This window comes from Acinonyx jubatus, chromosome B1 (assembly GCF_027475565.1).
Source record: "Acinonyx jubatus isolate Ajub_Pintada_27869175 chromosome B1, VMU_Ajub_asm_v1.0, whole genome shotgun sequence".
Taxonomy (NCBI): Eukaryota; Metazoa; Chordata; class Mammalia; order Carnivora; family Felidae; genus Acinonyx; species Acinonyx jubatus.
In genome coordinates, this window is record NC_069382.1 from 141,718,238 (window position 1) to 141,844,071 (window position 125,834).

General features: G+C 44.5%; 1 protein-coding gene across 3 annotated transcripts; it reads right to left on the reverse strand.

Moving 5' to 3' along the window:
• Positions 1–6,486: 6,486 nt before the first annotated feature.
• PARM1 (prostate androgen-regulated mucin-like protein 1) lies at positions 6,487–117,160 on the reverse strand. 3 transcript variants are annotated; one of them, XM_027058355.2, is made up of 4 exons: positions 117,027–117,160; positions 46,097–46,822; positions 24,041–24,119; positions 6,487–10,655 (listed from the first exon to the last, which is right to left on the reverse strand). In XM_027058355.2, the coding sequence occupies exons 1-4, from the start codon at positions 117,067–117,069 to the stop codon at positions 10,571–10,573; spliced, it is 933 nt and encodes a 310-aa protein (XP_026914156.2). In that variant the 5' UTR covers positions 117,070–117,160; the 3' UTR covers positions 6,487–10,570. The 3 variants fall into 3 exon arrangements, with proteins under 3 accessions (XP_026914156.2, XP_053073226.1, XP_053073225.1); XM_053217250.1 differs by lacking the exons at positions 6,487–10,655; positions 24,041–24,119 and adding exons at positions 42,546–42,660; positions 44,634–44,685; XM_053217251.1 differs by lacking the exon at positions 24,041–24,119.
• Positions 117,161–125,834: the final 8,674 nt, after the last annotated feature.

The window sequence follows — 125,834 nt, forward strand, 5'->3', positions numbered from 1 at the left end:
TGATTTCATCCACTGAAGGATTTCTAGCATCCTTTACTCCCAGATACGAAATGCTGGTAACTGCACCAGTCATGGCAACAAGCAGAAAACAAAACCCAAATATGCTGCCACACATTGCTACCCGTGGGTAAGGGGCAGTGGTATTGGCCCTATTGAGAATGGCTCCCTGTCGGGCCCTTGGGGTCTACCTGGGATTATGAGTAGAAAGCTGCTTCTTCCACTGCCTTACTGCTCAACATCAGGAGGCAGCGGGGAACCCCTAGCATCAGCACCACCTGGAGCTTATTACAAATGCAGATTCTCACCCCTTCTCCCCGACCTGTGAATCAGAAGCTGCATTTTTTAATAGACTTTACTTATTTATTTTTGAGAGAGAGAACGCAAGCAGGGGAGGGGCAGAAAGAGAGAAAGAGAGTCATAGAATCCAAAGCAGGCTCCAGGCTCTGAGCTGTCAGCACAGAGCCTGAAGCAGGGCCCGAACCCACAAACCAACCGTGAGATCATGACCTGAGCTGAAGTTGGAAGCTTAACCGACTGAGCCACCCAGGCACCCCCGCAGCTTCATTTTAATGAACACCACCCCCCCAAGTGATTTGTGTACACATTAAAGTTTGAGAAGCACCATCATCTAGATAGAACATGGACTTGGGAATAAGAAGGTCCAGAGCTGAAATCAAGATTCTGCCTCTTATTAGCTCTGTCACCATGGGAAGTTCACTTAACCTTTCTGAGCCTCAATTTTCTGGTCTCTAAAAAACCCTTCCTCACCATGTAGGCACTTAACAGGCATTCAACACAGGCCATTTCCCTTCCTGTCCTCCTCTCTTCCATCAGATGACACAGGAAGGCCAGTTAAACTCCTTGGTGAACCTTAGCGAATTTTTACTGTAGGAAATTGTGGCAAGATGAGGATAGGATGACATTCTCTCTCCCTGCCCCCTCCTCACTCTCCGGCTTGCTTTCTGCAGTGAGAGATACAATACTTACCGAATTCCAGCCCGAGGCATCACTGGGCCATGACAAACACTGGAAGCACGGGCTGATCTGGGTGTGTCCAGGTTGGGGAGAAGCCAGTACCCTTGGCTCAAACGGGTCAGTTAGAAAGAGCAAGTAAGATTTCTAAGATAAAATCTTGGACTAATGGTAAAGGATGGATCTTCAAAGGAACAGCCCAGAGGGCAAGTTCAGGTCCAGGAAATTCATTAGGCAGATAGTAGGGGACTGAGGATCAGAGAGATCTCTGGGAATGAGGAAGATGAAACCAAACTTGTCAGGACACTTTCAGATCTTTCTACTACATCCTGTTCTGCGCTCCCAGAGTACCCTGTACATTACCAAGGTACCCATCACTCTGCGTGGAGTCACTTTTTATTATTAGATTGAAAGCATTTTGAGGATGAGTATTATTTAGGGATCATGTCTTGTTTCATTTGTTTATACATCTAGAATGTATACACGAATACTGTTTGTTGAGTGGTGAATGAATGAAATTTTTGCTTCCAATGCTACAGTTCCACCACAGGCTATTCCTTAGTGGAATCCACGGGAACTTTAATGGAGCAAACAGTGAGGCTCTCAATGAACAAGTGCTTCTCTGTTGATCTCTAGTCCCATATGCCTCTACCAGGTAGCAGCCTGGGTTTCCCACGGCCCCCTCTCCTCTTACAGCTAGTGTCCTAAGCACAGAGAAGGAACCGAGGGGACAGGATACAAAGTGGGGCAGAATTTCTAGCCTACCCGTTCTCCTGTGTCGATGGTTTTGACTCTGGTTGGACTGAGAGCCTGTTATTCCACAGGGAACCAGCTGCCTCATTTCCAGGAGATTATAGAGGCTAGGAAAGAGTGATTTTACTTTTTTTTTTTTTTTTTTGAAGAGCCACCTGTCAGCTCCCTGGATAGCTCAGGATGTCCAGCCCCAAAGGAGCTAGTTCAGGAATTTACCTGAACTCATGGGGGCATTGAAACTGGCCTAGGGGAGACAGACATAAAATCCAGCCTCTCCATTATAGAGGAGAAGAGGCCAACAGCCAGGTATTGCTGGGAACCCTTGGAGGGTGGAGGCAAAGGCAAAGGTTCCCAGGCTGTGCCCCATGATTAGGGCTGCTTAGTGAACTTGGCTGCTTTCCAGAAATGAATGTTCTGAAGGAGAGAGCACAGCCCCTCATGCAGCCCCCGGGCCTCAGGACTGGAGATTAATTGCCATCGGGGATTATTCATCCTGTAAGTTAAATGTATTTCATTTCATCGTGTATTGGCTCCAGAGCTTGTTATCATGGTTCAGCAAGACCATCTGCAGCCAGGTGTTTCCTCACAAGGGGAGATGAAGGAGGGGGCTTGTTGGTGGGATGTGGAGGGAGGAATGGCCGGTGGAACTTTGAAAGGAAATCTCGCTCTTACTTTCCCCCTCTCTTCCTAGCAGATGTTTTTATCAAGTTCTGGCTTTCTGAAGAATGCATTATTCTCCTCAGAAGACCCCAAGCAGAGATGAAGGGCAGGGAGGAGTTGGTGGGTGGATGGGGGGTGTGGAATGACCCAGGGCTCTTGCATGCAGCAACCTAAGTGTTGACAATGGTTTTGAACCCCTTCTCTACCCTATTTTTTGTTTGTTTGTTTGGTGTGTGTGTGGGTGAGGTGGGGGTGGAGAGAGAAAAGAGCAAGGAAAGTAGGGAAGGGAGAGTATTTGCCATATATGGACCACATAGGCATCTCACTCTCTCATGTTCATTTGTTTGTAGGGTCCAGTTCAGTCGCACCCTTTCTTTTCCAGTCCCCAAGCTTTACTCACATTTTGGCAGAAAGTTTGAGTCACCCTGCCATGTAAAGACCCATGACCAGTCGAGACGTTGGCTAAAACATGAGATGGTAGGGTAAAAGAACATGCAAAGGCTAGTGGAAGAAGAAAGTTCTCAGTGCCAACAAGGTCTAGTGATCAGTTGCAGAAAGGAAGTCTTTTGTAACTATGTGTTATTCTCTTCCTCAATTTGATATATCTCTGTATCTGCCTATCTCTCTATTTGTCTAATCTACCTACAACCTATTTGTTATTTGTATTCATCAGTTCCTCCTCTCTCCTTCATCCCTGCCATGTCTCCCCGCCCCTTATCCAATATCAAGTGCTTAATCATATAAGTTGGCATATAAGTCATTGGCTATCAAAGGAAGATTGCATCTGGACTAGGAGTAAATCTTCCCAGAGCTCAAGTCACACATGGAATACTGTGTCTTTCTTTTTAGGGGGCAGGTGAGTGTGTAAGAGACAGTTGCATCACCTTAGGGATAAAATGATGTTGTTACTCTCCTCTTGAGGGAAGTTGTAATCTGAAGTAAGAAGGGTGGACTGTGCTCACTTATTTGCAGCTCAGTATCCTCACCACCTCGTCTAAGGTGTCCTTTGCAGGACAGAGGGGAAGCTGGGAACCGCATTTCTTTCAATTCCCTTTCCTACAGGGTTCTGGCTAGAGCTTGTCCATAAGACGTTCTCACATGAGATAGGAAAGATGGAAAAAAGGGAAAGTCATTCTCCAGACCATTGCTGGCAGGGGTGGGGGTAGCTGGGGCTCCCCAGTGAGCTCTTAAGAACCCCCTGCCTCACTGCTGGAGCCTGAGACAGTGGCAGCCCTCAGAGACCCAAGAATTTCAGCAGTTACCTGCAATGGCTCCCCTACCGGTTTCTCTTCCTGCTCTTAAAAAGTTTGTGCGAGACTGATTTCTATATGAAATCCTTAGCTTTGTGTTCAGATGTTCTTATATATTCCAGGAATGCACGGGGAAGTGTTTGTTGTTTTCCCCGATGAACGCCTGTGGCAGGTCTCAGTGTCCTGGCATGGGGGCCAGGGGTGAGCATTTGTCTCTCACACCACCCGACGGCCCCTGGCTTCCGTCGGGCTTGAGCTTTTCAGCACTTTGCCCAGTAGTGTTTGCTGTGGTGAGTTCTGTCCAAGTGCCGAGGCAGACACGGCTAGTGGGAGAACAAGAGTGCTCTGCACTGTCTCACCACAGCTACTGTGTGGGCCTCGTGACAAGAGAAGGGTCAGCCCGGAGTCCCCTGCTGTTGAGCTGGAGGTTGTCAGGTGGGTGACCTTGTCTGGAAGGACCAGAATCTTGACAGAGGGAGCCCAGAGTCTGCCAGGCCAGGTGCCCTACGAGGGGGCCCCTGTGGTGACTCTAGAAGCCTCCCTTCAGGTAGGGGCCTTGCTTCTGCAGCGGGTGCCCGGCCTTGGCCACACTGGATTCAAACACGGATGTCTGGCTGAGTGTATGTGCAGGGAACTCGGGCACTGAGTGAGGGCTCTGTGGAAGCGGTCAAGAGCATGGACTCTGGAGTCTGACGGTTGGCACCAGAATTCTGCTCCACAACTTACCAGCTGTGTGACCTTGGGGAAGTTTCGACACCTTTGGCCCTTAGTTTTCTCATCAGTACCATGGGAATACTGTATTAATAAGATCTATCCCCTTGGGATGTTAATCCATGTAAAGTACTTGGAACAGTATCTGGCTCATCGTAAGTGTTAGGTGAGAATAAGCCATTATGATGATGATACCAAGGAAAGACAAGTTAGTGACATAATGGAACAAGAGGCAAAAGGGGAAGACATTCTGAGGGTAGAATTTCTAGTCCACGCTGCTGTGGATTCACGCTTGTCTCCTACGGAGAGCGGGTGGCTTCAAGTGGAAGCTAAGAGGGGGGTTCTTCACTAAACTCTGGGAGACAGTCGGGTCAGTGTTTGTGCTCTGACAGAAGGGGGGTAAGTAGAGGCAGTCTCTTCCTTGGCAGAGAACACAGCCCAGCAGGGCAGCATGAATTGGCAGAAAGGTGACAGTGCCTGGCAGGGGACATGTGCTTGGGACCTGACTGGGCTTTCTCTGGGCTGCATGCCAGACCCCCTCCAGATCACCTAAAATAGCTGAGGGGGGTACCTCACAAGACGGGGAAGGGCCCATTTTAGTAGAAGGTGTGAGAGTCTTAAGAGCTGGGTTATATTTAGATCGGAAACCAGCCCCTTGAGTGGAAAATAACCAACGGCTCTGGCAACAGACCGACCTGGTTTGAATTCCACTTCTGCCACTTACTAAACTGTAAATATTTGGCAAGCAGGGGCCATCTTATTCATTGCGGAGTACATGGAAGGAGTCCGTACATGCGTGAGTGAATGGAGTATCCTGGCACCTCAGTTTCCACATCTGTAAGATGGAGAGAGTGTAGTGATCACTGAGTTGATCCAAGGATTACATTAGACAATGCCCACAGGTACCCAAAGTTCCTAATGGATACTATGTTCCTTCTGTTTTATAGTAAATATTCAGTATCTTGCTTAAAATAGGAACACAATACACTTCTTGCCTCCAACGGATTAATGCTGCTTTAGTGCTGTAAATGGAGTCCATTCTGTACTTGTCATAGATTAGGTCCTTTAAAAGAAGAGACCGTACTGCTTACAGGCATTTTCCCAATTTGATCATTGCTTTTCGATGGTCATTTATGACTCAATGCTTTCTGACAAACTTCAAAATATAGCCAGCTATTGGTGAGCTGGGTGAGTACTACTGAATTTTAGGAGAGTAAAACATCACAGATAGCTTACTAAAGACTTGAAACATGTTATGATCTGACTTGGAAAAGCTATCATATAGGAAAATATATTGATGGGGACCCAATAACTCATAATATGTAAACACCTCCCGTTAGGCCGTTTCTTTCCATGCACGTTCAACGTGCTTTCTGACTGGTTCTGTTCAGACAAGCTTGGTTGGAATCATGGACTGGTTACTTGCTTTTGTGCCCATGGAGGGCCTCAAAAAAATGGCCGAATCATCAACAGGAAAGGGTCTGTTTGATGTCTGGTCCTGTTTTTTCATCTAGACTCTTCCCAGTCAACCCTCCACGTCGTGCCACTGGAAACCAGGCACCTAACCTTATGAAATCTGACCTTAAGTTTCACATCATCGAATCAACTTGCTCTAGCTTACAGGTGGCTCCGTTCCTCTCCTGTGTTGCAAAGTGCATGCATCTTGTTGCCATTCTTCTCCTCAGAATCAGAATAATCTTTGGTTAGCTTCTGAGGGTTGATGGTCTATTCTGAATGATTGAAATTGCTTGCTATTTAACTGTCAGGATGGGTATGATGGACTTAATTTTTTTGAAGGAGAGCCAGCAAGCATCAAATGTACTTGCTGATGTCAAATATGCCTTAATAAGACTTGAGTTTGTCTCACTGCCTACTTACTGAACCAAAGTGTTTATTCTTACATCTACTTTCTAAGACGTGGTGTATTGTTAAGAGCAAAATCACTCCTTAGAAAGTTTCGTTTCTGACACTCTTCAATTCTGTTTCAAGATCAGAGAAGCCTTCCTGCCGTGCAGAAAATGCTATTTATTGATGTGGGGTAGATTTTCTTTAAGAACAAGTCAAGGCTACTTAACATGAGCAGAGCGACTCAATGGCTTGAATAACAAAACATATCAAAATGTGAATCACTACTGTCAGATGCAGGCTTTTAACAACTTTAATTGATATAATTAGTATGCAATATGTCTTACAACAAATGTAGGTACAATGACATCAAATATCAAAGAAGTTGCACATCTTTCCATCTTTTAAGTGATGTTGGCTAACTCACCCCAAGAAAGCAAGCTGGCATGGGTCTTCTGGTTAGCACTATTACCAGTATCAACTAATGCTTTAAAATCAAAGTTGAAATGGTACATTCATTTGCCAACAGGAGGTTAAAGGCAAAGAAGGTGAATCAGTGAATCAACGTGCAAATCAACACGGCCCAGTTGCAAAATTCATTTCCCACCCGTGAGGGTTTGAACCATGCACCCTTGCAAGCAAGACGAAGGGCAAACAGATGACTTCAAACCAGAATCAACTCCGTAAAGAACCCAGAACAACTTCGGGGTGGTGAAGGCCAGAGGTCTACCGCTGTTAGTGCTCAGGTATCTGTACTGTGTTACCCTAACCTCCTGGATCCTAACTCAGTAGTCCGGGAGACCTATGTCCTGGGACATCTTTTCATTTGGAGACAGAAACCATTCTGGTCCTGGGCACAGCTAACCCTGCAGTCAGTCAGCAGCACGGGGGGTAGCTCATAGCTGTGACAGCTGCCTGATGTGGCTACGATAACAGCTGTCGCTTGATAGATGTAAGTGAAAATAACACACCAGTATCACAACAAACAAGAAACTGAAACTGAGATCCCTTATATATATCTGCATAATACTTTAAATGTCCATAAATATCTTTTCTCCAGAAACTGAAAACACTAGACATCGTTTCATTAATCCTCACAACACGTTTGTGAGGTAGTGTGGGGTGAGGTCAATGTAAAAGCAACACCCTCATTTAAGAAATGAAGACAGACATCCAGGGAGGGCAAGAGACTTCACTGGGGCCAGGAGAAAAGAAGACAAAGTTGGATCCCACTGTTCATCATTTGCAATCTGTGGTTTCGAAGAGGCTGCTTGCCTCCCTCCTGCTCTGACATTCTATCGCTTTATTGACCTAGTCCTATTCCTGGAAGGAATGTGGTTGCTTTAGATCCGCTGAAGCTATTTGCCTTGGGTAGACCTGAACAGACTCTCTGATGTCTAGGCATCAATTATCAGCATGTATTTCAGGGGTGTGTGTGTGTGTGTGTGTATGTTAAGCAACCTATGTTGAATACAGTTGTTCAAATTCTTTGGCCAACTCAGAAAAAAAATGCACTTGGCAAAATAAGGTTCAACCTATGGTAGTTTATACTGACATAACACGGAGTGTTCGAGTTTTTATGGGAAGCTGTCACCTTGCTGAACAGATCTTCCTGAGGTCCAGATCTCTCCCTTTGCCATAAGGATTTGGAAAGTAACAGGAGCAACAAACCCACCAATCGCTCTTGAACAACAGAAGACTTTGGTTAGGACAGATGTTACTGAGTCTGTGGTTCATAACTGGTCAGCTTTTCCTGGGAAGAGGTTGGTCCCTCTGACCCAGCATAATGACTGACCCAGTATTTATCCAGAAGAGCACCGCTTTGAAGGTGTTTCATGGACAGTTTGTCAAAATGTTTGTGGAGGGAGAAAATAAAAGGGATATCCTGTTTTTACTGAATTGTCCTTTGCTAAACTGAGAGCCTCTAGGCTTTATAAAGGGCATAAGAGTAGGGAAGAGAGACAACTATTCAGGCCCATCACGGCCAGAGGGGGCACCACTGGTCATCCCTGGCCATTTTTCTGAGAATGTCCACTTTTTTTTTTTTTTAAATCAGAGATACCAGAATTCTTGGCACTCTACTTCTCATTACCTAGTCCTATTGTAAAATACCTCTGGGGGTTGCTCATTCTCCTTTGATATGGAAGGAATTTAAGAATAATTTCTTCGCAGGGGCGTCTGTGTGGCTCAGTTGGTTGAGCATCCAACTTCGGCTCAGGTCATGATCTCACGGTTCGTGAGTTCGAGCCCCGCATCGGGCTCTGTGCTGACAGCTCAGAGCCTGGATCCTGCTTCGAGTTCTGTGTCTCTGCCCTTCACATGCTCACGCTCTGTCTCTCTCTCTCTCTCTCTCAAAAATGAAATAAACATTAAATTGTTAATAAGAAGAATAATTTCTTTGCAGAGTGTGGGATGGCAAGCTGTGGAAAGTGGAACCCTCCTGGCAACTGTGAATAGCGTGGCAACAATGGTTTTCATGTCAGTACTTGCTGGACCACAGCGAGTGACAGGTTGACCTGAGGGTCAAGTTTCTGGAAACCAAACAGAGCCATGGCAGCAGGTCCGAGTTTAGAAAGAAAAACTGCTCCCATTTCAAGTTCTTTAAAACACTGTGGGACAACAGAACACATTCTGAAACAGGGCCCAATTTATGTTTCCCAAACCATGGAAGTTTCCCACTCCAATCAGGACATGAGATGCCATTTGCTAACATCAGGTGTTACGGGAGGATAGAGTTTGAGCCATGAAATAAAGCTATCTAGGGAACACACAGAAATACACAGCCAGCCACGCATGCCAAAACAATCCATAAGCCAACAAACTACTTTTTAGATAACAATTTAACAAATTGTTTCATTTAATTAAAAAGAAAAAATACTACTACTCTGGCAGTGTCCTGTTTTGTTAATGATGGGCATTTCAGTAACTCATGGTTTCTCCATAATATTGACATTTGGGGCCAGATGATTCTTTGTTGCAGTGGGCTAGCCCGTGCCCTGTAGGTTGTTTAGTGGATCTGTGGCCCCTACCTACTAGGAACACCAAGTTGTGACACTCAAAAAAATGTCACAAGACATTTTTAAATGTTTCCTGGGGGACGCAAAATTGTCTGCCGGTTGAGAACCCCTGCAATAAATGGGTATATGCAAACATGATCGGTTCCTTCTCAAAATTCAAGTTGTAGGGTCTTAAGACTGTATACCTAAGAGTGCTCATTAATTAAAGGGCAGAATTAGTGAGGTAAGTGTATGGGAAGAATGCACGGATTACTCATGGTGTCTGTTTCCTATGGAATTGCCTCCCTGAACAACTGCATATAGACTAATGCCTTTACCCTTAAAAAAAAAAAAAAAGTTTACAGCCATTAACCAACAGACCGGAAGGCAGTGGACCAGCTGTTTCATGGGTATAAAGCAAGGATTCCAGACGCCCCTCCAAGCAGTGGATGACTCAGTTATTGAGGGCCGATTCCTAGTTTCCTTAACGCGGCACTCAGTGCTTGTCTGCTCCCAGCCTGCCCTCCCAGCCTCCCCCACTGCCCCACCGCACGCTCACTCGCACACACGCTCCCCCTTTCTCTCCGATAACTAAACTCATGTCACAGCCCTCTCCCACGGAGAGCCTGGGGGCCGCGATCCCAGCCGCAGCCGACTAGAATGAGCATCCTTAGCAGAGATGGGTGGCCTGGAGGGGAGAACAGATAAGAGGGCACGCTGAGCTCTGACAGCAACATGCTACTGTCCTTCGGCTTGCTGGCCTCCTCCAGGTCACCTTCTAGTTTCCTCTTCCATTAATGAGGCAGTGAAGAAGCCGGGATCCAGCTTGTAGAGCCAAGCAGGCATCCTGTCAGATACAACTAGGTAAAAACAGATTAAAAAGGAATCCGAGCAGCCCCTGCTTCCTCACTTGCAGGGCGAAATCCTCCCAGTACTCATTTCCTTGCCCCTCACTGAGATTTAATAGAATTTCCTAAATAAAAGTATAAGAAATGCCACAAACAAGAAGTCCCTCCCAAAGTAACCCCCCCCCCCCACCCCCGACACAAAACAACTCAATCCCTGGCCCTCAGTCCCTCTTCCAGTGGATCCTGTGGTGGGTCCAGAAGCCTCCACCACGGTGGTCTGGCCTGTGGCTCCGGCTCCAGGCTGGCCCATTTTGGCTGCAGATAAGCCTCCACTCACCTTAAAACAAAGATTCTTTTTGTACCAGAAAGGGGAAGTTACAGCAGCCAGAGGAGAGGGAGGAAAACAAAACAACCAAACCAACAAAACAGGGCTTAAGATTGTCGCGCGATGCGCATCAGGTACTTGTATTAATTCTACTGGGAAAGCACTTATAAATAAAGAACAGTTATTTCTCATCCCAGCCATGTTCCTTCGTTAGGAGTCGTCGTACAGAGGGTTGTTGTAGTTTCCCCAGGATCCGTAGTCGTGATCATCCAGAAGCCTTCCGTAGGAGGAATGCCTGGTGGGAGGAGGAGAAGGCTGTGGTTATTTGGAGAAGTTGGCCGTCTGGGGCTAGCCGACAGCGGCCCGACAGCCTGAGCAGGGGAGGCCTCCAGGGCCCTCACGAGGGGAGACAGGATGCTTGCACCCACCAGCCGTGGAAGCCTCAGTCCACAAACCCCTGGAAGTTACCACCTGGGAACTGCTCACCTGCTCACCTGGGAACCCAGCTGGCACCTTCCACTGAGACCAGCTGGGTCCTTGTCCCTCTCCTTGACCTCCAGTGCTAGAGAAGGAGGGGGACCCATTCCTATGGTTACTTAATAAGAAGTAATGGCAAAGGGAATGTTGCATTCGGGCATTTCACTTAAGTCCTGGACTCAGTTTCCCCGGAAATAATAATGACACCACTGTTCCTCTCTCCACCCCTCCTGACCAGCATATAGTGTTTTACAATCTACAAAATGCTTCTGTGTTCCATTCGTACTTGAGGGTCCTCAAAATAAGGCCAGGGACCAGGTATTGCTTATTTTTCTGCTGGGGAAAATTTCTCCCTCAGAGCTGTTGACTGACGTGTACAAAGTCACCCAACTGAGCTATGAATCAGATTCCTACTTCCTGGATCCCGAGCTCTGACCTCAGCTTCCCAGAGTCTGATTAGCACCCCTCATTCTGGGAACCTGTCTCACAATCAATATTATTTCTACAAGAAACTGAAATCAGATAGTGATCACTCCTCTGTTTAAAACCTCAGAGTGGCGGGGCGCCTGCATGGCTAAGTTGGTTAAGCATCTGACTTTGGCTCAGGTCATGATCTTGAGGTTCATGAGTTCGAGCCCCACATCAGGCTGTCTGTCGTCTGTTGTTGGCACAGAGCCTGCTTTGGATCCTCTGTCTCCCTCTCTCTCTGCCTCACTCTGTCCCTCCCCAGCTTGTGCTCTCAAACAAAAATAAACATTTAAAAAACAAAAAACCAACAACCTTGGAGTGGGTCCTCATCTCATAGAGTAAAAGCCAAAGTTATTACAACAGTGTTCAAAGCCCTTCGGGATCTGTCCCCTGTTACTTTTCTGAGCACATCAGCTACTACTCCAGTCCTTCTCGCTCTTTCTGCTCCAACCATGCCTCCCTGCTCCTTCCCATCATGTCTGGCACCCTCCTGCCTCAGGGCCTTTGCATGTACCATTCCCTCAGCTTGGAACAGCTGTCCTCCAGGTGTCCACACAGTTCATTCCTTCATCTCTATCAAATCTTTGCACAAATGTCACCTTTCCAGTGAAGCCTTCCTTAAGAGTTCTATTTAACTTGCAATTCCCACCCCCCCAGAACCCCTGGCTTGATTTTCTCATAGGACTCATCACCTTCTCACACACTATATAATTTACTTGTTTATTTTGTTATTGCCGCCTCCCTTGATGAAACTGTAAATAGGGATGAGCCTACTGTGTTTGTTCTTAGCACCGTCTCCAAAACCTCGAAGAATATCCAGCACATAATAAGTCCTTAATAACTGTTTGTGGAAGAAACAGTGATTGGAAATAAACTACATCCCAAAAAGCCAATCTGTTCCCAAGACAGAAGCTTCCCAGGGAGGATTATCATCATTTTATGGCTAAAACTAATGTCAGGACTGGGAGAACACCACAAAATGAAACATAAGAGTGGTTCTGAGGTTCGTGCTAGTGTGTGAATTATCACACCTGGCCACTGGAAATCATGTCTGCTATATATAGGACACACAAATGTGGCCCCCCCACTTCCCTCCCCCCAATTTTTTTCTCGGCTCAACGTGAAAAGTGAACAAAATGAAAATACAATCTGAAAGGCACAGAAAGCGTGCGTTACACTTACATCTCTGGCTACCATAATTGCTGTCGCTCTTCTATATGGTGTTTACATATACCAGGGATTTGAAAAGAGAAGATCTGTTGCAAAGAGCCAGGCCCTTGCTGAATTCGTTTTGAGATTCTTAGACCTCAAAATTCTGAGAGCTGGCTCAGCTCACCCAGCTGATGCACATGGAAATTTGAGAATGTTCCACCTGGAAATTTGAGAATGTTCCACCATGTGCTTTGTTTCCCCTAACGGCCCACACTCATTTCTGTAGGTGTGAGAAGGAAAGAGACCAGAAATAACACCACGTTGGATCTGATGGACAGGGATTAAGGGAGGCCAGTTTTGGTAAACAAGGTCACAGGCCATGCGTCGCCAACACCTCCCCCACACTTAACACCTCCAGCCTCAAATCCTTCAATGGGACGGTTGAGAAATGGAAGCTATAGAATGAACTAGTAAAAACCTCAGGATTATAGGACTGGAGCTCAGCCTAGATTTCAGCATGACTTACTGTTACACGCCTGGCCAACATCTACCTAATAAACTTGCTCCGATATTGATAGGGTACTCCTGCCTCGCCTTTGTATGGTAATATAACATCTCGCAGCATTTTACATCTACCATATAATTTTATTCCCATAAAGTATCAGTTGGGTCAATAGATGCATGTCCTTGAATATGTTTTTAAACCCCTGTTTATTCATCTATAAAATGGAGAAACTTAAAATGTGTTCGAGCTGGTGGGAGGACTAAATGAGGTAATGCATATAAAAGGCCTGGCACATAGTAAATGCACAGTAAATGTTGGCCAGTATCGCTGTTTAATTTTTATTATAATGAAACTTACACAAGCACACAGCAAATAGTGGAAAAGGGCACTGAGTGAAAAGCAAGCCTCCTTCCCACCAAGAACTCCTGAAACTACACTCCAGGCATAGTTAAAAAACCCGTTTCTGATATTATTGTTATTTGAATTAAAAAAAAAAAATTGTGCTGGAGTGGGGCCAGAGGATTAAAACTCTCTCGGTCATCAGGTTTTACTGCTTATCGTTATTTTCAGGCAAGACTATTTGATCAGAGCCTCCCTGAACCTGCTGTTTTATAAGAGACATTCACGACATCAATACTAGGAAAATAAAAGCAAAAGATAGATCTTTACTTTCATTTTTCTTTGCTTTCTCATTGGAATGAACAGGGAGTTGAATAAATTACCAATAAATAAGGAAAGTGAAGCAAGAGATAGAGATAAGCCATAAGTGGGAATGTACTGAACTTGTAGCTTGTTTCAATATATTAACAAGGCTAAACAAGAAGAATTGGGTGTGCTGGGATCCCAGCCAGGTTTGGATAAACCGTATAATACTGTAGAGAGAGAAAGACAAACACATTTGTGTGTGTGTGTGTGTGTGTGTGTGTGTGAGAGAGAGAGAGAGAGACAGAGAGAAGAAAAGAGAGAGAGGGGTAAGAGGAGAACAATGACCCTTTTAAACTATCTCTCTAGGTCAGAACTTCTTAGATCATGCACGTTTTAGATGGAAATCGGGAGGCTTCAGATCGGTACTCGTGGCGTCCAAGAGGTGAAAACAATCTCACTTTCAAGATTAGGAAGGTGAGGCTTAAGAAACCTATGCGACTCTGTCCACGTGATTTAATTGTAGAGCTGGTACTGAAACTTGGTCTCCTGGCCCTGTTCTGCAACACCACTTCACCTAATTTCACTCCGAATAGCAGTCTGTACGAATGTCACCGCTGTCAGGTCGAGGCGGTTTTCTTTACTCAACTTCCTGAAGACTGGTACCATTCAACATAGCTGCATTTTCTAACTGCTGTGCTTTGGCTCCCTTAGATGGTAAACCTCTTGGGGGCAGCCTACATCTTACCTTCCTTTGAATTTTCTGGACATCTAGTATGTTGCTCTTACTGCGGTGGCTCTTTCATAAATATTTGATGACGAGTGCTTACATCAGGTACAGATAAATAGTGTATATGGAGTTTGCTTGGTCAATACGAGCAGGGATTAGTCTGGCCCGCGGCAATTCATCGTACAGTGTAACCGCGGCAAAGTGAAAATATTATTAAAGAATACAAAGGGTCAAAGCCATCACTTTGACCTTAATTGTAGGGAGAGGAAAGAGAAGTATAGCTAAATTTCTCTCATGCAGTGATGTGGCTTCAAAGCACCCAGCACCGTGCTCACAAGCCCTGTGAATCAACGGCACTCTGCTGTCAGTGCCCTTTTGCGGTACTGTGTGGTTTAGGGAGCTAACAGCAGAACTCGGGGAGGACAAAACAGGGAGTGATTTATGTTAAGCCCTGGCTTTGCGGCTTCCTTCTCAAATGACTTGGCTCTAACAGGAAGCAGCCCTTCCTACTCCCCTCCTCCCTAACTGCTGATGCCTTGTGACAACTGGTACCTGTGGTGGTGACGTTGGTGGTTTGAGGCCTTTTCCACAACTGCAAAATGGTACCTATTTTAAGACAACTGTAGCATCAGTACTTAATGGAACTCCATTGTCTTTGGAAATGAATGAGGTGTTTTACTTGTGCTGAAACAAACTTATTTTAGATCTACCCTATGACCCAGCAATAGCACTGCTAGGAATTTGCCCAAGGGATACAGGAGTGCTGATGCATAGGGGCACTTGTACCCCAATGTTTATAGCAGCATTTTCAACAATAGCCAAATTATGGAAAGAGCCTAAATGTCCATCAACTGATGAACGGATAAAGAAATTGTGGTTTATATACACAATGGAGTACTACAGGGCAATGAGAAAGAACGAAATATGGCCTTTTGTAGCAACGTGGATGGAACTGGAGAGTGTGATGCTAAGTGAAAGAAGTCATACAGAGAAAGACAGATACTATATGTTTTCACTCTTATGTGGATCCTGAGAAACTGAACAGAAGACTGTGGAGGAGGGGAAGGAAAAAAAAAGTTAAGAGAGGGGGGAGGCAAACCATAACAGACACTTAAAAACTGAGAACAAACTGAGGGTCGATGGGGGGTGGGAGGGAAGGGAGGGTGGGTGATGGGTACTGAGGAGGGCACCTGTTGGGATGAGCACTGGGTGCCGTATGGAAACCAATTTGACAATAAATTTCATATTAAAAAAAAAGGGAAGAAAACACATTCCCCTTTGTAAGAATCAACCCCAGTTCTCAATGAAGGGTCCAGCTTTGTTTATTGTGATACCTCCCAAAGTTCTCACCTCTTTAGTCGAGGAGTAAGTCTTGCCATTCAATTGTTAGCTCTTATTATGTGCTAAGAAGAAGAGATGTAAAGATGAAAAAGATATGGCTTAGTGCTGGGAAAACACAGCCTAACCTGCCGCTCATTAGTCATTGGTAATTAAGCCTTCAGACTCTTATCATCCATTTGCAAAGCCAGTTCGGTGCAGCTGCCACTGTCTCCTTTGTTTCTGTTGGTGGCTTTCTCTGATTGTCATTTCCCTGACTGGCTCCTTTCATTTCAGTAGTCACTGAAACCTTACGATCTATTAGGCCCGATTCTGGAGCTGGGAGAACGGCCACGATCCCTGTCCTAAGGGACTTTACAATCTCCTGGGGGCCGACACAATAAATAAGACATGAAAAATAATAGGACGAATGGTAATATGTGCAACAGAAGACAACAAAGCAATGAAGGGGAATGAGGAGTTCCAAACGTGAGGTGGGGACTGTAACCACGAATATGGTTGGTGATCAGAAAAGGTCTCACTAAAATGACATTTGAACGGACAGGTAAACCAGGTGTGGGATGGGCCATGTGAAGGCCCACCAGGAACTGCACAGGCAGAGAGAACAGGAGTGCAGAGGCTCTGAGGAAGGAGCAAACAACACATCTGTGTGGTAGCTACTGAACTACGATTGTTTCAAAATAGATTATTTATTGGAATGATTTTGGATTTATAGAAAAAATGCAAGGATGGTACAAAGAATTCACATATGGCCCCCACCCAGCTTCCCTTGATATTGACCTCTTATTTAGCCAAGGTGCATTTGTCGAAACCAGGGAATTAGCATTGTCAGCTATAGTTTTGGAGCCGAGAAAAACTGTGACTCTTAGGGGTAGATTTATTTGCCCACAGTTCCTGAAGCAAGTTAGTGGCAGAATGAGTATTCTAATTTAGGAATCAGTTTCTGCCTTTGTACTAAAATCCCAATAATGGAAACATTCCAAACATTGATTTTCAAGGTGTTCTTCCCATGGTCTGGGTTTCTTTTAAAGGGCAGCTGTTTTAAATTTATCTTTAAGTAATGACCTCTACTGGGGCGCATGGGTGGCTCAGTCAATTGAGTGTTCAACTCTGGTCATGATCTCAGAGTAGTGGGATCCAGCCCCACATCGGGCTCCACACTGAGCGTGGAACCCACTTGGGATTCTCTCTCTCTCTCTCTCTCTCTCTCTCTCTGCCCCCACCACTTGTACGTGCTCTCTCTAAGATAAATTTTTTTTTAAAAAATAACCTTTACTTTGAAGGAGTAGATGAAATTTATTTTTTATTTTAAAATTATCTGCCAGTATCATACTGGCAGGCTCTCATCACTTGTTTATTTGTAAACAAGTTCAGAATCAGGAGGTCACTAACGAAGTGTATGGTTTCAGAGATTCCCAGAGCTTCCCCTCCTCTAAATCTAGTTTCCCTTTATTTGGAATAAATGAACACTGCCCATTGCACCCTAACTTTCCTATCCAGAATTATTCACTCAGCAGGAACTGTTTATAAAACAATTATTACATGTCAAGTACTGCCAGGGGCTTTCTATCCTTCTAGTGGAGGAGACCGACCAAGAATACAACGATTCCAGGACAGGGAACGGAGTGGTACAAAGGAGAGGTGTGCAGCTAGGAACTCACCCTGGAGAGGGTGGGAGGGAGGCTTCCCAGAGAGGGTCTCTTTTGAGATAGACAACCTGGAATTAGGCAGATAAAAGAGAGGTGAGCCAAACACCTGTGCCCGAGGGATCAACCTGTCCAAAGTAGCCAAGACATGAACCAGCGGGGGCATTGTATCTAGAATGTGTGTGTGTCTGGTGTGTTGGAGATGGGGGTAGATCAGGGTCACTCAAAGTATGGTTCTCACACCCAGCGGCACTGGCCTCACCTGTGAGCTGCCACACGGAATCAGAACCTATGGGGACCAGCCCCAGGAAACCACGGTGGTGCTTTTTTTGTTTTTGTTTTGCGGGGGGAATGTCTTGAAATTTATTTATTCTAAAGACCCATGAATAACAGATATAGGAACGGGGACAATGGTCACAAGGAAGACACTTGAAGAAGAAAAAGCGATGAAATGATTATATAAATGAGTTCAGACAGAAATACAAATTTTTCCAATCATAAACATTTTTATAGATTGGTAATTTCTTTTCTTTCTTTTTTAAGTTTATTTATTTGAGAGAAAGAGAGATAAAGAGAGACAGCAAGCATGAGTGGGGGAGGGACAGAGAGAGGAGAGACAGAATCCTAAGCAGGCTCCACACAGTCAGCGTGGAGCCTGACACGGGGCTCGATCCCATGAACCATGAGCTCATGACCTGAGCTGAAATCAAGAGTCAGACGCTTAACTGAGCCACACAGGCACCCCTAGGTTGCTATTTTCTAATCTTACATGTTTTCTCAGATTGGTATTAGCCTAGAGGTGGATTAAATTGGTTGCTAAGCTTAAATATGCTGATTTAGAACATGACAATGAGCTGCCTAATGTCCATCAAAGGCTTTTTTCCTGTTTAGCAGACAGACAAGGAGCGCCTAACTTTGCTTAGATAAGCCATGGACACATCCTGGGGATAAAATACAGGGTACTAAATTAATTTTCATTTTCATTTAAGACCGACTTCCTTCATGAAGACTCTGTCTAGTATCACCTCTGAACATCTTCCCCTTTTTTTGAACTTCCGTCAAATAAGGTTGAACATTACTAAACTGGGTTTAGGGGAACATTTAGGAGGCATTGCTAACATTGCTGGGCGATCACATGAAAAGGAACCGTGTTTTTAATTACCCCCCCCCCCATTGATTCTTATGCACATTAAAATCTCAGAACCACCGAGGTACAGAATCAAGTCAGTCAGACTTACAGAATGCCAAAAGCTGATCCAAAAAAAGTCAACCCGCAAGTAACAGATTCTAGGAGACCTTAGACTTTATGGCTGGGCCCTACTCTTCAAACCTACCAACATCCAAAAGGAATCCCGTTGTATAAAATGTGGCCACTGAAAGACTTCCAGCAAGACAGGTGACTTCTAAGAGAATGCCCTGTCGTGTCTCTAAATCAAGATCACATTTATTTTTGTGACGGGAACAGCCCCTGTTGTCCATGTGGGTTACCCACACCTAATTATAGCAGCATCCACATTGCTGGCGATAGCAGATACGGTCTCCTGCACAGGGGATTATCTCGTGGCAGAACAGCTTTGAGCCAATTTAAACACAGCAAACCCGACTTACCTCGTTCTTCAATCATCACTAATTAAAGCCACCCTTCTGCAAGAGGCAGGCAGGGCTCTTGCTTCCTTTTAAAGTTGCAAACAGGCCCTGAGATCAAGAGTGCTCAGAGATGGTTTCTGATTATGAACATGTAACGTGGATGCAACCGCACGGGCGTTTAGAAGAAGCACAACTGAAACCGCCAAGTGGAACACGGAAGTCTGTACATCGGCGTGTAATTGGAAAACGGAGCTGCTGTGTCATCTTCCCCCCTTCTCCTCTCCCCTCTCCTTTGATCCCTGCCTACCCAATGGGACTGTTGGCCGCTACCGTTCTACCGAGCACCTAAGTAGTAAACGCTGCATTAACAACCATTACAGTGACAGGACGTCGTCCTTCCATCGTGCTCACTTGAACCCGGTGCTGAAGGTTTCTCTCTGGTACAATTTAATCCTCATACCAATTCCGAGCTATGTACTAGGTATTAGTAGTAGTTAGGTAGTTGTATTACCTAACCTGAGTTAGGTATTAGTACTATACTACTGATATAACTATATACGGTTATAGAATACAAAACTGATCACAAAGTGCGTAATACATTTGCGCTAGAGCACATGTTCTTAACCACCCTGCTGCACGGTCTTTGCAGGTGCCGTACGTTCATCACTCCATTTCATCTTCAAAAGAACCTTGAAAGAAGGGTGTTATCCACTCGATGTTTGCACATGAAGAAATTCAGGATCAGGGAGGTTATCATTTGTCCAAGGCCACTTAAATAGTAAGTAAAAGGGTCAGTGCTGAACTTGACTGCAAAGCCCACGTTCCTCCCTCCACACGATGCCACTGCAAGCTAAAATGCGGGGTCGGTAATAGAGAAGAGCCCTGCAAGGTTCAGGGCAGCTCATTTTTACGTCGCTTCCAAAAGTGGCTTAGATTACAGAAAGAGATGGTTCCCTAGGCGGGGGGTATTGTGACAAAACTAGAGGTCATGGGTCCCTGAAGGACAGGAGTGTGGAAAGAGATGGCTGAATTTACCAACGCCTTCAGAGAGAATTAAGATTTAGGAAAAGGGGCAACTACTGAGCCACCGCTGGCAGAGCTGACAGGACGTGCCCCTCGTCTGGTTGTGAGGCTGCCCTTTGAGGCAGACACTTCTTTTGCATTTGCAGGGACACTGGCTGGGCCAGGGTGATAGCCCGTGGTCACACGCCAGCAACTAATGGTTCCCTCACGGGCTGTGATTTCAGTCACTTTCCGCCCAAGCCAAGTGAGCTGAAAGACCACAGAAAACAGACCGCTTGTCATGTTCTATTTCTCAGAAATCGGGGATGATAGAAATGGAATAAACTTCCAACCAAGGAAAAACCCGCCCTTAGGTATACACACACACATGCATGCACACAGGCAGGCCCCCATGCACACACGCACACACACGTACACACACACATTTGTCGATTTAGCCAAATGTATTTTTGATGAATGATCAGTGGGGCTTTCCAAGAATCTGGCACAACAACACTTGAAGCGCTTTTAGCCCAGCCTTAAGATGCACGAGGGCTCTTAACCTCCTTATGTTATCATTTTGCCAAAATAATTAACAGAGCAGCAGAAAGGGGTTTTCCTTAGGGGGTTTCTAAAGAGGGGTCTGATCACTTTACCCATCCTTAAATGTGTAGTCCCAAAGATAAATAACAACCTCAAACCTATACCACTGGGACTTTTCTACATTTAAGACGGAGGGCCTACACGGGGAGGGAAGCCATGACGAATTCAGTGTAATCATTCATTGAGTTCACCTCGTGTTGAGAATGCCCGGAGAAGATACACTTTAAATTTTTAAAATAAAACGTGACGCAATTTTAATCAGCACTCATTAGAACCAATTTTTATGACCTGCTAGCAAAATATTCCAAACACAGTACATTCTGCGATGGGAGCACTGTGTCTCATCACTGATGGGACCCCAGTGCTAGAAGGGTAACTGGCACACCGCTAATGCTCACAAACTAGAATGCACCTGTTCCGCTGAGAGCCCTTCCCGCTGACAACTTTGATGATGATGGTGATGATGATGGCAGTGCTAGGTACCTGGGAAGCCAGGTCCATTAATTTTCCCAACAACGCTACCAAGTAGTTAATACCGTGGCCCTTATTTTTACGGGGGAGGGAGAAGTGAGGGCTCGTGAAGCTCCGTGACACTTTCAGGTCACACCAGAGCCTGCTAAGAAGTGGCAGAGTGTGGATTCAAACCGAGGTCTCCCTGCTTCTGGAGTCTGAATTCTTTTTTTTAAGGTTATTTATTGATTTTGAGAGAGAGAGAGAGACAGAGAACATGAGTGGGGAAGGGGCAGAGAGAGAGAAAGAGAGAGATTCCCAAGCAGGCTCCACACTGTCAGCACAGAGGCCGATGTGGGGCTCGAACCCATGAACTGTGAAATCACGACCTGAGCCGAGGTCAAGAGCCAGACTCCTAACCGACTGAGCCACCCAGGAGCCCCTGGAGTCTAATTTTTAATCATGGTTCTAGACTGCCTGTCTGTAGTCAGTGGTTTGAGACAGTAATCTTGAATTCTCGCCTGGAGTCAAGATGAAGAGTCTTTAGATTCTTTCAAGATCCTTTTTGGCAAGTGCATGGCGAGAGAGAGTGTTTTATTTCACTCCACATTCCAGTGGACGTCACACTTTTTGTGACACAGCCCTTAAGAAACTCACCACTGTGACAACAAAATGGTTCTCAAATTTACCCTTTTCTCAAAGTTCCTTTTCTGCCTCCTCCCACCCCAACACAGAGAAACTGGCTACAAAGAGGGAATGAGGTCCCCAGACTAGTTCATAAAAGCCAACTTAACTCAGAATTAAAATGGTGTATCTGCAGTGATAAACTAGTAAGGAAACCAGCTGGAAAAGAGTACCATTTAGTAAGATATAATTCATAAAGTTAAGTTTTCTGGTCAAGGAAATACAGACTTAATGGAGAAAAAAGATTTTTTAAACTACGAAGGAGACAAAGATGCTTTTATAAAGGCTTTTAGACACAGGTGACGCTGGCCCTTTAATTCCAATTTCTCTTTGAAACTTGGCTTTCCTGTGCTTTGTACCTTAGATACAGGTGATAGTACCAGGCGCTCTCATATTTAACACCATCGTTCGATTGATCCTGTGCACAATTTAGAACAAAAGATGGAGGGAGATAACAGGGCAAGAGGAACAGAAGGGCACCTGGGTGGCTCAGTCGGTTAAGCGTCCTGAGTTTGGCTCAGGTCACGATCTCACAGTTTGTGAGTTTGAGCCCCATACTGGGCTCTGTGCTGACTGCGTGGAGCCTGCTTGGGATTCCGTCTCCCTCTCTCTCTCTCTCTCTGCCCCTCCCCTGTGCTCTCTCTTTCTCTCTCAAAAATGAATAAATTAACATTTAAAAAAAAGGGAAAGAGGCGGGAGAGTTGGTGAGTGTTGGTTTGGGCTGGGGTGGCCAGGGGAAATGAGACAGGGCAGCCACGGAGACACGTGAAGTGTGATAGAGATGATAAATGAAGTCCGTGAGATCCACGGAGGCAAGCAGGCCAGGAGGGAAGCCCCGGATGTGCACCTCTTGAGGAAGAAGCACAGCTGAGGAGAAGAAAAACCAGTGAGGAGTGTACATGTGTGTGCACGGCAGTGCCTGAGTGTCTAGGTATTCTTTTTTATTTTGTTTTTTTAAATTTTTTAACATTTGCTTATTATTGAGAGACAGAGAGAGACAGAACATGAGCATGGGAGGGGCAGAGAGAGGGGGAGACACAGGATCCGAAGCAGGCTCCAGGCTCTGAGCTGTCAGCACAGAGCCTGACGCGGGGCACGAACTCACAAACCGCGAGATCGTGACCTGAGCCAAAGTCGGACGCTCAACAGTGTGTCTAGACAGTGATTAACAGCCAGGACAAAAGTAATGAGGCACTTAGATAGTAAAGAACAAGGGCACCAAACTGGAAAGGAAGCCTTCTGGAAGATGTGATGTGAAAGCTTTGCATGAGAGGCAGCTAGAAGAAAAGCCTTCAGGGAGGGGGACCAGCCAGAGCCAAGGGCCTGGAGAGAAAAAGAGCCTGGCATAGTCTGTAAGAATTGGGCAGACAGCCAGCGCACCTGTGGCTCTGTGGTTAGGAGGGAGACGTGTCATGAGTGAGAAGAGGTAAGGCAGGCCCCTCGAATGACCTTGAAGGTCAAGCTGAAGGGTTAGAACTTAACTCTCAGTGCAGGGGGAAGCCACTGGGGGCTTTTAAGGGAGGGAGCACCAGGGCCACCATAAAGATGGCTCCAGCTGTTGAGAAGAGAATGGGTTGGAGGTCAGAGAGGGGCTGTTCTCACCATGGCTGCACGTGCCCTTCTGTCCCTTATTAGAGGCACCGCACAGACTGGCATGGCGAATAAGACTGTCGCTTGCCATCAGGCATGTTTTCGCCGTGAGGACCCTCGGTGTAAGTCATGTGGTTTTGAGCCGTTGGGATTTCACAAAGCAGGAGACAACAAAAGTGGGCGCTCATAGTCTACTGCAAGTTTCTATTTGACTAGGGCAAGTAAAACCTCAGCTACCATCTGTGATCACCTTCATTTCATAAAAGAGGAGATATTTTGAAACCAAAGATAGGACATAATCTCAGAGGGGAAAACCCCATTTTATAGAGAATACACTACACTTTCCATGTATTTTCAACATTTTTGCTTTAGAACCCGTGAAAACCTCCTTATCGACCGGGTACAGAGCCACACATCAGTGTTCCGTACGTCGATATTCAGGAACCACTGAGCTCACACCTCTACCCACTTCACAAGTGAGGAACCTGAGGTCCAGGAGGCAAGTGGCCTTCTCAGGGTAAAGGGGGTAGTTAAGGGCAGAGGGCCAAGGCTTCAGCCTCCTGACTACAGGTTCATTCTTGTCCCGTTACGTCATCGTGCCACGTATTTATTCTGCTTATTTATTCTGCTTTGCCAACATTCAGATACTGTACCATCTATTCTGGTCCAATGTGTAGTGCACCGGCCACTTTTACTTCCCTGCCAGGATTTCCAAGAACTAAGTACGTATCAGGAAACAAGCACTCAGCAATCCAGCTCTAATGGAATCCTTTTCTTCATAAAGAAGAAAGTGTGGTGCGTCTCACCTGATCTTCAGATACGCTGCAACTCCGAACACCAACAATACCACGGCAATGACAGTCACCGTAATGGCGGCGATGCTGCCTGTGGAGGAGGAGAGGCACAGAGAGAGATGAAGGAAGGGCATTCATTTCAGATCAGTCTGCACAGAAGTCAGAGCTAGCATGAAACCCAGGATCTTAATTCTGTCACCAAAATGCTTCTCATTCTAGGAGAGATTTGTTAAATGACCAACACTATTAAGACCTTTTGGCTGGTCCGGAGTTCTGGAAACAAGTCAACAGTAACATTTTTTGCTTTAAGGATGACACAACCTGTTGCTGTTGCTATTGGTGTTTGCGGGGATTTTCGGGGACTCTTGTCTCAAATCTCCTGACACCCTGTTTCCTTCTTCTATAGGCTCGGGCTCCTCTTTCTATCCCTTGTGAAATCATGGGAGGCTTAGGGTGTTTTATTCAAGGGTCACTACAAAGTAATGTGGTTGGTTTTTAAATAAGCCAGACCCACACAGCCGGATCAGTAGTGTCTGCTTCAAAAGGATCACCTTGGTAGGATTAGCGCTCATTTTAATGATGCCATCAGATCATGTTTTAAAACTCCGTCTTGGAAAGTGTGTCAAACTTTCATCCTTGAAAGGTGAATTCGGTTTTGTGGAGAGTAAAGTCAAGTTTGGTGTAAAAATAAGGTCAAGTCTGATAGGTAACACCACTTTCTGTGTATAGAAATAACCAGAGGTAATTATAAAGTAACATGAACGTTTCATTGTGTAGTTTGAAATCTGGCTCCAAAGGCAACTATTAATGAGCCGCTAAAAAACCCTTTGAGCACGTAGCCTTATGAGAATAGCCACACTGCTTCCAAGTATTACGACTTTGGAGCACAATGCTCTTTTTGTGTGAGCTTTGGATTGTGATGTATATACTTCAGTTTTGTTTCACCTGGGAAATGCCAAGAATCAATTGGGCTCTTGTCCCCTAATAATTAAAGTGACTTTTTTTCGATGCTAAAGCTGGTGTTAGGGACCCCATCAGTCCACTGAGAAACTATTTACCACTGCAACCAATGCATGGGGCCCTTCGTCACACTGGAAAGAGCATCAGGGATCGGGAGTCCGAATATGTAGATCCAAGTGTGGCCCCATCGCGGTTAGCTGCGTATGTAGCACGGGTTATTTAGGTAACACCGACTTGGCATGCCCATCCCCTGCAGCAACCGAGAGAGAAGAGCTGCTCCACCCCCCACACAACTTGAGGAGGGATTAAATGAGGAGCCATGCGCGCCAAGCCCAAGTCTTATCCAAAGCGTACCGTCCTGCACCGGTGCCCATCTGTCGTGTACTGGACCTCAAAGGTGATGGATCTGCCCCACGCTTTTGGAGATTTACCGTTTGTAGGTTATTTTGCCATTTCTCCTTTTATTCCTTTCCCTCTCTTATGAATGCCTTTTGTATATTGTTCTTATTAGACCTTTCCACCAAAGGAATGAGAGCAGAGCTAAGAAGCACATCAGTCTACTTACTTATTAACTCTTTATTAACTCCCCAAAAGCTCTGGGTGAAAGAAAGCTACATCAAACATCCACGCGCTGCTGGTTATGTCTCTCAAAGGGAGCCAAGGAGGTCCGCTGCTAACCCTGAGGCTAAGACCAGAGCTTGACGTGTCTACACAGACTGACCACATTCCACCGTTTCAGAGTTGCCACACGTGTGGACGCTCACATGCCTACCTCCTTGCTGCTGGAATCCTTCAGAGCCAGCTTAGTACAATTATCAGGTTAATCCTTTTCCCCTTGTTACTACTGTAAAGATAGAACTGTGGCACGGAATGGTCCAATGTACAGATCGGATCGAGTAGAGAGAGTTCAAGGTCAGATCCCCTTATGGAAAACTTCCACTCCTCCTCTGAAAGGCTGCACTTGGCTTTGCGGCCTCCAAACTGTGCTGAAATTAGAACAATTCAAAGTTCACGGAAGCCTCTTAACAGCTCTTTTAAAAGAGCTTGTGAAATGAGGATTATGACTGCAAGGTAAGGTGCTGGGGGCCTTTCAAGACTCACAGAGATACAGTGGTTGCAATTAGGAGCAGTTGAAACACTGACCTTTAAATTTAATTTGCCCCTTTCAAAAAAATGGGAAAAGAGACAAAATAGAGTTGATTTCTGAGACGACTCTTTCTTGCTCCCGCAGAGTTTAATGCAGGAAACTGTAGGTTTGACCTTTTTCAGAGTTTCTTTCCTAACCCTAGGCAGTTGGATCTCCTCCAAATCCATGATTTACTGGATATATTTATGTATCGCCTCTCTCCAGAGATAAATCAGGCAGTTCCCCAAGTCAAGTGCCGTTCTCAAAAAAATGGCAAGCGACAGAGTGACCCTCTGCCCCTCTAAGTGGCTGCTGGCCGTCTAGCTCTCGAAGCCCCGATCCTCAAATGGGGCTCTCAAGGTCATCCCACCTTGTTCACAAGAGGGCAGCCCCTGCGACCAGAGCTGCGATTAGCAGGTGATTTTCCCCCTGCTGGGCTCTTGAGGGCAGCTGGGCAAAGGGGCCCTTCTGAGGGTTGATCCTGCTCCACATGAGGTAGAATAGGTCGTACTTCAATATCTGGACCACTTATCAACTGTTCTGCCACCCGCTGGCTCTCCTCACAGGGTGCCAACCAAGGGAGCAAGGGTCCTCTGAAAGTCTATCTCTATCAGGCCCCGAGCCTAGGAGGTCTTGTGTGGCAAGCCTGCTCTGCCCCCCACAGCAGCTACCTTCTGAAGCAGTGAAGCAGCGGGGAACCTCATCCTGGGAAGTTCCGCACCTTGGGGCATCATGGTTCCAGCGTAATGGGTTGCTGAGCCAACATTAGCACAACTTTTATGGTAACTGAAAAGGCTTGATTTCCTCCTGGTGAAAACAAATGTCACTTCCCCCAGAGTTCTGTTTAAACCAAACTGGAATTTCCCTTCTCCTCCTACTGAGTCTTTTTTCAAGGAGGGGCAGGGAGAGAGAAGAGGAGGAAGGTGTGGCCGGCCAGGGAAGGCTTTGCCCATTGAGGAAGGTATGGGCACTTGTGGGCAGGGTGCTGTGAGTGGGGGATGGGGAGGAGGCTGGCATTTCACTTCCTCCTTACTGGGGTTTGCCAGTTACCGACTGGGTGTGACTCATGCTGTAAAGCCCTGGAGCCAGAAGGAATTAGAGAGAATTGGAGGAAACTTATCTGTATATTTTACAAGCTGAGACGCAAGAATATTCCACTGTGCTAGCACATTCCACTGTGCCAACATGTTCGGCCTGACCAGAGGGTTGCTGAAGATCCACGCAAAGCCTCCTTGAAAACTGGGCCTCTCTGGAGGCTGGGATTTCTCAGGGTGCCATTTTGCCACTTTCACAACTCAGAACAAAAATAAACAAGCTAAAGGACAACCATAGTTGTCTCTGCACGCAGGTTACTTTGGGCCAGGACGTGCCCAGAGCCTTACGGCCATCAGGTCTCTTAAGTCTCTTTAGGAGACGAGTGGAATTATCCCCACTTTATGGATGAGAAAGTTAGGGCTCAGGGAAATGAAGAGCTTGGTTCAGATCTTACAGTTTGATAAATGGTTACACTAACATCTGAACCCGGACTATTTCATCGCATGCTTTGTATTTGTAATCACTAATATACACGTTACGTCCACTGGCCCTTCTCTTAGCTTGGCCAGCTCCTTCTCTTTCCTCATGACCTAACTAAATATCAACCCTTCCGAGCGGCTTTCTTGACACCCCCACACGAATTACCACGTTACTGTGGGTTCTCAACTCTTCGTGTCCGCTTCTTTCAAATGCTGTGTGTTGCATTTATAAGCTTCCCCAGGCAGGTTCTAACCATATTCATCTCTTCCTCTTTTTCCTGCCCTCTCAACCCCAGATGCAGTCTCTAGTCCATAGTGGGTACTTGACTCATTTATTTAATGCTGAATGACGAAATGTAATGTTGGCAAAAAAAGAGAGAGAGAGAGAGAGAGAGAGAACTGGCAGTTTTGGAGCCCCATCACTGTGCTGAGAAAGTTCCCAAGCAGCAGGTTTTCTGTCTACCCATCTTGGAATCCCCTGCCCCAGGTCTTACCTGATTATCTACATGAATGACTCTATAGCCATGGTCCAACCCCTGCATCATGAGCTTGTGAGTGCCCATGGAGGACGGAGCTGGAGGAGTTATTTGGGGAACAGCCATCCAAACAGAGTCAGATGACATCCTTGAAGTAGGCAGAGCAAGCTCCCAGAAGGCTATGCTCCTGGTCAGACCTGGCACTCCAGGAGGCAGGCTGTTCCGGAGGTCATCACTTGCCCTGCTTTGAGTCTGTTCTGTGCCCCGTGCTGTCCTGGAATAAACTATGGCATCATTTTAAGGGGTCTTTCTCCTCACACCTGGTACTCACGCAACAGGCATGTCCCTTTCTTGATCACACTCCTACTAGTCCTTCACGGACACAGAAGTCTTCATACTCTGAAGGGACTCCGCTCCTATCCCAACTAACCCCTCACCCCACTTGACCTAAAGAAGCCCACCTGTCTTAAACGTTCCTCTGGGGACTTTTCTTGTTGAAGGATTTTCTCTTTTCCCCACTTTAAACGTGGAAGAAATGTTTCATATGAAATATTCAGCAGGATACTTGTCAATCCTATGGAGGATGGGAATATTAGGATATAGCAGGGCAAACCCGAACAACCTCTCGAAGAGCCTTCCCAGGCTCTTTAAAGGAGCTGCCATCGCTCTGAGAGCGCAGGAGGTGACAACGGGCAGCTCCTGGGTGACGAAGGTGAGCTGTCCGCAGGCGACTCCTGAACAATGTTTTCCTTGGAAATGCAACAACCGGCTTATTTAGACTGCACTCGTAAGTATTTTGACCAACTTCCTGGGTATGTGTGTGCACGTCTGATCTATTTTGAGAAGTCTGTAACAGACCTTTGGCTGTTTTTAAATATTCTTGCTCTTTTCTTTCCTTTTCCTGGTCCAGAGGGTAGGTAAGACATGGAGAAGAGGAGCAGGTGACCACTTCAGAGTGTGGCGGCCTCTCCAGTCAGGGTCACCAGAGGAAAGGAACATCTTTTCTCAAAGGAGTTCTTCCTCTATAAACACAGGTGTCTGCGCATGTGCTGGAGGAGGGGCGTGGGTAGCGAGTGGGGGAGAGGCTGCAGTGCAAGACCTCCGTGTGTGCCCGATTATACTAGGAAAAGTTCCTCCAGCAATAGTCTCCTATCACACCTCTATCCTCCCAACAACAGCGATAACAGTAATAAACAACACTAAAAATGATGGTGACTGACACTTTCTTGTTATTGGCTCTGGGCCGGGCACTGTTCTATGAGCTTCACTTACTCGAATTCATGTCATTCTCGTGAGAACTTCGTAAGGCAGGTGCTCTCATTATTTTCTTCTTACAGATGGGGAAACCAAGGCACAGAAAAACTAAGGGCGGGGAGGCGCAGAGTTGATCATTAGAATTGCTGGGACCCCAGCACAGGTTGCGGAGTCCATGTTGCTTGGGGCTGGGCTCTCCTGACACCCCGGGCTGCAGCAGTTAAGTGTGAGTCCACCTGGGGGTTAACTGGTGGCCCTGGCACCTCCTCTGCCCGCTGTCGCTGTCCGGGAACCAGGTCCTAACTCACGGCTGTGTGGCGTTTTGCGTCCTCCTGTAGGTACTGGTGAAGTTGGTCAAAGCTCTGCAATTCAGAATACTTGTAGGCAGGACTAGTTAGAAGCAGACAATAGTCACAGAACAGCGACCTAATAAGTCCATGTCCTTGGTTTCCAGCATGTGTCGGGGTCCAGAAGAATCGCTGAGATCACTGCCCAGTGCTATTCACCGCAGCATACCAAGTCACCAGGGGTAGCTGGCAACTGCAATTCACGCTGGTGTGTGTGTGTGTGTGTGTGGGCGCGCCTGTGTGTGTAGGATGTGCTATGGGGGAGAGAAGGGAAAAAGAAAATCTCAGTTTTTGGATACTCTCACCCCAGTGGGTCCTAATTTTACCATTACTGAAGGCCACTTGGACTTTGGACCTTGAATTCTGCTTGGATTTCACTTCTGTCTCCCCCCCCCCACCCCGTTCACTCTGTCCCACAACAGGGGAAGCTAAGCTTATCTCACTCTGATCCCAAATCAATCCCATGAGTTTCTCTTGAATAAGCTGCATGGGTTCCTCTGAGCTAAGGTGTTGCCGGGTGTGGAGAAGCAACAGGCAAGGCTGTGAGGTTTCACTTCCCAGTTGCAGAGACATGTGTCAGGCTCGGGAACCACACTGGGAAGCGTAGGATTGGATGGATAGGCAGGTAGGTAGTTATGGGGGGAGGTGTATGGTACCGAATTCTGTATTTCAGTCTCTAACTTGGGGATGTCTATAAAAGTTGGAACCTTGGGGAGACATGGGAATGAGGCTGTTCTTTGAAGGATGGACAGGACTCGAATAGACAGTGATGAAGGTTTGAGTCTGGGGCCAGGTAGAGGGAGAATAGACACCTAACATTTCTAGGCTGGACATTTAGCACTGAGTCTGGAGACAGAAGCACCTCAACTGGTGTCCTTAAGTAAAAAATGGCATATTCCTTGTCCTCTCCATTTCACAGGAATATTGCGATGGGGGTGCTTTGTAAATCAGCACAAATGAAGGGGACTGTTGCGATCTTTACAGAGCCCAGCCCCTTGACTTTAGGGTTCAGGAGTCCTAAGTACTGAGGGGTTCACTGAGTAACTTACCCAAGGTCACCCAATTTACAGTGGTGACAAAACCAAAGTCACACTCTACATAAAAGGATATAATGGAAATTAATAGGGATCATGAAATGGTTGGTATTTGGGACCAAATCATGGAGTATACTCAAAGTCAGACATGGTGTTTGGGGACACCGTGACAGTATGGGGAATGGGGACCATGGAAGCGTTTTGGGCAGAGGGATGATTTGGAATAACCTTCTCCAAAATCCAGTCTTCTCTTAGAACTCCTCCCCAATGACGTCTGTTCATCTTGAGCGCTCGTTTTCTAAATATTTGTCCTTTTACTTACCATGGCACCATTTTTTAAAGTTTATTTATTTATTTTGAGAGAAAGAGAGAGCACAAGTAGGGGAGGAACAGAGAGAGAGGGAGAGAGAGAGAATCCCAAGCAAGCTCCACACGGTCAGTGCAGAGTCCAACGCGGGGCTTGAACCCACAAACCGTGAGATCATGACCTGAACCGAAATCAAGAGTTGGACGCTTCACCGACTGAGCCACCCAAGTGCCCCCAGCATGGCACCATTTAATAAACTTATTCTAGTATATAGCTAATACTGACACGTGTGGTTATGGGTAGTTATGCACACACACCCAAGATAAAGACGAGATATGGTATTATACTAATGGTTTTATGTGAGCACGTTCTTTCTGCTCTCTCTAGACTGAAAATCCCTTAAAGCCAGAGATACCAAATACATTTCTTTATTTGTCTAGGCCCAAAGTAAGAAATTCATAAAATATACAATTGCTTCTGAAAGCGTAGCTGTTTTTAAAATTGGACTTTATTAGCAGCTATGATGCAAATATGGAGCTCCCTTATAAGGCATACAGCTTGCACGCGAATATGCTACAGAAATGTTTTTAATTAGCAAAACCTACATTTCCCTCCGTAAGTTAGTCCTGCTCCCCCATGCCCCATGCCCCCAAACCTTTAAGTCATTAAATTATTGTTTACTCATTTCTTCAGAATGGCAGGGGGTAAACTTTATCAAATGTAGTCAAATATGACCGCAACTGGCATCTTTTATTTCACATTTCTACTCTTACTTAAATGCTGGTTAATGGCAGAATTGCTTAATGGGCAGATGTGGGATTCAAATTTCGGGGCAGGATCCCGAATACCTATCTTTTTCTTCTTCTGGTAATCAGAAGACCTGGTTTGGGGCCTGGTTTCACTTTCATCTAAATATTTTACCTACTTGGGTAGCATATAAAGATGTATACTGGAAATACTAATCTCTTCAAAGATGTATATTGGAAATGTCAGTATCAGGCAAATGCTTATTTCCTCTTCCTCAGTTCCCTTTCATGTGAGCACATCAGCTGTACTTCAAGGATGCAGGGAGCACAGGTTTGCAATGAATACAAGTGGGCACGGTCCCTGGTTATCATGGTTTTAAGGTTTTGTCATTTCGGGGCACCAGGGTGGCTCTGTTGGTGAAGTGTCTGACTCTTGATTTTGTCTCAGGTCATGATCTCACGGTTTGTGAGTTCAAGCCCTGCACTGAGCTCCGTGCTGACTGGGCAGAGCCTGCTTGGGATTCTCTCTCCCCCTCTCTCTGCCCCTCCCCTGCTTGTGCTCTCTAAACAAACAAGCAAACAAACAACATGTAAAAATTCTCCATTTCACTTAACATTTGACAGTCTTTCCCAACGCAAATGAAGCCTCTTTCCCACCAGGAATTTCTTCGGGCTATGTGTTCAGGTCCCCTGATCCCAACCCCCCCATTCGACATTTATAATGTGAACTAGCTTGGGTTTCTACGAACAGCAAACAGTGCTCCCCAGCCCCTTTGCCCATGGCCAGTTTTGCAGCCTCCAGTCAACGTCAGGGGGCATTCCTCTCACTCGGCACTCCTTAGACTAAAGGAGCCCTGGGGAATGAGAACGCCCTCCTGAAACGTGGGTGAGCCCTCCGTCTGAACTCTATTCCAGAGTCTCCTCCAGGACTGCTCTGAGTTCAGTCTTGGCGCTGCAACCGTTCTCAGGGGACATCTGTAGTATTATGCTAAGAACAGTAATAACAACAGAAAGGAAAGCAAAGTCATAGCTGCCATCATTTACCGTGGCTACGCTGTGCCAGGCCCTGAGCTGGGCACAGCGGGGGAGTATCTCCACTTTGGTGGTTAGGAACTGGAGGCTCCAAAAGAAGTTACCAAAAACCTGCTCCACTAGTTAGTGGGAAGGAACGGGATTCAAGCTTTAAAGCTGCATCCCCCAAACCTATGCTCTTCTAGTTTTTGTCATCAGAAGACCCGGCATACAGACCTGCCTTATAGATGCACCCACGAGCTGAGTAACCGTGGGCAAGCCACTTTACCCCTCCCTGTCTGTGTTCATGACCTCATTTGTGTCTCTGTCTCTACTTGTAAACCGAGGATTCTTTCAATCATTCACACAGCTGCTGTTTATTGTTTACGATGTGTCAAACTTTGATGAAACACACCCTGCCTCTCAGCGCCTCTCTACAAATTAAATCGTTCATTTCAAATGCTTTGCCCATCACGAAGTGCAACACAAAGGTCTCACAGGCTCTGGGCACCTTCTACCCATAAAACTCTAAAGCCAGTAAGGAACTTTGGTTCCATAGGAGATGTGAGCCAACCTGGGTATTTTAGAAATGACCGTAGATCTCAAATTCAGGGTTTGCTTCCAGTGAGGTCATGACCAAAGGAACAATGCAATTTTACCATTCAACAGAAATTCTAAGAAGGTTCACTGAATCTAACCTCTTCATTTTACAGAATGGAAGGTGATAGAAATTAAGGGATTTGGTTGAGATCAGACTCCATCAGTTGCAGAGCTGGGACGAGATACCTTTTGATTTCTGGTTTGCATTCTTTTAAATTCTCTAATTCTGGGACTTATCCCAAGTGAAGCTTTAAAGCACTGATAGCTGAGACAACAGATAGGGATAAGATCCTGGCCTCTACTTCACAGCCGTGTTTCCAAAAATCAAACATCTCCATACCGCTGTCATGATTTTTGTCCTGTCCACACCAACCTATGCTATAATTTTCTGAACAGACGTCTTTAAGTCATTATTTTTCTTTAGATATTTACTATATAGATAGCTTCACCCTAAACAGGAATAGCTATGGAGTCATGAATTCAACATGCTGTTTTATTCTTTTCTCAAATTCACATGAAGACAAAAACCAGTCTTTATTAGGACAAAAAGGGTTCGCCACCTTGCATGCTATCCACCCAGAGTAGGGACCACACTCTGGGAACACGGCTCCCAGGAACATCAGTTTCTCAAAGGGGTTGGGAGATGAGATGCTGAGGTGGGGGGGTGAGGCACCGGCCCTCAGGGCCCCGAAAGAGGCCAAAAAAACCAGAGAGCAGAGAGCTGGGGCCAGCAGCATCTGCCCTGTCAACTCCTGTCCCTGCCCCTGGGAATGCAGCAGCTTTATGAATACTGCTTCTTGGTGAAGGCCCAAGTTGGTGGAAATGTGACGTAGGAGTGACAACTGTCTCACCCTGCCTCACCCACTCCCAGGAGCGGTGCAGACACGAGGGAGGACTTCACTTCTGGGTCCATCAAGCTAAGCCCTATGTCTGCCCCTTCACATGCGCTATGCCAGTTTCTGCCCTTCTCAGCTCTCTCCTGCAGGACAAATTTGCAGTGCCTGGCTTTATAGCCTAGCATAATTAGTTTTAAATTACTTTATACAAGGTATATAATTCAGCCTAGACTGAATTATAACTTCTTTACAAAAATGTTTTTTAATGTTTATTTATTTTTGAGGAGTGGGGGGAGGGGCAGAGAGAGAGGGAGACACAGAATCCGAAGCAGGCTCTAGGCTCTGAGCTGTCAGCACAGAGCCCGATGCGGGGCTTGAACTCATAAACTGTGAGATCGTGACCTGAGCCGGAGTCGGACGCTTAACCCAGGCACCCCTGGACTGAGTTATAACTTCTAATGAGCTAAGAGAACTACAACTTGCCATGGGGTGAGGGGGGGAGGATTTCAGCTCAGATTCCTGGGGCAGAGGGAAGGCGGGCAGGGTCGGAGAACAGAGAATCCCCTCTATGGTTTGCCCCGGATGAAGGAGAATTCTCTTTCCTGTTCTGAAAATTCTGATCTCTAAGTATGAGCGGGTCAGCTGTGTCATGTCAGGTCACCTAACTCCTTGACTGGGGGACAGATATTTCTATTCAGGAGTCAAGTCAGAAAGAGGAAAAGAAATCCCTAAATCACTCTGCTACCCGAGTATCCTTAATGCAATTCGCGTTGAAATTATGGAAAAGAATTCCCTGGGGTTCTTTCAGGTGGGAACAACTAACTACATGGCAGTGGGGAGGAGGAGGAGTGTGGGAGCTGAGAAGTCAGCCTTTTGTGGCCCCTGACTTTCAACAGTAAGGGACCAGGTTGAGAATCTCAACTCGGAAGTCATCCCTTTGTGAATTCCACGGAGGGGGTGAATAATGGATGGCACTGCTTGCTTAAAAGCTGTCACTGATCTCCATGGACTCCATGGACGGGGAGGTTTTTGTTATTGTTCCTTCAGTATTTCAATGAGGACAATGAGGCATGACCATGGATAAATCAATTCTGGGTAAAATAAATCAGAAAAGTTGGCCCAGGCTCTTTTTGAGACTCACCCAGTCTGCAAGGCAAGGCTCAGGGTCCTTTGGGGTTCACCAGCCTTCGTAAGTGAGACCTTCCACACTGGTGTTCCCTTGAGGACATAAGCAAGAAGGAAGGGAGGAACCTCTCAGAGCCCGAGATAGAGACCTAACCCTATTTGCCAAGCGGTGTACAAATGTATGACTTTTATCATGGAATATGGGTGGAGAGCAGAGAGTTAACAGTTTCAGGACACCTGTTCCAATACTTACCTTGGCCAATGGCAGTGACACTAGTATAATTAATGCAGCCCAAGGACTCAGGGATCTCTGCAGAACCATTAATTAATTTAGCCTTGCCTCCATGTATTTAGTCACCTAGGCCAGGTAGAAATCTGCTTTTGGATATTATTATTTTACCAAATTTTAATTTTTCCCAGACTCAGCCCCCAAGGTTTTAGCGTTAAAAACTTTGGAAAGAAAATAATTTCCGGGGCGCCTGGGTGCCTCAGTTGGTTAAGTGTCTGACTTTGGCTCGGGTCATGATCTCACGGTTCCTGAGTTCAAGCCCCGCAGCAGGTTCTGTGCTGACAGCTCAGAGCCTGGAGCCTGCTTCAAATTCTGTGTCTCCTCCTCTCTCTGCCCCTCCCCTGCTTGTGCTCTGTCTCTCTCTCTCTCAAAAATACATAAACATTAAAAAAATAAAGGAAAATAATTTCTAAACTTTGATGCCAGTAAAGAGGAGTGAAACCCTAGCTCCTAACTGGCCACACTCAGGGGCCAGTGGGTCCTTGGCAAAATCCTAGCTCGGCTTTTGTATCCCCGTCTCCCCGCAAGACTTCTTTTCTCCCCGCTAGAAATCTCCAGTTGTTGGAGATTTCTCTACCCTTTCCCTCTGCGTTTCCCAAGTTCCACAAAAGAGTTACTATTTCAAATGTGAACCTAGTTATTTCTCCTTTACACGCTCTTTTGATTATCCTTTTCTGTACTGTGTTATAGATGGGTACTTGAATGGATCCTTATTACCTAATATTTACAGTAATAATCCTTTTGGGAGTCTTAAAGTGTTTTACAAACATTCCATTTTTTTTCAAGTTGAGAAAATCAAAGTCTAGAAGAGTCAGACTCTTGTTGGTATCCACACAGAGAGCTGGAAACCCACTGTAATAATAATAATAGCTAACATTTACTTAGTGTGAACTGTGCAAAAGACACTTTATATATACTTGTCTCAGTTAATGCTAGTAAGCACCCTATAAGGCAAGTACTGCAATTCTGTTGTCCTTGTTTCATAGATGAGGAAAACGTGATACTCAACGACAAACAAACTTGTGCACGTCTCCTCTCCAACAAGTGGCGTCGGTGGAATCTGAACCAGGCAGTCTCTTGCCAAAGTTTGTAATTCTTACCCCTCTTGGAGCCCGTCTTCAAAGTGACCCCACAATTTCTCCAAACAGAAATACGGCAAAGTGTTTTTGATGGCCCACCTCCACGGACTCACTGAGATTTTATGATTTTAACCTAAATTCACCTTCAGTTTTGAGACTGTGGTTCCCCCCCCGCCCCCGAAGGTTGGGAGTCTGATGATAAAGGGAAGGTACCGTGACATAAGATGCTGGTTCTTACTGGCCAATATTTTCCTTTCGTGAGACCGGAGAAACAAGGCATGCTGAGGGCAATATCAATTAAGCATCCAGTATGCGTTCTAGAACACACTGGGGTGGGATTTTTACATTCTTATCTGATAAAGATGATGGATTGGTGCTGATCCGTTTTCACTTTCCTGTTATTATTTTATGATGAAAAAGACATGATCTTTGCAGTGCAAAGATTACGGTAAAGGGTCTGGATATAGAACTGGTTCTATTCCAACCAGTTTCCCCAGTGAGACAGTAAGCCACAGATTCATTAATGATATCAGCTGTGCTTATAAGCTAAATCCCACTCTCTCAGTGAAGCATTTCCAGAATCACTTTAGTCATATACGACTGGTGAAATTATTTGAAACAGAAAGTAAGAAAGTGTTCCATGGAGACAGAAACTCTCCAAATGTAATGAAAGGTGATGCTAAGACAATTAAAATACGGGATGGAGTTGCACCCCTACCAGGTAACAACATAAATGGTAACTAGCTGGTTTCATTACCTTGACATATATTTTTTAAAGGATATTTTGGAAATATCTCAAAACCAGATTAAGGTTTAGGTAGTAAAAAGTAAACCAAAGGAGAAATAAAAGTCATAGAGACAAGAATGCAGAATAATTTTTACCTAAAATGAAATCTGATCTTTGGAGTTCCTTTGGGCAATTTACTTGGAGTTAACAAACTTTGAGGTTTAGCCTAAGTTTCAAAAATTGGGCACAAAATAAAAAAAAAGAAATGTGACTGAGGGTTTTACAGCAATCCATAATCTCATCAGCTCTGAAGTCCATCGGAACCAAAGGCAGGAGGCAGCCAGCAGGTTAGGAAGGAGGTGTGGTGGGAAGGGGCAGTGGGAACCCACAGTGGCAGCACAGAGCCCTTTAGGTCGTCTAGAATGATCGCAATGTATTACAGGGGTATCTGTGTGCATGGGAGTTATGAACTAAATGTTTATGCCCAACCCCCAACTCATATGTTGAAATCCTACCCCCGGTATGATAGTATCTGGAGGTGGGGCCTTTGGGAAGTGACTAGGTCATGAGGTGGAGCCCTCGTGAACGGGATTAGTGCCCTTATAAAAGAGTCCCCAGAGAGCTCCTATGCCCCTTCTGTCACATGAGGACACAGTGAGAAGATAGCCATGTGTGAACCAAGAAGTAGGAGGTCTCATCAGACACTGAATCTGCAGGTGATTTGATCCTGGATATCCCAGCCTCCAGAACTGTGAGAAGTAAATTGTTTAAGCCACCCAGCCTGTGGTATTTTTTCCTACTAGCTTGAACTGATTAAGACAGTACGTGAAAGCATTTTTCTTCATCCTCAATCCAAAGGTCAGGGTTTACAAGGCTAAGAAAATACGTGGATTTATTATCTGAAGTTTGATATTTAGTCATTAAACTATACACTGTTGGGTGCTAGGAATTTCTTTGTGAGCCCAAACAGACAAGGCCCCACCCATAGTTACCTAGAAATGCAGGGTAAACGATGAACAAAGAGCCACAAGCATAAATGTGAAGAAGAGATACAACTGAACTGTGACAGTGTAACTGGAAGACCAGAGCTAGACTGGGGGGCCCAAGAGAGACTTCCTGAACAGGTGATCTGAGCCGCTGAGACCCCAGGAATGAGTTAGAATTAATTGGTGAAGGGATGTGTTTTGGGTTCCCAGGAGAAGGTGTGTCAAGAGGGAGATGAGCACGTTCATGAAACGGACAGACGTCAGCGTGGGAGGGCCAGAGAGCAAGGAGTAGGGGGTGGGATGAGGCAGGGATGGCAGGGCTCTGTGGCCTTATGGATTCCATCCTAAGGGCAGTGGGATGTCCCAGAGGGGCTGGGATGCAGGGAGGAGCGAGGGGTGTGTGACCTGATCAGATCTGTGTGTGATCCTCACTCTGGCTGCTCTTTGGTGAATGGGCAGGATGGGGAGATGGGTGCAGGGGAGCACAAAGAGGGGCCATGGCGGTGGAATTATGGGAGCTCGGGCATGAGAGCAAGAATGAAGTGAAGCGGATGCACTTGGCAGCTACGAAGATTTCGAAATCAACAGTGTTTGGTACTGAGAGGACACAGGGAGCAAAGAAGAACAACCTGAAAAGATGGTGGCACCTGTTATTGAAAGAGGCCAGGCTTGGGCATGCACAGGGATAGGATGTCTGTACCACTGAGCCTAAGACGGATATAATACACTTCAGGATTATCGCTTCCTGACACATTCTGGGCATTCCAAAAGGATGTGATCGGCACATTTGACATTCTTTTAGATGATATTCTCACTATGTGTTCTTATTAAATCACCATTTTCTCCCTTTAACATATTTTTAATCATCTAAATATGATGGTAATTAACTTACTACAACACACATTTTTTTATTCCTAAAATTTTTCCATGTGTCCTTTAAAAAACATTCTTCCATAATTTGCCTATTTTTGAATGATATGGAAAATTTTAACACTTCAGTGTGACTGTCAACTATTCAAGATTATATAGACCTTGCAAAATAGTTATATTTTGGTTAAATAAGTAAGTAAGTAAATAAATAAATATATTCTTCCATCTTTTTAAGGACTTAATTCTTTCTCAAATCTATACTCATCGTTACAAGTTAATCATGGAGTAAGGAGCTGTCGTGTAGAGCTAAAAGTCCCCTGCAGGTATGGAGGTAGAGATGTCTAGATGCCCATGCCTGCCGAGTACCCTTTATTTAAGGGTATTTATTAGCACAGTTTGTACTGAATAAAGACGGGGGTTGAGACAAGCAATTTAAAGTTCGAAGGCCTGCGGCACCTGGGTGGCTCAGTCGGTTAAGCGCCTGACTCTTGATTTAGGCTCAGGTCATGATCTCGTGGTTCATGAGCTCTAGCCCCGCGGCAGGCTCTGTGCTGACAGCGTGGAGCTTGCTTGGGATTCTTTGTCTCCCTCTCCTTCTCTGCCCTTCTCCTGCTCACTCTCTCTCTCTCTCTCAAAATAAATAAATGAACATTAAAAAAAAAATAAAGTTCAAAGGCCTTCATCAATTTTCACAATGATATGTCCTCTCTGTAACGGGAAGTATAAGATAGCATAAAGAAGGCCAGTGGATGCTTGGATTTTATAGACAAAAGAGAATATCCCCTTTGCATCAAGCAAAGTGACTGCAATTTTAAAGTTTTCATTTGCGTAAATTGAAGACATTTTGAATATAACTTGGAGCGTGATGTCAGTTAATCTTGCAAGCATTTGCTGAGCACCAAATCATGCACGACACCGTTCAATTTAGTTTATGGGTCAAAACATATCAGAGTCATGGTTTCCGCCCTTTTAGAGTTCTGATTTAGTAACACGAGAGGATCCAAATTTAACATATCGTGCAGCTCTTTCTTTCTTAAAAACAAAACAGAAACAAACATCAGAACTCATTTGCCCTGCAGAGCCGCTTTGGGATGGCCGCGACTACCACCTGCCTCTCCTTCCATCAGGCAGCCCCACCGCCCCTTGGACTCGGCAGGCCGCACTCCGTCCACGGGGCTTATTTCCACAGTGGTCCTGGAGGCCATCAGTCCTCCCCTGACTTTTCACTTCTGTGATTTCAGGTAGGATGGGTCTAGTGGAATAAACTCTTGACTCAGGGCCAGTTAGGAGAACTGAATGGCAATCCTGGTCTGGGTGCTCAAGTGAAAACTTGAGTAAGTTGCTAATCTCTTTGGTTGAACAGATACCATCGAGATCACATCACTGGAATGTTCTGAACATCACACAAGGGGCTTACCTATGTCAACTGCTAGCCTGACTCTTAGAACACGTATGTTCTCAGTCAGCTTCATATGAATATGGATCTCATTCTTCTGCATCGGACAATTATAATACACAATTTCATGGCATGATAAGCCAAAAGGACCTGAAAGATTGTCTCTCTTGTATTTAGTTTATAGCTAAGAACCTTAAAGTCAAAGTAGTTAAGTGACATGGTTTATCAGTGGCAACAGCAAACTGGAAACCAGGTACAAACTGTCTTTGTGTTTCTAGCACTGAACTTCCTGCAACTTAACCATACATGTTCCTGACAACTGAATATTCTTAAAATATAATTCTCAGCATTTTCTTCTCCTGATCAAAAGCTCTTGATGACTCTTAATCGTCTGGCAAGTAAAGTAAACCACCTTATCCTGCTACTCAGGGTCCTCTAACACTTGTTCTGAAATCTCGTTTCCTGCTTCTGCGAGTTTCCTCTCCATGCAGTCTGGGATCCACTAAACTAGGTTACTTGCCATGTTGTGTTCATGCTACATTGTAAGCTCCATGAGAACAGTGATGTCTCATTCATGGCCAAATCCCCGGTACCTAGTCAGATGCCTGACTCATAGTTAAAGCTCAATGAAAGTTTGTTGAAAATGGTGGATACTCTTCATTACAATAAATGTAACAGCAACAGAAATAATAATAACAATAGTAAAATGGCAATAATAATGATGATAAATCATAGTAAAATAATAATCATAGATATTGACTGGGCCATTGGTCAACAGTCACTAAGCTATACATTTCTTTTTTTAAAGTTTATTTCATTTATTTTGGGGGGGGTGGGGCACAGAAAGAGGGATAGAATCCCAAGCAGGCTCTGCATCCTCAGCACGGAGCTGGGATGGGGGTCGATCCCACAGACCGTGAGATCGTGACCCAAGCTGAAATCAAGAGTTTGATGCTGAACTGACCGAGTCACCCAGCCGCCCCTAAGCTGTAAATTTCTTAATTAAACCTTATAATAATCCAGTCATGTGGATACTGTTCTTATCCTATTGATGACATGACCAATGCTCAGGGAGATGAAACAACTTCTCTGGTGTTGGTTGACTGACTCTTTCATTCACATGTTCAACAAATGTTACTGAGGGGCTACCCTGTGTCAGGCTCTGTTCTAGGGATTGGGGATGCAGCCTACATATTCCTCTTCGTGAACAAGCTCTTTGCTTTCAGGGAGCTGACATTCTAATGGCAGAAAACACACACCTACTCACTAAATAAATGAGATAGAGAGTGGTAAGAGATCGTGATGGGATGACGGTTTCATAAAGGGCTAAGGGTAAAGGCTCACTGAGGGGATGACAGTCGAGGTCTTGAGTGATGGAAAGGAGTGAGCTGTGAAAGACCCAGAGGTTTTTAAAATATCTCAGGCAAAGGGAACAGCAAGTACAAAGGACCTGAGGTAAGAGTGTCTCTGGTATGTTCCAGAAAACAGTAAGGCTGCCGGTGTGTCTGCAGGTGAAGGTGGAAGAAGAGAGCAGAAAGACCGCACAGATTAGATCACGTGAACACTGCAGGCGCCTCACAAACTTGGCTTTGGCTCTGATTCAGAAGGTAAGCAACAGGAGAGTCAGAGCCAGGGAGTGACAGGTTCTATCCTGGGTTCTAAAAGGATCTCTCTGGCAAGGATGTAGCTAGTGGGGATCAATTACAGGAATATTAAAATCGTGTCTGTGACCGAAGGCAGAGGAGCCTGGGTTCTGATGGGCTGCATGAGGAGTCTCTGAGGAAAGGAGTCCAGGATTAGCCCAAGGTTTCTGGAAGGTGAGGGAGGAGCAGGTCAGGGGCCGAGGATTTCAGGACCTTACCACATACACATTCAGTGCAAGACGCCTACGAGCCACACACGTGGAAATACGAGTTAGCTGACAGCTGGATGTACACGTCTTTAGTTCACTGAAACGAAACAGGGATAGAACTTTCTGTCTCAAAGTTATCAGCATGTGGATGGCATGGTGAGTCCTGTGGTGGGATGAGATCATCTCAGGAATGAGTGTGGAGAGGTCAGCAGAGAGGAGGGCAGGACTGGCCCTGGGGTTGCTCTGGTGTGGGAGGGGGTGAGAGGCAGGGACTTTGGAGGAGTGGTCAGCGAGGCAGGTGAAGGAATGAGAGATGTGTCCTCGACGTCAGATGGAGACTGCGCTTTAAAGACCAGGGCAGTGACCATCCCTGTCAAATGCTGTGGAAAGGTCAGATCAAGCCAGGCCTCAACCCCGAGACTCGGTAGACGTGGAGGGCATTGGAAAACTCACCAAGAGCAATTCTGGGGCTTGCAGCTGCTGGGTAGATCCTGAACTACTTTGCCACTGCTTCCCTACTTTGCACGCAGGTGCTTGGATCTCCCTTGCCCTGTCTCTCTTTAGGTCCAAATTCCCTTCCTCTCCTGGGACCCTGCTCCTGTGCCCCCTCCATCACAGAACCTTCCCTGATCCCCTAGTCAAATTTCACCGCCGTGGCATTTACCTTGTTTTAGCATTATTCATTGGTGACTGTATCTAGATATTTGTTGAATGGATGAGTCCCTGGGCCAATAGAAATATGCCATGTGAACTTCATGCAGAATAAGACAAAATGCTAAACAGAAGTGTGGTATTATTACTGTCACAATCAGGGCAGCTCACGCATCTGAACACGTACACCCCCAAACGGTAACCTGCCAGCATGGTCTCTGGGTGTTGCTGGGCCTGCAGGGCTGGGGGAGGAGGGAGCACAGAGACACCGGCTGTTGAAAGAAGACTTGATTGTGGTTTTAAGGATCTGGGCTCTGGGCCCAGCTCTACCACTGGGTGGTGTGACCTTGGGTGAGGCCCTCCAAACTTCTGGGACATAATTTCTTCACCTTTGAAACGAACGAACAGATTGTACCCCATCTGCTCAAAGATCCTTCCACACACTTCCGTTTATACTCAGGTTAGAAAGTAATGTGGTCACTCTAATGGTATTAAGAGTTACTTGCGCCCTTTCTCTCTACTCAAACTGCAAAGATTCAAAGACAGGTTTCCCACGTCTCTGCCTCAAGCACAGTATACTGGTGGATGCAGAGGAAATGTTTTTTGATTTAATAGATCACAAGAATAAATCCTTTCTGGTCTATGAAATGTATACTGGCCCGATCTCTCTTTACCCTGCCACCCATCTCTCTTCTCAAATCGGTCCCTCCTTCCTTCCTTAATTCACCTCGGAGTTGCTACTGGGTGTAATATTCCCTAGAGCTATAAAGGTTCATGACCCAGCTCTGTCACTAATTTTGCACCTCTTGACTCTGTTGGCTTAGAGTTGAGGACATCGAGACAGAGGTTCTGCAACACAGGCCAGAGCACTGGAACTGGATGGTCTCAGATAATCCAGCCCAAGGAACTAGGGTACTTGTAGAAAGTGGTAGGTTGTGTCTGATTCGGGAGATTTATGCATGGCAGGCTCAGAATCTGTGCTCAGGAATCTTAATCCACCATGTCTGAGTATCCCGGAGGGGACAGAACGCGGAGAGAGGGCCATCAGTCAGAAAGCCGAAGACACGGCGTCACGGGGGTGGTGTCGTGGCCTGAACTAGGAAAGAGAGAAGAGACGAAGGCCACTTTGAGCCAGTACTTTGCTGGCACCTTTGACAGGGACAGTCCTTCAGACACTGAGTCAACACCCACCCTGTTCCAGGAACCGGGTCCGTGTTACAGAGGTCACCTGCAGGCTGGGAGCCCAGCATCCTACAACACCACACCGAAAGGCACTGTGATGAGTGCTGGCGGGAGGTGTGAACAGGGTGCCAATGGGGATGGGGGCTGCACAGACGAATCAGCCTTTCAACTGGGTGTGCCACTCTCTACTGTACCCTTCTCCACTTTGCTCTCTGATGAACCCTCTGGGAGGCTGACCTGTATGGACGACATCCATGGGCTTCCCCGTTCTTGGCTTCTGGCTGTATATCTAAGGGAAGGGAGATGGGGAGGGCAGAAGGTTTATTTATTTCACTCTCAGGGTTAGCTGTATCTCTCTCAACCAAGACTCGGTGCTTCTGTCAAGGTGGTCTGTTCTACAAGACTCTCCTTCTGGGTTCTGGTGACTGTTCCCTCCTCCAAGGCCTGACTCACGACAGCTCTGCTATTATGCTCCCCTGTGGTTACCCTGGACCTTCGTAATTAATTCCTTTACCCCCGTTTGACTGCCTCGCTGTCTCTTTTGGGACTCTCGCGGATATATTAGGCCTTTGACATCAGAACGCGTAATTCTTCGGGACGTCATCCCCTAGTAAACTCATCTTCCGTGAGGAATCATGTCTTGTTAATCTTAGCCCTCTCTCCCCACCTCCACTGCTTACTGGAGTTTCTGTTCGTAGAGGTTTTCATCGTTAAACGGGAGTTCAAGTCTCCTCGGTCACAGCCATTCCTTTGACTCCAGCTGGTCATGTGTGGCTCTATTCTGAATACTCCCAGGGCAGCCCACAGCTCTGGCAGGACTGTCCCAGCGAAGGGGCCACAGAGCCATTTCCCCCTTCACCTTCTGGCTGCTCTCACCTTATTGTTTCTTGCTCAGGAGGCCAAACGCTCCCACTAAAGCCTATTCCTGCTCAGTATCCTCAAGTTTACCATCTTTACGTCAATGTCACACACATGGGACCTTCGAAGAGACCCTAAATCTCCCTCCGCTGTAATTTCCGAGATTGGAAAATCAAGATAAAAATAATACTGACTTCACAGGGCTGCTGGGAGAATAAAAACAAATCCAATGCCCTGTAAAATTTATTGTCTTTCCCATGAACTCTAGCAGTGACTATAAAGACTCAGCCAAGTTCTCTACACACACCCCCCCCCGCCCCTCCCTACTTTGCTTTACTGGTTTCCATGAAGTAAGCACTTCGTTAATACACTGAGAAAAATACTAATAACTGACATGTCCTGAGCACTTATTAAGTAAGTACTTCACAGGCATCACGTAGAATCTCCCCAAGGATCATGTACGATAGAACCCCTTGTGTCCCCATTTTACAGATGAGGAAAAATAAGGGCACAAAAAGATGAAGTCACGTGCCCAAGGTCAGGAGCCGGAACTAAAACCTAGGAAGCGTGCCCCAAAGCCACACTGTCACCCCCTTTGCTTATACTGTCTCATCTGCTGCCATTGTCTGTGACATCTGTGAAGACAAATTGTAAAGACTGGCTGTAATAATGAGATATCCTGTAGAAATTATCACGTGACTAAAGGCAAAGTTTGCACTTCTGTGGACATTCTTGTGAATTCAGCTCAGGCACTGCACCGCGAAATTCAAACGTAACCTACTGTGCTGGGTTAATGGAACCGCATTCTTAACATCTCCAGTGGTCTAGGGACTGAGACTCACCTGAACTTAGAGCATGCTCCACTTCCTGCATGATCACCCCGGGGGAGGCAGTGGTCTCGACGTCGATCAGCATACAGGTCACTTTGGCCGGCACTGTCGCTTGGGGCGTCGTCTCCGTGGGCACAGGCTCTGCCGTGGCATGCGAAGTGGGTGTGTGGTCAGAGCTGTGCTCTTCTGCTGGGGACTCTGGTGTGGCTGGGGCTCCTGTGGGCTTGAGGCTGGTCTCAGCAGAGCTGTGGTTGGTGCTGGCAGAGGAGGCAGACGAAGCCTCCGGGGGTGAGGTTGACAGGGGTGGAGGTGATGAGGCTGCAGCCTGAGGGGAGGTGAGTGCAGGAGACTCCGTGGGGGACTCAGCGGGGGACTGAGCTGGGGTCTCAGAGGGGGACTGCGACCCTGTGGGTGGCACACTTGCCTTGGGAGTGCCTGAGCTGTGTTCTGAGGGCGTGGGTGTTAAGTGCAGCCCCCCGCTTGTTGGGGAGGGGTCTGTGTTCTTGCGTTCCCAGTGAGAGGCCGGGAGGCTGGTGTCCTCCTCTCTGGGCTCTACGGAAACGTTCTTGGGGAGTGTAGGTGTTGGAGCCGAGGTCGTAACTGGGAAGACGGATGTGCCAGTGGTCGGGGAGGCAGGGGGGCTTTGCGGAGAGCTTGTCCAGATGCCGGTCAACGAGATGTTTGTCGGAAGAGAAAGAGGCAAGGGGCCTGATGTAGGCAGGCTCTGGACCCTCAGCCCTGTGGAAAAGCCAGAACAAACGAGGTGAATGCGTGAAAACCCGGGAGGCAAGGCTGCTTTATAGCACGTTCACAGATCTTTCTCATTTTGCATTGCGCCTCCCCAATTGTGCAGGTGACTTTTAAATGTTTTCTTCCCGCTAACCGCTCCCTCCTCCCTTTGTGACTTAGTAGGAACCAGCCCCAAGGCTCCGTAAGAATAATTAGTGGGTCAGGCAACACGAGCCCGGCCAACACACTGAATGAACCCAACTCGTCTCCTGCTTGCTTAGAAGTGTGCCCTTAAAATAGTGAGACTCTCTGAGGAACTGACCTTTATGGGGATTTGTCCAGAATGCTGAGGGGCTGGTTCCCCAATGCCTGCAGTGATACCCAGGGTATGTGCTGAGGGTGGGGAAGGCGTGCTTGGTGAGGGCACAGCTGGAGGAGCTTACTGATTGGCTAGTCCCTCTGAGGGGAGCTCACTGATTGGCTGTTCCCTGTCCCAGGATTGTGGGCTCTGCATTTATGCACAGGGATGCTGGCGCTATGGGCTTGCCGGCTGGCATGAGTCAAGATGTGGACACATCCCTTGTGAAGGAGGAAAGGGGGAAATCCCAGAATAAAAGCTGAGAGGAGGAATTTGAGGTTTGGAAATATCATCTGAGACTGGAACCCAGTTCTTTCAAATTCTAGCTGGGGTCTTTACATCTTGCAAAATGTTCTCCTTCACATTTTGTAAAATTTAGAATTAGTTTTTTCTTCCTTCCTCCCTCCATTTACACATTCCATTTAATTAACTAATTCTTTCATTCAAGTACTTAATAAATGGCTTCTAAGTGCTATCACTCTGCTAGTACTGGGTTTTGATTTTTTTTTTAATTTTAATGTTTACTTTTGAGAGAGAGAGATAGACCATGAATAGAGGATGGGCAGAGAGAGAGGGAGACACAGAATCTGAAGCAGGCTCTAGGCTCTGAGCTGCCAGCACAGAGCCTGATGTGGGGCTCAAACTCAGGAACTACAAGATTGTGACCTGAGCTGAAGTAGGTCGCTTAACTGACTGAACCACTCAGGTGCCCCTTGATTTCGCTTTTTATGTAAACCATCTTTTGATTGACTCCCATGCCCCTTATCATCCCCCCAACCTTTTCCCCTAGTCGTTGGCACCCTCTCTCACTCAGCTGCTCGCTTAAAAACCGAGTCAACCTTAAGTCAAAACCTTAAGTCATCTCTTTCCCTCATACTGCACATCAAATTCATTGGCAAATTATAATGGCCCAACCTTGAAAACATGCCAACTTAATCACTTTTCACCACCTCCCCCATTATCTCAACATCACCTGAGCCACCAGTCACTTGCTAGACTATTGCCATAGTCTCTTCATTGGTCTTCTGCTTTCCAGATTTTCTCCCTTTCAGTTACTTTTCACATAGCAGCCAGCATATTTTAAAGTCATCAATCAGATCATGTTCATCAACTGGTCAAAACCTTCCAAAGCCTTCTATCTGCTGCACCTAGAACAAAATCCCAAACTAATCCCCCACTGTCTCCCCATGCTCTCTTCATCATTCCAGTTGGTCTCTACTCAAATGGCCACCTCCTTCTCAGAGGAGCCTTCCCAGATGATCCTAACTATAATCATTCCTACTCCAGCTAGCTCCTTGCTTATTTTTTTAAAAGCTTACTTTTTTAATTGTTAAAATATACATAGCATTTACCATTTCCACCATCTTTAAGGGTACAGTTCAGTGGCATTAAGTACCTTCCCATTATTGTTCAACCATCACCACTAACCCATCTCCAGAACTTTCTTATCTTTCCAAACTGAAACTCTGCACCATTAAATAATAGTACTCTCCTTTCTTCCCTCTCCCCAGTCCTGGAAACCACTATTCTACTTTCTGTCTCTATGAATTTGATTGCTGTAGGTAATGCAAGCAAGTAGAATCATATTATAATTGTCCTTTTATGATGGGCTTATTTCACTTAGCATAATGTCTTCATGGTTCACTCATAGTGTAGCAGGTGTCATAATTTCCTTACTTTAAAAAAAATGTTTATTTTTGAGAGAGGGAGAGAGAGAGAGAGAGAGCACGTGCACAAGCAGGGGAAGGGCAGAGAGAGGGGGACAGAAGATCTGCTGTGTTGACAGCAGAGACCCCTGATGAAGGGCTCCAACTCATGAACTGCAAGATCATGACCTGAGCCAAAGTCAGATGCTTAACCAACTGAGCCACCCAAGAGTTTCCTTCCCAGAAAATTCCACCCAGAATTTCCTTCCTTTTTAAGGCTGAATAATATTCCATTGTATATATAGGCCACATTGTATTCATCCATGCATTCATTGATGGACTTCGATGGTTGCTTCTACCTTTTGGCTACCGTGAATAATGCTACGAATCTGAGTGTACAAATATCCATTTGAGACCCTGCCTTCAATTCGTCATATACCCAGAAGTGGACGTGGTGGGTCATATAGTAATTTTATGCTTGATTGCTTGAGGAACCACCATACCCTTTGGTCATTTTTGTGTTTTGTAAAATAAAATGGTTTCTTCCTGAAATCATTTTATTTATTTTATTTATTTATTTATTTATTTATTTATTTATTTATTTCTCTCTCTCTCTCTTCTATCAGAATATAAGTTCCATGAGGGTATAGGGACATGATCTTATTCATTGCTGTTTGCCTCAGACAGTGGCTAGGTCATAGTAAGTACTCAGTATGTACTTGTAGAAGGAAGGGAGGAAGGGAGGAAAATGAATTAACTTAAGAACTTCATTCAAAAATACCCCAGAATCTCTCTATTCTCTTCTATGTATCCCTTAGTATGGCCACATCCATCATAGCTACCTCAGCAATGGCTGCCTACCGGGTGTAACATGAGGGAAGGAACCTTGCTTTGAAAGTCAGCCTCACTCTATGTCACTCTACCATGACATATACCTATCCTGGATGTCATGTTAGGTCTTCGGCTATTTAACCCTCCATACTCTGAAGAGATTTCCTTGACCATATAGGTAATGGTCAACCATGATCAAAATTCATAAGGAATAAAACATGGGCTAGATTCCAGCACAGAGGAAGGGGGGAAAAGATGTATATGGATGCATTCAGGCACTTGGGATAAAACTGCTTACTTCTTCATTCTTGTGCATAGTAGCCTCAGCAACTGATGAAAAGTTGTGCTACAGAATCCATCCTGAAAACGTAATTTTCTCATGCTTAACCAAATTTAACATTTGGATTGTTATCAAAGCACTTGGTTTTATCTTACAGAAAAGGAGTTGGTCAAGACCGTAAACCACACGAGGGCGACTGTCCTAGGAAACAGGAGGGCAGACCTCCTAAGTTAGCCACATAATAGTCCATGTTGCTAGGGCGGACTTTTGGCAGTTCTGAAGTGTCAATGGTTTCAGGATGGATACAGATCAAGAGATCTTTCAAATATGGACAAAACAACAGTTGGGACAAAGATTATTAAAATACTAGACCTTCATATGTGACCTCTGGAGCTTACTAGCTCTGCCTCCTGGTAGCTCCCATGGCTCATTATTCTGTGGCCACAAAACAAAAATGGCAATGTTTACTGTTGACAGTATCATTGAACAGACTGGCAGAGGGAGGCAGAAACAGTCTCAGTCTGGTAGGTGAGTCAGAATCTTTGGAAACCTGGGATAAACTAGGAATAAGTCATATACAAAGAAACACTCATTCATTCATTCATTCATTCTTTCATTGAGTAGCTTCTATGTCTATAGCTTTGTCCTCAGGGAGCTCAATATCCAGCATGACGGAAACGACACCTGACTTCCTGAAATATGATGTGGTAAGTGCCTCGCTGAAGCAAAAGCAGGTTAGAGTGGGACCCCTGAAGTACAATGAATCCAATCTGTATAGGGACCATGGAATGCAAAAATATACAAATGTCATTTTCAGAGGACATTTAGAGAAGTCACAGAAGAGATGACATTTGAGTTGGTTCTGAAAGGATGACAACACACAAGGTGCCACTTAAGGTATGTGATGTTCAGGGTGACACTTGCATTGTCATTTCCAGTGGAGCTAAAAGCTGTACCATGGAAATCATTACAGTGCTAAAAATAACATGCTCCAGTAATTGGTTTTGTTGCTTAGAAATGTCCACTTTCTTGTTTAACCCTGACTAATATACTTTAATAACCCCTACCCTTCCTGCTTCCAAAGAAGACTGGAGGTGGTCATTTCCCATGGCTACCTTCTGAATACTTATTTAAGGTTCTTTTAAATGTTTATTTATTTGAGAGAGAGAGACAGAGAGAGAGAGAGAGACAGAGAAAACATGAGTGGGGGAGGGACAGAGTTGGAGGGGCAGAGTGTGGGGAGGGACAGAGGATCTGTGCCCCATATCTTCTGAATACTTACTTAAAATACTTTCCAGTCTAATTCAAGCAATTCCTACTCTTAATGAAACAGCAATGCAGCAAGTTGTGACCGTGCTGGTTATCTTCCCTTGAACAAGGCATCAGAAGCCTCTGATTTGCCTCATTTGACGGTACACACGCCATACTTCTCTGATTGCATGGTGGTGGGTATCTTCAGCGTGAAGATATCCAAGGCTTATTCTGACTGTCCTAGCCAGTGCCTGCTGTCTTCATCTGCTCAAGCTGCCAGAACAAAATACCATGTTGACTGGATGGCTCTAAGAACAGAAATCTATTTCTCACAGTTTGAATCCTGGGAAGTCCAAGCAAGGTGTGGGCCTATGCAGTTTCTGGTGAAAGCTCTATTCCACACTTACAGATGGCCACCTTCTGTGTCCTCACAGGGTCTTGCCCCCTGGAGAGAGAGACAGAGAGAGAGCTCCCTGCTTTCTCTTCTCACAAAGGCACTAATCCCATCCTGAGGGCCCCACCCTCATGATCTCATCTAATCGTGATCACTTCCCCAAAGCCCCATCTCCAAATACCATTACATTGGGGTTAAGACTTCAACGTTCAGAACCACTGAGAGAGTCTGAGGAAGTATCATTTCTGCTTTCTTACATGTTGGCCTTGTGTTTCCCAAGGGCTACCAAACTGAGTAAGTCAAACAGATAAGGATGTATACTTTCTCAGATTAAAAAAAAATTTTTAGAGCTGAGAGGCCCTACGTGGTGAATGAGTACAGCTCCTCATTTGACAGACGGGGGACAGACTCAGAGTGGAAGTGGTGTCAGTGACCTCAGACTTCTAGGAGGAGGATCTGGGCCACGTTGCCTGGAAAGAATCATTTAGGGACAGAATCGGAAGTAGACCTTCCATCCTCAGCTCCCCCTACTCCACACACACACACACACACACACACACACACACACACACACACAATGCCCTTGACATGAAAATAGTGGTAGAATGTACTGTAGTAACCGCCATTACAGAGGAAGCAAGGAGGCGTCCATAGGAGACGGGGCAGTTGAGTAAGTTAAAGTAATGCAGTGCCCCATACACCTTCCCACCCAAAGCAGAGTCCCTTTGCCTTGAGGAAAACAATTAGTTCTAATATTTCCTTGAGAAAATGGCAGAACAATTAGGATGAAGAAATCCAACCCATTAATCTCTAAATTAGAGGTGAATTGTGCATTGTTCCAAAAAACAGTGACCCACGTGGTCAGATACGATGTGCGCTGCTTGGGCAGTGACAGGCCTCCATGCCTGAAACGGACTGACTCAAGGATTGACTCTCTCAGACTTGGCCTGCATGAGAATTCTAGGGGTATGATGACCAACCGAACGCGATCGGAGATTCCTCCTCGTAGGCTAACGAATGGCAGTCTTTCCTGAAGTGTGGGCAGCTTGAGGCTTTTACGTTGCGAGAGCAGCTGGCAGGCTGATGCTCAGAAGAAGAGCAGATTCTCAGCTGGATCGAAAAGGGACTCACGTCCACGTCCATTGGGCTGTATGGGAGAGACCGATATCCTAGTTTGTGTCACTTGGATGGATGAAAGAAAGGTGTCTGGCTCCAGCCCCGGTTTCTTGCCTTGCTAGGAGAAGGGACTTGGCAGCTGACAGCTGGGGCGGGTAGGTGAGTTCTCCCAGTGCCGAGAGGAGTCACAGGATATTCCGGGGAAGGGAGTCCACACTGTGCATATGTGTTCGCGTCTCCCCGCCCGACTGGCCGTCAGCAGCAGTCGGGAGCGTTGGCAGCCAGTGGAGAACGAGTGCCCTGAACTGGCACCTTTTCCCGGGCTTCGTGAGCAGCAGCCTGGGTCAGTGCCAGAGTCCCAGGTAGCCTGATTACCTGTGCTGCTTGCCTATCCCCCACCCCCACCCCCGGCATGTCCTTTCCTGCCCTTGCCTCGTCAAGTACCTGAGGAAACATGTGACAGAGCTTTGGCACAATCAGTGAAACTCGATCAAAATGCAGTCAGGCTCTTCCCCGTTGCTGCCAAGTCAGCGTGAGCACTGCCTTTGACTGTGGTCTCGAGGATCACGCCAGGCCTGCCTGGCAGAGGCCCCGTGGCTGCTAAGTGATTGCTAAGGTTAGCCAGACAGCCACGACGGTGAGCTTCCTAAAAGGCCGGCTGGACCCTATCACACCGCTCTGATGGTTGAGAGGAAGAAAGGAAGCCCACACTGGCTTCTCCCTCCACTGAGGATAAAACTTCAAATCCCCAGCAAGGTCTGGAAGGCTCTCCGTGATCCCAGTCTGCCCCTCCAGCCTTGCGCCCCACCAGGCCCTCAAAACACACCAGGCTTTTCCCTTAATTCTATTCCTTCTGCCTAAACAGTGCTCTCTCTTTTCTCTGCCTGACTTCCTCCTATTCATCATTCCAGTGTTAGCTTAAGGGCCTTCGCTGATTCTCCTGCTACATCTCTCCCTCGCCTGCTCCCAATCTCTCATGTGCTCCGAGCACCCAGTCCCTTAACATCAGAGCACTGCGATCCGCGTGTTAGCTATGTAATTGCTTACAAGAAGCTTGGTTTAATGCGTGCCTCCCTCTTTAGCCTCCAGAATGCACGTGGAACAGGGACTCTAGTGGATTTGCTCACCACGTATACCTCACTGCCTGGCCCATAATAGGAATTCAATCCCTAAAATGACAATATTTTGGCAATCTGAAATATTGCCTCCTGTCTACCTCTCTGCCTTTGCATTTGTTGTTCTTCCCACCCTCTATCCCCTCTTCCCATCCCAATTCCGAGAACTCCAGAGCCTCCCCTCCTCTGTGAAGTTGCCACAGCACTTCACACAGATTTCAATTGAAGCACACTGAGCCATGATTTCTCTCCACATTTGTCTTCCATCCGTTGGGAGCCCTAATAATAGAGACTGCGGCTTGTTGTGTGTGTGTGTGTGTGTGTGTGTGTGTGTGTGTGTGTGTCTTAGTGCCTGGCACAGAGAAGGGACTCAATAAATATTCATTGAGTACAAACATGGATCCTCTACCCTCTGAAAGACAGAAATGTTCTCTGGCTTATAGGCTGGGCCCTGATAGCACAAATGCATTTTCCCTCTGATTTGTCTGTAAGTTCCATAAAAACCATTGGCTAATATGAAATTGTAGACGGGTCTTGAAACAGACGTTTGCTATTTTTGCTTGCTTGTTTCCACTTTGAAGACTGCAGGAATTTCCCCTCTGTGAGCATGATATAGACCAGAGTTACCAGCTCTTGAAATGCTGGCCATCAATCAGTTGGCCCAAACACAGGCCAGCCTTACCATCTCTTGACAGAATGGACCACCCTTCTGTTAAACAGACAGGAAAAGAGAGAATAAAACTCATCTTAACATGACATATAATTTTCAATATCAAAGCTAGGTCCTAGTGTCCTTTAGTTTGAGTGAAGTCACCATTAGGGACATTCACACTTACAAAAATTGCCCAACCGAGGGCACCCAACACTTCAGAAGGTTCATCTAACATCTGCAAAACCATTACTAATCAGAGTCTGGTCCAACCATATGGTATTTGAAGGCTATCGTATGTCTAGACAGAATGTGTATGCCCCAAAGCCATCAAACTGTGTTTACGAAGACACTTGTTTGAAGTAGAAAAGCCATATTCTCCTCAGTGTTTTGTTTATGGAAATGAGATGCAATTCTAGTCCAAAAAGAGGAAAAATGTTTCTGTTTTTCAGCCGCCGAATCAGAACCTGCAAACCTGGAGTATGACTCAATTTCTCTATCCATAAAATCAGGACTAATGATACCACCAGGCTCCCCGTGGGTGCTGTGAATGCCAACGAGGGAATAACACTTGTGAAGAATGTTGTACTTCCTGGAGAAAAAAAAGTAACATTTTCTTCCTTTTCCCCAGAAGCCACATCTATCTTTGGTCAGTCAGATGTCCCCCAAAACTCATTCTCTTTGGTTGAGTGGGGGTTGTGGTGGTCTGTCTCCAGAAGGAGGCTATGCTGAGCAAGGATGCCAACAGATACCCAAAATTCCAAAGTACCATAATGGGGTTTCTCAGGATAGAGCAATGGAGAGAAAGAGACAATGTAGGGAGGGCGAGAACCTTCTCATCGGCTGTTCTGTGGTTGAGGGGGATATGGGCGTGTACAGTGGGTGGTAATAGGATGGAAGAAGAAGAAAATCTAACACCTCCAAGGGGATGTCCAAAGACTCAAACCCACGAACTGTGAGATCATGACCTGAGACAAAATCAGGAGTTGGACGCTTAACTGAGGGCACCACCCAGGTGTCCCAGGGAACCTTCTTTTAGGTTTCAAATGGCCCCCGTGGCCGAGGCAGCCCTGGTGGAGGTCACCACTGCCTTTTCAGCCTAAATGCACTTGCCCACTTCTTCCCCCAGGTTGTGCCTAGTTCAGGGTGCCATCCATGACCCCTTGTTCCACACAAAGAGCTGGAGCTCTTTAGATGGCCAGCTCCACATCAGTCTGCCTTTGAAAGGACAGTTCTCAAGGGCATCCCAGAATGACACATCCTGGCATTCTTCTTGGTGAATTAGTAGGCAATCTGGCTAATTACAGGATAATGCCCCAAAATGCAATCAGATATTGTATTCCTGTTTGCCTCACCACTAAAGTTCACCAATGATCACCCAGAGGTCATGGCTCCAGTGCAAACATATTTCCATGACCGGGCTAATGACTCAGAGGAAGTTTCCTCTGAAGGGACAGGACAGCAGATCTTTCTGAGAGAAGACGAATAACCCTTGACATTGGTGGGCCCCCTTCTTCTTCCGACCACCAGTTTTTTTCTAAGAGTTTCCTCCAGAAATGGCAGTCAGCATAAATGGTACGCTTCATAGTTTCTTTCTCTTACTTTTTATGTACTTTTAAAATCAAAATATAACATACCTGCGGTATGATGCACACACCTTAAGGGTACAAATCAATGCATTTTTACACGTGTATTTCCTGGCATAACCACCACTCAGACAAAGATACCCTCTCCAGCAGCCCAGAACGTTCCCTCATCCCTTCTCACAGACTTAACTCTCCAACGGTAACTCTTACTCTGATTTTTATCACAAAATATTAGTTTTGTCTGCTTTTGAACTTCACATACATGGAATCAGTGTGTACTTTTATGTCTGGATCTTTCACTCACTGTAATAACACTGTCTTGTGTTTTATGTTTAATAACCCATCATTTTTCATTGTTGGATAGGACTCGATTGTATGAATACACCACAATCTATTTATGCCCTCTTCCAGTGGCAGACATTTGGGCTCTTTCCAGTTTAGGGCTGTTATAAATGAGCTGCTTGCTTCCTATCTTCTTAGTTAACACTTTTCTAGTGCTTACTCCAAGCCAAATTTTCTGGGGACTTTATAAGTATTAAGGTGAGCCATCTAAGGTGAAAAGAGGTTAAATAACCTCTCAAGACATATAACTCAAAGGTGGTGCAGCTTGGATTCAGTCTAGAAGGCAATCTATCTCAGCGACTTGCCTTCTTAGCCACCTTGCTAGATGGCTGCCTTCTATGGTGAAAGCTATAAGCCCAACCACTTATTAGCTGATCGATCTCGGGCAAGTCTCTTGATTATCGTTTTCTCATCTTCAGACTGGGGATAACTACAGTATTCCTTTTGTACATCTATCGTGAGGATGACATAAATAATATGTACAAGGCAGACACTGTTGCTTGACTAAGCTAACATCCATTCCAAATCTCCTCTTGCTTGCCTCCCTATAGAGGCTGTGAAAGCTAGATGCACTTTTTCTAGTCTCCTCTGCAGCTAGAAGAACTGTGAACCCCAGTTCTGCACAGTGAGATTGACGGGATATAGGTTAAGGGGCTTCTGGAAAAATTTTGCTTTCTAATGAAAGGCATATATAAGAAAGGGAAATTCCCTTCGTACCTATTCTTTCCCCCTCCTTCCTGTCTTAATTTTTTAAAATGTTTATTTTATTTATTTTAAGAGAGAGAGAGAAAGAGAGAGAGTAGGGGAGGGGCAGAGAGAGAGGGAGAGAGAGGATCCCAAGCAGGCTCTGCACTGTCAGCACAGAGCCTGACACAGAGCTCGAACTCACAAACCATGAGACCACGACCTGAGCAGAAATCAAGAGTCAGTCGCTTCACTGACTGAGCCCCCAGGTGTCCCCCCTCACCCCCTGCCTCCTTCCTGTCTTTAATGCAGATGTGATGTCTGGAATAGTGGTAGCCATCTTGTGAAGCTAAGAGTGAAAGTCAATCCACTAGGGAGGATGAAGGCGTAAGAGAGAAAGAGCCTTTTTCCTTGATAATACTGTTGATCTTGCCAAGCCAGGACTGGTTTGCCTTGTCTCCAGACTTCCTGTTAAATAAACAATAAATGCTGCTGGGGATTAAGGCTCTATTGGTCAGGTTTCTCATGACTTGCAATTGAGATGAGAGACTATGTAAAAAAGCTCATCCCAATGCCTTGCACAAAGTAAGAGCTCAGTAAATATTAGGCCATTGTGTTGACCACTATCTAATTGGAAACTGGGCCCTATTGCCTTCACCTCCTTTAATCTGCTAATAATTTGCAAAAGGCACTTTTTAGGCACAATCAGAGAGAGACTATTACTCCCCATGGCATCAGCTGTGAGCCTCGGAGATGGAGTGCCCCCACATCCTTGAACGAAGCCACAGGCAACAAGGCCTGTCAGCGTTTCTGGGGTGTTCGCTAGGCTGATGCTTCTGGACGCTGAGCCATCTCACACACCCACAACGTGCCTCAGAAAGGAAAAAAAAAACAGCTAAAGGTGATTTGTATTTTTCCACTTTATTAAAAAAAAAAACATTCACAGAGTCCTGGGCGGTTTCATCATGAATCTTGATATGACATGAATGAGGCTGAGTGGCTTCAGTAGGCTGAGCAAGCTGAGGAAATAGCACTTAACTAACCACCAAGGACCTGCCTCTCGTTATTCTCAGGCAAGAACACCCTCACGAGAATGGCATCCTCCTACTATTTTTAAATTTTAAGCTTTGCTTCGCAGTTTACTTTTTAAAAATTCAATTAGACTTTTGTTTGTTTAGGTCCAATGTGACCAATCCCTATTGCGCGCCTGCTATGGAAGAAGGCATACTGGGGGAGATAAATTTGTTTCATATATCATATAGCTTTTCCACTCACCACGGCAATTTGACTCTAGTTTTCCCCCGTGTATGTTGATGCTTTATCCCTTTTGCACCTGACACTTCTGAGTAAAGACCTCTGACACTGGAGCAGTCGTGACTCCTCCTCTCCCACTCTTCCCCCACACAAATCATCTGTTTTGTCAAGTGTGCTGAAAGGTGGGTCCTATAGTATGAATGTTTGTGCCCCCCCATTCATATGTTGAAGTACTAACCCCCAATGTGACAGCATTAGGAAGTGGGGCCTTTGGGAGGTACTTAGATCATGAGTGTGGAGCCTTCATGAACGTGATTAGTGTTTTTTTTTAAGATAGAGAGAGAGAGGGAGAGAGCTGGGGAGAGGACCAGAGGGAGAGAGAGAGAATCTCAAGCAGGGGCAACACACAGCGTGGAGCCCTACTGGGGGCTCGATCCCACAACCCTGGGATCATGATCTGTGCTGAAATCAAGAGTTGCACACTCAACACACTCAGCCACCCAGGTGCTCCGGATCAGTGCTTTTATAAAAGAGACCCCCACAGGACTTCCAGCCCCTTCCACCTTGCGAGGATGCAGAGACAATACCAGCTCTGCTGGGAAGAGGGCTTTCCACAGAACGCAACAGTGCTGGTGCCTTGACCTTGGACCCTCCAGCCTCCGGAACTGTGAGAAATAAATTTCTGTTGATTCTAAGCTACCCGGTCTGCGGAATTTTGTTACAGCAGCCTGAACAGAGTAAGACAGAAGCAGATAAACAAGCAGATAAACAACTAGGTGAAAGGGATTGGTAGGCTATGAAATAACACACTGCATTAATTAATTATAATTTCTGTGCTTTTGCTCTCTTTCTGCCTTTTAAACTGTCTCCTAAATAACAGGTTTAAAAGCTCAGAGTGTTGGCATGAAAAGGTGCTTAGCATCACTCATCGTCAGGGAAATGCAAATCAAAACCACAATGAGATACCACCTCACACCTGTCAGAATGGCTAAAATAAACAACTCAGGCAACAACAGATGTTGGTGAGGATTTGGAGAAAGAGGGTCTCTTTTGCATTGCTGGTGGGAATGCAAACTGGTACAGCCACTCTGGAAAAACAGTATGGAAGGTCCTCAAAAAGTTAAAATTAGAACCACCCTAGGATCCAGCAATTGCTCTACTAGGTATTTACCCAAAGAATGCAAAAACACTAATTCAGAGGGATACATGCACCACGATGTTTACAGCAGTGCTATCAACAATAGCCAAACTACAGAAAGAGCCTAGTGTCCATTGACTGATGAATGGATAAAGAAAGGGTGATGTATATACATATATACATGCATGTGTGTGTATATATATATGCATATACATGTATGCATGTATATATGCATATACATGCATGTATATATACATGCATGTATATGCATATATACATATATGCACATGTATATATGTATATATATACATGCATGTATATATGTATACATACACACATATATATGTATATGTGTATACATGTGTATATGCATGTATATATGCATATATATGCACATATATATGTATATATAAATATGGAATATTACTCAGCCATCAAAAAGAATGAAATCTTGCCATTTATAACAACATGGATGGAGCTAGAGTATTATGGTAAGTGAAATAAATCTGTTGGAGAAAGACAAATACCATATGATTTCACTCATATGTGGAATTTAAGAAACAAAACAAAGAGGGGAAAAAAAAGAGGCAAACCAAGGGAAAAAAAAGACAAAGAGAGGCAAACCAAGAAACAGACTCTTCGCTATAGAGAAAAACTCATGGTTACCAGAGGGCAGGTGTGTGGGAGGTTGGGGCAAATAGGGGGTTGGCAGTGCACTTGTCATGATGAGCACTGGGTAACGTATAGAAAGAAGTGTTGAATCACACTATATTGTGTACCTGAAACTAATGCTACATGGTGTGTTAATTCAAATAACAGGTTAAAAAAAAACACCTTCCAGTGTCAGGACATAGCCCTAGGATCGGAGGATCTGTCTCCTCTATAAACATCTGAGTGAGAATGAGGTCTGTTACTCATTTGAGTGTTCTAGGCGGGAAGCGCTTTGCGGGTGTCAAGGCCACGCACGGTGCCGTGAACATGCTGCTTCTCCTCTCTGAGACTCGAGTCTCCAGTCATTAACCCCTTTTCTGGTGAGGGGGCCTCAGTGCTGCGCTTGGTCTCTCTGCTGAGAGGTGTCACTTTTCAGAACTAACCCTGGGTTGGGGCTGACAACTGTGTGGATGGAAACACCCCATGGAAAGACCTCATTCCTCACCAGACACTCCAGGAGAAGACTCTGTGTTTTATCTTCTCGTGGAATGTGGTCCGAGTCCTGCTATGTTTTCCAAGATAGGCACAGCATCCTAGGGGAACAGAGAACCATGTACCCATTATTTCCCTGAATAAAGAGGGGGGGGACTCGGCCTCTAGGCACCTCCAGTCACATGTGCAGGCTCACAGCTCACACGAAGGGGTGAAGGGCAAAAGCTCAGTGGCGACAAAGCTTATTTCCAGTTTATGTGCTATCAGGGTACCCAGTTAATTTCGGAGGAGTGACTCTTCTCCGCAGAAACGTTCCCTATAATGAACTAAATCAGTAGAAATCAGTATGAGGAACCACACTTTATAGAAGAGATGTTGTGGGGTAATGAATTTTAATCAAATACGTTAAGTGATGAGGGGAACTGGCTGTGTGAAGAGATTCCACGGTGAATCCTCATTTGATGTGATTAATTACTTCCTAATTTGTCGCTTGTGGAAAGAAGCTTTCTGATTTCTAATTTGCCTAGAAACCCAGACTCTCTCACGCTCTTGCTCCTGAACGCATTCACCACTCCAGAAAGAATTAGCCTGCTCTCCCTAATCGCCGAGTTTACGTCGTTGCTTAAAACACCGTAAATCACTAGTTGGGTACACACAACCGCATAAACATCATCTCCAGGGTTTCATTGGTTAACCACACCCCCCCCCCCCGACTGGCGCTCCTCTCAGTGTCTCTGCCGCAAGGCCACCTCTGCTAGGAAAAGTGTCAGCAAAACCATCGATGGGGATACTGGAGTACAGCGTATTCTGATGAAAATCTTCGGGATCCAAGAAAATGCTGCTCTGCAGCCCCTGCTGATGGATGCTATTAAACGCATCAATCTGGGAGGACAGAGGCCGGCGGCGTGAGCTAATTTGGATGGATTGACGGGAGAGGTACAGAAATTGGTAGCTCAACCCCAAGAGTAATTTTTTTGCGTTCAGTTCACTTAGAGTAAATTGATAAGTGTTGCTGCTGAGAGAAAGTTTATGCAAAAAGTAACTCTGCCCATTTGATACCTTCTGAATCACTTCTTTAACATATTCCTAAATTCCCTCCAGTAACGCTGGGACAGATGACACGGCAACACCGAATGCACGTGTGCTTAATTTGAGGCCGAGGCAGCTTTAGCTCATGGCTGTATTTTAGGTTTCTATTTAGTTATTTGTTTGGGGTGGAGGGGCAAAGAGAGAGAGAGAAAGAGGAAGAGAGAGAGTGAGAGGGAGAGAATCCTAAGCAGACAGCTGTCAGTGCAGAGTCCATCACAGGGCTCAATCCCACGAAGTGTGAGATCATGACCTGAGCTGACATCAAGAGCCAGATGCACCCCCTCATGGCTTTATTTTATTTTATTATTTTACTTTTTTAAAGTTGATTTATTTTGAGGTGCCTGGGTGCCTCAGTCGGTTAAGCGTCCGACTTCAGCTCAAGTCATGATCTCAGGGGTTGTGAGTTCGAGCCACGCGTCGGGCTCTGTGCTGACAGCTCAGAGCCTGGAACCTGCTTCAGGTGCCGTGTCTCTCTCCCTCTCTCTCGGACCCTCCCCTGCTCACACTCTGTCTCTGTCTCTCTCAAAAATACATAAACATTAAAAAATGTTTGGAATATATTTATTTTGAGAGAGAGAGAGAGAGAGAGAGAGAGAGAGAGAGAGAGAGAGAGAAAGTGTGAGTGGGGCAGGGTCACAGAGAGAAAATCCCAGGCAGGGTCTACATGGTCAGTGCATAGACAGATGTGGACTTGAACCCGCAAACCGCGAGATCGTGACCTAAGCCTGAGTCAGATGCTTAGCTGACTGAGCCACGCAGGCACCCTACTCATGGCTTTAATTTAAAAGCAATTCCCAGGCCAACCTATCCAGCCTCCTGGGTTCCAGTGCTCTATTTCCAAATGCCATTTGGGCTTTGCACTCAAACTCAGTCCAGCAACTGGTTCACCTTTCCTCCTCTCCATCTTCTCCACCAGCTCCTTCCCTTATTTCTGGCATTACCTTCCCTTATCCAAGTTCCTTTTATCTTATTTTTATAAAGACTGTATATATTTAAGGAGTACCACATGATGATTATACATATACACATAAAGTGAAATGACTTATGTGAGTCAAGCTAACTCACATATCATCTCCTCACGTAAGTGCCCCTTTTTTGTGTGTGTGTGATGAGAGCACCTGAAATCTACTCTTAGCACACTTCCAGTATTCAGCACAGTATTATTCACGGCAGTCCCGGTGCCATACATTAGATCTCTAGACTTAGTCATCCTGTGTATCTGCAACTTGGTATCATTTGACCAAAGTCTCTCCCCATTTCCCCACCTCCAGCCCCTTGGTGACCACAGTTCTACTCTCTGCTTCTATGTATTTGACTTTTTAAAATTCCACATATGGGTGAGATCACAGTTTTGTTTTTGTTTTTTTTTTTTCCTTTCTGTGTTGGTTTGCTTCACTTAGCAGAATGTCCTCCAGGTTCATCCGTGTTGTTGCAAATGGCAGGATCTCTTTCTTTTTTTTAAGGCTGAATTAATATACATAGAGATAGAGATAGATATATATAGATAGATATAGGTGCCATGATTTCTTCATCCGTCCATCCAAAGTCACACAGCCCACAAGAGGCAAACCTGGGGTTTGTTTCAGATAAATCTATCTATTTCAGCAATTCTGCAAGTCCTTTTGTAAGGAGGATCTTTTTCCTGTAGATATGGAAGCCATAAAGGCAAGTGTTTACACTATGGTTAAATATTAAGCTACAAATGAATGCACATGTGCGCATGAGTGCGTGCACACACACACACACACACACACACACACACAGGCAAGCCAAACGTACAAATTCCTCATATATCCAGTCAGAAAGAAATGGGTGGGTCATTCTTTAGACTATAGGACAGGCACCCACATATCCTTTGGCAGGGATTATCTCCCAGCCAGACTACTGACACGCCTCTTGTCCCAGCTCAGAGGCTATTTTTAGCATGACAGCATCACATCTCACCCTAAAAGCACTTATCAACTGTTAGTTGGGTCTCTGCAGACTGAAGCAGAAGGTCTCTGCTTGCCTGGGTATGGCTATGGGGCTGGAATCGCATTCACAAGTCTTCATCCAGAAAATCTACCTTTTATTAAGTCCTTATCAAATAATGATACATAGAAAAGCCAAATTATTCTTTGCAAGATCAGGAATAGCATTTCTATTTGCTGTGTAATTGAATCAAGAGCATTTTGGCTTTGGCTTCTCTCTCTGAAATCCGTCCTTTCAGTTATGACCTAAGCAAAGGACAGCAGAATAAAAAAGATACAAGCAACCTTTCCGAACCATTCAGACAAAATTAGTTCTCCTTTCTATGTAGGGTTGTACACACACCCTGGAGAGGAATGTGTTTGATGAGAACTTCAATTTCTGTTTCACTCTAATAAAGCTACACTTTATTAAAGTAAACACTACCGAGCGAAGAAAGGAAAGCAAGATTCTCTTTAAAAAAAAAAAGTTTGGGGCGCCTCGGTGGCTCAGTCAATTAAATGTCAGACTTCGGCTCAGGTCACGATCTCACAGTTCGTGAGTTCGAGCCCCGCGTCGGGCTCTGCGCTGACAGCTCAGAGCCTGGAGCCTGCTTCACCTTCTGTGTCTCCCTCTCTGTCTGCCCCTTCCCTGCTCGTGCTGTGTCTCTCTCTGTCTCAAAAATAAATACACATTAAAAAAAATTTTTAAAAAGGTGGTATAATTTTAAGAGGGTAACATTAGCAAGTCTGAATCTCCAGCTTCACAAATGAGCCCACAGTTCCATCATTCCAGCAGCACACAGGGCATCCCTTTGATGACATTTCATCACCAAACTCAACAGGTCCCAATGTAACCTGAACAATTCCAAAACAGTTCTAAATGCTCCCCTGATGTTGCCCAATGGCACTAGCTAGTCCCAGTGAATTAGAAGGAAATTTGATTTCTTCCTCACTTTTGTTTTCTGTATCCCGTCAAACTCAATCCTTGTTTATCCTTCAATTAAAACAACTATTTAGAGCCCACTCTGTGCTAGGTACCATGCTAAGTGTTGGGGATAGAATGATGAACAAGGTCATTGCCGTCGCAGAGCTTAATATTCAGTGGAGTGAGCCAATTAGCAAGTGTGAGGTTAGACTGCTGTGTAATTAGCGAGGGCACAGGGCACTGGGTAGGCACATCAGAGGGAGGGCTGCAGGCGTATGCAGGTCAGGGGTCAGTGTGGAATTTCTGAGTGAAGTGACCTCTCAGATTGGATGTGAGGGACGTGTGGAAGTTAGTCCATGGAGAACAGGGAGGGTGGGAAGAAGGGGGAACAGTATTTTTTTTTAATTTTTTAACTTTTTAATGTGTATTTATTTTGAGTGAGAGACGGAGAGCAAGCAGAAGAAAGGCAGAGAGACAGAGAGGGAGACACAGAATCCGAAGCAGGCTCCAGGCTCCAAGCTGTCCGCACGGAGCCTGACGCAGGGCCCGAACCCACGAACTGTGAGATTATGACTTGAGCCGAAATCAGATGCTTAACCACCTGAGCCACCCAGGGCCCTGGGGGAACCGCATTTTACGTAGAAAGAGCATCATGTATGGAATCCCAGAAATGAGAGAGCATGAAGTCTCATGTCATGTCTGGAACCTAGAATGCCAGAAAATCTGGGACCAGACCAGGTAGGGCCTCAGAAAACACAGATGAGCTTTGGACTTCATCCCAGTAACTCTGAACAGGGGGTGATGTGATCAGCTTTCAGCTTCTGGAAGATCACTCTGGGGAGGGTAGAGAACTGGCCAGAGCCTGGTGAGTCTGGAGCTGGGGAAGGCAGCTGGAGGCTGTTTCAGAGAGGAGAAGCTACTGTCCTGGACGAAGGCAGGGGCCATGGGCTCCTTTTATGTCACTTTCTGTACTCGCATGTGGACCGCACAGAGAGAACACTCGTGGGTCTGCAGAGCAAACATACCACTCTGGGGTCAGAACAAGATCTTCAAACCCCGACGCTGCTCCTCATTAGCTCTGTGACCATGCAGAAGTTACTTAATCTCTTGGTGCCTCGGTTTTCTCAAATGTAAAATAGGGATAATAATAGTGCATACCCCGTAGCAAATACACAGTCGATGCAGAACTCCTACATCTAAGCACTTAGAAAAGTGCCAGGCACAGAGGAAGCAATCAATATTAGTTATTATTATTAAATGTGTTTGGAATTAAGCTGCCACCTGCTTTATTCATTCTCATCACACTTTACTTGGTCTACCCCATGGTGACATGTCCAGCCCTCCCGCCTCACCCCTTCCTTGCTTAACTCTACTCTGCTCATGCCTTCTACGTCATTGTCAGCACATCTTTCATCACGTCCCTCTCCTTTTCCAGATAGCAGAGGCCTCCCAATGAAGTCCCACATCCTTAATCTAACAATAAAACCCTACTTTAACCTGGTCCTATTCGCTCTTCTCCAAGCTTTTTTCCCAGTTATACCCCAGAGTATGCCCTCCTGGCTTACAAGAATTTAAATTTGCAAGGAGTCTCATGTAATATCGGCTTTAGCTTATGATGATGCTTTTATTCACATTTATGAGAACTGCTTTGATGTGTGCTTCCCAAGTATTCGAGTGCCAGGAAACAAGAGCCCCTATGAAGTCATCTTCCCAGTGGTGAAATATTCCCAGCGTTTTTTGGTTCGTAAGTCTATAGCAGTGACAATCCGATGCTTCATTTACATTGCTTTTATTGATTTCTGTTTTCTTCTGTTGGCTAAAACAGAATAGTAAATGTTTAAATGTATGGTATGCAATAGCCATAAATAAGCTGAACAAAGGCATTCAGCCTTATCACAGAGTAATTAACGAAGGGAAATTGCCTTGGAAGGCCATGCCATGACAACTAATGCCATTTAGTTAAGTGACAGTGTCCGTTTGAAGGGGATTTGATGTTGTTTTAGAATAAGTAGATTAATTTCAGGGCTCAGGAAGTATCAACATCTCTTGAAATTAATAGTAATTATGTCTCAGACATACAGGAAATTTGCCTTCTGGAGGTTTTCAAGAAGAAATTACCCTTGAAAGCCTGAAGAAGGCTGTTTTCTCAAAAGATACATTCTGCTCAGTGTTGGGCACTGGCTTATTCTTCCTGTCCACACACCAATCCCAGCTCCTGCTTCTTGGTCTTGATATTCTACCCTCTGCCTTAGTTCCCTCCCTGCTTTCCTTCTACCACTTTACCAAAGCCCGACTCCGTGGCTAGGTCCTCTGTCCTTTGTGAAGTCTTTTGTGATCATTACAATTTACAACCGCTTCTCCCTTCTCTAAACTGCTATCGTTTATTTTTTATTCTTTTATTCCCATCCTTTTCGAGCATATAAATAATGTATAATTAATGCACAATGGGATTTAACCCAAGTATACTCCTATGAAACCATCACCACAGCCAAGAGAATGAATGTACGTACCACCTCCAAAAGTTTCCCGGTGCCCCCTTGAAATCCCATCCTTCCCCACACCTAGCCCTGTTTCTAAACCACCGATCTGCTTTCCGTCACCACTCATAAAAAAATTCTCATGCATTTAACTTCTTCATTTGCTATAAAATCAGTTTTGCCTTAAACACTCAGTTATCTTATAGAGATATGTAACAAACAGGGCAAAAGTATTTTATATCTATCCCCATATGTATATTCCATTTCTCTTCTGGCATACCACTTGCTGCCTAACAAATTATTCCAAAAATGAGTGGCTTAGAACAACACGTATCATTCTGCCGTTCCTGTGGGACGGGAATTAGTATGCAACTTAATTGGGTCCCCTGTCTCCAGGTGTCTCACAAAGCTGCAAACAAGGTATCTAGAGCATCAGTCAGCTCAAGATTCAACTGGGGAAGGAGCTGCTTCTAAATTAATTCATGTGGTGGCCGGATTCAAGTCCTGGTGAGTTTTGGGACGGAACACTTCAATTTCATCATGGCTATTGGCTAGAGTGCACCCTCAGTTCTCTGCCACCTGGGCTTTTCTATAATACAGCACACAACATGGTGGTTTGCTTCATCTGAGTGGGCAAGCAAGAAGAAACAGAGAGAGAGAGAGAGTGTGAGCAAGATGGAAACCACAGGCTTTTATAACCCAATCTTGGAAGTGAGATTCCAGCACTCTTGCTAGATTCCATTCCCCAGAAGCAAGTCTTCAGGTCTATCTCACACACAGGGAAGGGAATTAAACCTGGAAGTGGGGATCACTGGGAACTACTTTAGAATCAGACTACTGCTGTTTTGTTCTTGTTTTTGTTTTTGGTACATATATCATAAAGAGCACAACACACTGTTTTCATTTCTGCTTTAAAAAGAGATTCCTGGAGCTCTTCATTCTTTGGTTAGATCTAGATTTCCACCTGGCATCATTTTCCTTCTGGATTTCCTTTAATATTTCTTACATTGCTTGCCTGTTGAGGCACAGTCTTTCAGCTTTTATATGTCTGAAAGAATCTTTACTTTGCCTTTGTAAAAGTTAGTTTAGTCTAATTCACTGACTTTTTATTTTTGCGGGATACAGAATTCTTGACTGACAGTATTTTTTTCAAGTATTTCAATGCTGTCACTTCACTTTCTTATGACTTGTATTGTTTCCAGTGAGGAATCTGCTATGATTTTTATCTTTGTTCTTAATTGTCTTTTTTTTTCCCTGGTTGCTTTAGAGACTTTCTCTTTTTCATTGGTATTAAAACAATTTGATTAACATGTGGCTTGATGTAGTTTTTCTCCATGTTTCTTTTGTTTGGAGTTAGTTAGAATTGCTTATATTTCTAAGTTTATAGTTTCCATCAAGTTTGGAAAAATTTCAGCCACAAGGTCCTCAAATATTTTTTCTGAACTCCCCATTTCCCTTGAAGACATGTATATGAGGCCACATGAAGTTATCCCACAACTCATTGCTGCCTTTTTCAATTATTGTTTAAATCTTTTTTTATCTTATTTCGGAAAATTGTCTTTAAATTTACAAACTTATCTTATGTTGCATGTAGGTCCTGTTAGTCCCATTCAATGTTTTTTTGTTTGGTTTTAAATTTGGGTCTTTTTGGTTTTGCTTTGTTTTGGTGATGTTTAAGCATTGTAATTTTCTTCTTTGTACCTTTGTTTTGGCTCTTTTAAAAATCTTCTACATCTCAGAGTGCCTGGGTGGTGCAGTTGGTTAAGTGTCCAGCTCTTGGTTTCAGCTCAAGTCATGATCTCATGGTTCGTGAGTTCAAGCCCTGCATTGGGCTCTGTGCTGACAGCAGAGAGCCTTCTTGGGATTCTCTCTCTCCGTCTCTCCCTGCCTCTCCCTTGCTCTGTCTCTCAAAATAAAGAAACTTAAAAAAAAATCTTCCACATCTCTCCTTAAAATGCTTTTCATTAATTTTTCTCTTCACTGTGAGTTGTATTTTATTGCTTCTTTACATGTCTGGTAATTTTTGATTAGGTGATAGGCAGTGTGTATTTTCATGTTGGGTTATTTATTTATCTTTTTAGCTATCTATTTATTTTTAAATTACTTAAACTGTTTTTGAACTTTGTTTTAGGACATGGTTATTTGGAATCATTTTGATTCTTTCATGGCTTACATTTAGGCTTTATTAAGTGGGACCACAGCAGGCTTTAGAATAAGGTTAATTTGGCCCCTGTACTTAGGCAATATCCTTCTGAGTACTAAACCTCATGCCCCATATATTATTAAATTTCTCTCTTGTTGCTGCTGGGAACTTGAATTACTCCCAGTCTTGAATGAATGTCAGAAATTTTTCTGTCAAATCATGTCTGATGATTCTTTCTTCAGCTCTAAGAAGTTTTCACACAAGCATGCATGAATCAGTACCCAGCTTAGGCCTTGAAAAGAAACTTCTTCAGGTTCTGGAGCTCTCTCCGTGTGTAGTTCTGGTAGGGTACCTTAGGAATTTTAGCTTCTTTGTCCTCCTCTAAAATTCTCAATTCCATTTCTTCAACTCAGGGAGACTGCCTGGCTCTACCTAAATTCTTTTTCTCTGTACCCCAGACTGGCACTCTAAGTATCAGACTGGGGCAATTGTAGGGCTCATCTTGATTGCTTCCCTTCTCTTAGAGGATTACTCCCTATTGTCCAATATTGGAAAACCATTGATTCATATAGTTCATCTGGGTTTTTTTAGTTGTTCAAGGTTAAAAAAGTTAAAACTGGTCTCTGTTACTCCATTATGTTCAGAAGCAGAAATCTATTCCATATGCTTTAGTAAGCTATAACACAGCTTACCCTCCTCCCCTCAATTTTCATATATCCCTTATGCTCGTGAAAAAGTGCTCCTGGAGGGAGACACGTATCATTTTCCTTCTTTTTCACCTAACACAGTGCTGTACATATATTGAAAAATATATGTTTCTTTTTACATGGTCTCTTAGAAGGGCTGGCTGTGAACTACTTCTGTTTGCTCTGTAATAGTGCATCCTTGTGTTCTTTCTCTTATCTCTGTTTTCTCCATATTTAGCTCTTCTTGTCACCCCCTGAATATAAGAGCTCTTTTGCACAATGTCACCAAATCTGATGGCTTCAGCTTTCATCTTTGTTAAATCCTGGGTGGCAACTTTACTACACCAGAGGACTTCAAAGTGGAATTTATGTGTCAAATATTTTAAAGAGGAACACAGGCAAAAAACAAAAAAACAAAAAAAACCCAAAACCTGCCATCTGGAAAAATTAGTCTAATGATCTTAATTATTATGCTTGGTTGAATCCCATTAGTTTAGTTATCTTCCCACCTTCTGATCCCGAGCCCCAGCTCTCTGTTGTGATTTTCAATGTCTTCTCAACTCAGATGGCAGCATCCTACCTGTGACTTACCAAGACTTTCCCTGGATGATCCTAAGTCCCTGTCTCTTGGACCACAGACAGAACCTAAGGTCCATTTGCTGTTTCCGGTACTGTCCTAAATTTCATCTTTAGCTAGATCTATGTTGTTCTGAGGCCAACAGTATTCTGGAGGAGCTCAATAATCCCTATTTATACTACAGTTGCGAAATTCTTCTTTCTCCAGCTGGAAAAACTGGTTTTGTAGATGAAGATATCAATGAAATTACTATCTCATAGGTGAAATTCATTGCCTTAAGGACCTACTGCAGTGGCTCCAAGGCCTTGCTTGCTTGAATTAAAAAGCCTGCCAACTATGCGCACACTCTGTTCTTGCCTCGAGTCCAGTATATCCACAATTTATCTTATCATCTCTCTTGCCTTTCTGATCCTTCCTCCGTGGTTCCCATGTTCATTAATGGTGCCTTCAGTCTCCCATTTAGGTAAGCTTGAAGCTCAGGAGTCATATTGGACACCTCAGTCTCTTCCTGTTTTCACCTGATCTGTTTTCCAGTTCCAACAGTTTTATATTTATGATGTCTCCTGTATGTTACAGATTCTAACCCTCCAATGTGTTCTCTTATTCATTTTTTTCTCTATATTCCCATCATCATCCCGTTCCTGCAAGGCCTCATCCCTGGACCCCTGACTCTGGTATCACCAATCCGTCCCACGTGGTCTTTCTAGATAAGTCTCCCTCAGAGGCAGCCCACTTATGTGACTTCCCTCCTCAAAAGTTTCAACAGTGCCCACTGTCTACAAAACGAAGTCCAAACAAATCCTCCAGCACTGGAGGCTCTTTCCTCAGTGACTTTGGCTTATGCTACCATCGTGATCTTACCCGTCATGACTCCCCCCACAGCTGCCATCTCCATCCGAACTGCACTTTTCTTTTCTCCCGGAATTCTCTGAGACTCAGTGGCGCCTGTTTAAACCTACACGTCTGAACGTTAAGGTCCAGCACACATGCCAACCCCTTCATGTCATTTTCTCAAAGTTTCTAGCCACAAGTAATAGCCACGTGCTTATGCTTAGAACACTGCCTGGCACACAGAAGACACAAATAAAGTATTTATTTGATCAATAAATGACTCTTTCTCTTCCATGCTTTCATAACATTTTTTTTTACCTGTCCAATAGCACTTTTATCATCATCCTGCCTTGATGCACTAATTAGTTTATTCATTCAACAAGAAATGATTGAGCACCGATGATGTGCAAGGTTCCATGCTATAGAGTTAAATGAATAATGTTCCGTCTGTCCCATAGCAGTACGAATGTGTCCACTGTATACACACCTATCTTTCCCATGGCGGTATGAATGTGTCCACTGTATACATGGCTGTCTCTCTCATGGCAGTGTGAATGTGTCCACCGTATACACAGCTATCTCTCCCACAGCAGTGTGAATGTGTCCACTGTATACACACCTGTCTTTCCCACGGTGGTATGAACGTGCCCATTGCATACACAGCTGTCTCTCTCATGGCAATGTGAATGTGTCCACTGTATACACACTTGCCTTTTCCATGGTGGTACGAATGTGTCCACTGTATACATGGGTGTCTCTCTTATGGCAGTGTGAATGTATCCACTGTATACACAGCTATCTCTCTCCCACAGCAGTGTGAATGTGTCCGTGCATACCTGGCTATCTTTCCCATGGTCATGTACGGTCATGAATGGTCATGTCAAAGTATATCTGGCCATCTCTCTCACAGCAGTGTGAACATGTCCACTACATACATGGCCATCTCTCCCATGGCACTGTGAATGTGTCCACTGCATACACGGCCATTTTTCCCCTAGTGAGGTTTCCAAAGGAACAGACCACATCTTATTCCTCCTGATTTCATTCATGGAACCTAGCACAGGGCCTTGAATGACTTGAATGACTTCCGAATTAACGAAATAAATGCAGCTCAAACAAGAGTCAGGATGCCGACAACCTGTTTATGTCTCAAATAATGGAAAGGAGGACAAAGGTCACTTAGTACCCCCAGAGGAAGGAGGTGCTGACTTACTTCTTTTTATTTGACTTTAACCCCTTTCGAAACGGAACAGAATTCTGTCCTTCGAGATCAACCATAAGAGAATACCACAACCAACACAAAATCTCTCAAGTTTAAGTTTCTTCAAAAGGTAATCAAGCTAATGGAGTGGCAAACTTTAAAACTGCAGTTTCATCTACTGGCGTTGACAAAATCTGGCTTAAATAACACCTCAAGTATTTAATTTTTAATAAACAAAAGGGATATTCAGTGAAGCTATTATTTCAAATTTAAAAGGAGTCTTCATAGATAACTTTACTTCATGATCCTCTTATATACCATTTAGAATAGGGTTTGCTTTATGCACACCTTTCCTTAATATAATTGTTGTTTATAGATAGGGCGACTAGAATATTCACTGCCTCTAACTTTTAATGATGAATATTTATAGTGAATACAAAAATGCTATCAAAATGTTAGTGTCTTCCCTTCTAACAATGAATAACGGAATGGGCCCCTGTCACACCCAAACACTGGTCCTGTCCTCCAATGACAGCTGACTGGACCGGGGGTGTCGTCACCTGACCCAAGTTGGACCAATCAAATCCTTTCCTCTGGAAAATTAATTGCATTTGGGACCGAGACATTAGGTGATTTGTCAGAATTAATGTTTAAATTGGGATGGCATCATCCCATATGCATAAAGAAGGGGAAACCAATTTACAAATGAAAAAGAATGAAGCAAACATAAAAGAGAAGCACAAATAATATTGAACATTTAATGTGTCCAGGTACTATGCCACTGAATTCTCATAGAACTCAGCTAAACTCAAGTATTTACAGTTAAGAAAACTGGGGTGGGGCGCCTGGGTGGCTCAGTTGGTTGAGCGTCCGACTTCGGCCCAGGTCATGATCTCGCAGTCCATGAGTTTGAGCCCCGCATCGGGCTCTGTGCTGACAGCTCGGAGCCCGGAGCCTGTTTCAGATTCTGTGTCTCCCTCTCTCTCTGCCCCTCCCCTGTTCATGCTCTGTCTCTCTCTGTCTCAAAAATAAATAAACATTAAAAAAAAAAAAAAAAAAGGAAAACTGAGGCAAAGAGAGATTAATGGGAATGGCAGGGCCACGATGTGAACCCTGTCAGACTGCAGAGCCCAGCTTGTTAGCATGACCTTACACTGCCCTGGACCAGCAGAGCTGGGTGAGGGAGCTCGAGACCCCAGGGAGCAGAGTTGGCTGGCTTCTTTATCAGATTTCCTGATCTCGCCTGAGACTCCTCTGAACTTTCTGCCTTTGGATATTATACGAAAGACCAATTTCTTTTATGAAATTCTCCCCCTTCTGCTTAAACCATGGCAGAGGGTTCTGTTACCTGCAATCTAAAAGTCCCATACAACAGCCCCGGGCCCTTCATTCACACTCAAAGTCAGACCTTGCTTTGTCATTGAACTTCACGTGCCTGTGCTCATATCCCCATTCCCAGCAACCTCTGGTGCTGTTGTGTTAGTCTCTGTACATAGGCAACACCCATGCGCCTCAGGTCTTTGCACCTGCTTCTCTGCTGTACAAACAAATCCGTTACTTGTCGTGGAAACGTACAGAGAATAACACAAAGGGCAGGAGATGCCTGGGCCTTTGCTTAATTGATGGGCCTGGTTAAATTATGAGAAAGTATTTTATTGTGAGCTGGTGTCTGTAATGTCTGCAATTAATGTTTTTAGTATAATTAGGCAGTTCCAACATTAGCTAGAGAAGGGTAATTAAATCTGTGTTTTGCCTTTCATACCGCAAAAGAAACCTTTCAAAACAACCGAGAAAGGTAAAACCTAGCTAAATACATTTTTTTTTTTAACCAGGAAAGTTTGTGGCAAACTTTTGTTGGCATCGAAACACGTGTAAATCTTCAAGCTGGTTATTCGCAGCAGGCCCTGTGCATTGTAAACATGCCACCTCTCAGCATTATCGTTATTAAAGCAAGAAGGCAAGCATCGAATTATTTTATCAAGCATATAATGTAAGTCTAGCCCTTGTGGTTCTTGGCTTCCGGCTGAAGAAAACGAAGAAACTGTATTCAGGGCTCTGCATTCAGACGGGTCAGGGCTATATCACTGCTCACCGCCTCTGAGCTGTGCCACCTTGGGTAAGTCACTGTGTCGTTCTCCTTCCTCTAAGCCTCGGTGTCTTCATCTGTAAAATGGGAGATTCATTGTATTTATTTACTTCACAGGATTGTGGCGAGGATGAATCGGATGACCCCCTGCTGGGAAAGGCCGTGTGCCCCAGGCCCCAGCATCTGTCAACTTCCTTGCTGAGGGTGCCAAACTCAAGGCCCAAGCGTCCTCTGACACTGAGCCACTTCTGGAGCCAGTCACGTAGCCAGCGAAGGAAGGTCCCCAGGGGGAACCTGGCTTGTTCACTCCTTGCTATAAAAGGTGCTGAGCCCCTCGTCCCGGATTCCTCAGCTTTGCACAACTGCCTGCACGGGTGACATCTGGGCCACAGTGTCGGGTGGGATTTAGTGGAAGAAGTGTTACCATGTGACGCTCCTAATGTCTGCCGTGCTGTAGGGAAAAATGGGCCTCGCTGCAATCCACTGAGTCTCACTGTCTTCTTTCAGCGACTGTGGGGTTTTGGCAAGCCAGTCTTCCTGCTTGCTTACTCATGCCCTTTGGGTCTTTGGGGGGGGGTCTTTTTTTTTTATCCCTTGCCATCCTCTATGACAGGAGTTGGCAAACCTTTTTCTACAGGGGCCAGATAGTAAATACTTCAGGTTTTCGGGCCATGTACAATTTATACGGCAGATTTTTTTCTTTGTGAATTTCTTTTCTTGAACAACCCTTTCAAAAATGTAAAAAACCACTTCTAATTCACAAGTTGAACAAAAATAGGCTGAGGGCTGGACAGGACCCTCACTTTCATGAGGCTGGGGTCCTTCCCTGCTATCCACACACAGCACTTAAAACAATATGTACTAGATTAGTGAAAATTCAGAAAACGTTAGCTCTTTTCACACTTCCTGCTTTTTGTTTGTTAATCTCTAAACCTAAGGAAGCCCTGTCAGTACTCAAAATCAGGGTCCCAAATGACGGAGAACTTTCTGGTACACATCATAATGCACCGTGCCTAGTTTTTCCTACTCGTGCAAGTGAGTTCTGCCTCTTTGGTTACAGGACAATTCTTTATTTCAGGCTTCCCACTGCAGTGCCAGGAAGAGATTACAGGTTAAAAACAAAAAGAATAGATTACAGGTGTGTGTGTGGAGACAGTGAACCCCTCAGCTTTCAGGGCAGCTGGGCAACTGGGCTGGGACACTCGCCTCTGTTTACCCCAGTGTGCTGGGTAAACGTTACCATTTTTAACATGATAAAGGTTGTTAAGCTCTGCTTCAAGCCATTAAGTTATTGTTTCCTTAAGTCCAGCTTTGGGCTATATGGGGTTTTACATGTTCAAATCACTCTTTTCAACTAGAGTATGGAGGGTGTGGAACTCCGAGTCTCTTTACTGATCCCAGGTGACTGTGGGATGGTTTCTCCGACAGGACAGGCGATGATACAAGTCACATTAACTGGTGAACTCTTAATGGTCTAGACAGCCTCTGAGGAGAAAGATGAACTAAAGCAGCTAGGAAGACATCAAGGCCGTAGAAAAAATTAAGACAAAGTAAATCTTAGAAGACCGCGAGACTGAAAAGTGAAGGGTTAGCGGGGAAAGGGAGGCCAGAGGGAAGTAATCATTCAGTGCCCATGAATTTCCAGGCACCGATTCTTGTGAAACAGGCAAACTCTCTGGGGCCTGACATAAAAAAGAGATGAGAGGAAAAGTAGTAGGAGAGAGAAGTAAATGGGAGGAAGAGGGAAGAAGCTAGGGCAAAGTGCTGTGGGTTGCAGAAGCTGTTCATAGGAACAGATGCACGACAGGTGACGCCGTGTCTCGGGTCCAGCATGGCCACCAGCCCATGGGAGGACAGACTCCCCCTGGTGCCTCATGGCCAGACATGCCCACATCCCACGGCATCGCTGTATCACGGCGCCTTGCAAGAGTGACCGTGTATCACCCAGAGACGTTAACAATGAGTTATATACAGTCTGCTTTGTTTTCTGAGTCGGGAAAGCATTTCAGAAAGATTTCCCTCGAAAAACAGTTGCGAGTTATGGTTTCAAAAACACCTTCCATAAAAGGATAGAGATTTTAGTTTTCCGAACAGCCTCATTCCCAGACCATCGTCAGTAACAAAAGCCACACTCTGCTATGACTCTCACGGTGCAGGTCCCCCTCGACGGACCTGTCCTGGTGCCCCCTGTAGTCAGCTCCTCTAATTTTTCCTCTGAGTATAACATTCTGAGCTGTCATTATAGAAATACGACAATATCTGGTCCCTGGAACAATTTCTTATGGTATCAGGGGTGAGCTAGGGCAGTGGGGATCTGATTTTTTTTTCCTGTTAAAGTGTTAGCAGAAAAGTAGGCAAATATGCACGAGGCTAACAAGCATCCTTTATGGGGTCAGAGCCCAGAATCCTCTGAATAGTGAGCTGATTGACTCCAGAGGTGACAATGATTTTCTGTATAAAAAGAATTAGAACTAAACTGTACATGTCCTGGAATAATGGCATCTTAATTCAGGCATATCATTGGGGAAATTGCTTTAGAATTTTTCTTCTGTTAAAGCTTGACTGAACTTCTCAGAAAATGTTCCTGGAGGAAGTATTTCTGAAAGGCACCCTAAACCCTGGACGTGGAGGGCCACTGCCTCGGGACTAAGTTCCCATTCACCAATGGTGGCCAGGCTTGAAACCTTAATCCCCAGTGGCAGCGACTTTATTTGAAAAATACATGCATTTCACTAAGGTGGAACACAGGTGTTCTTTGTGTGGTTGGAAGAAGAAGTTGTTATTTTTTTTTTAAAAGTTTGCTCGTTTGAATTTCCTAATTTTCTACAAAACATACATATTGCAACTGTAATAATGCAGAGCTTATTTATTTATTTATTTATTTTTTAAAACTTAAAACAAAATGTTTTCATTTTTTTTGAGGGACAGAGAGAGACAGAGCATGAGCAGGGGAGGGGCAGAGAGAGACAGGAGACAGAGACTCTGAAGCAGGTTCCAGGCTCTGAGCTGTCAGCACAGAGCCTGACATGGGGCTTGAACCCACGAACCGTGAGCTCGTGATGTGAGCCGAAGTCAGACGTTTAACCAACTGAGCCACCCAGGTGCCCCAATGCAAAGCCCATTAGAAAGAAAAGAAAAGAAAAGAAAAGAAAAGAAAAGAAAAGAAAAGAAAAGAAAAGAAAAGAAAAGAAAAGAAAAGAAAAGAGAAAGGAAAGGAAAGGAAAGGAAAGGAAAGGAAAGGAAAGGAAAGGAAAGGAAAGAAAAAAAACTATACCCAAGCCATTGTAGGAGGGTTGATTATACAGGGGTTGGTAAATTACCAATTTACCTATCTCTCCTAACTCTTTTAATCAATACAATGAACAGAGTCAAAGGCGACTCAATATCAGTGTTTCACAAACCTCTTCAGTACACAGACACCTGTAAATGTCTGGGAAGTGTCAAAACCTAGTAAGGGATATCCCTTCCTTTGTATTCATAGGCGTGCTTACGTCTTTCAACTCTCCCAAAACTCACAAAGTGGATCAAGGAAATTGAGATCAGTGATCTATTGCTGGTTGGAGCCTCCCATCCCATATTGTTGTTTTGTTTTGTTTTGCTTTCCAGAAACAAAAACAAAATCATAATCTAGCCTGACTGGGAAGGGCAAAACTCTCATTAACTACATTGTCTGGTTATGTCTCATTACAGCCCAGTTAACTGTAACACTAGGCTCAAGATGCCTTAAAAAAAAACAAACCGATACATCTGAATTTAATGCATCTAATAGAAGCTGTAATCTTTCAAAAACTGGATGGTGTGGCCCACCTGTTCTAGCTTTTCAGAGGCTGTGCTGACAACCAAAGGTGGGGGTTGGGTCAGTTGGAAATTTGCAAACTGTCCCCTGAGCTGACAGCACCAGCTTTCAGAGTAAGGTCGTGCTGGACAGAGTCTGAATGAACCATGCAGTGGGGTGGGCAGGATTGTTGCTGTGTCTGGTACTGCCCCTGAAACTCAACCCCGTTAGGTGACCACATCTTGAGACTCTACTGTGGATGCAACCACCTCCACATTCTATGCTGATAAACCAAAATGGGGAAGGAAGGCTAGTGTGGCCAATAAAAGTCTTATATGTCTTCCTGTCTCCTGAAATGGAATGAACAGCGCCATACAGGCAGAGATACGGAAGTCTAAAAAGCAGGACAAAGCCTCTCTTGGATGCTATTCCACAGTCCCCAGTGGTGGTCTTTCCCCCAGCACATCTGTGTTAGGTCGAGAGGGAGCCGGGGGGCGCCAGGGTCCTGACACCTGAGAGAGGTGGCCTGGGCTCCCTTGCTCCAGGACAGAGGAGACAGCCAGAATCTGCAGCATGTGGACAGTATGGGTTTTCTACATCTGAAAAATGCAGATGAGGACACCTGACCCGCCAGTGGCCTCCAGAAGAGACAATGTCCCCAGCTCTACCCCGGGGCTGTGAATATGAATACTGGAAAAAGTGCACTGACTGCTTTCAGGATGCTGAGAATTTTCGGGGGGAAATAAAAGTATTTTACGTGCTGAGATCATTTATTCCTTTATACTCTTTCTAAGTCTGTTCACATTTATTTGAAAAATGTTAGTCTCTTCCACGTATACTCTCCAGCACTGTCTAAATAGCAGCTCTTGCTAATTATCCTATTTCAAGTGTATGTTGCATACATGTGTCCCACTGTGAAAACAACCTGAAATACAAAACCAAAACCAACATTCAAACCAAAATACTGAACAAAGTTTCTGAAAGCACTGTGGAAATGGGAAGGGAGGGGTAAATTTAAATATCTAATGTGTGATGGGATTGTAGTGTGTACATTTGCATACTATTCATTTACTCTTAAGAATAACACTCTGGGGGGCCTGGTGGCTCACTGGGTTGAGCACCCGACTCTTGGTTTTGGCGCAGATCATGATCTCACTGGTTCATGGAACAGAGCCCAGGTTGGGATTCGCTCTCTCTCTCTCTGCCCCTCCCCTGCTTGCCTGTGCGTGCTCTCCATCTCTCAGAATAAATAAATAAAACTTAAAAAATTTTTCTAAAAGAGTAACACTCTAAAGTATTACTGTCTCATCCTTTACAAATGAGGAAAATGAGGCTGGGAGAAATAAAGACCATTTAGCCGATAATGGGAAGGGCCAAGGTTTTCAACTGTCACCTGCTTGAAAGCAAATCCCATGCTTTCTCAGCTATATTGGACCAGCTCCCAGACGTCCCTCAACTCTCCTATGCCAAAATTGTAAACTTTCATTTCATCTCACTGCCTGGAAACCCAGTGCATCATCAAGATTATATCATCCAGGACTTTATATTTAAAATGAAATAATCCAGGGGTGCCTGAGTGGCTCATTTGGTTAAGCGGCCGACTCTTGATTTCGGCTCAGGTCATGATCTCATGGTTCATGAGTTCGACTCCACACCGGGATCTGTGCTGACAGTGCAGAGCCTTCTTGGAAGTCTCTCTCTCTCCCTCTCTCGCTGCCCTTTGCTGCCCCTCTCTCTCTCCAAATAAATAAACTTAACAAGTTATAAAATGAAATAATCCAGAGAACACAGAAGCACCCATTACTAGGCTCAGATTCAATCTGCATTACTCTCTTAGAGTCTCGGCGATCAGAATAAGTAATCGTGGGGTACTACTTTGAATGTCTACGGAACATGTTTTCACATGGGTGTTTAAGTAAAAGATAAGTCCCTCAAATATACCTCTTGATTCTAAGAAGCCATTTACAGCACAATGTCAGCGCTCAAATAACACTACTGAAGAGAAACACTAAGAGACAGAATTTTGAGAACACTCAGATTCAACCACGATGTTTAGGAAGGCAAAGATTTCAAAAAGGTTTTAACTTAGTTTTGTGCTTCTTTCTGAAGTTACCTTATTGTTCTAAAACATACAAGCATACAGCTCAACGATAAACAGAGGAGTTCTGAAAGAAACGGAGAGGTTTCAAAAAACAAGTGGACAGAAAGGGTTGAGAGGGAAGTATTGTCACAGGCATTTTTGTTAACACTGTAAAACACACACACACACACACACACACACACACACACAATATTTAGGGCAAAAAGCAGGGATCCTTAACGCGGCACAAGAGGCTGTGGATGATTGAGAGATTCCAGAGCAGTGTGGCACTGACTTAGCTCATCCTTCTCGGCTCTATAGTCCCTCAGGAAGGTGATTCAGGCAGCCTTGCTCCACCAGGCAGGACTCAGGAATTTCGACGTTTCCACCCCCTGCCCTGCTCAGAGACAGGGACATGCGTGTTATCAAGACTCCTGCTCACCCTTGCGCACCTTTGTACATGCCAGCCCGGCCCCTACTACCTGTGACCTCAAGGAGCTGTATGCGAATAAAGAAGGATCTGCGACAAGAAGTCATTAGGCTGGTGTCTGTCCTCTGGTCCTGGGGCAGATGAGCACCAGCCAGCTAACTGGTGCTGCAGGGAGAATGTGTTCTGATACCCTGGCCTTCTCAGAAACCTTTGGGACTTTCTCCCGAAAAGGAGAGTGTAGACCAGACTGGGAGAAAATTAGGATGAGGCATAAGGTCATTCAACAGTTAATCCAGCCCCTCATGTGCCCCACCAGTGGAAGAAGGTGATGGAATGAACAATTCAGCAAAGTGGAACTCAGGACCTCAGAGCTGGCCTCCCCAACCTCTTCATTTTCGGATAAGCAAACATAGCCCAGAACCATGACTGTACTTTTATGAAGCCTAAAACGTAATGATGATCAGATGCACCATTATTTCACGTACCATGAGCAGAGAGCCAAAGTGCTGCCCACAAACCACGACAGGCCACCAATGTGGAGACGTATCCAGGTTCAGGGGTGGTAAATGTAAGACAAAAAAGCGTGTGACTTAGAACTGATGAGCTGTAGGAAGCAACTTGCCCCCAAATGCCCCAATCTCCACCCTTGGGTGTCTTTTGTGCTGTACCGTGCAGCTTCACCTTACAGATGAGGAAGCTGGGGTCCAGAGGTTGGGTGACTCACTGAGCCACTGAGCTGATGAAGAACAGAAGTGGGGCTCCGACTAGACCCTGACCCCTACACGTGGCCTCTACTTCAAGGTATCGATCTTTGGCTTTGGAAAACAGAACTAAAAGTGTGTCTGCAGAACATCTGCTTCCTGTCTAGGTTTTGCTTATGATAATACAAAAATTAGATTGCTGTCCTGAACCCAGGGAGCAGGTTGGAAGCAGTCAGGGTAAAGGTTTGCCAGTTCGGGAAACAGTGCCTCTGGACTTACAAATGCACTCGGGAAACCTATGAAGTAGGTAATTCACACGCCTGGCAATTGAGGAACTACTTATGGCAGATTTGATGTTTCACTCGACCTAGACTTACCGGAATGTGGAAGGGGGTGAAAGCCACTTTCTTTTCCACAGGCCTAGCCCTTCCCTCCCCAAAGCTACCCATGATTCTTCCACCAGTCCTGTGTCACCATGTAAATAGTGGAAGCTTGCCCTGTTTGTCACTACACGCTTTGGGAGCTGACCAGCTCCAGGTGGCCCAGAGCCCCCCCCCCCAGACTTGAGAAGAGGGCCAAAGCCACACAGGAAGATGGCCCCCTCCTCAGTGCCTCCTCTGGTCAGGCTGGCATCAGAGCACAAAAGAGGCTTGGAAAAGAATGATCTGGAATGTCTCATCTGGCTGGTGCCCCAGGAACCCCAGACACTGTGTACCTCTTGTCCACATACTGTCACTTCTAAGTTTAGCTCAGGGAGGCGTGGCCTCTAAGTCTTCGTGTGGGGACAAGCTTCCAGAGCATTCCAATACCTGGATTAAAGGTGAATGCATTTAATGTCCCTCTCACTCTTCCCGCCCCGCCGCCCCCCCCCGTCCCCCCCACCCCAGGGCCCAGGGCTGGTCACCTGGCTGTGAACAGCCTTGGTTTCCTGAGCATGCCGATGTCTTAGACAATAAATTAAAAAGGTCGTGCCCAGATTCACTTGGCCCCTGTTAGGAGCCCTGGGAGCTCAGCCCACAGATCTTCTCGAGATGAGAGTGTGATCTCAAAAACAAAACCCCGCTGCTCCCAGGCCACTCTCTTGTTGCCTGGCCTGACAGCGAGGTGTGGAAAGGCTCCCCAAAAGGGGAGCGGCCAGGCTGCCCGTGCTGGGACAGGAACAAAGGCATCGCGTCCTCTCCAGGTATCCGCTTCCATCATGCCCCACTAGGTCTTTCGGCCTTTGTTTTCCTTGCACTCCGGGCCGCAGGAAGAAAAGAAACATTCTCAGAGCTGTGCCTTCAGACCCAGTTGCTGGAGAAAATGTATCATCCCTCTCGAGACACTGTTTTCAGGAGCATGACAGGCACTTCAGCCCTTGGGATGAAATGTGAGGCCATCTGCCTTCCCTGTCTTCCTCTGCAGGACCACTGTGGGACTCAGGGAGGCAAGACATAGTCCTGCACCGAAGAAAATGGGAGTGGCCAGTGCGTTCAGGTTCGGTGTTTGCATGTCAGTGGCTTGGGTAACACAACTTCTGGAAGTCGTGCTGTGCTCTCTGCATTTAAGTGCCTCCTCGTATGTTAAGCGGGAGTTTAGGTTTGTGCTTTCTTCCCAATGCCTACAGACCCTTTTTAAGCCACTTAACCGCCAGGAAGGGGCCCTGGACCCCCAAGGTGACCACAAGGGGCCTTCGAGCTGGGCTCCCTCTGGGGGGTCTCCCAAGTGAGCCTGACCAGGAACGGCCGGAGGATATCAGCTGCTCCTTCCCACCCTACCTTGTCATCAAGAGAAGCCCTACATGCACACGCCAGGGCCACCTTAAAATAGCCACCTGCAAGGAGAGACCACAGCCAAACGTGGTTTACCTCAGGCCTGAATTCAGTCTAGTCTGGTTCTCTGTCCGGAAGGTTATTTCTGGTTTTGAACACGAACAGCTTTGGCAAGCTATAGCTCACCATCTACTCTCGTCCCTCACGGCATTTCTTTGGTCTTCTTTTACAAAGAAGTATTCTTCCAATTGTGGTTTTTCACTTGAGTTATACATTGGAAGCAGGCGGTGATGTTGCAAAATTACCAACATCCAAGCTCCGTCCCCCGAGTTTCGGGTTTGAATGCTCTGGTGTGGGGCCGTGACAGTGGAACGACACGGGTGTCAAAGCTCCTGACACTAATCACGTAGTTGGAGACGTTCTCCCCTTTACCCCACAGCATCGCTTAAATACGGGAAAGCACCACTGTTCTCAGAATGAGCAGAAACCCAAATCCTGTAGGTCTGCCTCTATTTCTAGGATATGAGTTGGAGACCCTCCCAAACTTAACGCTCGGTTTAATTCAGTCTGATGAAGTCACATCAGGGATTTTGCTACCTTTAAGTAACAGGGAGACAGAAGTCCATGATCAAAAGGAAAAGTTGCTTTCTTTTTTTGTTCAGGGGAACAAAGAAAGAAAGTGGATGCAAAACTGGCCAAGGAAAGCACGGCAGACAACTGACCCTAAACTGCCTTTTCTCCCTACATACGGTTAGCAGGACCATGTCAGCGGGAGGGAAGTTGATTTCACACTGTTTAAAAGTTTTTTTTCTTTAGTTTAAATTTATTCCTTCTGAGAGACAGAGAGGGAGAGACAGACAGACAGAGGGAGAGAATAAGTGGGGTAGGGGCAGAGAGAGAGGGAAAGAGAATCCCAAGCAGGCTCTGTGCTGACAGCAGACAGAGCTGTGCTGTGCTGACAGACCGATGCAGGGCTTGAACTCATGAACCATGAGATCCTGACCTGGGCCGAGATCAAGAGTCAGTCGCTTATCCAACTGAGCCACCCAGGCGCCCCATGATTTTACAATTAATTATGGTTTCAGTTCATTTAAGTGTCAGTATTATACTTCCCTCCTTTTCCTTCTTCAGTGCACCCTGGCAAATAATCAGGGTATGACATGAGAAAATTTCAACTCTCCTTTCGGGTTGATATGGTATAGAATTCAGGAAGCATGAAAGTCTTCTTATAGAACATAGAACCCACATAAAGGGTGAAGCACAAAACCAGAATAAATCAACTTTCTTATTTCCTGACCTGTACAAACTTCATTATCTAGACCTGATGTTTCGGTAACCTGATTTCCAAATGATGCAACATCCCTTTCCTTTAATTTTTCTTGAGACAAATGCTCTAATTTTATTTGTAGGATTTGGGGGGAAGGAAAGTTCAATGTCTAATTTTTCTGATATATTTAGAGCTATTTTCCTCTGCTTTCTAGGAGACCAAACAGAGAAACAGAAATGGGACCAAATTCTATAAATCAATTATGGTTGGCTTGTCCTTAAATATCATAAACTGCTGAAAAGAAGCGAAGTCAAATAGACATGTATTAGTTTTATTTTGAAAGCTGCCTCAGAGAGGGTGTTAAAAGTAAAGAGTGCTGCAAGAACGAAAATGAAAAGAGGGGGAAAAATCCTGGGAAGACTTCAGAAATAATGAACTATTTCTTACCAACCTCTTCTAAGCCATCAGAATCCTGTGCCTGCCACTTTACCCACTGTGCTGGTCTGGATACGTAAGCAATCCAACGTGGTGGGGTTAACAGCTGACAATCTGTCACTGTGTTGCCTAATAATGGGTACATTTTGCCCAATATTCTAGCCACTGCTTCACCTTCTTGGCATATTAAAATATCCCCCAAGGAAAAACCACAAGTTAAATAACAGCAGAGCAAGAGGACCTTACAGGTAGACGTGGATTTGGTTGGATTTTGTGTCCTGCTTTCATGCCCTTTCAGAATTTATTTAAGGAGTTGGGAGAGTCAGAATGTGTTAGCTTATGAAGTTTTTTTTGGAACTGAAACCAGAAAGAAAGAAAGAAAGAAAGAAAGAAAGAAAGAAAGAAGAAAGGAAGGAAGGAAGGAAGGAAGGAAGGAAGGAAGGAAGGAATAAAAAAGGAAGAAAGGAAGAAAGAAAGAAATAAAGGAAGGAAGAAAGGAAGGAAGGAAGAAAGGAAGAAAGAAAGAAAGAAAGGAAGGAAGAAAGAAAAAAGAAAGAAGAAAGAAAGAAAGAAAGAAAGAAAGAAAGAAAGAAAGGAAGGAAGAAAGAAAGAAAAAAGAAAGAAGGAAGAAAGAAAGAAAGAAAGAAAGAAAGAAAGAAAGAAAGAAAGAAAAGAAACAACTTTGAACTTAAGCTTTCACCAGCTCAGCCTGTGTGCCAATGTCAACCTCTGCTGGTTTCCCCGACAAGCCCCCGCCCCCCCCCTCCCCCCGCCATCTAGTGCGCCCCATGGCAGTCTGTCTCTGCAGGCCGAACGCTAGGGTGTTCCCACAGCCAAAGCCAGGTGGAGAAGCGGGACCACCGTGAAGATCATTTTAGGTCAGAATACAGGCCAAACCCCCAAACTGGTTCTGCTCAAAACTGCCTGGCTGTCCTTATTCTATCACTTGGCTTTACATGGAGAGACACGGTTCCAGGACTCACCACACGACAAACAACTGTGACATTCTACCCCAAGACTTAATGTGACGTGGAGACTGAGCTGATAAGTGTTTGCAAAGCCTTGCACACCTGGATATGTTAATGTGAACTAATGTGCTGGCTGGCACAGGGGAAAACAAAGCCCTCCCGCAGTTCATCTTCTTGACCTAAACTGGCAGATTTAGGGGATTTGTGTTTGCACTACGTCCAAAGTTCTTACATCTGCGTAAGGATTTCTGACTGGAAAAAGGACTTCTGCTCTGGGAAAGAACTGCCTGGTGGATTCGAGGTACCAAGCCATCTGCAAAATTCCACACCAAATCCTCAAAGCTTGCTGTTTCCAGACCCCAAAGCTAATCAATTTGGGAGGAAATTGGCTCATACAATACCAACCCAGGAATGCTAGCAGCCAAGATCCAGATGCTGGATGTGAAATCACAGGTGGAATCCGCTCCCAGTCTGCAACACGCCAAAATTACAGATGTAACCAAATCATCTGGACAGGAGTCAAGAGGGCGGATACTGAGAGTATGGGCGCCACTCAAATTGGAATCAGACGGCATCAGCGAGACTGGTGGCGATACAGTTGACCAAACTGTAGCCAGGTTCCTCTGGGTCTTCTTCTCCCCTAGGCCTTGACCCTGGGGTCCCTCCTCCCCCTCTGCATCCTGTCTTTCCTAGCCCAGTCTCAGCAAGAATCCTGCTAAGTCAGTTTACTGAGACTCCCCCTACCTTTGAAATCTGATCACCTTTGGTACCTGCTAAGGAGCCTCCTTCCTCTCCTTTGATGTTCTATACATTTACTTGCACGTGTCTTTGGCCTACCTTCAACACGGTTCCCGGTGAGGTCAGTTTAGCAAGAATCCCCCAACCGTTGATGTGTCCTCTTAGTGATTTTCCATCCACTGCCCCCTCACCCTGTTCCTTGGCTGTAAGTCCCCACTTGTCCTTGCTGTATTTGGAGTGGAGCCTGGGCTCTCTCCTCTAACTCCAGAATCTTGGCACCTACTGCAACCGTCTCGAATAAAGTCTTCTTTACCATTTTAATACATGTTGGAATAATTTTTTCATTAACAGTAATGACTGTACTGCAACAGGACCCAAAGGTCAAGGCATTTTGGTGACAACAAATGTCACCGTCTGCTTAGCAGGGAGCTTATGTTTTCCTTTGTGTGATTGCTTTGTTTAAATAAACTTAAAAAAAAAAAAGAAAAAAAACCCTTAGTTATTTATTTTATTTGCTTCCCCTACTAGTTTAGCAAAGAGCCAACACTGAGTATTTTAGCTTGAAGCCTTTATCTTTAAATAAACTTTTTATTTTGGAATAATTTTAGATTTATAGAAAACACTGGCTATTTCAGTTATGAGGCTTTACCTTTAAATCAACTGTTTATTTTGGAATAATTTTAGGTCTACAGAAAAATTGGAGCGAGAATACAGAGAGTTGCCACATAGCCCTACCCAGTTTTCCCCATTGTTAATATCTTACTTTTGTCAAAACTAAGAAATTATCATTACATTACTATTAGTGAAAAATTTAAATTTAATTAAAATTATTGTTAATTAGACTTTCCTCAGATTTTATCAGGTGTTCCAATAATGGCCTCTTTCTCTTCCAGGATCTAGCCCAGGTACACACTGCATTTAATTTTCATGACTCCCTAGTCTCCTGGGGTCTGGGACAGCTTCTCAGCCTTTCCTTGTTCTCATCCCCTTGGCCTTCAGGAATGCTGGTCAGGCGTCCAGTGGGATGTCCCCCAGTCTGAGCTGATCTGATGTTTTTCTCATTAAGCTGCGGTGATGGGGTTTTAGAAAGAATATCACGGAGTGAAGTGTCCTTTTCATCGCGTGGTCATGTTTTTGTGATTATTTGGAGTGTTACAAAGATGGCAGGTTTTGCCCCTTAATTTCAGAGCATGAGTCTTCACATTGCAAAGGTATCCAAGGGGAAACCCACGACCCAAGGTGTTGGTGAGAAATTTTACTGGAGAGTTCACGGCGGAGGAGGAGAACGTTGTCTGGCACATGACAGAGAACAAGTTAATGGAAATCCTCTCTAACGGCAGTGTTCCCTCTTACACAGGAAGGTCAGCTCATGCGGCCTCTTATGTGTTCCCAGGTAGCCTCTGGAGCCACCAACCCCAATCCATCTGCACCCCAAGAACCCCCTCAAACTCCCATCTTAAGCATCTGTACACCCATCTTTTGGCACAGCAAAGGCCATTCCGTAGACCCATCTGCACAAAAGCCACCTAGGGATAATAAACTAAATCATTTTGTCAATCACAATTTTTGTCTTTTACATAAGGAAAGTTTATTAAATTCTTTTCTACTCATAATCTAGTAGGCAAAAAAAAAAAATGACTTCAATATAGAGTCCACCCATGCCAGATGAACTGGAGAGTTAAGGCAAATTGTCTTGGCCATGGGATCTGGGGTGGAGGGGCAAGCTGGGTGAACAGAAACTTATTTTGCCTAAAGTTTCAAAACTGCCCTTCTTCACAGTCATGCACACAAGGCAATCCCAAAGTCACTCAGTTCGCTTCGTTGTTGGCCACTCACCCCTCCCTCTCTATGTCCCAGATAATCTTCAGGCAAGACCACCCCTAAATTCCAGGAGAAGGGAACATGAGATGAGGAGGGCAGGCCACCGAGTCACTCATTCCATCACTCAACAAAAAATTATTCCTTATGTTTAGCTGTTAAATCAGGCAGTCCTTACCCTTAATGCAGCTTTTATTTCGTTAGGTTTTAATTCAACAGATGTTTTTTAAGCTCCTACAAAATGTCTGGGAATGGACTAGACCCTAGAAACACATAGTAAATAAAACAGATACAATCCCTACCTTCACAGAATCTATAGTCTAAGGAGAGATCAAAGAATCATAAAAATAAACTCATTTTGGGGCGCCCAGGTGGCTCAGTCGATTAAGCATTCAATTCTTGACTGCTCAGGTCACAATCTCACCATCATGAGATAGAGTCCCATGTCATGTTCCGTGCTGGGCAGGGAGCCTGCTTCAGATTCTCTCTCTGCCCTTAACCTCCCACCTCTCTCTCTCTCTCTCTCTCTCTCTCAAAATAAGTAAATAAATATTGAAAAATAAACTCATTTCAAGCTATGACAAGAATCACAGTGAAAGCATCAAGAAAAGATGTAATAAGATCTACTCTGTGTGTGTGGGTGAGAGAAAGAGAGAGAGAGAGAGACAGAGGGAGAGAGGGAGAGAAGAGAGAGAGAGAGAGGTTTGCAGGGTGGGGGAGCAGGAGATTTACTTTTTGGAAGCAGGGGTCAGGGGATGCCTCTCTGGAGGAGTAACATTTATAGGGGAGGGACCTGGGGAATGAGTCAAATTAGTTAAGCTATGAAAAGCACAGTTCAGGCTGAAAGGAGGGCCTTCTGAAATGTTCCAGGAACTGCAGAGGACAGTGTGTCTGGAGCATAGCAACCCTTATGACCTTGGCAATCATTCAGGGCCAGGTTAAGACCATGTTCAGGGTTGTGAGTGCTGCCCTCCCTGTAGGAGGCATGGGAGGTGCTCGGGAAGGCAGGAATTAAGTACCGCCTTCACTTCATAGAAGAGCCCTGTGCAAATTGTGAATAAATGCTAACCGACCTGTCCCCACCTCCGTCAGCCAACCACCCTGCTTCTTCTACGCCCGCACCCACATCTCAGGAAGGAGAGCAAGGCAGCAAACCCCTAACTAGGGTCTGATACAGATAAAAGCTGAAGCTCCTCTCTCATGAGAAGGAAAGAGCTACATTTGTAGACTAGGTACCATGCTAGTCCCCTGGGCATGCCTGCCTCTGAATTCAAGGATGACAAACTACACTGGTGGTTGCAAAGACTTGTGTCTACACCCCAGCATCCCTCCTTAAGCAATGACTCTGCTACATGGTTCAAGAGCGTCAATTTTCCAACGGTAATTTGGGCTCACGTTTTGTAAATAGGGTAAGAAGGTCCGTATTTTTGTTGACAGTTTGGTTAACAACCAGGCAAAGCCACAAAAAAACAACAGTAGTAGAACAATGACAACGAAAGCCCTAGTTACAAAGACAATGGTGTTCAGCATTTTGTACCAAATGAGCGGCAGCAGACGCGTAATGCTCCCATTAGCATTTGCCAAAACCGGGGACTAAAATATCTGTCAGTGAATTATGGATTATTGGGGATCTACTGGGTGCAGCATGTGTCTGAGAAACAAAAGGGACAGAAATGTTTACGAAGGGGAAAGGAGAGGTGGCCCAATGGGGCATCAGAACCCGCAATGCTTATGCAACAGGAACTTTCTAGAGTGAAAAGGATAATCCAGACAATCTGTGGGATAATAAGAGCCTTGCCCAGGGAGCCAGAAGACTTGCTGGGTTCTAGCACTAAGTTTGTCATTAACTATCCGTGTGACCCTGGGCAAGTCAATTTCCCTCTCTGAGGCTCTATCGCCACATTTATATCATGGTGCGGGGAAGGAGGAGCCCGAAGAATGTTTATATCAATCTCTAAGGTCCTTATCATCTGAACCTTCTATGATTCCATGATGCTTAGATCTCCACCGTCTACTCTAGAAGCCACTAGATGCGTGTGGCCATTTGAATTCGATACAACGAAATGAAAATTCTAGTTTCCTGTTGCACTGGTCACACTGCAAATGTTCAATAGCCACGGGCAGCTAGTGGCTGGTGCCGAAAGAGAACATTTCCATCAGGACAGAAAGTTTTCTTGGACAGGACTGTTCTAGACCTTCTTCTTTACTTTTTTTTATTTTTTATTAAAAAAAATTTTTTTTTAACGTTTATTTATTTTTGAGACAGAGAGAGACAGAGCATGAACAGGGGAGGGGCAGAGAGAGGGAGACACAGAATCTGAAACAGGCTCCAGGCTCTGAGCTGTCAGCACAGAGCCCGACGCGGGGCTCGAACTCACGGACCGTGAGATCATGACCTGAGCCGAAGTCGGACGCTCAATCGACCAAGCCACCCAGGCGCCCCTAGACCTTCTTCTTTAAAAGAGACTCTTGAAGAGTCTAACGTGAACACTACTCATGTTCTTAGTTATTGAGTTTATTGTAAAATTAACTACTGCTGTCACAAACACTACTAAGAGTTGACATTCATTGAACACTACTTTGCTAGAATTGTGCTATGGGCACCTTTTGATTTAATTCTCACAAAAACCCTTAGAGACAGGGGCTGTTATTTTCCTTACTTATAAATGAGGAAAACAAGGTTCAGAGTGATTATGTCAGCTGTTCAGAGCCACATCCTCAAAGTGGCAAGGATAAGACTTGAGCCCACTGACTGTCATCATCCAGAGCCCCCGATGTTTGTTCTAAACTTGTTCTCTAGTCTCACTGTCTTATGACCAAGCCTCTTGGACTTCTCAGTCTCTCCCGTGGTGGACGCTGGACCTTTGCACATGCTGTGTGCAGGATGCCCTCCTTCTCCTTTTCTCCTTTGCCTGTCAACTTGCTTGTCTTTTAAAAACTAACTCAGATATGGGGCGTCTGGGTGGCTCAGTTGGTTAAGTGTCTGACTTCAGCTCAGGTCACGATCCCGTGGTTTGTGAGCTTAAGTCCCGTTGTCAGGCTCTGTGCTGACGAGCCTGCTTCAGATTCTGTGTCTCCCTCTCTGTCTGCCCCTTCCCCACTTGTGCTCTGTGGCTCCAAGTCTCTCTACAAGCAGGCTGTCATTTATAAGCAAGGAAATGTTGCCACTTCCTACCAGGTCTGGTGAAGTTCTGTCCGCATTTTCCGCCAGGCACCAGGCCTGGGCAGCACTCTGGGCTAACTGCCTACAGTGTTCAGAGGCTGTCCAGAAACACTTCAGTCCCATCAGGGTGCAGCTTGGCCAGTGTCCTGCTTCAGCCCCTCCCCGCAGCAACAGGACTTCCCGCAGCTGCTTTATGAAGGATGTTGAAGTTGTTCACAAGGGTCTTGGTGCACAGTTAACAAGATACCCGGTAACCCCCCCACATTCTCCCCAGGAGGAGAACGGCATTACCCCGCTCCCCGCCTTGTAGTTCTTCACGGCACTTCTGTAGCTCTGAGAGAAAACAGGAGAACAAAAAGTTCTTCCTGCCTGCCACCCCCCCGCCCCGTCCTCTAAAGTCATACAGGCACCTGTATTCAGAGTTACCTTTTGGCTTCTGCATTTTCAAGAGCTGAGGTAGGTCCAAGTCTTAAAAACAAAACAAAACAAAACAAAACCCCTAATTGACCAACCTAACAAAAACAATCAGAACTATCAATAGAACAAAGCGTAGGAAGAGAAATGCTATTTCGGGTACCTGGGTGGCTCACTCGGTTGAGTGTCTGATGTCGGCTCAGGTCATGATCTCAAGGTTTGTGGGTTTGAGCCCCGCGTTGGGCTTTGTGCTGACAGCTCAGAGCCTGGAGCCTGCGTCGGATTCTGTGCCTCTCTCTTTCTCAGCCCCTCCCCTGCTCACGCTGTCTCTCTCTCTCTCTCTCTCGATAATAAACATTAAAAAAAAATGCTATTTATGAAGATCTTCTATGTAACAGGATTGTTCTGGGTAAGCTCATCTCTTGTTATCCAACAGTGCAAGACGGTATACTGAATGATCACATTTTACAGATGGGGATACTGAAGCCCAGAAAGCACTGAATAATTGAAAGAGCAAGGGCTTACCGGCAGAGAGAGCTCGGTTTAAACTTGAACATCACTAGTTCTTTGGTTTTGGACAAATGTTTGGATCTCAAGTCTCTGTTTCCTCATTTGGAAATAGAGACCAGTAGTACCAACCTTCCAGGGTTGCCGCAGAGCTGGACAAGAAAACGTCTGTAAAGTGCCTAACACGACATCTGGCACTTTGTTAGGTGTAATGTTAGCTCCCCGTCCTCTTGCTGGCTAAGTGGCTGAGATGGAGTTCAAAAGCGGGGTCATGGGCTCCAAACCCGAGTTCTTTGCAGATCTGGAGTGAGAGCGTATCTCAGCTGCCCCTCTACCGCAAGCTGAACTTGAGTGGTTCTGGCAAACGGTCTCCATTATTTTATGTATCTCTGCCCAGCTCTAACTCTTTTAGAAACCAAAATCAAAATGCGTAAGTCATGTATCTCCCAGTGCATTTTAATGTACCTTCAGCGCAGCCTGCTCATGAAAATATCTCTGCCAGCCACTTAATGTCATAGAACCACTTAGGATAAAGGTTTAACGCTGGCAAAAGATAAGAGAACAATCATTGCGTTTCAGTTCCTATGGAATTTGCAAAAAGCCCATAAGATACAGGGAGCAACCATAGTCTTTCCTGTCCTAAATCTTTATTGTAGTCCCCTTCCTTTGAAGGACGCTAGGTATTCTTGCGGAAAGAAAAAAAAATCTTTTTGTATAAAGTTGTGGGCTGCATTTAGAACTGGGGAGGATTTCAGTTTCAGTAGTTTTCTTGCTGGCCAGAGATATACTTGTTCTTTGCTTGGTATATGGTAGAAGATTCTGAGCTTCCAGAAAAACTCTTCAAATCTAGACTCCAGGCAATGCACTGTTGATCCTCCCATGGAATTTCTTTCTTCTTCTCCAATGCATGGGTCTATGCAAATGTGGTCTCATATGTTTACGTACGTTGTCACATGACCACGTATTTCCCAGCCTATGCACCCCTTCCCTACTTTCAACGCCCTAAGAGCACTGTAGAGACAGCTGTGGTACAACGAGAAGGTGCAAAGTTGGAGTTGTGAGAGTAGCACTGAGTTCTGGCTCTGCCCCTTTCAATGCGACTTTGGACATGTTGCCTCACTTCTGTGAGTCTCGTTTTTTCTCATCTGTACAATGGGGGTACGAGCCAACTGCCAAAAGCTTGTGAGGATCCAGTGTCATTTTGCATCTGAAAGCTCTGTGGAAACTACCAGGTGCTATTCAAATGTTTCCATTAGAATTTAAGGGGCAAGAGCCTGAAGAACTACATGCTTAAGGTAGTCTTTTCCATTCGTAAAGTTTTTTTTTTAATGCTTATATATTATTTTTGAGAGAGAGTGAGGACAAGTGGGGGAGGGGCAAAGAGAGAAGGGGCAGAGGCTCCATGTTGATAGCAGCGAGCCCCACGTTAGGATTGAACTCCTGAACTGTGAGCTCATGACCTGAGCTGAAGTCAGAGGCTAAATCAACTGAGCCACCCAGGCACCTCAGTATTTTCCATTTTTAATTTTTTAAAATTGTTTTATTTATTATTTTTGAGAGAGACAGAGACAGAATGCGAATGGGTTAGGGGCAGAGAGAGAGGGAGACACAGAATCTGAAGCAGGCTCCAGGCTCCGAGCTATCAGCACCGAACCCACTGTGGGGCTCGGACCCACGAGCTGTGAGATCACGACCTGAGCTGAAGGCGGACGTTCAACCGACTTGAGCCACCCAGGCACCCCTCCATTTTTAAATTGAAATTCACAGTTGCCAGTAGTCTGATTAATTTTGGATCAGGTATTGGAAAGCTTAGAGATTAAAGACTTTAACTAACATACGTGATTTCCAACATACGAAACTGTGCATTAAAATGTGGCTTTTATGGCATTCTACCAAACAGACTGTAATGGAAAGAGCAAAGTTAAAACACCCATGACTCGCTCCCAGGGCTCTCACTGACCCACCACCTCAGTGACACATCTCTGAACCACTCTGCCCCCCCCACCTACAATGATTTCCTTATCTGTAACTACAAGGACAATCTCTGCCTTTGTGGGTGATCAGAGGGTGACGAGGATGCATCCAAGAGCAATCTGCACATTGGAAGCTATAACCCACGTAAACTTGAGCCAGGACTACCACTAGTATAAGGACATCCTCTGGCACCAGACCATCCTGAGGAGCCATATGTATTTTCAAAGCAAGAATGAACGTCAGATGTTCTTAACCTTATTAGGGACCCAGAGTTCTGGATGCAATCTATGGATCTTCTCCCCACCCGCCCCCGCAAAAGGACACATAAGTACATATATGCAATGCTGGGTACAACTTTAGGAGTTTCATAGAGTTCCTGGTGGTCATTTATGGATCAGCCAGGTTTTCGTAGACTTCAGGTTAAGAATCTGTTGCAGATCATAAAGGGCAGATGCCAGAGGTCCTCGCATTTGAGACTTTTACTTAACAGATGATACATGGAGGCAGGGCACTTATCAGTGACCTAGCCACAAATGTTAAATATAGTTTTAACAATGTTGTTCTTCCATTTTAAAAACCTGACCACTCATATTCTATAGAGAAAGCTCAGTTATTTGGACTATTTTATTGGTAAATAAACATTTAATTTGTCATCCCTGTTAAATCAAGACAAGTTTATGCATATCTTATCCATTTTCCATACCACAAATTGAATTTATACCTTGAAATGATGCTGTGTAGCGAGGAAGTATAGACTGAATTAATCCAATATCCCATTTGAAGCCAAACTGCTAATGCTTTTAGAAGGATACTTTATCCACCAGGGCTTAAACCTAAATTCTTAGATGCATTTTGATCTACCTATTAATCATGCTTCCTGAATTTATATACTAGCTGCCAGTACCCCATCCAAAAGAAAAATCAAGTGTTGGTTAAGTCTGATGCTAAAAAAGTGGATCTTTATAAAAATAAAATCAAGAAAAGTTGTGAACAATATAATTTGCACATTAAGGAGTCCAGGTGGTAAGGGTTACCACTTCCCTTGCAGATGGGGATTTAGTGCCTGTTACTTATTCACGGTCATCACAACCAGTAGAAATTTCTTTCTTGCAGTGCAGTGGGGTTGGTTCATGTTTTCTCAACATGTTAGAGCATATCAACAGTGTCACAAGTGAACAGCAAATTAGCTGGTTTGTAACACTGAGTTTATAGCAAAGTCCAATCTATACGTTGCTTCTTGTGTAGTTTCAAAATAGCAGCATTTTTTTGGCCAGACATTATGAGTCAAAACACAGGTCAAATTTGGGATGTTAAAAACCTTGTAGTGTATAAAAGACAACCTACTGAGTGGAAGAAGGTATTTGCAAATGACACCTCTGATAAATGGTTAGCATCCAAAACATATAAAGAACATATACACCTTAACACACACACAAAAAGACAAAACACAAAAAACCAAAAACCAAATAATCTAATTAAAATGGGCAGAAGACATGAACAGACATCTCTCACAAGAAGATATACAGATGGCCAATGGACACGTGAAAAGATGCTCAACATCACTCACTCTCAGGGAAATGCAAATCAAAACCACAGGGAGATATTACATCACACTGTCAGAATGGCTAAAATATAAACTACACGAAACAAGTGTTGGCGAGGATGTGGAGAAAAAGGAACCCGCGTGTACTATGGGTGGGAATGCAAACTGGTGCAACCACTGTGGGAAACAGTATAGACGTTCCTCAAAAAGTTAACAATAGTGTTACCATATGATCCAGTAATTCCACTACTGGGGATTTACCCAAAGAAACTGAAAACACTAATTCAAAAAGTTATATGCACCCCTATGTTTATAGCAGCATTATCTGCAATAACCAAATTATGGAAGCAGTTCAAGTGTCCATTGACTGATGAATGGATAAATATGTGGTGTGTATATATATATATATATATACACACACACACACACCACATATATATGTGTATATATATGCATACACACACACACACACACACACACACACACACACACACACACACTGGAATATTACTCAGCCATACAAAAGGAAGAAATCTTGCCATTTGCAACCACATGGATTATTTAGAGCATATTAATGCCAAGTGAAATAAACCAGAGAAAGATAAACACCATATGATTTCACTCATATATGGAATTGAAGAAACAAAGGAGCACGGGGAAAAAGGAAAACCAAGAAACAGACTCTTAACTATAGAGAACAGACTGATGGTTACCAGAGGGGAGGCTGGTGGGGGGATGGGCGAAATAGGGGATGGGGATTAAAGAACACAGATATTGTGATGAACACTGAATAATTTACAGGATTACTGAATCACTATATTGTACACCTGACACTAATATAACATTGCATATTACCTACACTGGAATTTAAAAAAAAATTAGAAGGGAAAAAAAAAAGCCCTTTTCAGGAAGCAAAAAACATAGATGTTCTCTTAAATCCAAGCTACTATTGTTGATAGTTCAACCAGAAGAGGCACAGCTTCAGACAGAAGATAAATGAAGTCACCTTGGCTAGCACAGACCTGGTGAAGTACCACCTGGCTCATGTCAGTGAACTTTGTGCCTCTAGTTCAAGGTTTCTGTGTCTTCCTAGAAACCCAACAACAATGACGTCAAAGAGAAATTGGGTCCTTTTCTCCAGAACTCCCTTCCCTTCATACACCATCACAGCAGGCTTTTAATTTTTCCGGGGTAGTTCTTGCATCAATAGTGAATGACCTCTTCCCACCAATTCTGAGAAGAATTTATCATGGAGATTGAGGCTTAGAGCTTCGGAGGTTATATTCCAGATCTGCTCCTGGCTTCTGCCTCATGTGCCGTGTAGTCTCAGGCAGCTGCCATTCCAAGTTTGGAGAGGAGGTGGAGAGATGGCCAGGCGGGTCATGATAGAACTGGTAGCCTCCAAACTGGCCAGCTTGACTTGCCAAGGGAGACAAGCTGTTTCACCAGACCTGACCCACTTTCCTTCCTCTTCCCATCAGGCCCCTCAGGGTTTGAGCCCCAGCTGGCTCATCTGCTTTCTTCGGTCTGATGTCTCTGGAGAGGCCAGGATGTTCTCAGATGTCAGTGGTGGGGATCGCTTTTCAGACTTTAATGGTTCTTGTCACTCCTTTCATTCTGGAAGAATTATCATAAAGAACAATCTTCCATGGAAAAGATTGGTCATCCCAAGCATGTGCCCCCAAACAGATACATGAGCTGGTTGACTTGCTCAACCCTTACATAACCTCAGATTCCCTGATTAACTCCTTTAATCTTAATTGTTTTAGAAAAAAAAATTCAAAGCTTCTAAAGCTCTTTACTCCTAGTCTCCTGGGCACTGATGTTGGGTCCCAAGCTGTTTGACCACATTGCTTTGGCAAAACAATGGCTCTCCCTGGGATTTTAAAAATATAATGAGGCTGTTCTTTTGCTTTGTAACTATTTATCTCAGCATGGACTCAGTTCTCATCAAGGAGCTTTGTTTATAGCTTTACATTTTTTTACTCCTTTGAGAATAACCCAAATCAATAAAGACTTTAGACAGCAGACCTCTCACTTTTCTCAGAATATTTCTCTTGCCTATATAAGCAAAACTATCTAGGTAATTACATCTCCTGTAAGAGAAATTATACTTTTTCCGGGGAAAAGAATTTCAAATATTGATTTTCACTCTGCCCTATCAGGAAAGCTGTAATTCCAAAACAACATTGACTAGGTAGAACCAAACAAATGTCCATGTCTTACCTAATCAGAAGATATGGATGTATATGAGTATAGCTATTGAATATACAGATTATCCAGCTTTTTATGGAGAGGAAGAGTTGAGTTTTAGATATTACAAAAAATGCATGAATCCACTGAATATTAATTTTCTTAAAAAAACATCCTTTCTCACGTTACCTGGTCTCCTCCTTTTTAAATTCTTCTAATTATTTTGGTAAGGAAGGATGCAAGTAAGAAAGGAGGAAAACACACATCCCACCCACAAATACACCGGCAGAGAAGTGAAACAACGCCCTCAAATTTGCCCCATGCCTCCCAAACAGCATACATGCTACAAGTCATGCCATTATTACAACGTTCCTGAAGCATCTAGAGTATTCCCGAAGTTAAGCTGGCTGCATAAGCAGAATTGCTATTGCTTAGTGCAACCCATTCTGTGATCTAAGGAGAGTCATTAAAAATCTCATTAATTTAGACCATTGGTTTTCAATGAGGCTGATAAGTTTAGAAATATGTGAAGGCATTTCCTTCCCTCCCTTCTTTTTTTTCTCTCTCTCTCTACTTTTCTTTTATCTTCCTTGTCACAATGTCTGTAGGTGCTACCGTTTATGTAGTGGTCAGGGACCAGGGATGCTGTCTCTTTATGCTATGTCCCCTCCAAATGCCCACAGCACTCTGATTAAAAAATACCCGATTTAAAAGGTCTCAACCAGCCCTCTATAATCAAAGGAAATAGAAATTAAAAAGTTAACAAGTAAAATAAAAAATACCTGATGCGACTGCAGCTGCTATCCTGAATAAAAAGTCAACTTATAGTTGATTAAATTATTGCCTGCTTCTTTTATCAGTGGGGGGAGTGCCTCTCACGAACATGGCTTAGAAGTGAAAATAATACAGCTGGCATGGGCTGAACCGTGTGCCGGCAAAAAGATATGTGGAAACCCTAACCCCTAGGCACCTGTGAATGTTACCTTAGTTGGAAATCTGGTCTCGGAAGATACAATCAAATTAAGATGAGGCCATACTGGATTAGGGTTGGCCCTGATGCAATATGACTGAGGTGTCCTCGTAAAGGGAATCTGGACACAGATGCAGAGGGAAGAAGGTCACGTGAAGACGGAGGCAGAGATTGAAGTTAATGCTTCCACAAGCCAAGGAACGCCTGGGGTTACCAGGAGCTGGAAGAAGCGAGGAAGGGTCCTCCCCTTGAGGCTCTGGAGGGAGCATGGCCCCGCTGAAACCTTAATTTCCAACTTCCAGCTTCCACAACAGTGAGAGAATACATTTCTGTTGTTTTAAGCCATCCAAGTTTGGGGTAATTTGTTATGACAGCCCTAGGAAACGAAGACAATGGCTAATCTATATTTATCCCAAACTTGGCAGTTTGGCACAGTCCAAGGGAGCATGCAGTTTGCAGCAGAATGGGGGGAGTGATGTTTGGGTACAGGCCACTTACTGGCATCTTCTGCTGCTGGGTGACAGAGAAGGCAGGAGCCGGTGTCCCCTCCTACCCGGGAGAGCACACTTTCCTTTGAATACCTCTACCTATGAATCCTTTAAAGGACAATCTTTACTGGATTCTCTTAGCTAAAGTGAAATTTTACTGCATAAGTATGTGCCGCTAAGGGTGGTTGTCCAAAGACAGCACGCTTGTTTGGAAAGCGATTACAATTCCTTTCCAAATTTCACGAGCTGCTGTGTGATCCTGTGAAGCAGGCTAACAGGATCTCCTCTCCTTTCTGTGCTTCCCCTGGGACCTTCTGATGTCCCTTGCATTCGTGGAACCTCTCACCATGCAGCTACTTACCCAGGAGTTGTCCCAGCTCCCAGGCCACTCTCCACTCCCAAAATGTTTTCGTCCTACAGGCTACTAGAGGCTCTCTGCCCTTCTATGTGCCAGTCCATGGCAATAAATAAATTACTCTCAGCTACTCTAATGCATTACTTCTTTTTTTTTTTAAAGCTTCTTTTCTTTTTTTTATTTTGAGAAAGATAGAGCATGAGCAGGGGAGGGCAGAGAGAGAGAGAATCCCAGTCTCCACACTGTCAGCACAGAGCCCCACACAGGGCTTGAGTTCACGAACCCCAAGATCATGACCTGAGCTGAAACCAAGAGTCAGACGTTTAACGGACTGAGTCATCCAGACACCCCGATGGTTTACTTCTTTCAGAGATCACGAAGCCTTTAATCCTAACTCTAAGTGGAGGAGTGCTAGGGAACAATGAAGAAGGGGCTTTGGAGTCTTTAAAGTCGGGGCACTCCTATTCCTATAAATATGAGATTTGTAGTCTAATTTCAGCCGCTAAGGAGCTGTGAGATCTTGGGTCTCCATCTTTGAACTTCAGATTCGTCAGTTCAACCCAGTAAGTCCTGAGCACCTACTGTGTATACGCTCAACCTGGGCAAGGGATATGAAGCTAAGACAGCTTTCTTCCTCTCCAAAGGCCAGAAGTCTAAAGGGGTAACGTATGCAAACAGCTGAAGGGGAACTCTGAGCTTACAGGATGAAGAGAACTTTGGCTGGCAGCCAATGGAGTACAGCTTTCTAGAATGAGGAACTGGCAGGGCGAAGGGCTGAAGGTAGTGGCGTGTGCTTCCATCCCGGGGAAGACTTCCCAAACAAGAATCATCTATTTGTTTCTGTAGCCTCTCATACCATGAGTACCCGCACTATCTCTCTTTCGTTCTGCCTCTAACTCAGATCTTAAGCCACTTGCTAAGGAGTTTGGACTTGTTTCTGTAAGAAATGGGGGGTTTCTGGAAAATTCTTTATAAAAACTTTGAATAATGGGAAAATTTAATCATCTACAAAAAATGGGAGAGAAGAGTGCAATGGACCCTTATGTACCCTTTTCCCAGTTTCAAGAATTATCAACCCAAAATCATTTTTTTTTTAATTTCTTTTAACGTTTATTTATTTTTGAGACAGAGAGAGACAGAGCATGAGCAGGGGAGGGGCAGAGAGAGAGGGAGACACAGAATCTGAAACAGGCTCCAGGCTCTGAGCTGTCAGCACAGAGCCTGACGCGGGGCTCGAACTCACGGACCGTGAGATCATGACCTGAGCCGAAGTCAGACGCTTAATCGACCAAGCCACCCAGGTGCCCCCAAAATCATTTTTTTTTGTTAACCCCCCCCCCCACACACAAAACTATTTTCTCTAGGATTTTGAAGCAAATACTAGGCACAGTGGCACTTCTTATGTAAATATAACAGTGTGTATTTCTAAAAGATAAGGGCTGTGGGGCACCTGGGTGGCTCAGTCGGTTAAGCGTCCAACTTTGGCTCAGGTTGTGATCTCAAGGTTCATGAGTTCGAGCCCCATGTCAGGCTCTGTGCTGACAGAGCTTAGAGCCTGCTTCGGATTCTGTGTCTCCCTCTCTCTCTGCCCCTCCTCAACTCATGCTCTCTCTCTCTCTCAAAAACAAATGAACATTTAAAAGGGCTATTGCTAAAAACATATGGCTATGTCATTGTCATACTGAAACGATAATACATTAATATCATCAAATGTCTAGGCAATGATTAAATTCCCAATTGTCTCAGAAATATCATAATTTATTCTTACAGTTTTGGTTTGATCCAAGTAAGGTCCACAATTGTGACAGGTCACTGTGTCTCTCTTAAAGTCTCTTTTTCATCGATAAATCCTGCCTCCCCATCTTTCTCTCAATCTCCCTTTTTTCCTTGCAATTTATTTATTGAAGAAACCAAGTATGTCTGTCTTGTAGAGTTGCCTGTGGTCAGAAGTTTGTTGTTTTTTTTTTAATTTTTTTTTCAACGTTTATTTATTTTTGGGACAGAGAGAGACAGAGCATGAACGGGCGAGGGGCAGAGAGAGAGGGAGACACAGAATCGGAAACAGGCTCCAGGCTCTGAGCCGTCAGCCCAGAGCCCGACACGGGGCTCGAACTCCCGGACCACGAGATCGTGACCTGGCTGAAGTCGGACGCTCAACCGACTGCGCCACCCAGGCGCCCCAAGAAGTTTGTTGATTCCACTTCTGTGGTGTTACTTAACACCCTCTTTGGGCCTCTGTATTTCCTGTGACTTCACAGTTGGATGTGGAGGCTTGATCAGATGTGGGTCCCCTTCAGTGTGGGAAGCCTATTTCACAGGGGATGGTGTACCTTTCCATTAGGAGATATAGTATCTGGCTATGCCACCCTTCACGGTGTTGTCAGCCAGTGAGGGTCAGTGCCAATACTCACTAACTCATTAGGTGATACAATATGGTGCTATTCTATTTCTATCATGCCATCTTCATTTATTAGCTAGGATACCTATATAAAGACAGTCATCCCATCATCTAGCATGTGGTCACCCGTGGGACACAGCACACAATAAAGGCAAAAATAAGATCAATCAATCAAGAATTTTAATTCTATTTATCTCTTATCTCCCAAAATAACAGCCTCCTCCAAGGGAGACCAATGAAGCTGTGTGCTGTTACTGTTTTGTTCCGGTATCACAATTAACTCATGAGTTTGAACAATGTGATCCAATCCACTGCAGTTATCCTTATTGACGTTCCATTTGTTCCATCTTTGGCCAGTGGGAGCCTCATTAAGTGGTTCTGAGTCTTTCTGACAGGAGCCTGGTAGCCTTTGACAGCATTCTTACTCCGTGGTAGAACAAGATATTCTAGGCTCATCTTATGTATTTTCTAACACGTGGAATTCGCCATTTCTCTAAGAAGCCTTCGTTCTTTTTAAAATTTTATTTATTTTTGAGAGAGAGAGACAGACAAGAGCGAGAGCGCATGTGTGAGAGGAGGAGGGCCAGAGACAGAGGGAGAGAGAGAATCCCAAGCAGGCTCTGTGCTGTCATCACAGAGCCCAAGTCAGGGCTTGATCTTATGAACTGTGAGATCACAACCTGAGCTAAGATCAGGAGTCAGACACTTAACCGACTAAGTCAGCCAGGCACTCCTCCTTTGGTGGAAATGGGGTTTAGCAGCCACAATCAGAGCACCTAGAAGACTCTTAAGTAGACCTAGGGTTGCTTCTCCTCCTTCGGTGGGGAGGAGGCAGTTTGGCCTGGCCTGAAGGATTTCCAAAAGAGTGGTGAGAGACTGTGAAAAGGGAAAGGGTGGCCAGTGACCATTTAGGAGTTACTGTGACAGTCTAGGAAAAGACGACAAAGTCCTCGGTCAAATCTGTAGATGCGGGGATGGGGAAGAGGACCAGAGTCAAGAGAGAAACTACCGAGACCAAATTTACATAGTCTGATTTGGCCATTCAAGACAGTAGGGGCTAAGGTGGGTAAAAGATGACAGACCTGGGTTCAAAGCCTAGCTCTGTCACTTATCAGCTGTGTGATTACTTACCTTCTGCGACTCAGTGACCTGAACTGCAACATGGGATCGGTACTGTCTCTCCCATGGGGTTGTTAGAGGAGGATTAGATGAAGTGGCAAAGGAAACCAACATCATAGTATAGTGCGATACCTACTAAAACTAAAAATTACAAATGCGAAATCTCTGCCTTATACTAGCATGTTTATGAGCCTTATTTGGAATACGAAGGGGTTGCCCTATATGCTCATGGGCTGTTAGTAATGGATGCTTTCACATTTGTTTAAACCACATTTTATTGATTATTTTATCAAAAAGATGATATAACAAATTTAATGTTGCTGAAGAAAAACAAACCCTATATTTTTCTTATTTGATGTCTAAGATGACAGATTTCATTTTAGAGAAGCTTAGAATAATGTTTCAATTTAAAATTGCTCATAAGTGACAAAAAATCAAAATCAAGATATTAAAAATGAATGAAGTATCTGAAATACTGATCAGTTAAGTCAGAGTTTTTTAAAATACTGAGACAGTTGTTCTGATCAATGATTTATGTAGCGCTCTGGTTTTACAAAATGTAATATTACTTTAAGTCAATTCCTTCCCAGAACCTTCCCTGCCCATTACGTCAGTGATATCCTGTAAACCTTCCTGAGGTTTTTGCTTTTCTAAGATATAGTTTTTGAAGGCTTCATCAGAAGGATTTCTGAATCAAGATTTTGAGGATAAAAATAGCTATCCAGCAGTTACTATAGCCACATTAAATGTTGATAAAGAGGAACTGAATTATTGATACTATCTTTACTTTTTTAATTGTGAAGGTAATACAAACTATTTAAAAAATTTCAGACACAACAAAAGAGCATAAAAAGCAATACTGATCCAAAGCCCACCTTCCAGAAATAACCACTGGATTCTTCTGAATCATTTTCTGGGCAGGCACAGACATAAAAATAATGCTTTCAATATTGCATCACAATGTACATTTATTCTGTAACTTGCTTTTCTGATACGATTGTGAAATATAAAGTGACAATTATTATTTCAACAGATAGTAACCATTTAATGTGTTAGTACATAAATAAACCAACCGCCTCATTCATCCAAACACTTGCTTGGTATTACGTGGCTGAATGAACCTTGAATGTATGCTAGCTTACTGGATTAGTGCTTTATACCTAGACATTTACATTATTTCCAATGTACTAACATTTTAATTATTTTTGCCAATATATTAATATTTTTACAAGTTCTTCACCAAGGGTTGCCTGGGTAGCTCCGTTAAACAGCTGACTCTTGGTCTCAGCTCAGGTCTTCCTCTTGGGGTCATGAGTTCAGCCCCATGTTGGGCTCTGCAATGGGCGTGAAACCTACTTAAAAAAACTACTTTAAAAAAAAAAGTTCTTAACCAAAACAAACAGAATCAAGTCTGGGCCAGTAAGAGACACATTCTTGTCAATTTCTGTGTCTATTTATAGTTTCCACAATAAGAAAAAAAACAGTGGGGGGGGGCAATTTTTAAAAACTGTTACAAAACAAGAGACAATAATCCCTTACTGACATTTCATTTTTTTTTAACAAAAACTTGGCTGTAAATTTCCTAATCTCAAAAATCACATCTCTCCCTCTTTCTGATAACCCTCCAAACTGGAACGGTTCTCAGTGATGTAATAATTTTTGCTCCTTCGGCAGCCACATTTGTCTTCGAGATTTGGGGAAACTTGTCTTGTGGATGCATGTTCCTTTCCCTTCCTTTATTTAAAAAAAATTCACTTGAGGGGCGCCTGGATGGTTCAGGGGGGTAAGCATCCAAGTCTTGATACTGGCTCTGGTCATCATCTCACGGTTGTGGGATTGAGCCCCGTGTTGGGCTCTGCACTAACAGCACGGAGCCTGCTTGGGATTCTCTCTCAAAAGAAATAAATAAAAACTTTAAAAAATGTTACTTGAATAGCTTTATTGAGATGGACTACACAAATATAAAATGATGCAGCTACTTTTGAAAACAGTCTGACAGTTCTTCAAAAATTAAGCCTAGAATTACCATAGGCCCTGCTTTCCATCTCAGTCGGGGGCACGGTCTTTCCCAGAGCGGGGAGGTGGGGGAATGGTCACCTGTCGTCCAGAGTCATGCCCACACCCCCCAGAGACAGTTCCCTGCTGGTCCTCCAGCATCGGGGCAGACTCGCTGTCCTTTGCCCCTCCCCAGTTTACAGTCAATGCTGCTACACTTCAAGGTGCCTGGGCACCTTCCCGCCTCAAGAATGGGCAATGGACCTCACTGGTCAAGCAAGGCAGGTGTTTTTAATGCAAAGTGTCACCTTTCTATTCTTTGGTTTGTTTATAGGTTGCGCTTCAAGTACAATCTTAAATTTTACCATTGCCCCTGAGGCTTCCAGACAAGTATGTGGTTATATCCTAAGCTCCTGTTCTTTTTGGCAGCTGCTATAGAATGAAATGTTTCTATGTGAGCCGGAGAGTTCCATGAACATTTGTTGGATAATGAAGCTGAGGGATATGCCAGCCTGGGTGATTTTAACACCAGCCCTGTCAGGGGGTGTCAGCCCCGCAGGTCGGTAACACGTGCTCTCGGGATGCAGGTTTGATTTAGTCAGGGCTTTAATCACTTCCATCCATTGCTTGGACTAAAACACAATTCATATTTCAGAATGACCAGTGAAGGCAGAATGGAGAGTCTTTAAGGCCAAGAAAACCCCATTCTGTTCAAGTTTATTAGTAAATAACTTATGCTTTCAACACTCAGCATCTGAATTTACTTAGCTTTCTCAAACACCACTGGGAAACCGCCAGTCATGCTTCCTTCAGACTCAAATTACTTTTCACCGTCGGGTTGTTTTTAGTTATTCAGAAAATTCTCAAAAATGTTCAAATAGTGGAGGTATCTTTATCTTTCTAGCTGAGCTCAAAGGTGACATTTTCTTTCTTTCTTTTTTTTAATGTTTATTTATTTTGAGAGAGCAAGCATGTGCACGTGCAGGGGAGAGGCAGAGAGGGGGGAGAGAGAGAGAGAGCAGAGCCGGATGGATGCAGGGCTCCATCCCAGGAACCATGAGATCATGACCTGAGCCGAAATCAGGAGCTGGATGTTCAACTGACTAAGCCACCCAGGTGCCCTAAAGGTGACATTTTCTTTTTTTCTTTAAAGTTTATTTGGTTTTTTTTTTGAGTTAAAGGGAGAGAGAGCATGAATGGGAGGGGCGGAGAGAGAGGGTGAATCTTAAGCAGGCTTTGTACCATTAGCGTAGAGCCTGACATGGGGCTCAAACTCACGAACCAGGAGATCATGACCTGAGCTGAAATCAAGAGTCATATGCTCAACCCACTGAGCCACCCAGGTGTCCCAAGGTGACATTCTCTCTCTCTCTCTTTTAGTTGGGGAAGGAAGGAGAGAGAGAGAGAGAGAGACAGGGAGAGAGAGTGGGGAGGGACAGAGAGAGAGACTGGGGAGGGACAGAGAGAGAGGGAGAGAGAGAATCCCAAGCAGACTCTGTGCTGTCGGCATGGAGCCCAACCTGGGGCTTGATCTCAGGAACAATGAGATCATGACCTGAGTCGAAACCAGGTCAGATGCTTAACCGACTGGGCCACCCAGGTGCCCCCAAGGTGACATTTTCTTAATTGGCCAGAGAACTTAAGACATTTCAGCTATTTTAAAGTGACATCCATGGGGGGTGGGGGTGGGGGAGGCTTACATTTTTAAAAGAAGTGTTTTGTATGTGCATAGCTAAAAAAAAAAAAAAAGCTGATTTTAAAGCTTAGCTTTTGTAACCCTCAATGAAAACCAAAGGCTGACTCATATTTTTAAAAAAACTAACTGGAAACACTAGACGTAAGCACCTGATAGTAAGTGAGTTTGCCAATGTCTCATTTTTGGGTGATCTAAGGTAAAATTTGAATTAAGTCTTCATTTTGGCCACCCTCAAAAATGTATTTTAATCATTCAGTTCAACAAATATATTTTGGGCACACCCTAAGTGCCACATAGTATTTAGCACTGGGGATCCTACAGAAAACAACAGACAAAGTCCCAGGGGGGCAAGGATGGGTAAGGGATGGAGGGAGATAGACATTAAAGAAAAAGCAGAGGGAAAGGCAGTTAAGGGGCGCTGGTAATATGGTATTGTGAGGTGCAACAGGCTGTAATTTTTAAAGTGCTGGTCAGGAGAAATCTCAGTGAGAAGGTGCCATTTGAGCAAAGATTTTCGTGAGGTGAGGGAATTAGCCATCTGGAGAAAGGATGCGCTAGACAGAGGAAGCAGCCATCGAATGCTTTAAGAAAGCCAGTGTGGCTAGCGTGGGATGAGCAAAGAAGATGCAGAGGCCCAGGTCCAAGGATGAATGTGGTGGTGGCTCGTGGTGGTCTTAATGGCCATGGTAAGGACTTGGGATTTCACTCTGGGTGCAATGGGAAGCCACTGTAAAGCTGTGAATAGAATGATGACGTCATCTGATGCATTTCTATTGGATCAACTGTTGCTATGTAGAGAAAAGACTTTAGGAAGGCAAGGGCAAAAGTTGGTTGACCTATGAGCCAGCCACCACAATATTCCAAGAGAAAGAGATGATAGTTCACCCAGAGTGAGAGCAGTAGAGGTGGCAAAGGGTGTTTGAATTCTGTATCTATTTTAAAGGTAGGGCAAAAAGATCCTGAAGGATTGGATGAGGGGCGTTGAGAGAAAAAGACTCAAAAGATTTTCAACCTGACTCAAAGAGGACTCGTGATTTTCAACCTGAGCAGCTAGAAAGTTGAGTTGCCATTAATTGGGATGGGGAAGGCTGCATTTGGAGCCTTTTGGTGGAGGGAAGTCCAGGAGTTCAGATTTGGACATGTTGGGCTTGAGATGACTATTAGATGTTCAACTATTGATTTCCTTCTGACCAAGTCAAAATTCATCATCCTCAAAGAATGCAAATTCTTTAAGGGTAGAGTTTTGTCTGTATTGTTCATTGACGTATCTTGGACAGAGTCTTGGACAATGTTTAGTATATGTAGGTTATTAATTAAAAATTAATTTAACAAATATCTGTGAAGCACTCATTGTATGTCTCATTCTGTTCTACATTCTTGGAACACAGTGGGGACAAAACGGCTAAAATTCTTGCCTCCTGCAACTTACAATCTAGGGGTGGGGGGCAGGCAAGCCAATGAAGTAAAATAAATTAAACCTACTATATGTTGGCATACCTGCCTCATAAACATTTGTTGAATATTAACTAACATGGCACTCAATCCAGCAAAGGAGGAAACTCAGTGTATATTATCATAACTCAACGAGGGGGAAAATTGAGATCTTGGGAGTTGGCACTCTATGCCAGCCTGACTTATGCCAAAGCCCATTCCACTGCACGTGTTGCTTCTCACAAATCCCTTCCTCACCTGATCAATTTCAGGGCTGTGCTTCTCTTCCTATAAGGATTTAAAGGGGATTCTGTCCAAAATAAGGCTCTTTGAGGTGCAGGCGTAAGATGGCTGCCGGGAAGTGCACACCCTCGGGCCACTCAGCCCTCCTTATTGGATCTGAACCAAGCAGCAAATTCCTCTTGACATCTTGAAGCGTTTTCTCCCTCTACTTACCCTTTTACAATGCTGGGGTACCTTACTTACCTGCCATTAAATGCCACCATATTGTTTTATCTGAAAGGCTCAATTTGCAACCTTTCACAAACCCAAAAAGGTATACCAATCGAAGTTTTACATTCATATAAATTTGAGGAGGAATCTCTTCTCCCCCCCCCCCTCAAAAAATGAAACCTGAGGCATTTTCCATTCCCAGCAGTGGCATAAGGGTGGGGGTGGGGTGTGGTCTTCAGAAGCCCCACATTATTTTAATTATTACGTCCTATCACCACCACCCCCACCAACACATTCAGCCATCTGATATTCTCTGTCTCATGCAAAGGACCACCCCCAGCCTCTCCCATGTAGCCTATGTAGAAATTCTGGAACAGCCATGATCCCTTCCTACTGTCCATTTCTGACCCAGTTTTCACATGTAATCTGAGGTCACACTTACTTTCCCACCAACATTTCCTAGAATGTAAATGATGAATGATCATTTATCCTTCAAAACTGATAATTCCCTCTCTTGCTCAGGCCTGTCTGAACAGCTCTTCAAAAAGGAGAATTCCAGAGCTCTTGCCTCCTGAATGCTGTCCCCATTACCCCTGTAATTTTTAAGACAAACATCCAGGGTTCTGTTCCTCATCAGCTGGGTGATGGCCATATTCATCTTGATGTTGCCTCTCAGGCAGCATCCATCGATAGCAAGGATTCCTGACTGGCAGAGTGTGCCCACCGGTAACTTGCCTCTTTTCCCCAGCCAACAAAGAGGTGTTAGGGCCACCAGATCCTTTAGGACCTTCTGATGAACAGATGGGCATCTAGATTCCCTTGTGTTCTCATTCTCAGATGTGTTGAAATCCTTTCATAATCTGATATAACTTGACATGTTCCATGAACTCAGTAGAATGATAGTGTCTTAAACATTTCCCTAAACACGTATTGACAAGGCATTGTAGTGAATAAAGAGAGCATTCACTATTTGCATAGTGAATAAAGAGGGCCTCCTTTTATCCTTACAATGATTGTCATTGTTCTTCCTAAAGAATCCGAGTTATAGTACAAAGCAAGAATCATATAGCATGGAGTGTTTAACAGTCAAATAAATGTTCCACACCAGTATAATGGTATCTGTCTGTTGCCCATATGCGGGATCACAAAAGCTTTTCTAACAGAAACTGAAAAGATTTTCTAAGAAGCGGACAGCACCGGTAATAATCTGATGTCACAGATACAATAGTAAGTGAGCAAACTCTGTCAGTAATGAGGTTATGCTTCTGGACAACACAAAACTGGCAAAAATACTGTAATTTAAAAGGTAACATATATTTTCATCACCCCATTCAACCATGGCCAAAAAGCAAAACAAAACAAAAAAATCAAACAAAATCTTCTCCCCTCCAATTCTTTTCATGTTCAACACCTGCACTAGAGTTCCTCTGTCCTTATTTTCCCCCTCATAAAAAAGTAAATTAGGTGTCAGAATTTGGAAGATGTTATCATCAAAGTATTCTACCGTTCATCTTATTTTGTACCCTATAGACATGTTTTCTAAATACCACACTGGTAACTTCCCACAATGGTTTTCCACGAACAGTTACCTATTCACAGATTTTGCCTTAGGTATAAAAGGTGCAAATTCCCACCACAGTCCAATTGCTTCAGGTTGTTGTGTTGTTGTTGTTGTTTTTTTTTTTCCAATTTGCCTTGAAATTCTAATATGCTGCTTGAGGCTCCATACCTACAGATTTCAAGTATTCCAATAGACCTATATGGCAGGAATTATGTAAACCTTATATAATTAATATTTGTGAGATGTACGAAGATCCTGGCACAGAAGAAAGCATTGAAATCCAAAGCTATTCTCTAACTTTCTTTTTTAATCAGTTGCCAGCTGGATTCTAGAAGGCTTCTAGTTCCAGCTCTCAGGCAAGAACATTGCTACCATTTAAAATACGTATACTGTTGTGTGGTTTTTTTTTTAAAGGAACGGTACAGGAGGCTAAGGTAATAGAGCCTCAGGAAGGCTACAGAAATCCCAATTGTTCAAAACCACATAACAGTGCTATCCTAGAGACAGCTGCTCTTAAATTTGTCTTCCCAAGAACAGACTGAAAAGGTACAGGACAACTAATGCTAGGTGAGGTGGGGTTCAAAATAGAGCTAATCCTGTATCAAACCCCTTGTTTAGGTGAACCGCAGATGAAAGGCCAAAGGTAGGGGTTCTAGATAAAATACGGGATGCCCAGTTAAATCTGAATTCGATAAACCACGAAGAATTGTTTAGTTTAAGTGTCCCAACTATTATGAGGGACATACTTAGAATACACTGTTTATTTGAAATTCAAATTAGACTGGGCAACCTGCGTTTTTATTTGCTAAATCTGGCAGCGCTAGCCAAAAGAAAACTAAAACAGCTTATTTTCAGTTGACATTATACCACCCTGTACCAATGAAAAACATAGATGGAAAGAATTATGTAATTGTCTGTTTTGTTGTAATGATTTCTACATCACTGAGACCTTGGCAAAGGTCTCAAGGTTTACAAACGACATTAAAACAGGTAAAAGACAGGTGAAAGAAACGGGCTACTTTGGCATAAGGATTATGACGAGCCCTTAATGATCTACACATCAGGAAATCTGATGTTCCATGAATTCTGTCATTTAAATAATTGAAGCTGTGACTAAAAATTTAAGTAATGCCACACATAAGTCCGTTTTATTTTATAGTCACCCCACTTGCACATTCACCGGACGACAACCTATTAGCCCTGCATTTCCAAGTAAAAAGCAATCATTGCCTAAGGCACGCACTCACTACCTGCCTACCTCTTTTCAGAATTGCCACTGTCTTCTAAATGAAACATTATTTTTTCCCAAACAACTGTTTCATTCAGTATCTTATTAGCAAAGCAAATATTTGATTCCAAAACTAACATGTCCAACTTAAGTGACAGATACTTGCGAAAGAAAGCAAACTGTTGTAAAGGCTATGGGTGTTAAGACAGACAATCCCTTTTGAAAGTATTTTTAAAATGTCCATTGTTTCCAAATTCTGTGGCCACCTCCTCACCTACCCACCCCCGCAGAGAAAACTCTTGCTTAAGAATGTCTGATCAAACATCAGACATTGGCCAATATTTTCCTTATGAAAACACACAATTAAACCTGGCCCAAATGCTCAAGGTAAATTAGAGATCAGACCATTACTGATGATTTTGGGCTTGAGAGACAGAGAGAGAGAGAATGAAAGAGAGCCATTCTGGATCATTCAGATAACCATGAGCTGCCTATTCCTAAGTTCTTGGATCTGAATCATCCAAAATTTATGGCTCTAGGAATCTGACTTTAAGGTTTAGCTGAGTTGGGCTTCTGAAACACACACAGTTTGCAAAAGGCTTTGTGGAAGAAATACAGTCCTTCATGAGACTTGACTTCTATTCGTTACAGAGCATTTTTTGGACTGTTGTGCTAAAGCTGAGAGGACACATTATTAACCTTTTCAAATTAGGCATTTAGTAGGCTCAGTTGAATATTTTCTTAATTTGCACATTAAGGTTTGCCAGAACAGCTGGCACTGTGCTAGGATATTAGTTGAGATCTTTGATTTACATAGTCTAAGCACAAGCACAGAAACTCTATTTCCGAGAGGGGGACGTGATGGGTAGCAATCGCTAGTAAACTTTATTTACAAGAGTAATAAAAACAACAGTGGCTAACACTTATTCAGTGCTTACCACGTCCCGGGCACTGTAGGTATATTCAGTCACTTAACAGTTTCAACAACCTTATGAGGTTTTACTTTCCCAAGTTTGTAGAGAAGAAAACGCAGAATGGTTCAGTTTCTTGTCCTACATTACACACTTAGTACGTAGTAAAACTTAGCTTTGTACCTAGGCAATCTAGAATCTTCCTGATTACCACTTTGCAACACTGCCTAGGTAAAGGTATCAGATAACAATGAAGAGCTTCCTCCTTCTCAGGATTCATGGGAAGGAGGTGTCACTTCTTTGTGCTACTGACTTCAGGGGAACAGGAGATAACCAGGCTAGAGGACCCTGAGCAACCCGTCACCCCCACTCCCAGACAACCACGGATAACCTCACTGTTCTTAAATGTGTGTGCATTTTTGGTTTATTTTTAATAGGTTTATGAGATGATTTATGGTGAGGCTTTCCTATGCTTATGATAAGCTCTTGACCTATATATCAGGATCGGCAGTGAGAACACAGCCATAAATGTGTAGGGTGGGGTTGCCCTTCCATGATAAAGACATTCTAGATGTTAGTCACCTGGAGAAGAGCTACCTGATAAGCCCAGGGCACAAACAGGATCTCTAGCTGGTGGCCGACTGCAGTCTAGCTCTCCTGGTCTTGATCACCAAAGGGCAACCAGTCGTTGCCTAGGGCAACCTAAGTACTAGGGTAAGATATGATAGTTTCTTGGCGGAGAGAGCAGGGATAGACAAGGCAGACTCTCCAAGACAGGAAAGTAGGATCACGGGGTTTGTGTTTCTTTTACCTGTGTTTGCTTCCCTTTTGTCCCCCTTGAGTGTTGGAAAAGGGCTTTGTAAAGTTCTAGTAGATCTCAGATGTCTCAGTGAGGAAGTTTTTTTTTTGCAGGGGTGGGGGAGAGCGCAAGCAGAGGAAGGGCAGAGAGAGGGGGACAGAGGATCTGAAGCGGGCTCTGCACTGACAGGCTGACAGCAGAACGCCCAGTTTGGGGCTGGAACTCACGAACCACAAAATCATGACCTGAGCAGACGCTCAACCAACTGAGCCACCCAGGTACCCTTGAGTGAAGAAGTTTTTAAACAATTCAGCCATAGAACACCAAGAGGTGGCAATGAGGGTGGTGGGCAAGGAGAAGAGAATCCAGAAGGGAGAGGGAAAGGAATGAAGATGGAAACTTCCTGCACCCTCCCATCCTCCCTCCTTCCCTCCTCAGTTCTGCAGCCAAAACGTGATGGTGCCAGCTTGTATTTCAATTGGGAGGCAGGACTCCCGTGTGCCTTGTACAGAGAGATGTTTGAGAACGGTCTGTAAAATACCCTTAACAGTTTATGCCACAGTCAACTTTGAAAGAACTGAAGATGGTCCAAGCTTTCTCTCTTCCTTCTTTTTAAAATACAAGTGAATAAGTGTCAAGATTACTTTTGTTGACAATGCCCACATATTTGCAAGTGTCCAAGTGTCCTAAGTGCTATGAATATACCGAGTGGATTTACTAAGCTACAAAATGGCCCCTGCCGAGCCCCATTCCTGGCTCAAGAAGGTATCACCTGAAGAATTTTACTGGAGGGGTGAAAAAGAAGGAAGAGGAGAAGATAGAAGAAGAGGAGGAGAAGTTGGAGGAGGAGGAGGAAGAGGAGAGGAGGAGGAAGACTAGAGGAGAACACAAAAGTAGCAACTACTGGGTGAAACTAACCAGAGCTTCACCAGAGGAGCTGGGAGAGGCGTCACTGAAACATACATGCCACACTCATTTCAGGAACCCTCACCCCTCTCTCCTTTACTGACACCTCTATTGTTTTTCCTAGAAAAATGCTATTTTGGTTTCTGAAAACACCCTACTTTGGGATGCAAAGAATCACATGAGGTATTTATGCCAATTTTTATATTATTTTCCTGACAACTAACTGCAAGTAGCCTCCCCTAAAGAGATTCCTTCAGATGGAAGGTTGAAAGACATGCAGAAACCTTAACTATGTTTCCAGGGTCAGGAGAGCCCCCAAACTGGGAGGCTGTGGTTTTCTCCCTTCAGAACCACCCCCCACCGTGTGTACATGGATGGGGATGAGGCTACTCTGTGTGTCCACCAGCCCTCTCTCTCCACTGATGGACAAGGGCAATAGTCTCCTCTCCAGAATAGCTGGGCTAAACTCTAAAACTGACCAAGAAAAAAAAATGTTGAGTTCCTTAGAAAAAAAAAAAAAAAAGCTACAATACACTGCCTAGTAGGGTTAATCTGGGTAGTGCCAACTGCCAGAGCTATCAATAAAAATTAAAAAGACAATGGAGCCCCTGGGTGGCTCAGTCATTGAGCCTGACTTCAGCTCAGGTCATGATCTCAGGGTTCTTGGTTCCAGCCCCTCTTCCGGATGGGTGTTGACAGCTCAGAGCCTGGAGCCTGCTTCGGATTCTCTGTCTCCCTCTCTCTCTGCCCCTCCCCTGGTCACATTCTGTCTCTCTCTCTCTCTCAAAAATAAATAAACATTAAAAAAACTGAAAAAAAAAAAAAAAAAAAAAAAAAGACAAGCCACAAGCGAAAATTAGGAAACAAACCTATCTATAGACTCTACTGGCTCACTCAAGTTTTTCTGAGCTTTGAGCTTCATGAAAAGATTCCTAGCGAGGAGAAAAGTGAAGGCACCTTTCATGTCATTTCGTAAACACCTCTTGCCTGGAGTGGGGCTGGAATTGCCTCACATGGCAACCCCGTGGTTTGGGATGGTGGCTGTTACACTTGCTAGGATCCTGGCGCTCCCCGCTGAGGCTGTGTAGCCAAAGCGCCCAGAGTGTTCCGGAACCTCCGCAGACGCGATTGCTAACCGTGCGGATACCAAAACGAAAGGTTTTCTCAGGCTTTCAGCAAGTCGAGAAAAACAAAAACAAAAACAAAAACAAAAATGAAACAAAACACGCTATGCTCTCAAGTCTGGAAACTTTTCCTGAAAATTGCACTCTCTTTTGTGAGCTGTCAGGAAACTCCTGGCTTCTTTTCCAAGGATTGTAACGACCGCTGCCCACAATTACAGGAGCCCAAGCGATTCAGGAGGAAAAGAATTCACGGACTATAGGCAGCAGTCAAATCGGCTTGTGCCATATGGTTTTGGAACATTCTTATCGAAACATGCCGGTGTCCGCGTACTCCGCTGCTTGTTCCACTGCCACCTTATCCAGAGTCAGCTGTCCCTTGTCCGGCTGCATTTTCTGGAAAAGCTGGGTACCCAGCACCAGACTGAAAGCGTTGTTTGAATGTACCCCGGCCCCCACTAAGCCGAGCTCAGGCCTGATCCTCTCTCCACAGCCCCTGCCAGAGGCCGCGGTCGGTGGTCCCGAGACCCGCGAGACGCGCGCGGCGAAGACGTCCCGAATTGGTGTCGGGGGCGGGGGGTAGTTTTAGCCAACTTAACGGGTTGTGCCACGGTTTCTCCCCTTTTGGGGAGGCTCCGGTCACGGGGTAGAATTGCAACCCCAGGTTTGATCGCGAGTCAGGCAGCTGCCGGTGGGGCTGTTAGTGCCGCATCATCCCCAAGTGCACCTCCTCAGAGACGCGGGAGACCGGAGAGCAGAGACCGCCAAATCTCAGGGACCGCAACCAGACCCGCCGCGCGCGCAGCCACCGCTTAGAGCCATCCAGATGCCATCGCCCCGCTCCCCCGCCGCTTCTCCCGCTTTCTCTTCCCTCCCAGGGTCCAACCGCCTCAAGAAGTCGGCTGCCCGACTCTGGCATGGTGTGCTCGGAGACCCGAAAAGCCTCAAGTCGCCATCAGTGTCGCCCACCAGGGTTCGAACGCGTCGCGCAGCCACCTGTTCCACAAAGCCCCGAGTTTGTGCGGGCGCGGACTGCGACAGGAAGGACCCCGTCACCCCCTCGGTCTCGCACAGCCCAGGCTCTCCACAGGCTCACACCACCCCAAATTCAAGTGCGCACATACCTTCACGCAACTCCGGAGGCTCGCGCCACTCTGGCGGCCCGCGCGCGGTGACTTACTTCCCTGTGTCCCCGCTCCAGCCCCAGCCCCAGCCCCGGCCGCCGGAGCCCCTCCCGCGCCCGGCCGCTCGGGGAGGACGGCGCCCCCAAATACCTGCCGTGAAGATGCAGAGAGCGAAGAGAGTCGTGCAGACCATGGTACCCGGGTGTTCGGTGCCGAGCTCCGGGAATGACCGAGCGCTCCGGGCGCGTACGGCTCCTCCTCTGCCCGGCTGGGTGCCGCGGGAGCCGGGAGGCGAGGGCGGCTCTGCGCGCTCAGCCCCGGCGGCTCGGGCTTGTTCCTGCGGCTGACGGAGAAGCCAGGCAAACGTGGTGCGGCTCCGTCAGCTGCGTGTGCTCCCGCGCCGGGCGCGTTTCTGCTCCATCCCAGCCGCCCGAGCCGGGGCCGCCTCTGCCGCCGCGCCTGCCCCCGCCAAACCCCTCCCACCCGGGCCCGCGGCGCTGACAAGGCCACCCCCTGGCCTCCCCTCTCCCGGCGCGCTCGGGTCCCGGGAGCCCCGGCCCAGGGCGGCCTCTGCTGGACAGACTCGAGTTTTGAAAAGGTTTAAGAGTCTAGCACGGTGCTGGGAACTAAACGGATGCTGAGTGTGAGCAGATCTCTGCCCTGGGGAGTTCATCTCAACTTTTCTCATGAATGCTTACAACAGGTGACCATATGCCACCTTAGGCGTCAACCCGAGGAGCCAAGACCCCACTATTGCGTAAGAGAATACACATTACTTTCCTGCGTGCAGGTTACACCCTCATGCGCATTCAACCCCACTGCACTTCCTGCTGCCTGAGCCAGGATGTCTTTTATCCTATTCAGCTTCTTACCAGAGGAAATAACACTAAGGTCAGGTAACAGTGATCATGGGATCACTGAGCCAGGCAACCTCCTAGGTGTGGTATCATGACTCCTTCCAACAATCTTGTGACATAAGATTGCTGCTATTCCATTTTCCAGATGAGAAAACTAAGGCCTAGAGAAGAGAAGTAATGCACTCAAGGTCACATAGCTGGTAAGGGCTGGGACCCCATAATTGAACAGTTTGTGCACCGGGGTTATAAAAACAAAGGCTGACATTTCCTGAGTGATTGCCGTGTGCTGGGCAACTGTGCTGCACAGATACTAACTGTGTGAATTCTCACAACAGTCCCTTGAGGTGGGCGCTATTATATCTTCGTTTTCAGGGGAGGAAGTGGAAGTACAGGGAGGTTTAAGTACTTGTCCAAGATCACACAACTAGCTAACGGTATGGGTAGGATGTACCCGCACCCCCATCCTCTGTACTAAACTTGGTTTTCAAACCCCAAGGTTTCTGTATGTTCTGTATGATCAAAGCTGACCTTGCACTTAATCTTCCCCACCACCTTAGACTTGCTTGTTTCTCACACCTCTATCAGACCAGATGCCAGATCATCTCTAATATCTCTGTTGTTATGAGCCTGCTGGTCCCCTAGTCACCAGAGCTGGAAAGCGGCTGGAATTAATGAGCCTTCCTAAAGAATTAATTTGCTCAGGACCATTAGTAGCACTGGGGAGCAGCTTTCTTTTCCTGTGGCTTCTTTTTCCTGTACTCAGGTTTCATTTTCTCACTTGTTTGGGTCTTATCACGGTATCTGTGATGACGTGCATTCCTCTGCCTGACCCCACCGTTACCACTCGTGCAGCTGGTCACGCCTTCCACAACCAGATGCAACTGGGCTCAGAGGTTTGATGGTTTGTTTTGTTTTACTGGGATCTTTTTTCTTGGTTAATTGATTGATCCTTGTTGGAATGAGAAGTAAAAGATACCACAACCAGGTGCCTATCCTCTTTCCTCCTCCCTAGCCAGAGAACCTGTAAATTCAATTTGTTAAACATGTTTTCTGAGTGCTTTTGACCTTGAGGTTTTTCCAGTTTCTGGTGCTCTCTACATGATTATGAAAAATTTCCGCATCGGCGCTGTGGTTGTCTTGGGGGCAAGGATCATACACAGGTGAATTTTATATGTAAAATAAAACGTGTATATTTGTATATACATATTTCTTCTTTATCTTATTTATATATAAAATTTATATAAGGCAATGATGCCTTTCAAGGAGGGCCATTTCAGTAACTAGCTCTGTGATAGAAATAAATGTTTTTCAAAATCCCTGTACAGAGAAAAATGTTCGATTGGATTTCAGCAAAACTTTAACAGAAACCCTCTGGGGCACAAAGCATGTGTGACTCCAGCTTTGATATCTAAGATGATGGTTTGGTACCCAAAGGATGGTGATTCCCACGTCGGAATCAGTTAAAATTTCCAAAGCTTTTCATTGTATATGGAATAGAGTTGAAAATGGTTTCGTTCACTAAAATCAGTCATTTTTATTAATGGTTAAAACTTGTAATTTATTAATTTGGTGAAAACATATTTGATCACTTACTAGATGCCAGACCTCATGCAAGGCTGTGGGAATGTAATAGGTTGTAAGAGTCAGGGTAGGCCAGGTTATGCTGCTGTAATAACCCACCCTAAAGTCTCAGAGGCTTAAGCAATAATGATTTATTTCATGCTCATCAACGTCTGCTATAAATCCAGGTCGTTTCCCAGAGTAGCTATCCTCTACATCAGGGAACTCAGTGCTATACCCCCATGTCAAATCCTGCTTCCACAGTCAACGAGATAGAGAAAGGGAGAAGCGGAGACTTAAGTGAAGCCTTTCCATCTTCTACCTGGAAGTCGCATGCACTTCTGCTCATATTTCCTTGGTTAAAGCAAGTCATTGGCCATGCTCAACTTCAGGAAAGCAAGAAAGCACAATCTTCTTCTTTGCCCAGATGAAGAGGAGAGCTAGAGAGCAGGGGAAAGTTGTGATGTGTGCCACAGTGCTTCATTGTCTCTGCCATCAGGAGCTTATGTTCTGGTAGTGGAAAGTCAAACATCGAATGAACAATCATACAAATACATGCAATAACTTATTGTATTAAAAATGGCGGGGAGACAGAGAAATGGGTGAACTGTTTTTAATTTTTTTCTTTAAATAAATAGAATTTTTAAAGGGTTTTGAAATATATGCAGTAGCTTATTATATTAAATTCTATAAATAATAATACCGACTAACATTTATGGAACTTCTGCTATGTATTAGGAATTGTTCCAGGCGTTTTATGTACTACGTTTAAACTTTGTACTGCATAAGGTTATATGAACTTTACAAATAAAGAGACTGAGAGATACTAAAAGAGACTGTAAGTGTGAAGGAAACCAAAAGATGCTATGAGATATTCCACCAAGGGGACGTGGACTCCTCAGTGGGTCCAGGAATGGAATTTGCATGCAACTCTTGAGTCACGTCTTATAGCAAAAGCCAGTTTCTTCGTAGAATTCTCTTAGTCCCTTTATAATACTCCAGTGGGATAAAATCTAAGATAAATCTGCCTTTTACTGACTTCCACTATTTTTTGATCACTGTTAAAATGAATTTCTAAGGTTGTAGGCTTTCAACATCTTATGAAAAATTGCCCTTGGTTGACTGAGTTTTCGACATCCTGAATTTATTATAATTTACAGATAATATCAAATAATATAGTTAGGTAATACAGAAGTGTTAGCTTTGGGCCCTTGGATTCTTCCCGGCCTGGGAGAGACAGAATAACTTGGTTGAGAGAGCGGGGTGAGGCAGTACGTGCAATGGTTCGAGGCTGGGTTCTGATGTCTATCTAGCCCATGGTCCCCGAAGGCTGGATTCTCATCTGCTTTCTACCATCTACTAACTGAGTGACTCTAATTACTTGGCACCGCTATATCTCAGTTTCCTCCTGGCATTATTGGGAAAAGTAAATGGATTATATAGGTAAAAAAGTCTGCATGTTCTCAGTGTGGATCAATGTTATCTATTATTAGAGGAGAAACTTTGGTGGGGGGTGCATTAAAAAACATTTGTGGATCTAAAGTACAAGAGCAAAACGTTACTGCCTGCTACGTTTATTTCTTCACACATTCAGCTGTGGACTGGGCTTCTGCCTTCAGAAATCCCATGCTGCTACAACTGGGTTGCAGGGGAAAGGCTCTTAACCTTCTGTGACAGCCCCTCCCCACCTCACCCTCTTCCCCAAAGGCAGGAATGCAGCAGCCTCCAGACACTGATAGCTTTTGTCCCGGTTTTATTTCTTTTCTCAAATTGCATTGCAAAAAACGTCTCCATGGGCTCTGCTACGTTTCCTCACATCGCTTTGCTTTTCTCAACTCCCTATTTCCTCTTTTTAAATATTAATGACAGAAAAGAGTAAAAGCAGTTATGCTGTGTGTAAAAGTGTAAATTTGGAACTTTGCCAAGAAATATTTGCTTGAACAAGAGCGATTTTAAAAGGGCGAGATGAAACATGATTACTTCCCTCATTTAAATACAATTGTTTGAAGCCACTTGCGCTCTTTGAGGACATAAAACCACATGTCACTAATTTTTATTTTAATTAAGGAGGAAGCCCTTAAAATATTTCAGGAAGACACTGGCTTCTTGGAGGTGATGCACATAATGAGACCTCTTATTTAAACAAGTCTAAAACGTGATTGAGTTGATGCTGGAGACCTGGATTATTAAATAGAAGTAAAAGATAAGTCACATATGTAGTTTAAAAATTTCTAGAAGTCTGATTTTAAAAAAGGAGAAAGAGGTGAAATTAATTTATTAAATGTGTTTAATAATATGCTTTATTTAACTTAATATCTCTAAAATATCATTTTACATGTAGTGAATATAAACATGTTAATGAGATATTTTACATTCTTTTTTTCGTCCTAAGCCTTCAAAACCCAGTGTGTATTTTATACATACATAACATCTCAATTCAGACCGGGTGCACTTTGAAAATTCAATAACCTGGCGTGGCTAGCAGTTATCATAATGGGCAGTGTGGTATAGAACATCGATTGGCCCCGCGCATTACCTCATGATATATCCTGTGAAAGTATGAAGCAGTGCTTGTGGGACTTTCTTAACAGACAGTGGAGTAGTTAGAAGTCTAGGATTTGCTTACTGCATGGCCTCTAACCCTCATTAACCTCTCGACTCTCAGTTTCCCCTTCTGTGAAATGGAGATTATGCAGGGTGCCTGGATGGCTCAGTTGGTTAAGCATCCAGCTCTTGCTTTAGACCTCACAGTTCATGGTTGTTTGTTTTCTTTTTTTCCCAATGTTTATTCATTTTTGAGAGAGAGAAAGATGGAGTGCAAGCAGGGGAGGTGCAGAGAAAGAGGGAGACACAGAATCCGAAGCAGGCTCCAGGCTCCAGGCTCCAAGCTGTCAGCACAGAGCCTGAGGTGGGGCTCGAACTCACGGTCGGCAAGATCACGACCTGAGCCCAAGTCCGATGCTCAACTGACTGGGCCACCCAGGCGCCCCCACAGTTCGTGGTTTTAAGCCCTGCATCGAATTTGGGATTCTGCTTGGGGATTCTCTCTCCCTCTCTGTCTGCCCTTCCTTGGCACATGCCTCTCTCTCAAAATACATACATACATACTTATAAAGAAATGGAGATGATGATAATAATAATGATATCTTGCTTCAGAGGATTGTTGTAAGGATTAAATGCACAGAGGGCATTTAGAACAGACCCTAACAGAGGAGAGCCTCAATAAATGTTAACTGTTACAGTTGGTAGGAATGGTTATGATGATAATGATGAGAAATGATTATTAATAGTAAAATCTTTTCAATTGTTATTGCAGTATTTGCAATAGTAAGTTCCTTACTATTCAGAGGCTTTGACCTTGTCGTTTCTGCCTAGAAGTTTATGTACGCATTCAAAGTTTAGAACAACATTTCTCAAACATTTTGGTTTCAGGAACCCCTTACATTTTTAACATGGATCAAGAACTCCAAAAACTATTTGTTTATGTGGTGGGGGCATTTTCAGGACCCTTTCAGATAATTGTAGCTTGTTTTCTTTTACATTGCACCAAAACCCAATCAGCGGTCTTTTCTTAAAAGTTAGCAGCAGTGTGGAATCTGAAAGCGTCTCAGTGAAAATTTCATATTCTGTTCCATAAAAATCTGTTGGTCTGGGGGTGCCTGTGGGGCTCTGTGGTTAAGCATCTGACTTTGGCTCAGGTCATTATCTCACAGTTCCTGAGTTCAATCCCCGTGTTGGGCTCTGTGCTGACAGCTCAGCCTGCTTCTAATTCTGTGTTTCCCTCTCTCTCTGCCCCTCCCCCTCTAGTGCTCTTTTCTCTCTCTCTCTCTCTCTCAAAAATAAATAAATGTTAAATAAATAAATAAATAAATAAAATCTGCTGGTCTATTTTGCACATTATATCTTTTACCCATGTATAATTTTGTTACATCATGCATTGGTCATATAGAAAATATTGGTTCACTGAGTTATGAAGATCTTCCAAATCTTAACACATTCTGTCATACAACATCAAAAAAATTACATTCTTAATATCTCCACCTATATCATCAGAAAAATCTTTAAATATTAGGAAGCTGTCAAGTTAATGGTGGAGGATACAAGTTTGGCCAAATTCTAATTTTCACTTGACAGCTTGATTCTTACCATTGGCGCTAATCACTGTCAACTGCATTCCTTGAAGTGACAGCCTCGCGTATGGGGAAGATGTCATACAAATATCCAAGTCTGAATAACCGTAGTTTGTCTGAGTCATTTTTTCAACTAAAACTCGTGTTCCACCAAAACGTGGTTAGTACAGCTTGCAACTTGAATCATCACATGAGTAGGTTTCCTTGGGACAATCATCTCATTTTGGTATATGGCAAGCATGCCTTGTGCATACGTCCCACTTATTTACATAGACTAGAAAAAAAGATGTGTATTTAAGATGATGATTTGATAATGATTTTTGCTGCTTATTGAAGGACATTTCTAAGCGAAACATGTTTTTTTCCCCTTTACACTGAGCACGCATGGTGGTGAAGAATATAACGGCTGCAAGTATAACGTGCTGCCACTGCCTTCTGTGACGCTAAGACACCAAAGTTTTACCTACAATTGCTCTGACACTATCAAGGCCTAAGTCAACATCCAGAAAGATTAAATAAAATTAAAAAGGTAAATAGCATCTTCGTGTTATTATGAGGATAGTTTTGACTTTGCAGACCTGACAGAATCTTGGAAACTCCAGGAATTAGTGGACCACACTTTGAGAACTGCTGGTGTAGGGAAATACCTTCAAAGCTTGTTAAGGATGCCGACTGTTTTATCTGTCCAAGGAAGACCCTTTTTTTTTCCTTTTCCTTTTTTTTTTTTTTTTCCGGAGAGATGTTTATTCCCCTTTTGTAAGCAAGTGGCTCGAACGGTGATCGCAACTTCCTATAAAGCCTGCCTCTTTTGCAGCAGTGATTGGTATAGGGTGGATATCAGACTCTGATTTACTGAGTGCACTTTCCAGGATTTTAATACTTGCTACACCAGAAAATGCCACTAAGGGTTGCTCTCTGGAGATGAAACTATGGGGGTCTGGTATTCTGGTAGCCACTCCAGCATGTGGAAAAAAGCTAGTCTGAAGTAGGATACAGAAACCGGACTCTCAGAGAGAAGGAGGAATGGGAGAAAAGAGGTCCGATGGCTTTCCGGTCCCTAGTCACACTTGTCTCTGAGATGTAACCACACCTTTGCCCTTCTTGCCACTCTGAGCATTTCAATAAATTGCCCCTTCCGGTCATGCCAGTTCAAGCTGTGTTTCTGTCATCTGAAACCAAAAGAAATTAGCTCACGCCGAGGGCAGCAAAAGCTAACTTCCAAAGTCATTGAGTGAATGTTCAGTAATAGAGATTGAGGATTGTCTTTTCATTCAGGAAAATTCCAGTCTCAGCTATGAGCAAAAAAAAAAAAAATAAATAAATAAACAAAAAAAACAAAAAACAAAAAAAAAATCACAGCAAAACCACACCACTACTAAGTTATTGGATCAATATATGGTGAAACAAGTCAGGATATTCAGCTTCTATTAAAAAAATATGCATGGAACTGAAAGTGGTGAATTCATAAAAGTAAACAAAGTTCACCAGTGACGCTACAGGCTTAATAATACATTATAAATTCCAATTCTTTCCACAAATAGTTGTAATGAAAAACATAATGAATAACCTTGGTTTTAAATACCTTACATTCTCATAATATTTGTAAATTTATCCAACAAAGCCTTTTTTTTTTTTTTTTTTTTTTTGCTGTTCTACACATGTTTTTGCCACCATCAGTTGTAACACATCTTAATAGATTCTACTTCGGATTGTGCTGAGTTCGTGTTTTTTTCATCTTCTTTAAAAATATTCTTGGGGTGCCTGGGTGGCTCAGTTTGTTAAGTGTCCCACTTCGGCTCAGGTCATTATCTAATGGTTCATGAGTTCAGGCCCTGCATTGGGCTCTGTGCTGACGGCTCAGAGCCTGAAGCCTGCTTCAGATTCTGTCTCTCCCTCTCTCTCTCTGCCCCTTCCCTGCTTATGCTCTGTCTCTCTAAAATGAACAAACGTTAAAAAAATTAAAGAAAAATATTCTTGACTTCAGTTTTCCTCAGACATCCGTAGATGCTGATTTTCCAGTCATTTCAAATTCAGTCAAATAACTACAACTGAGCAGCGTTGATAACGTCTACTGACCCATTAAGAGTCAAGGAAAACCATTAGAAACATCTTCCCAGTTTTTAAGTTGACTAGTGCTGTCACTCCTGATGTCCTCAACACTACCAGCAGTAGAAAGGCTAGCAGTCCAAACCAGTTTATTTTTTCTGGACACTTATTTTTGGCTGCTGCAGTCAAATACAATTTAATTAACTCGCCATTGGTAAACAATTTTTCTTCCCTGGCTAACAAATGAGCTACTTAGAAAGTTCCTTTGGTTGCAGCTTCATTTTGATTTTTCATTTTCATGGAAAAATTCTATTCTAATGAGGTATTTGTTTTAAATGTTATAATCTTTCTAACTGGGGAATAGT

What these genes read in the sequence shown, in the direction of transcription:
- PARM1 (XM_027058355.2), bottom strand. Translation starts at nt 117,069, where the DNA reads ATGGTCTGCACGACTCTCTTCGCTCTCTGCATCTTCACGGCAG. An exon ending in TCTCTGCATCTTCACGGCAG is followed by an intron (nt 46,823 to 117,026) that starts GTATTTGGGGGC and finishes GCTTTTCCACAG; the next exon opens with GGCTGAGGGTCCAGAGCCTG. An exon ending in GCAGCGTATCTGAAGATCAG is followed by an intron (nt 10,656 to 24,040) that starts GTGAGACGCACC and finishes TCCTCCCACCAG; the next exon opens with GCATTCCTCCTACGGAAGGC.